A 116335-nucleotide genomic window follows, 5' to 3' on the forward strand; every position below is an offset into this window, starting at 1 on the left:
GGATCCTGGGAAACGTGGGAGATCACCAGGGACGGCTCCCTGGGCTCCACTCCTGTTCCTTGCTGAGGGCCTCTTCCAAAGCAGGAGCCAGGAGAGAGATAGTGCTGAGACATTTCTCACTGTAATTGCATTGGGACCAGACTCTCTCTCTGAGAGGTAGCAACAAGAACCCCTGGGAGGAACAACTCAGCTTTCCGACACAGGTAGCCTTCTTTTTTTTCTTTCTTTGAGGTGGAGTCTCGCTCTGTCACCCAACCTGGAGCGCAATGGCATGATCTTGTCTCACTGCAACCTCTGCCTCAGCGATTCTCTTTCACCTCAGCCTCTGGAGGCTGAGATTACAGGTGCATATCACCACGCCCAGCTAATTTTTGTATTTTTAGTAGAGATGGGGTTTCACCATGTTGGCCAGGCTGGTCTCGAACTCCTGACCTCAGGTGATCCGCCCACTTCAGCTCCCAAAGTGCTGGGATTATAGGCATGAGCCACCGAGTCCAGCCACAAGTAGCCTCTTTAAAAGGCTTTTTTAAATATACACACACTGAGATGTTGGCTTCTAAGTGGTCACCTGAAAAGCTGTCCAGTTACTCCAGTGACTTCTCCAGAGCTCATTCAACTCTTCAGAAATTGCCTTCAGGGCAACCTTTGACCAAAATTGGTCAATCTGCTTGATTGTCCAAAGTATTCCCCAATATAGGTAGCCAAAGAACTTTCGGCTATTTCCAAAATCCAAATCCAGGTTCAACAGACCAAGACCTGCCCCTCTGAGGCCGCTCCTGAGAACCCCGGACATCATCTGAGAAAGGGCTGGATAGCAGGCATAATGTTACTTTGTCAGTCGTGTTATTTGTCAGACGCCTGCCTTCAGCGTCAAAGCTTGTGTGTGTTGGCTTCCTCACTCCCTGACTCCCAACAAAGGCCCTGAACTATTCCCCAGACCGTGGCAGTGTGGGACACCTTCCTCTGACTTCCCCAGAATCGCGGCCCCCTGCCTTTTCTCCCATCAGCCCAGGCTCTATTTGTTCCTCCAGTGTCTTAAGTGTTTCGCTTGGGCTTCTGCCAGTCCAGCTTCTACGGAGAGGAGGGAATGGGAAGAATAGGGCAAAGCTCATGCCAGCTCAGTTCTGCTGGGCCCTGAGCAGACTGGCAGTTCTGCCTGGCCCAGACCCACCTGGGGGTGCAGCCAGGCACCTACTTGAGGTCCACAGCCCTTCCTTGCCCTCCACCGCAGGGGATTCCCACAATGCAGATTCCTGGGCATACTTCCTGGGTTGGAATCCTGGGGTGGGACTCAAGAATGTGCATTTTTAATAAGCAACTCAGTAGATTGCGATGCATAATGAAGATTAAAAGCCATTGTTCCAGAAAGTCGATGATGGGGACTCAGGCTGGCTTGTGAAATCGTGTATATGTACATTTTTCTAGAGTCCACAGTTGTCAAATTCTCAAATTAGGTCAACAGAGCCCATAATCCTTTAAAATTGTTATTTATTTACTTATTTATTTTTTTAAAGATGGGATTTCACCATGTTGGTCAGGCTGGTCTTGAACTCCCAACCTCAGGTGATCCGCCCGCCTTGGCCTCCAAAGTGCTTGGATTACAGGCGTGAGCCACCATGCCCGGCCTAAAATTGTTTTTGAAAAACAGGCCCAGTGTGGGCACACAGCCTGTCCTAGCACTTTGGGAGGTGGAGGCAGGAGGACAGCTTGAGACCAGAAGTTTAAGACCAGCCTGGACAACATAACAAGACCCCATCTCTACAGATAATTTAAAAAAATAAATAGCTGGCCATGGTGACACACACCTGTCGTCCCCACTACTCAAGAGGCTGAGCTTGAGGATCGCTTGAACCCAGGAGCTTGAGGCTGCAACAGGCCAGGATCATGCCACAGAACTCCAGCCTGGGTGACAGAGCAAGACCCTATCTCTAAAAAAAATTAAAAATTAAAGGCTAAGAAGCATTAGTAAATGAGAGGATTCCTAAGTTCACTGTAGCTCTGACCTGCTGCAACTTGGTGACCCTATCCAGGCCCCCATCAAGGCAAGCCTCCAGGACCATCTCCTTTTAACCTCAGGGAAAGACGATGCTGGTCCTGAAAAAGGCTGGCAAGTCTGGGGAGACAAGGACAACACAGAACTAGGCTGAGGGACAATAGGATGCCAATGGCCACAGGCTTGGGTGAGAAATGACACAGCCTAGGGGAAATTCTAGAATACCTGGCTGAAAGGACCCTTAGATATCAATGAAGGCAAACCCATGGCAAGAGGGGTAAATGTTTACCAATATCAGGTCCTCTCTCTCTGGCCGCAAAGCTAAACTACATTTCTCACTGTCCTGCAGTTGGCGGATGTCATGAGTTCAATTCTGCCCAATGGAATGTGGATCTCTGCTATGGTCTGCATGTTCGTTGTCTCCCCAAAATTCACATATGGAAGTCCTAGCCCCTAAGGTGATAAGTGCAGGAAGTGGAACCTTTTGGGAGGTAATTAGTTCATGAAAGTAGAACCCTCATGCATGGGATTGGTGTCCTTTTAAGAGATCCCAGAGAGCTCCCTTGCCATTTCCACCATATGAAGACAGTGAGAAGGAACGATCTATAAACCAGGATGGGTGATATGGTTTGGCTCTGTGTCCCCACCCAGATTTCATCTTTTTTTTTTGAGACAGAGTTTCACTCGTTACCCAGGCTGGAGTGCAATGGCGCGATCTCTGCTCACCGCAACCTCCGCCTCCTGGGTTCAGGCAATTCTCCTGCCTCAGCCTCCTGAGTAGCTGGGATCACAGGCACGTGCCACCATGCCCAGCTAATTTTTTTTTTGTATTTTTAGTAGAGACGGGGTTTCACCATGTTGACCAGGATGGTCTCAATCTCTTGACCTCGTGATCCACCCGCCTCGGCCTCCCAAAGTGCTGGGATTACAGGCTTAAGCCACCGCGCCCGGCCTCCAGATTTCATCTTGAGTTGTACTCCCATAATTCCCCCGTGTTGTGAAAGGGACCTGTTGGGAGGGACAGCATCATGGGGGCAGTTTCTCCAATACTCGTGACTGTGAGTAAGTCTCAAGAGATCTGATGGTTTGATAAAGGGAAACCCATTTTGCTTCTCATTCTCTTCTCTTATCTGCCGCCATGTGAGATGTGACTTTCACCTTCTGCCATGATTGTGAAGTCTCCCAAGCCATGTGGAACTTTAAGGCCAATAAACCTCTTTTGTAAATTGCCCAGTCTCAGGTACCTCTGTACCAGCAGCATGAAAACACACTAACACAACAAGTTCATACAAAAAGGCCCTCGCCAGACATCAAATCTGCCAGTGCCTTGATCTTGGACCTCCAAGCCTTCAGAACTATGGAAGATAAAAGTGTGTTGTGTGTAAGTCACCCAGTTTATGGTATTTTGTTACCACAGCAGCCCACATGGACTAACAACAGAAAATGTGTACCAAGAAGTAGGATGCTGCTATAGCAAATACCCAAAATGCAGAAGAGGCTAAGGAATTGGGTAATGAGTAGAAGCTACAAGAATTTTGAGACGAATGCAAGAAAAAAAAAATCTACATTGCCATAAACAGGCTATTAAAGGTGATTCTGATAAGGACTCAGAAAAGGGTGATACAGAGAGAGCCTCAATCTTTACCCAAGTGGTCATGATCAGAATGTTGGTAGAAATACAGATGGTAAAGGCTGTTCTAATGAGGTCTTAAAACAAAAATGAGGAACATCTTATTGAAAACGGGAGGAGAGATGACCCTCGTTATAAAGTGGCAAAGACATTTAGCTTTTGTTCACGTCCTAGCGTTTTGTGGAAGGTAGAACTTGTGAGCAATGAAATAGGATATTTGGCTGAAGAAATGTCTAAGCTTACAGTAAAATGCAAGAAGACAAACTTTAAGGACGGAATTTTTCATCAAAAGGGAAGCAGAATTTAAAGATTAGGAAACTTCTCAGCCTATCTATATTGTAAAAAATGAGAAAATGTTCAGTCATTTGCTACAGAGACTAGTGTGGACCAGACATGTACTATTCATCCAGACAACAGAAAAATAGCCCCAAAGGCACTTCAGAGATTATGGGGGCTGCCCTTTCCATCACAGGCCTGGTATGCCAGGGACAGAATGATTTCAAAGGAGGAGCCACAGGCCCCCACAAATCCTCAGTGCTCACTCAAGGCGCTGCATCACCTCAAGGCTCTGCTCCCTGCATTTCACTGTGGCCCTCACCATCCCAGGTCCAGCTCCAGTGGGTCCAGATGCAGTGGAGGCCAGTGGCCACCGTCCTCCCACCCCCAAAGGACACAGGTGGTAAATTTTGGTGGCATCCGCATGGTGCCATCTTAGCCAGTCCACAGAGTAGATGTGCTGTGGAGGCATGGTTACCTTCACCTAGATGTCAAAGGATGCCCCAGAGAGCCTTAGGGGCCAGGCAGAGAACCACTGCAGGGGCAGAGCCACTGCAGAAAGCCCTGAGTAGGGCAATGTCTAGGGGAGCCATAGAGATGAGCTACCCTACGACCCAGACCAATGGGGCCACCTGTGTGTGATCCCAGCCCAAGAAAGCTACAGGTGCACAACCCAGGTACAGAGCCTCCACAGAAAATGGGACCACAACACAAAACTGCCATGGAGGCAGGACCACTACCCCAGTGGGTCTGGAAGACAGGACCTCTACCCCTGCGGACTTAGAGGGCAGAGCCTCAAGTCAAAGATGACTTTCTCCAGTCAAGTTTTGCACTTGCTTGGGATCTGTTACCCCTTCCTTCTTGCCTATTTCTCCCTTTTGGAATGAGAATGTCTATCCCTGGTGTCCCCAAACTACAGCCCGCGGGCCACATGCGGCCCCCTGAGGCCATTTATCCGGCCCCCCACCGCACTTCAGGAAGGGGCACCTCTTTCATTGGTGGTCAGTGAGAGGAGCACAGTATGTGGCGGCCCTCCAACCGTCTGAGGGACAGTGAACTGGCCCCCTGTCTAAAAAGTCTGGGGACACCTGGTCTATCCTATGCCTACCCTACCAGTGTATTTTGGAAGCACATGACATATTTCACAGCTGGAGAACATTTGGCCTCTGGATGAATTATGCTTTGAGTCTCACCCATATCTGACTTAATTTTTTTTTTTTTTTTTTTTGAGTTGAAGTCTTGCTCTGTCACTCAGGCTAGAGTGTATGGTACAATCTCAACTCACTATAACCTCCACCTCCCAGGTTCAAGTGATTCTCGTGCCTCAGCCTCCTGAGTTGCTAGCACTACAGACACATACCACCATATCTTTTTTTTGGGGGGGAGGGGTATTTTTAGTAGAGATGGGGTTTTACCATGTTGGCCAGGCTGGCCTTGAACTCCTGACCTCAAGCAATCTGCCTGCCTCGGCCTCCCAAAGTGCTGGGATTAGAGGTGTGAGCCACCACACCTGGCATTAGATAATATTTAGATGAGATTTTAAGATGGGTAGAAAACTATGGTCTGAATGTTTGTACCCAACATTTGTTAAATGTTGTTAAATTCCTAACCTTCAAGATGATACTAGGAAGAGAGGCCTTTTCTGAGCACAGTCGCTCAGGCCTATAATCCCAGCACTTTGGAAGGCTGAGGCAGGCAGATCACCTGAGGTCAAGAGTTCAAGATCAACCTGGCCAACACGGTGAAATCCTGTCTCTATTAAAAATACAAAAATTAGCCGGGCATGGTGGTGGGTGCCTGTAATCCCACATACTGGGGAGGCTGAGGCAGGAAAATCACTTGAATTTGGGAGGCAGAGGTTGCAGTGAGACAAGATCACACCACTGCACACCAGCCTGGGTGACAGAGCAAGACTCCATCTCAAAAAAAAAAAAAAAAATTGGGGGATGTTTAGGTTATGAGGTTGGAGGTGTCACAAATAGGATTAGCGCCTTTATAAAACAGGCCCCAGAGAGCTCCCTTGTCCCTTCTACATGTGAGTATGCAGCAAGAAGGCACAATCTATAAACCAGAAAATAGGTCCTTACCAGACACTGTCTGTCAGTGCTTTGATCTTGAGCTTCTTGGCCTCCAGAACTGTGAGAAATAAATGTCTGTTGTTTAATAAGCCATCTAAGTCTACAGTATTTTATTACAGCAGCCTGAATGGACTCAGAGTATCTCCCACAAAAGATTTCCCCTTTCTCCATTAGATGTGGCAGAATACTCCAAGCTTTGAAGATGGCCGAGCCACAACAGGAAAAGAGCCTGGGCTCTGAATAACTTTAAGGTGCAGAGTGCCCCTGTCACCAGCCCACCCTGGACTGTGTCGCGGATGAAATGTAAACCTTTTTGTGCTAAACTACTAAGATTTAGGGGGTGTCTGAATTCTTGATCATCCTATTATAACCAATATACCCTTCTCAGTGATGTTGTGCCCAGTAAGTGAAAGAGAAGTGACACATCCAGTGTCAGAGTGAGCCCCTGGTGGGGAAGAATGGGAACCAGCATTTTCCAGCTACAGCCTGGGAAGAGGGGATGGGCAGCCATGACCACGCCTCACCACCTGGACAGCACCAATTCCCAAAAAACTTTATTTATTGTTTCAAGTGGCAAAATGTCATTGGTCTCTGTGGGGTACCTGGTGGGGCAGAGGGAGACCTGGGGTGGGGCAGGGCTATAGTCCCACCCATTATAAAAATCAAAGGCTTTTATAAAAAATGCTATAAATTGGTATCAAAAGAAAACCCAAGGGAGGCTGGAGGAGGAAGCAGAGAGGGAGAGGGAAGAAGGAGAGGGAGGACAGAACCTTCAACCACTAGGGATGAAATCCAGGCTGGAAGGGAAGGTGTTGGGGGGGTTGGGAAGGTGATACAAAGTGCATAAATGTGCCTCCCCAGACGCTCCTCAGAGGTGGAGGGGGACAGAGGCTACAGCCTGGGGCATGGTGGGGCTCCAGCCGTCTCCTCACCCAGGGACCCCACAGGAATGGGCACTGCCTGAGACTGCCAGATGGGAAGAACCTGCAATGGGAAGGGAGGAAAAGACGTCAGGGAAGGACACTGTGGAGGCTTTAGCTTCCTCTCCCCGATACCCGTCCTGGTTCCCCCAGCTGAGCCTGGTCATGGAGCCTGGTAAGTGTCCACGGGGTCCCAGACCAGAAGGGCTGGCTGACCACTATCCAGCCAGCCAGCAGGCATGGGGGACTGTCCCTGAGCCCAGGGAGGCAGGCCAGGATGGCAGACCTCTTCCTCTTCCATACCAGGCCAAACAACACCCTGACCTCCCTGTGGACAAAATCCAGAGCAGCCAAGGGCCTACCGAGTCTCTGGAGCTTGGCTTCACCTGCTGTTTCTGACCTCGCACAGAAAGGGGTGGGAGCGGAGGGACAGAAGGGGTATGAGGCCTCCCAACCCTCCAGGGCAGGCCCTACTCAGACTGGATCCAAGCCCAGGAACCTTCCCTCACCTCGGTCACTTCTCAGACCTTCTTCTTCTTCAGCTTCAGGGCTTGTAGCCAGTTGGGCGACGATCCTTCTGACCTAGGAGGCAGAGGGCAAAGGTCCACGATGCAAACTTTGAGGAAACTGAACAAAACAAGGAGACATGACAGGGAAAGAAACCACCCTGCAACCAGAAGAGGCAGCCTGGGGCCTGGCTGCGGGGACCCGAATTCTGACATCAACTTCATATAGTTCATCTGGGGCGTGTGCCACTGAGCCTCCTCCTAGAGCCTCAGTCTTCCTCTTCTGTGAAGTGGGAGTTTCCCTTTTCAGAGTAATACAGTGAGGTCCGTGGGTACCCAGAGCTCAGGTCACCTACCCTGAGGACTTCTCTGGCTTGGGAGGTAAGGTGAGGGGCTTCCCCAGCCCTGGGACCTTGCAGGACTTGGAGCGCTGGACCGCGGACTCCTTCTGGCTCGATTTGCTCTCTGTCGGCTCCCCTTCCTCAGCTGAGCGATTCCGGGGGCGCAGCTTGGCCTGAGAAACAAGTCCAGATGCAGACAGATATGAGAGGGACAGGCAGTAGCGACAGTGAGAGCTTATCTCAAGACCATGTAGTCCCCAGAATCAGGCAGAGAACCCTCTGCAGTCCTTTTACCCCAAAGGATGGGAAGTCACTTCGAGATGTACCTCCCCCAGAACTGAGCTAAGCTTTGCACACCTTTCTGTCCTCAAAAAGATACGGCAGCATTGAATTCAGACAAACTGGGTGGGACAAAGCCAGTGGGGACTTCCCACCCCTGTTCCCTCTGCTGCAGCACCACAGTGCCAGCCCACTGCCCAGCTCCAGAAGCCAACTCCTGTGCCTGCCTCAGGCCAAGATGACACACTTACAAGAGGCCTTCCCCAATCCACCCTCCCTTCCCCTTCCCCTCCACCCTGCTGTTAGGAAATGACTCCTGTCTCTCTGAACAGGCCCAGCCCCCATCTGTGCCTCTCCCCAGGGACACATAACCTTCCCTCATCCAAGCTAATTATGGGCATCATGTCTCCCACTGCCCCTGAGGTTCCAGGACAAGAATACTTCTTGTTCTTTCCATCCCACATGGCACACAGCACAGGACCCAGCGGGGCGCAAAGGGATCTTCTGGAGCCCTCAGTGAGGACCAGAATGAGAGGAGGAATGGGAGAGGGGGACCAGGGGAATGAATTGATGGATGGAGAGAAGAAAGGCAGCATGCAAGGCGGCCACCTGGCCAGATGGCTGGACATGTTTGCTTAATGATCAGATGGTACCTTCAGGGCTGACGGGCTCAGGCCAGGAAAGAGATTGACTTTCAGCCCCTTGGTGCCCAAGGACATCCGCGTCCGGCGGCTCTGAGGTTCCTCCACTACTTCTTCATCTGAAGATGGCACCCGAGATGCCCGTGGCTCTACAAAGGCCCAGAGAAGGGGCTCAGAAAAGGCAGCACACCCAGACACCCCCACCCTGCAGCCCCTGCACAAGCCGGGCCTAACGCCCCAGACATGAAGAGACATCATCAAATAATCCATCAGCCCTACCTGTAGAGTCCTGGAACAGGCGGGCATCCGAGTCTGCTGCCTCCGACAGGCCCAAGGTACCCCCAGGCCGAATGGCCGGGGCCCGGTGCCCACGCTTGCGCCCCAAGTTGGCACGGCTCCGATACATGGCACTGTCGAGGATCTCGGTGTCCTGCTCAGGGCAACGGTGACACCACTGCCATTGCTGCCCCATACCATGGGAGCCCCTCCATAGCAGCTGACCAGGAGCTGACCCCTCCTGCTGCCAGAGCTGCACGTTCACGTGACGCAACTAAACCCCGCCTTCTGTCTCCTGGATCGGGACTGCCCAGGGATGCACCAGGAACAGGGCTCTGGCTTCATCACATTCACCCACCCACTGTCTTGGGCTCATCCTCCACTGACCTCAATGAAGGAGAAGTCCTGACTGGGGGATCTGGGAGGAGGGCCTTGGGAGGGTTGCCGAGAAGCCTGTGCTGGCCCCTGATCGCTCCGCCTGGCCGCTGAAAAGCCCCAGGTGCTGTCCACATCTTCTGTCTGGCTGGCCTCGCCATCAGGCTGGGTCCTCCAGGATGGTGGAGAGTCCCTGCCAGGCTCCAGCACGTCCTCCTGGGCAGCACCTGACGCAGCTCCTTCCTCCACCAATCGGCCCCCAAGGCCTGAGCCCGCTGACTCCCTCCGTGCCACCGCCCTGGAGCTGCTGGCTGCCAGCATCTCCTCCAGCAGGCCCTGGGAGCCGGAGGGTGGGGAGCGGGCCAGGCACCTGCCAGGACTGCAGAAGTGACAGAAAGAGAACGAGATCCCTGTGAGGCCCCCTCTCCTTGCCCTGAAGCCTACTTCATGAGCTCCTTCCCCCAACCCCCAACCTCTCCCTCTCCCTCCTTCCCATGCTTTTCCCAGGCTCCTTCAGGAAGGACTCGGTCAGGGCCTTGAAAAACACGGCACACAGAGGAAGAGCTGGGCCAGTCTGGCGGGTTCAAATCCCAAAATCTTGGGTGAGCCCCCTCCCTGGAACCAGCTCAGGCTCCTCTAAATGCATGGAGTTGCTACAGGGATGAAAGAAGAATCTAGCCGAGCACGGTGGTTCACGCTTGTCCCAGCACTTTGGGAGGCCGAGTCAGGAGGATCACTTGAGGCTAGGAGTTCGAGACCAGCCTGGCCAAGGCCAACAGGGCGAAACCCCATCTCCACTAAAAATATCAAAGTTAGCTGGGCGGCATGGTGGCGAATGCCTGTAATCCCAGCTACTCGGGAGGCTGAGGCTGGAGGTTGCAGTGAGCCAAGATCGCGCCACTGCACTCCAGCCTGGGCAACAGAGCCAGACTCTGTCTCAAAAAAAAAAAAAAAGAAGAAGAAGAAGAAGAAGAATCTAAAGCACTTGGTGCAGTCCTGGTCAGTACACGCCCCAGAAGGAACAACCACTATCCTCCAGGGCCACCTGCTTGGGCGGTCATGATCCTCGGGGTGAGCCAGGCACGGGCCCACCTGCCTCTCTGGACTCAAGTCTTCAGCCCTGACGTCATGCCTCTTCTCTCCCCAGGCTCACAGAGCAACCAGGGAGCATCAGAACACACCAGCCCTCACGTGCTGCTGGCTTTGCATAAGCTACTCCATCTTCTGGAAAGGTCCCCGCAGCCCACTGTCCCTTGTGGTATTGTCCCTTCAGTTCAATTCTGCTTCCGAAGCTGCCCTGCCTCCTCCCAGCCACCATGGCCGCCTCAGCCCTACAAGCCCTGGGCTCCAACCCACGCCAGCTCCTGCTTCCATCCTGTGGTTCTTTGTCCCCACAGCCTGTCTGTGATCTCCTCAAGGGCAAAAACGGGGACTTTTCTGCCTTTATGTCCCCAGCACCCGACCCAGAGCCTGGCTGCGGGCTGGACTGAGCAAATGTTTGCCAAGTAAACGAGGGACTGGGTCACCTTGGACCTATATGTAGCACATGCGTCTTCTGTCTGCTGCTTCCTCAAAACACAACACGGCCAGGCGTGAGGCTCACGCCTGTAATCCCAGCTACTTAGGAGGCCAAGGCGGGAGGATCGTGTGAGCCCAGGAGTTCAAGACCAGCCTGGGCAACAGAGCAAGACCCCATCTAAAAACAAAAAACAAACACGGCACAAGCACACCACACACTCTCTCGCTAACTCATCCTTCCCATCCTGTCCAGCTGCCACTCCCCAAAATGACAGACACACTCACACTCATTACACACACTCAGGCAGAGACCGTGTGCGCTGTCACTCAGAGAGGCACCTTGCACCCACCATGGCACAGCACAGAGCCACACCCGACACAGACACAGACACACACACAGTGTGCGCGCCGCCCCCACCATACTCACACCACGCACAGAGGTGTGGGAAAGGCTGGCAGGGCAGTGCCTGGAAGCCAGGCCCCAGGTTCCCAATGGGATTAAAGCAGGAGGAGAGTGAGGCAGGTGAGTCAATACCAAGCAGGAAGAGGGGGTAGGGAGAGAGAGCATGAGTGGTAGTCTGTCCTTCCACGAGCTGCTGACAGATGGAAATGAAAGCAGTCTGGGGAGAGACGCAGGGGAAGGAGGCAGTGGCGGGGGAAGGAGGCAGTGGCGGCAGCAGAAGTACCACAAGGCAGCAGAATTGGGAGCAGCCCTGGCTGGAGGCCAGAGCCAGCTCACCCTGACAGCCAGCTCAAAGTCAGGAAGGCTTCAGAGGGAGGGGGCAGCAATGGCACCCCACCCAAAGCCTCTCCCTGGGGTGGGGCAAAAGATGGCTCAGGGCAGGCCCCACAAGCTAAAGAGATGTAAAAAGCCCATGTAGCTAAAAAGATCCATTCCGCCGGCTCACACCTGTAATCCCAACACTCTGGGAGGCTAAGTCAGGCAGATCACCTGAGGTTAGGAGTTCCAGACCAGCCTGGCCAACATGGTGAAACCCGGTCTCTACTAAAAATACAAAAATTAGCCAGGCCTCCCACCTGAGTGTGGTGGCAGGCGTCTGTAACCCCAGCTACTTGGGAGGCTGAGGCAGGGGAATTGCTTGAACCCGGGAGGTGGAGGTTGCAGTGAGCTGAGATCGCGCCACTGCACTCCAGCCCGAGCAACAAGAGCAAAACTCCAAAAGTTCCACTCCTAAAATGACAGCTGGCCCAAGCCACTCGGGCAGAGGTCAGTGGGCTCTGGGGGTGGCCTTGAGGAGCAGAGAGTGTTGAGTGGGGAGAGCCCGTGAAGGTGCAGTTACGGGCTCTTCTGAATCAGAAATATGTGCCTAGCATATAGTTAGCTATATGACAAGCGCAGTTAACGCCCACCCTACCGGACTAAATCCCACTCACCCTTCACCCCATCTTAGGAGAAGCTTTCCTACTCCTAAGTATCCAGATCACATACAAGCTGAGCCCCTCCCGGCATGGAGCAGGAAGGGGGTAGTTAGGAACCCAGGGGCTGGGTCCCTCCACTCCAGGACACAACTAGGCTCTGTCTCCTCCTATACCTGTGACTTTGAACACAACTTACTTGTTCCACTCTGAACCTCAGTTTCTTTATCTGTAAAATGGGGATGATAAAAGTACATAAACTGTTCTGGTTTGCTGGCAGAAATATGTGCCTGAACCTCAGTTTCTTTATCTGTAAAATGGGGATAATAAAAGTACATAAACTGTTCTGGTTTGCTGGTAGAAATATGTGCCTAACATATAGTTAGCACTTGTCAAATACAACAAATTATCAGGATAGTCATTATCATCCTCAACACAGGTCCCTGGCCAGAGGATGTGCCTCATCTTGTCCCATCTACACCCTTCACATGGTCTAAACTTCAGAGTACCCAGAGGGCCAGGACTGTATCCCACCCCACCCTCCAGCACAGCCGCAGAGGCATGGCATGGCGCTGGAACTGCAAATGTGAATATCCAGTGTTCTGAGACCTGAAATGAGGGAGCAGTGGAGCTGGAAAGATGTGTCTAGAGGAACAGCAGCTGGCCTTGACCCCAGAGAGACAAGAAGGGCACCCAGAGAAGACTGCAAGGCTTGGGCCCAAGGTGACAAGAACCCACAGCCACCAGCCATGGGAACCTGTGCACATCACACCGCCTCTCTGGGTCTCAGTGTCCCTACTTTTTGTGAGGACTTATTAACAAAGCCCCCTGAGTACTGGGTGTAAGTTACTCCCAACTTACAGACAAGGAATCAGAGGCCTGCAGAAGAGAACAAACTTGCCCAAGGTCACAGAGGTGGTAACAGAATCAGAATGCAAGCCTGGCAGAGGGACCCAAAGCCAGACTCCTCTGAGCTAGTCTCAAGGACTTCTCGTTACAAAGGGAACTCCCAAAATTTTCTTTTGGAGAGAAAGTGCACATAGTGGGCCAGGTGCGGTGGCTCACACCTGTAATCCCAGCATTCTGGGAGGCCGAGCTGGGCGAATCATGAGGTCAGGAGTTCAAGACCAGCCTGGCCAACATGGTGAAATCCCATCTCTACTAAAAATACAAAAATTAGCTAGGTGTGGTGATGGGCACCTGTGATCCCAGCTACTAGGGAGGCTGAGACAGGAGAATCATTTGAACTCAGGAAGCAGAGGCTGCAGTGAGCCGAGATCACGCCATTGCACTCCAGCCTGGGTGATCGACTCAAACTCTGTCTCAAAAAAAAAAAAAAAAAGAGAAAGTGCCCATAGTGTAGAATTTCCCTACATCAAAATTTCCCTGCTCAAAACACTGGGTTCTTGGACATTAGCCAAATTAGTTTGGCAAACACTGCATTTGTTACTACTTGTCTTTAAGATACTAATATATGCTAATGTACAGACTAAGTCTTCTGAACAACCAAAGAGTACCCAGCATTTTCCAAACATATTCACAGACTGGTATTCTTTAGGACACATTTTAGAAAAGGCTGCCGAAAGCACCAAATGGAAACAAGCCCTTTGAACTCCCATCTAAAGTAACTGCCTCCTTTCTGCTTTGAGGAGCCACGCTTTCTGTTGCATACAATGAGACTTGCAGTAACAAAATCAGTAACAAAATCACAAAAGCCTGGGTGCTTTAAAGGCATGAGACCAAAGCTCAGAAAGCCCTGTGCTTCCCGGCTTGTCTGACGCTACCCTCCCCCACTTCCCCTAACCTAGTCCCGGCACAATCCCCGCCCCACCTCCCTCCATCCTAAACAAAGGGAACGGAGATGATCACTTTCCACTTCTCAAGAGCCACCCCATTCAGAAGGGAAAGGCAGAGAGCTGTGGGGCAGAGGAGGTGGGTGGGTGGGGGGGTGTCCCACAGCAGCCACACCTGAAAGCAATTAACATAAACAAGTGAAAAAGAGGTACAGCTGACTCTTTGCCCTTCCTTAAGGGGTTATACTACCTTTCCACCCGCTAAAGGACAGGATAAAAATCCCTTTCCTGCTTCACAGAGCAGCTGTGAAGATCAATGAGGTAAGATGTGTGGCTAAGCATGGGGCGTGAGTTCTATGAGTCCCAGGAAGAGAAATCAGGAACAGCCACGCCAAGCTCGACTCTCCCCTGCACCAGGAACGTTTGAGCTGTAACTCTGCACTTCCTGAGTCAAACCCTGAGAAACTGAGGCCAAGAGCCCAGCAACCCGCCCAGGACAACCAGGGCCTCCCAGCTCCCTAGTCCTGCGCACTCTCTTCTTCCCAGCAGTTCTGGACGCGGCCTCAGTGGTTCCCTGGGCTCCGTGGCCACCCTGTCAACAGCCTGAGTGGTCAGGAAGCTCCCCTTCCTCAAACCCCCCTGCGCAGCTCGCTGGGTCCTCTCTCCCTCCTTCTCCTCCATCCCAAATGCCTCTCCTAACTCCCCAGGACCACCATGATGCTCTCCAGCTCCTTCCTGGTCCTCTCCTCCCACTACCAGCTCCTTCCACTTACAAAAGCCCCTGTCCCACACTTCCCTTGCCTTCTCCACATACCCAGGGAGAAGCTCCCACTGTGCGTCTGGAAAAGGTAACATTTTCTGTTCACTAAAGGGAATCAAAGCAAATCTCAATGGATGGAAATGTTAACAAATCGGAAGCACTGCCTTTTTAGCACCTTTCTCAGCTGCAAAATCATCTCAGCTGGTTGTAAAACATCCACGCAACAGACTGCGGTTGGCTTGTAAAACCTCTGTCAAGTTCTCTTTCAGCAACTTTGCACAGAGGCCAAGGTCATAGGGCCAGGTCCCAATATACCCTTCAAGTTCCTAAACTTGCTCTTCCAGGCTTCAGGACAGGACAGGCAAGAAGCACCACGTCCCAAACCTCTTTGAGAACTCGTGGGTGCCACTGACCACTCCACTCCCGGCTGCGGTGGCCCCGGCCAAGAAAACACAGAATTCTCTGCCCTACACCTATGAAACCACTGTGGCATCTGAGCTGAGAGGCCTGGGAAACAGCTACTGTGTTCAAGGGTAGAACCTACCAGAAACATCCAAGCTATGACATGCGCCATCTCCCCCAGCACAGCCACAACTCCAAATCACCAAGGAAGCTTAAAACATGGGTTGCAAATGAGTGATACCTTAGTAACGCATTAGTCACCCTTCAAAAAAGGAATTCACCTGGATGTATCATTATTTCCATTTTTTAAAACTCTCAGTCCAAAACGTCTTCAGTATCCAAACACTAAAAGTTCTCAGGAAAAACTGTTCCTTCCCTCCTCAGAAAGGCTCCAGTTTCTTGGATAGCCCACACGTTTCCTCCCACACTGGGATGAGGCTGCGCTGCTTACCTGGCTCCAAAGCCGAGGGCTTCTCCGATCTCCATTCCAGGGTCTACAGAGTGTGTCTCCAAGGAGCACGAGGGGTCATCTTCACCCAGGGTCTCTGGCCCACTTGTCTCACCAACCCCCAGCTCCCTGGCCTCCAAGGGGTCTCTGGCCTCCAGGTCAGGGGACAAGCTGCCATTGTTCCGCAGGCCTGGCTCTGGGCACTGGCTGACCCCACCCACCCCATGCTCCCTGGCTTCAGTCGGAGCCCCAATGAGCTCCACATTTCGGGGTGTCAAGTCCTGGGTCCAGTCCATCTGGCCCACTCCACAGCCCCGTAGCCCCTGAGAACCTCCAGACTCTGGGTCACAGGACACCTCCAGATCCCTCAGGCCCAGATTGTTCCCCCAGTCCATTTGGCCCACCCCAAGCTCTTTGGGCTCTGTGGGACTGTGGGTCCCACAGACTGCCCCTGGGGCCATGTTTCTCAGCCCCAGGTCAGGTGTCCAGTCTGCCTGTCCAACGCCACGCTCCCTTGATTTCAGGAACTCTCCAGCCTCCACCCCTGACCAGTCGGTCTCCCCCATGCCACTCTCTCTGGCCTGGCTGTGGCCTCCTCCCTCTCTAACCTCAGCCAAATCTCTGCCCTTCACATGACCATCAGAAGTCCAGTCCTTCTCCCCAACTCTGACTTCCCCGGGCTCTTCAGGCCCTCCACTTTCCAAACAGCCGGTCAGGCTCATGTCTCTCAAGCCCAGGCCGCCTGACCAGCCCATCCGTCCCACGGCATTCTCCCTGGCCTCGCTCGAACCCCCGGAAACCACACAGCTGGACACTTCCAAGTTCCTGAGACCCAGCTGGTCAGTCCAGTCCACAGAGCCAGCTGTGGTCTTCCCAGGAGGCACAAAGTGACCACCTCCCGGCTTGCTGGAAGGGCTCAGGCCAGCACCACTCACTCTGTCATTACCAATGATGCCGAACTGATAGCTCCTCTCACTGGTCTCAATGCAGAAATCCCGGCTCCAGTCCTGCTGCCCTGGGCTAAACGCGGCCTCTCGCTGGGGGCCAACACTGAGGCTGAACTCGCCGGCCCAGCCTCGCTTCCCCACTTCCCCATCTTCCAGGTCAGCACTGCCAGGACCCAGAGCCCCTGCCTGCTGCCTCTCCTGCTGCCCTCCCACATCCTGGCTGGCATCACTGTTTTGCCAGCCGCTCTGGTCTCTCTGCCTGAGTGCCCCGTCCGGCATGTGGGCAGTGCTAGGACTGAACAGGACCCCCGATTCTCTCTTTCCTGGCCGGCCAGCATCCCCGCTGCCCTCTCCAAGGCTGTCTTCCACACTTGGAATCTTCTTCTCAAATTCTTCATCCTGTTGCTGGGCTTCCTCAGGGCTGAACCCAGAGCTCAGGGGTCTCGTTCCAAAGCCTCTGTCCTGGGTGTCAAGGGTCCTCGAGCCGCCACTGCTGCTGTAGTCCTTGATCCAAGCGCTCTTACCAAACTCCTGTTCCTGTGGCTCCGCACCCCGGCTGCCATAGGTGCCGAGGGACACATCTCTTTTCTCAAACGCCCAGTCCTGCTCATCAGCATCCTGGCTGCCGTATCTGCCAGGGTGATCCCTCTTCCCCAAATCCCGGCCCTGCTCGTTGGCATCTTGGCTGGCATAAGCACCCAGAGAATCTCTCTTCCCAAATTCCCAGTCCCCAAGGCTTACATCTCGACTACTGTAAGCACCCAGTGAATCTCTCTTCCCGAATTCCTGGTCCTGGAGTTCTGCATCCCGGCTGGAATAGGTGCCCTGGGAATCCCTCTTCCTGAACTCCCAGTCCGAAACATCTGCCTCCTGGCTCCGCTGCGTGCCAAGCTGGGCTGGCTTTCCCACTACCCGGTCCTGGGCTGTGAGGCCCCCTGGAGCAGTCATTTCACTCTGGTCTTGGCTGCTGCTGGCCTCCGTCTCCTCCTGGCCGATGCCACACCTGCTGGCCCACTCCCTGGTGCTCCCTTCCCCAACTCCTTGCCCATACTTGCTGGTCCAGTCCCCTTCTCCGAGGCCTGAGTCTCCTCTAGGTCTTGCACCCCCAAGGCCATAGTCCTGAGAAGCACCTTGACACCAGCTGGAAGGACTGAAACTGCTGGGCTGTGGATCTCCTGTGATCCCAAATTCACTCTGCAGATCTTTCTGGGACCAGCCAAGGAGTCCCTGGGAGTAACAACAAAAAAAAAATAAAACAGACAAAAGAAACAATGATTAGATTCAACCGGGGTGTGGGGGGGGGTGGTCAATCCAGCAGAGTCCATGCTGCCTAGTGCCTGAGAGCCCCACCCTGGCAACAGAAAGCTGTGTGACCTTGAGCAAATCACTTAACCACTCTGGGCCTCAGCGTCCTCATCCTTAAATGAGGATAATTCCTTCTGCATGGGGCTGGTGTGAGAAGATTAAATGAGATCATTTAGACCAAGCACTCGGCACAGTGCCTGGCATGCAGTGGGCACTCAATCGATGGTCCCATGGTCATGTTTACAACCCTTGGGCAATACTTGGCTAACAGCCAGGAGAGGAGTGGTCTTCACACAGGAATGGCGGGGAGGGCGCTTTCCTTTCGATTGGGAGAGGTCAAGATTCAAAGCCTCTGTGAGATCCTTTGCAAAGCCAGTTTCCAACACCAGTGAGAGCTTTTCCAGCCCGTCCTCTCCCCGACCCCATCCGACCCCGTCCTCCTGTAAGTACCCAGGCCCTTCTTCCCAACCAAAGTGCTGTCTGCCCAGTCCTCCCGAGGAAGACCTCTCAGCACTCACCCTGGCTCAGGAAAGACAGGAGGGGCAGCCTGTGGCACAGGGGAAAATCCCAGCCAGGGCTTTTTGCACCCCACCCCCCACCTCACTCTCCCTGACTCACCCTCGTGGGCGGGAGAGTCCTGGGCTCAGGGCTTCGGAGCCGGCCAGCCTCATCCCGCAGCGCTGCGTTGGCCAGCAGCCGCTCCAGGATAGACATACTGGCCTCCCCATCCCTAGGCTGGGCCATGGCCCCCCGGCCCCCGCCCGCCTTGGGGCTGCTGGGTGCGGCCAGCCAGGCGCAGGGACAGGGCTGGGCCGCTCCCCGAGCTGGGACCTGTCCGACGGCTCTGGCGCTGGCTCTCCCTCACCCTGGCCCTGCTCCCTTCGGAGCAGCTGCAGATCGGGCAGCCCCGCCCAGGAGCCAGTTGAGTCACCCACATCCCGGGACAGACACACCTACTGCAGGAGTCAGCTTAACCCCTTCCTGCTCCTCCTCCTCCCCGCCCCCCAGCCCCTAGAGGCCCCTCTGCAGCTCCGCCCCTTCCAGCCCAGGCTCCTCCTTTCCTGCAGCCCCGCCCCTTCCAGCCCAGGCTTGACCTGAGAAATAAATTTCAAAAGCCACCTGGCCGCTGGCTCTTAAATTCAGAGGCAGCCTGGTAGGAGAAAGGGCATCGGGCAGGGAAACAGCGCTGGCCCAGGCCCAGCCACCAACTTGCTGGGTAACTGCACAACGCTCGCCGCCTCTAAGCCCCAGCTGCCCGTCTACAAAACAGGTCTGGAGCTCAATGTTAATAACGTTTGTAAAAGCCAACACTTATTAAGCACTTAGGATGAGCCAAGGGCTATTCTTAGCACTTTAGACATTACAACTCATTGAACCCTTGCCAACACCCTCGGAGGTAGAGCTCATCTTGTGATCCACAGTTTACAGATGTGGAAACTGAGGCAGGGGGCAGAAAAGTCGCTCTTTCAAGGTCACACCTGGGCAAAGGAACAGTAGAGCCAGGAGATGAACTCAGGAGGCCACGCTCTAAACGGCGACACTATTTTGCCTTGAATAACATTCCCATAATGAGATTGAATACTCAGCACCTGCCACATACCATACCGAGAGCTCTCCACCTCTCACTTACCCACAATTGAACTCTAAAGAGGCCAATGCTATCATGAAAGGACTGTGAAGCTTAGCAGTTAAGGTACATTCTTCCCAAGGCCAATCAGCTAGCGGATGCTGGAGCACGGACAGAGCCTCACACAAAACCCCACACACCGTCCCGTGTGGCTCTGCGGGGCTACAATCTGCAGGTCCACAGCTGCCTTGCTCGCTACCACAGCCCAAGCTTTTGACACGTAAAATCCACGTTCAAAGAATGAAGCCCATACAAGCCCTGGCCTCTGTCCCCAGAAGCCCCACCTTCCCTATGCCCATCCTCACCTCGGAGCAGGTACTTGAGGACTGTGCGTCCTTCGGCTCAGCTCCAGCTCCCCGCCGCGCACTGCCACCACTGGGTGGTGGTGAAGCCAGGAGGTCGTCTAGCCAGCGGGAGCTGCTTTCAGGCCCTGCAGGCTCAGGGGACACCCTACAGGAGTCTTGAGCCTCTGTCCTGGGTTCGGTGGTCTCGGCCAGGGCTAGGGTCACGGCCTCTTCCTCTACAGGCAGGGCCTGCCCAAGCTCAGGGGCATCAGCAAAGAGAACACAGGGCTGGTCAGGCGGTGCTGGCTGCTCCTGCCCCAGGACTGGCTCCAGGATGGGCAGGGCTGCCTCCCTGGTAGCCAAGGGGAGAGGGGACTCCTGTCCAGCCAAGGGCTCCTGCAACTCACACCTCTCTTCTGCCTGCTGCAAAGGTAATCCAGGCATGCCCTCAACTGCAGGCAGGGGCTCAAGGGGAACAGCTGGGAATTGAGGCTGACTCTCCCCATCCCCGTTTTGGGTAAGGGACATGCTTGGATCATCCCCCTGCACCCAGGAACTAGGCCTTCCTGATCCACTTGGAGTTGACCCGGCCTCTTGCCCCTGCTTAAACACTCCTTCTTCCCTGCTGGACACGGCCAAGTTGCCAGCCTCAGCAGCCTCGGCGGCCTCACTGGCTTCAGTGATGGGAGAGGGAGGCGGGGAGTCCAACCGCCACACACCCAGACCCGAGGGCCGCGTGGGGAAGGTCCATTCGAAGGACTGTGATAAACTCCAGTTGGACTCTGCTCCAAAGGGATGATCCAGGGCCAACTGGCTTCCCTGGCCTTGCGGCAGGGCAGCCAGCGAGCCCCCCAGCTTCTCCTGGTCCTGGTTGGGTGACTGGAGCACACCTTCGGAGAATCGGCGCTGAACCAGGCTGGTGGGGCGGAGGAGTGCGTCACCCTTGGCCTCCTCCTCCCCGCCAGATGGAAACGTCCGAGTGAGATCCAGCAACTCACCCACCTCTATCAGGGGCTGGGACGAGGTGGCAGGGGGCTGCTCCAGACTGTGGGGCTCCGAGACCTCAGGGGGAGGGCTGCTGGGTCTGGGGGCCTCTGGGGCCCCTTCGGCTGGGAGCTCTGGGCTGGGGGTGTGGTGGGAGCCTTTGTCAGGCAGGACTGCACTTGGAGCTGATGGAGTCCCAGTGGGGCAGGGAGAAGCCTGGGAAGCTTCAGGACTCTGGGGTTCCAGAAGCTGTGAGTGGCAGGGAGAACTCTTATCAGGTGAGTGAAGACGGGGAGAGCCAGGGCCTGAGGCTTCGAGGGGGCAGCCTGGGCTGGCAGAGCCTCCATTCTCGGAGGAGGGAGCCGGACTTGAGGCAATCCAGGGCTTGGAAATCTGCAAAAGAAAGATCAAGAGCCATCACTCACCTCTCAGCAGGGTGGGGAGGGTCCCCTTCAACCCCACACAGACCCCAGGTCAGCTTCTCACAGGCTGGGAGGAGGAAACTAGAACCCCAGGGGGTCCTCTCGGGGCAGCTGGGAGAGACCCCACAGAGGACTTGAGGCTGGGCTTCTCACAGAGCCCCCCTTAGACCTGCTCCCCCAGAATGCACCTCACCTTATTCACAAAGCGTAATTCCTGACATTTCAGGGGGTTTGAACCCCTCACCTGCTCAACCCAAAGCTCATCTGAGGATCTCCTCAGAGGCCCCAGTATGGGGTCCAGAATACTTGCTTTATAAAGGGAGAAGGAAAACCAGGAATCTGACTCTTGAGGCATCTCAGCAGGTGGGAGTCGGGAAGGGAGAGAGGGTTTTGCCTCTGAGCAGAACTCGAGGCGCAGTGTAGCCAGAGCTGCTCGCAGGAGGGGTTAGGGCATGCAGGGGCACTCCTCCTACCACTCCAGAGGTGCCAAGGAGGCAGGAAGGCCATGAGACCCAAGCAAAAGGCACTGGGGGACCTGACAGCACCTAGCCTGAGCAGCCACAGTGCTGGGTTTTTGTTTTTGTTTTTGTTTTTGTTTGAGAGGGAGTTTCACTCTTGTTGCCCAGGCTGCAGTGCAATGGCACGATCTCGGCTCACTGCAACCTCCACCTCCTGGGTTCAAGAAATTCTCCTGCCTCAGCCTCCAAGTAGCTGGGATTACAGGCATGGGCCACCATGCCAGGCTAACTTCTTGTATTTTTATTAGAGACAGAGTTTCTCCATGTTGGTCATGCTGGTCTCGAATTCCCGACCTCAGGCAATCCACCCGCCTCGGCCTCCCAAAGTGCTGGGATTACAGGTATGAGCCACTGTGCCCGGCCAGCACTGCCTCTTAAAGGATGTGCCCTCCCTCAAGTATGGTGGATTCTTGGTCTCTCTGAGCCTCAGCTTCCCCATCTGTAAATTAGGGCCGATGGCAACCATGCCCATCTCCGAGTGAGGTGGGGGTTAGGAAAATGTATGCACTGGCTCTCAGCATAGGATTCGTGGGATGATGGGGGCAGAGAATGGGGAGGATGTAGAGAGAAGGGGACAAACGAGGCACAAAGCACCTGGCACTCCACCTGTCCCCCCACAATGAAGCGAGTCTGGCTCCACCTGACCTTTGCTCTCTGCAGAGGTCACGCTGCCCTGGCCGCCCTCTCCCATGCAGCTGCTTCTCCCACTAGGTCGGGCAAAATAACGAGTCCTGCTTGCTGCTCAAGGTCCCTTCTGTTCCCTCCATGCTCACTCCCTTCTACAGTGTTCTAATTCCAAAGCTTTTGCCCTTGAACTATAGCACCCACAATTCCTTCTTGTTATCGATCCTACGCACCCATCATTCCTTAAAAACCGTAACCACTGGATCACTGCAACCCCCTCCAGCATTGCTGTGACAGCTTACAGTGACTTCCATAGCCAGATGCAAACCTTCCAGCCTCTGGTTCATTGCCTTCCTCTTCCCCAGTGACTGCACGACCCATCCTCTCAAGGTCCTACTCTAGACCTCATCCTTACCAGGGGCTGCACCCCCTGCATCACCTCAATCCCAAATACCCGACTCACCCACCCCCACTGCCTATCTGTCCAGCTCACTCTATTTCCCCAATGCCCTCACTTTTATCCCTCTGGTAGCACAGTCCCTTAACACTAATTCTTTCTCATTGTCCCCACACTCCCCTCATACCCTCACCTCTCTTCTTATCATCATTAAAGTCACTTATTTTTTTTGAGACAGAGTCTCACTCTGTCACCCAGGCTGGAGTGCAGTGGCATGATCTCGGCTCACTGCAACCTCCGCCTCTTGGGTTCAAGCGGTTCTCCTGCCTCAGCCTCCTGAGTATCTGGGACAACAGGCGCACACCACCACACTTGACTGATTTTCGTATTTTTAGTAGAGACAGGGTTTCACCATGTGGTCAGGCTGGTCTTGAACTCCTGACCTCATGATCCACCTGCCTTGGCCTCCCAAAGTGCTGGGATTACAGGCGTGAGCAACTGCGCCCAGCTAAAGTCACTTTTTACCCAACACTCAACTCCCCCATCTGCTTCATCACACTGTCTAACCTGTTTTAAACACAGCTCTCCAAGACAGCTGCGCCAGTCCTAGCCCCGCACCTGAGCAGCTGCACGTGGCCGGAGAAAAACACACAACCGTGAGGGCTGATCTCCCTTCGGATTCAACACTGACCTCGAGCTGGCCCTAGAGCTGCCCAGAATCCCAGGGCACTCCCCCTCCCATTCACTCCAGGACTCTCCCAGGCAACGGTTTAGCATCTTCTCCCATCAAACCTCCGGCACCTCCCCCAATCCTCTCTCAGCTGATGGCCTTGCTTCCTGTTCCCTGGGAACAGAGGCCACCAGCAGAGAACCCTCTCCCACCCGACAACCCGCACCGGCACGGCACACCGCCCACTTCCTGCATGGAAGCCCAAGCACTCTGCCTCCCCTTCTGCTCTCAGGCACTGTCCTCGCTCAGGGCTCAGTCCAATCCCTCCTCTCTCTCCTGCATCATTGATTTTTTTTTTTTCTCTCTCTCTCTCTCCTGGATCATTTCCATCAGCACACAAACTGCTCTAATTTCTTCCGTCTTCAAAAAACCACTCTTGACCCGACACCTCTCGCCAGCTCCCACCCCTTTTCTTGAAGGCCCTGTCTACATTCACTACGAACATCTGCAGTTCCTCTTGTCCCCTTCTCTCTGGAACCCACTCCACCCAGGCTCTCTCCTTTACCCTGCCACCTAACTACTCTCGTCAAGGTCGCAGATGACCTCCCTGGAGCTGAATCCAGTTCTCCGCGCTCACCTTACTTGACCTGTCAATGGCATCTGACAGCCGACTGCGCCCTCCCCCAGTCCTGGAGGCTGTCTCCACTTGGTGGACTCCCTCACTATCCTCCCAGTTCCCTTGGCTCTGCCCCAGGGCCCTCCCTCCTGCACCCTCCCCACTCCTGGTAATCTCAGCCAGTCTTAACACCCATCCCTCCTCTGACAGTTCCCAAGTGTCCCTCTCCAATTGGCTCATTTCCCTTGAAGGGCAGACTTGACTACCCAACCACCCGCTTGATGATTCCACAGGGGTGTCTGAAAGCCATCCCAAATTCAAGAAATCCACAAGCAAACTCTTCCCATCTCCCCCGATCCTGCCTCACCCGTACAAGTCCCCATCTCGGTAACCATAAACGCATCCTTTTGGTTGCTCGGGCCTTGGAGTCACCCTTGATTCTGTGCTTTCTCTCATTCTCTCTCTCTCCCTCCTCAATCTATCTGAAAGTCCTTTCGGCCACGCCTTCCAATTCTATCCGGAACGGACCACTTCTACCCATCTCCACCAGAGGCCACCTCCAGGGTCCAAGCTCTCTTCATCTCTCACCTGGACTATTCCAGTAGCACCTCCCTGCAACTGACTCTCAATCCAACGGGCCAGGTGACTCTTTACAACAAAGACAGCAGCATGCTATGCCTCTCCTGCAAAACCTTCAAATGGCCTGTTCCCCTCACTCAAGCCAGAGTCTTTATAGCGGCCTTCGAGACTTAGCACAATCCACCCCGCCACCCATCGGTCCTCACTATCACCCAGCTCCTCTCTCACTTTGAGGCAGACATCCTGGCCTCCTTGCCAGGAAAGCAATTATGAATCCGAATTTGTACTTGCTGTGCCCTCTACCAAGAATGCTGCTCCCCAGCCGGGCGTGATGGCTCACGCCTATAATCCCAGCACTTTGGGAGGCTGAGGCAGGCGGATCACAAGATCAGGAGTTCAAGACCAGCCAGGCCAATATGGTGAAACCCCATGTCTACTAAAAAAAAAAAAAAAAAATAGAAAAAAAAAAATTAGCCGGGTGTGGTGGTGGGCGCCTGTAGTCCCAGCTACTCGGGAGGCTGAGGCAGGAGAATCGCTTGAACCTGGGAGGCGGAGGTTGAAATGAGCTGAGATCATGCCACTGTACTCCAGCCTGGGTGACGGAGTGAGACTTCATCTCAAAAAAAAAAAAAAATGCTGCTCCCAGACATGCACCCAGCTCTGCGCCTGCCCTTCGCAGTACCTCCTTCCCTGACTACACTTGTCTCTGCACTCTCTACCTTCAGCTCTCCCCAGCACCCAGCTCCGAACAGGCCCTCACTCACTGCATGCTGGATGGACAAATGAACCACATCAGGTCTCCATCACAGGGCAGCTGGGACGGTCTCCAGCTAGCAAGGGCCGTGGGAGCACCAAGGGCCATCCTGTGCCTCATTTACTCAAGAAGACAGGCTGAGCATCTTTGAGAATGGGAGTATAATGGGAAACTCTCAGCAAAAGGACTCACCCCTCTTCTGAACCCAGAAAAGGCAGCTCAGCCAGGGAAAACACGGGGGTCGGGGCGGGGGGACAGACACGGCAGCTCCTGCCTCAGCCTAAGTCACTTACCCTTTGCAAGGCACGGGGGCTCTCCTCTCTCACGTGGGACTAACAAGGGCTCTACTAGACAGAGTTATCCCAAGGATTGACTCAGTTAACACTCCTGGGACTGGCCCAGTACGTAGTAGGGACTTCAGCAGTGGCAGTTGCTGTGGATATTATCATTACTGCTTATGATGAATGGCCTCATGGCCTGAACCACACTTAGCCACTTCAGTGATCAAGAGCACTGGCCTGGGAGTCGAAAAATCCCAGGGCCAGCCCTCCGGTGAGTCACTCTCTCCATGGGCCTCAGTTTCCCCATCTGCACTACAAGGAGAGTAGAAAAGACGATCTCAGATGACCCTTCCAGCCCTAAAATACGATACGTAATTCGGATTCATAACCGGAGGATAACTCACATCAGCAGGTAGCTCCGAGCTGGCTGCCTTAGCCAGGTCCCCGTTGAAGGCCAGGTCGGAAGGGGGGCTCCTGTGAGGGACAAGGACAGGAAATAGAGACACGGAATGTTGGAGTCTTTCGTGGAATGGCGAAGGTGAGAGAGTCTCCCCATGCAACTTTAGCAGCACCCGAAGGTGAAACGCTCCTAGCCATTTACTCTTGAGCCCTGCCTGGAACCATTACGGACACAGAATCTGTCCATTTTCCATACGGCAAGCGCCCCGGAAGGCAGTGCCTATTGCCTACCTGAGCATGAAGGGTTAAATTCCCCAGCTCCTTTCGGAAAAGCGTCCTGTATCCCCAGACCTCTCAACGGTTCCTAAAAAGATAACTCCTCTTTCCCTTAACCCATAAGGAGTTAAAGTTCTCCTCTAGCCAGGAAGAGTGCAGCTGGTCCCGCTGCCCTGCCAATACTTCTTGAAGAATTGCAGGGGGGTGAGGGGAAGAGGAAAGAGTGATTTTCCAGGGTTGGAAAGCCCTGCTTGGAGTGACGGAGGGAAGGAAGATGGCGGGTGGAACCCAGCCTGGGCAAGAGTGTGACCTCACAGCACCCTGATCTGCGACAGGCAAAGGAACTAGCTCCGGGGCCAAGGCTCCGGACACTGTCAGGTGAGAGAAGGGCAAGGCCAGAGGGTAGGGCAGGGTAGGGCAGGGACCCTCAGCATCTGGCTTAGCCTAGACCATAGCAGCCCTTCCCTTCATAGCAGGAGGAGGAGAAAGGGAGCCTCTGAGCCCAGCAGAGCAGACAAAGGCCCAGGAAGCCAGCCATGCCTCAAGCTAGCTCTCCCAGCGCTCAGGACAGTCTCTGTGCAGCAGATGGTTTCTGAGATGCCTTAGCTCTTCCTCCCAAGTCCTGTGCCCACCACCCCAAGAAGCACCTCCTGGCCAGCCTTGCTTTACAACAGTGGTGACTCTGGAGAAGCGTATCATATGCAAATGTCTCCGACCAGTTGAAATCTCTGTGCAGTATTAGCTGGCCTGGCATCAAGATGTGTTCCTGTCTTATCTCTCCCTTCAGATTCCACTTCACAGGCAGAGACTGTGCCCTACTCATCCTGACACACGCAGCCCCACCTCAGGACTGGCACACTGCTCTGCCCACTGTAAGAGCTAGCAGTTAAGAGCACAGGCTTTGGAATCAAACAGATGTGCGTCTCTGCCCCTTAACTTGCTGAGACTATGGAAGTCACTTTTGAGCCTCAGTTTCCTCATCTCTACAATGTACCTAATACTCCCTCAAACAACCAGAATGCCAATGAGGCAAAGTGTGGTGCCCAGCTCTCAGTATATAAAAATAAACTAAAATAAACTTCCTGGCCAGGCGTAGTGGCTCACACTTGTAATCCTAGCACTCTGGGAGGCTGAGGCAGGGGGGTCACCTGAGGTCAGGAGTTCAAGACCAGCCTGGCCAACAGGGTGAAATCCCATCTCTAGTAAAAGTACTAAAAATTGGCCAGGCACAGTGGCTCATGCCTGTAATCCCAGCAGTTTGAGAGGCCGAGGCAGGCGGATCACAAGATCAGGAGATTGAGACCAACCTGGCCAACATGGTGAAATTCCGTCTCCACTAAAATCCAAAAAATTAGCCGGGCATGGTGGTATGCACCTGTAGTCCCAGCTACTCAGGAAGCTGAGGCAGGGGAATCACATGAACCCAGGAGGTGGAGGTTGCAGTGAGCTGAGATCATGCCACTGCACTCCAGCCTGGTGACAGATCAAGACTCTGTCACAAAAAAAAAAAAAAAAAAAAAAAAAAAAAAATTATTAGCTGAGTGTGGTAGCACATGCCTGTGATCCCAGCTACTTGGAAGGCTGAGGCAGAAGGATCGCTTGAACCTGGGAGGCAGAAGTTGCAGTGAGCCGAGACCACACCACTGCACTCCAGCCTGGGCGACAAGAGCAAAACCCCATCAAAAAAAAAAAAAAAAAAAGTCTATTGTCTATTAAACTTCTATACTGTACATTTGAACTCTAACATAAACCTGTATCAACTCTGTAAAGAAAACTACAACTTAAAAAACATACAGTAACGGTAACACCATCTGCTGGGGAATGATTTGTGACTTAGACTGGGATCTGCCTGAACGCACAGCACACAACTAAACTCCAGGTAAAAATCACAACCTTATATGGGGCCACACACTTGATCCCCAGCCCCCACCCTATCCCACCCCGTCTGACCTCCAGGCCGCCACAAAACATACAACCTCCCACCCTTCACCTCTCCTCAGGGGTCTTGCTGTGCTCTTCCTGGCACTCTGCTGGAGACTTTACTGGCCCCTCCTGGGACCATCCCCTCGAGAGGGTGCTGCCATCCTCATCCCTGGGAGCAGTGGTTGTGCCATAGGTCCTGGGGCCATACCGCGAGCTGCCATCATGGTTAAAGGTGAGACGGGAGCCCCACAGGCGGTCAGGGCTGGCTGGGACCTCCTTCCGAGGCTGCTCCATCTTGGCCAGGATCTCTTCCACCGTGGTGGCCGCGAAGCGCTCTGAGGCTGGGCGGAAAGGGGCAGGGGCCTTCCGTACGCCCCCTGGGGCGGCACATCGGGCTGGGGGTGTCAAAGGGGATGGCTCCTCTTTCCCAGCCTCCTCTTTCCCAGTCTCTTGAGTGGCTTCTCCTCCAGTGGAGGCCTCAACGGCAGGCCTTGGTGCAAAGGGCAGGGGGCGCTTGCTGCCACCGTAGGGCTGGGGTCCTGCCAGCATGTTCATCTTTCTGGCAGAAGGCAACTCGGCCAGGGGACCCCGGGGAGGCCGAGGCCCAACAGGCACCAGCAGGCTGGGTTTGGCAGGCAGGGCTGGCTTGGCAGGCAGGGCCCGGGGTTTGGGCTTGACAGGGGGTTTGGCCCGAGTGTCACCTACCAAAAGGAAAGGGTTGGTGGGGAGCTGTCAGAAGAACCAGGAAGAACTTCTTTGTTTCCTGTCTCACCTCATCTCCCGCCCTCCAATTTAAGAATATTCACATCTTTCCAGGCACAAGTCATATGCCACCTCTTCCAGGAAGCCTTCCTTGATTTTCCACACACATCCCAGAAGCATCTTCTCCCTTCTTCAAACCCCCAAAATGTTTTAGCCAATTCCCCTTTTAAGCTAAAACGATTTAAGGACCCACCTGGCACCTGATTTCTTCCTGTAGTGTATTTTGTAGCTAGCATAAGTCATAACCAAACAATTGAATGAATGAATGAGCAAATGAGCCAATACACAAATGCCTGCCTACCCACATCAGGCCGTCAGCTCTCCATATTCCCAATCTAGTTTTTCCACCTTATGTGACACTCTTCTCTACCATCCGTAGTGAACTTTCCACCTTAGCTGAGCTTCTCTACCCTGCCTCCAGGCGGCCTCCTCCCCCAGCCACAGGCCACCTCCCCAGTGTCCTCTGGTGTGTGACTGGAAATGCAAACTTACTGTGGACCTAAGTCAAACAAAAGTAAATCTGCTATGGGAAGAAAAAAAAAAAACCAGGACCCAAAACCCACCTTCTATATAAAGCATTCCAATACCAAATAAAAGACCTTGGAAGTACCTACGCCCACAGTCCTCCTGATAGAGTCCCATACCCCCACACATTCGGCTAAATAGAAGAGTCTACACAAGAAGCCCGGAGGTCTGGGTTCAAACTCCCACTCATGTACTCCATTTTCCCCTGTGGGCCTCAGTTTCCCCCTCTGCAAAGCATGGCTTGCTCCACATCATCTCAAAGGTCCCTGTCTGCTCTTACACCTGCTGGAGATTTATGATCCCAAACAGTTCTGAAGAGTCTCACGAGAAGCTGAGAACCTTTCAAACTCATCCTGCACTGCCTTGCTACTCCTTCCCTCCCATCTCAGCAGAATCATCACTCAACCACTCCCCAAGACAGAAAGCTGGTGCAGCCTCTGCCCTTCCCACCCCTCCCAGCTGCCCGGCTCCACCCTGCACCCATTGGTACCTGGCTCAGAGCCAGCAGGCACCAGCTCCTCCTCCATCTCCCGGGGCAGTGGGGAAGCCATGGCTGAGCTTTCCCTGAGAGTAGACACTTTCATCACATGCGGCAGACTCTGCTTGAGAGTTGGGAGGCAGAGAGGTATGAGTCGGGGTGGCTGGAGACCTAGGAAGAGAGAAGAGAAGGAAAAAGAGTTGGGAGTTGCCAGTAGGTTTAGCAGAGGGAAGTCTCCTACTTCTAGCAGAGGCACAGTGTGGGACAGGAAGAGGGCACTTGGGAGGGGGGGCGAGGAGGAGGTCCAGGGAGGTTCCCAGCAGCCATACCCTCAACTCTTCCCAGACCCTCCCCAATTCTTATCTCCTAACCCCAAAGTCCTAGTGCTTCAGGGAGTCACTCACTGCTCCCTCCTCTGACCAACTCTCCAAGACACCCCACTTACAGTCCCCAGAGTGCCCCTTGGGTAGGGCGGCCCCGCTGGAGATGTCTACTCAAGGCAGAGCTAGAGAGCTGCAAAGTATGAAGTCTCTCTGTGAATCACCTCACGGGAGACGGGAAAAACCTGCTCCTCCCCAACCTGGGGCTCCGCCCCAGCGCCTGCCTCCCCCTTCCCGCCCCCCCTCCGTCCCTCTCCCCCTCCTTCCTGCAGCTGGGAGTGGTTCCCTCTCCCCCTTCTCCCCAGGTTCTCCGTCCACATCCCTGCCCCGCTCTCCCCTCCCTCAGAGCTGTCTCATCCAAACACGGAAAAATAAGGAATAAAAAGTAAACATCTGGAATATATTTTTTTCTTTAATTTCTCAATCGCTTGGCTTCAGCTTGGAATTTGATGAGGTAAAGCCAGGGCCTAGTCCTGTTGCCATAGCAATGGCCTCCCACTGGATTTCCAGAGCCTCGCCAAGAGGAAGGAGGAGCCGGCCCAGGCCTGGACTGGGAGAACGGGACGGGGCTTGAGAACATCCGGGGGGTGGAGTGACCTGGGGGAAAATTCCCTGGGGTTCCACCTTCCAAGACAGTCCGGGTGGAACAGCCACAGCCTATAAATAGGGGTTATGTGGGCTTCACTCACCAGCCTAGGATTGGTCTGGAGGAGTTTTGAGGGGGACAGAAGAGATTAAACCAAGTGGCACAGCCCTGGGGTACCAGCCAAATGGATATCCGTCCTCTAAGCCTGTCACATGAGCTTCAGGGTCTGATATACCAAGATTCAATGCTGGGGGAGTCTACCACTTTCTAGCCGTGTGACTTCTCTAAGCCTCAGTTTCTCTACCTCAAAAATGGGATTATTGAGACCCCGAGGAGGCTTAAGTGAGACAGTACATAAAAACTGCTTAGCACAATGCCTAGCCCGTAATAAGGGTTCAGTCAATGTTGGCCATTATGACTGTGACTCCAATCAGTGTCACCAATGAGCTAACATCCCTGATAACCACCTCCTCCTACCTGACCCCAGGCTACCAGCATTCCCAGACCATTCCTTCACTTCCCCAGGCCCCAGTCGTGCCACCTGTTCTTCAGATACTCCACCCCCTCCTCAAGTCCCATCCTGGCTCCTGAAGCACCCTCCCACCCACAAAAACACGGAGAGCCCTTGGGATAGGGCCCTGTACCTCTCATGCAAAGGTGGAGTTCCCTCCCCTGGTATGCAGATCCCCCAGGACAACCCAACCCTCTCCAAGCTGCAAGGGACACTGCCTCACTTAAAGGCACCCACTCCACCTGGCCTGAAAAGACAGCACCCAACCCTTAAAAGGGACCCCCCAGTGCTCAATCTCTGCAAAATCCAACTCCCCTCCCCTAACGTGGACCCTGCCCCAGGTGTTTCAAAGATGGGAGAGGGTATGAAGAAGGTAGAGAAACCTGTACAGCCAACCCACTGGTCAGTCGGCCAGCACGGAGGACTGCCCCGTGAGTGGGTGAGTAACTGTGCAGAGCCCGGCCGAGTGTGGTGGGGGGAGGGGCATATGATAGAAAAAATAACATTGAAGATTGTTTCCTTGTCCTTGAACATTATTACTAGGGACACAGTGTGGGTGGTTGGAGGTCGAAAGGAATTGGCTCAGAACCAAAATAATCCTTTCACCTGGGGTTCTGATGGGGCCCTCTGCGGTATGAGGGGCTCCAGCAATAAAGGCAAGCTCAGAGTCCCCAGGTGCGGAAGTGGCCACAGCAACTCAGAGGACCCAGCTGGGAGCCCCAGGTGACCAAGGCCACCAAGGCTGTGGCCAGAAGCTGCAAAATCACAGCGGCTCTGAGCACTCCCCACCCCCAAGAGAGCAGGAGGTAGAAGGGAGCGGGGTAAAGACGAACTGACCCCTGGCAGCAAAGGCCTCCAGAAGGGCTGGGCAGCTCCAGCCCCGGAGGAGACTCGGTGCAGGTGGGGTCGCCCCTATGGACCCCAGGATCTCCAGCGGATCCGAGGCTAGAGAGGTCGGCAGGGACAGCACGTAAACTGCTGGAAGAGGGAGGGCCAACGGGAAGATGGAACAGCCCCGGGCAATGGGCTGTCTGGAGGGGCCCAGTGGGGAGCGCTGGACACAGAAGGGACGGCGGCAGCCGAAGAGGAGGAGAGGATGGAGGAGGGGGGCGGCGGTGTCGGCAGAAGCGGAGGACCAGTGCGCGGGCTGTGAAGCAGCCGGCGAACAGAAGGTGGGCTGCGGACGTCGATCAGGTGGGGGCGGACTGGGGTGGCTGGGGGCGTGCCGAAGGAGCCGGAGGAGGGGGCTCGCGCGGTCCGGGGGATGGGGGGGCAGGGGGTCCCTCCAGCGGCTCTGCCCGCCCCCGGCCCCGCCCCAAGCCCTCGCCCCCTCCCCCCTTTCTTCTGGCTCCGCCAGCACGAGCTCCAGACCATGCGCCCTCCACCCCCGCGCACACGCGCCAGCTTTCTCCGGGCCTCCAGCGTCCCCAGCGCCCCCGACCCCTGCAAACTTTCCTGGTGACCCCCCACCACCACCACCACCTCAACCCGAGGTCCCGGCTGGAAAGCGCCCACTGCTTCCATGCCCCTCCCCCGCCCCATCCCGGACCCCGCCCCCTCCTTCGCCCGCCCGTCCCCGCGCACTCACGCGTTCGCCCAGGATCCGTCTCCGCTCGGCTCGGCGCCCCGACGCCAGTCTCCGCCACCGCCTCCGCCGCCGCCGCCGCCACCACCGCCGCGGCCGCCGTCACCGCGGGACGAAGCCACTGCGAGCCCCGGCGGGGCCCCGCCCCTAGCTCCGCCCAGGACCACGCCCCCAGGGTGCTTCATGAATATGCATGAGCCGGTGGAACCCGGGAGTGGGAAGCCAGTGCAGGATTCGTCCCACCGTCGGCAAACAGGCGCGGCCCAGTACTCAATTATTCATGAGGCTTGCAGATGAGGGGCCTGCCCCAGGCTCAGACCGGGGCGAAACTGACGCAATTCAGCCAGCAGCGCTCGGCTAAAATGGCCACCGAGACGACTGCCTAGAGTGACTGCCTTGGCGGCCCCTCCCGGGTCCCGCCGCCTGCACGGAGCGCGGCACCATCGAGCTAAGCGGCAAGAAGGTAGCCGCTGGCGGACTGGAACCGCTTCCTGGTACAGCCTTGAGTCCTGAGAACGCGCGCAACGTGGCCACCCCTCGTGTGTCAATTCCGATTTAGAGCCACCGTGAGGGAGTCTGGCAGTTCTACTTTCCTCGTTAGTGACCTTTATCTCCTTTTAGGCCCCTTCTCAGACATGAGTCCCTTCCTACACTGTTTGTAACCCCCCTTAAGAACAAAAGCTTCCCGTATACCCCCTTTCTTGCACCCCCACCAGGCTGCAGCCACCACCACCCAACACACACGCTCATCCTCCCCAACTCTCCAGGCTCAGGTTTCCACTCCCCCGGCTGCGGGAAGGGCAGTCAATCCTGATTTCATTATCTAAAGCCATGGAAGACCCTTGCTTGACTCATAGTTAAGGATGCAGCCAAGAGCTGCCTCCCCCTAGCTTGGCTAATGGAGTGTAACTGAGAGAGACTTCCTAATCGGATCAGCTGTCATTTCTAGACTCTCAGGTGGCCCATCCTGGCAGAAGAGGGTGAAAACCAATGCTTGTCCAGCCGGGAACAGACCATGATGTACCTGGAGACTTGCTTCCCAGCTGGCCAGGAAGCCTCTGCCCAATCTGGGCAGAGCAGTAACCACCACCTTAATAAAAGTGGGAGCAATGCACCAGGGCTACAAAGAAAGCAGAAGGACACTGTTTCCAAAGTCAGTTCCCTTTATTAAATGATTTTCACAGACCAGAAATACAAAATAAAAGTAGAAATAGGCCCCCGGTAGGAGCTACAGGCCTGGCCTCACATGACCTCTGCTGCAGCAACTTGAACAGGACAAGCAGCAGCTACATCCTTAAGGTCAGGAAAGTAAGATGAGGATTTGGATCCTGCATTGCCCTGCCTCCCACCCTCTCTCTCCCCAAATAATAAACAGCCATCCTTGGGAAGCAGCAGAGTTAAGACATCTCCCCACTGCCCTAGTGACATACACACCAGCAGGAGAGCGTGTTCAGATGGCACAGAATCCAGGGACTACATTTCATGAGGAGAAACTGGTACCAAAATATGGGTGGGGAGTCGGGGGTTGTGAGAAGGCGAGCGCAAAGAGGAGAACCTTCCTCCGTTTCTACTCATCGGATCCTGACGCGGAGTCTTCTGAGCTGGGGGGAGTACTGGCTAGTTCTTCTTCTTCAGAGTCCTGAAAACCAAAGGTGTCTTAAGGGAAAAGGTGGGGGCCCCAGCCACTCTTCAGTGAAGGGCCCGCAATTCCCCACCACCCCCCAGCTGCAGCACCCACCCTCACAACCTCAGAATTCCACCATCCACTCCAACTCAGTACTCTTACAGACCAACCCCACGCAGACGCACACGCCCCTCCCACGTTCCTGCCGCACCTCGCTCCGCCTCCTCTTCTTTTTGCTCTTGTTCTCTCCGGAAGAGCTCTCATCACTAGACACAAACTCTTTGCTTTTGAAGCTCTCGCTTAGCTGCCTTGGTGACGACTTGGATGATGAGCCCCTAGAGGGCGTGGACTTCTTTTCCAACTTTACCTTTACTTTCTTCTTCTTCTTTGACTTGTCCCTGTTTTGGCAAGAGGGAAGAGGAGCTGGGTCTTCAGGTCCCCTCACTCTCACCATGGCCGAACCTCTCCCAGCTTCAACAAGGCCTTTCCCGATCCCAGCCACACCACCCATTTCACTCTGAACATAAATAGCCGTGTCAGCCTGAAGGGCACCAAGGGAGAATATCATGCGTACACCAGAAGGATCAGAGGGCACAGCCTAAAGCAGCCCCATATGCAAAGCCTACTTGACATTTCTTGCTTTACTTTTTAAATTTCATGTGAATTGTGTATTGCACTCCATAACAGTATTTTTTTTTTCAATCCCCCATACCTTCAAATAAAATGGTCCAGGAAAATGGGCCATTTTTCCCCAGTGACCTGAATGCCCTATCGTACCACCCGATACTTGGGCAACGGCCTATCCAGGTTTGAGAAGCACTACCTAAATCAGCCTGTAAAAAAAAAAATATATCTGCCACCAAAATCAAGTTACTGGTCCATGTTCTTGATACTCACCTCTTAGAAGACTCGCCTCGGCCACCTTCATATTCCTTCATGGCTTTTTCATATTCCCTCCTGGCATCCTCAGCCTTGCGATCCCACTCCTGTCTCACAAACACAGAAAAAAACAGCGAAGAATAAGACCTCTCCTCTCTCCCCTGATACAGGCAAAATCAATACAGAAAGTCCCACCAGTGGCTCCTGCTGCTCCCCGTCTCGTGAGACTCACCACCCCAAGAGAGCACCTCTCGCCAGCCCATGAGATGCATCGCCCCTCCTCTGCTGCCGCTCACCTCTTTCTTCTCTTTGGACATTCCCTTCCAGATCTCGCCGGCCTTCTTGGAAAGATCCGTGATACTGATGCCAGGATGGTCTGACTTGATCTTCTCTCGGCTGGCATTGAGCCACAGCATATAGGCAGACATGGGCCTCTTGGGGGCATTGGGGTCTTTGCCCTTCTTCACCTGCATTAAGAACCCAAATGCCTTCAGCAATTTCCCATAGAACCCATACATTTTCCCAAAGAAATTATTTAGATCACCTAACCTGGAGAAAACGTAGAGGACTAAAGAGCATCAAGCTAGATGAGAGCTTGCTAAAGGCAAGGATAGTATCCCCTTCCTCTCTGCAACTCAGTGCTTAGCTTACCAGGGGCCCCCTTTCCTCTGGGCTCCTGGGACAGAAGCCCATCTCCTAATTCAAATCTTCCAGAAGCTTAATAATCTCAGGGCTAGTGAGAAAAATTTCCAAGAAAATACCCCTCAAGGCTATAATCACTGGCTACAAAAAACAGCCCCAAGGAAGACCAATGAACAGGTTCCTACTGGTGGTGGACAGGAAAAGGTAAAGCGAATGCCCCCCGCCCCTGCACACCGCACATGACCCCTCCCATCTAGAGTCTGCACCTCCACGGGCTTCTTTCGGCTCTTGCGGTCCTTGGCCATCTTGGCCTTTTTGAGCTGTTTCCGCTTTTTCTCATCCCGGTCACTGTCACCCTCATTACTGGAGGAGCTGGCAGAGGCGTTGCTGTCAAACCTGCCAGAGGGCAAGCCAGGCTTAGACTTGAGGAGGGAGGACAGGACCCCACGGCCTCAGGACAGGAGGAAAACAAATCCAAAGATACCCACCCAAAAGGGGCAAGGGAGGAAGGCCAGAGGACAGCGTCCACCACCCATCCCCAATGCTGCTTCCTCCCTTTCACTGAGGTGGTGTCAACCATGCTCTCTCCGGACCCAGCCACGGCAATGGCTTACTTGATGAATTAATTAACGAAAAGCAAATTAATCACTGGGCTTCAGCTGCTCTCCCTGGGCATGGCCAAACCGGTTCCATGTCCATCCCCAGGACCCCACAGGCAGAAACACTGCCTCATTCTTGCCTGGAACGTGGCCCAAATCCACTTTACCACTTCCTTTGCAGCAATCGTTTTAATCTACCCTATAGTCTTTTGTCTTTTTTCCCCTTGGCAGATGGGTAATGCGCCGAGGTCATAACAAGGCTGGAGGATGGCATGCTTCACACACGCACGTGAACACCCAACCATCATGTTTATGAACTACGAGAGGATCGGCCCCTACGGTCTTTTCTGATAAAAAATAATCAGTTACTACAGAAAGAGGAAAACCAACTTCAGTTCAACCCAGTACAGACCCCTGTAACTAAGCGTTATTTGATGTATGTGAAACTTCTCAAAAATGGAACTACCGTACATCTGTATGCTGCTGGACAGTTTTCAAGGCACTCTTGCAAGTATTTGCTCATTAAATTTTCAGAAGCATGTGGCAAGCTGAACTAGTGGACCCCTGCTGGGTATTTTTTTTTTTTTTTTTTTTTTTTGCTGGCTGATAATTCTTTTGCAATCCTTCTGGATTAAGAGAGCAGACTCCCAATATTCTGTTGGGAACCACCAGAGTAGGGGCAACCCCACTCAGAAAGGGCTCACCCCAACCACAGGCTCTAAGGGTGGGCACTTGGCCTATTTCTGGCCCATCAGAGCCTTGTCCATCCTAATAACCAGACTAGGAAGAGGCGGGTAACCACTCTGTTCACTACGCTGTTCACCAAAAGAGGCACTTCTAGTGTTGTTTTAAAGCAGTAGGATTAAGCCTACCCTCAGCTTCTGAGAGTCGCTGGGCACCCCGTGGCGCAAACCGATTTTGAATTAAGGAAATCGGAAGAAATAGGTTTGAGTGCCTGAATCCGATGGTGTCAGAAGCCCCACCCTCTGCAGTAACATGAACTTATGAAATTCCCTTTTATACGTTCCCTTTTAAAGTGAGAGTGAGTCACATTTCTAACACTGCTAATAAAAAGTCTTAACCAATTCTGCAGGGGAACCAATGCATTTCTACCAATGAGGAAATTGAGATTCAATGACTTACTCGACAACATCCAACAAGGAAATGGCAAGCATCTGTTCTCATTCCCATTCTCTCCTCATCCAAGTACTAACCAACCACAACCGGCACATGCAGGGTAGTATGGCCATAGATCCCACTAGGCTTTTCTGACTTCAAAATATGCCTTGCACTTACAAAGCCCTTGACAATTTCCAAAACGTTTTCATGTATCACCTCATTGGAGGCCACTCTCCCATTCTGGGTCAGCAGCTAATGCTGGGACACAAGGAATGTCCAGAAATCTTCTGGTCCTTTAAGCCTATGGGTCACCACCTTATCCCCACAAGGTACCACCAAAACTCACTCCTCTGCCACATCTTCCTCCTCTTCACCTGGGTTGAATGACTCATCTGAAAAAGGACACAGGATGCATCAGCTTCTGAACCAATGGAAATCCCACCCCCTCACCCAGGCACCCAGCTCTGGCTCAAGGGCGACTCCAGCCGGGGCCACAGCGAGGAGCGTCTGACCATCCCCGTGCTCAGCACAGAGGCTAACACACCAGTTTCTTCTCCCGAGTCATCGCTGCTGTCATTGGCATTCTCCTCCCGGATCTTGCCCTCCTCCTTCATCCTCTCCAAGTAGGCATCATGCTGGTCCTCATCAGAGTCAGCATATTCATCGTAGCTTGGGTTCATGCCCTAGCCAGGGAAGGGTTGAGAGTGGGGCCAACTCACCCTCAAGCCCGAAACCCTGCACACTCAAAAGCACATCCCCATGCCTGTCAAGTCAGAGCAACAGCGCCCAGAAGGCCTGGGGCTGGATTGTCCACACACAGCCAACGTGCAGGGCCTACGCCCGAGTACTTCCTGCGAACTGGGTTAGTCCAAGCCCCAAGCCCCTCCCTCCCCCAGCCCCACTGGGGGCTCCTGAGGGGCTGCATAGACTGGTCTAAGGTCATGCAGAGGAAACCTGCACCAGGAGGGGGAAAGGGTCACACGCACCTCTTTTTTCTATAAGGGTAAGAAGAGAAGAGAGAGTGAAAAAGAAGCCGGAAAAATCTCCACCCCTTTCTCCCCTACAGAAAGAGCAGGAGACGGTCTCATCCTCCCCCCGCAGAAGTACCTCTTTCAATCCTCGGTTTTTGATGTTGAGCTTTTTCGCATTGACAAAATCAAACAGTTTCCCATACTCCTCCCTGTGAGGGGACATGCACCATGTTACCAGACAGGTAGGGCCAACACAGGGGCGAGCTAAACAACGTTCTGATTCCCATGAGTTGGGGAGACTGTGGAGCCGGGAGCCCTTGACCACGCTACCCAACCCACAGCTTAGAAACCCCCGGAGGACAGCAGTAAGGCAGAGCCAGACATGAGTCCTGAAAGAGAAACCTGAATGGCTTTGAAGAGCTCTGGGAAAGAAAAGGCAGGGAGGGGTGTGCACCTACAAGCTCAAAGCAGAGCAGGTGTGGGGGCGGGGATGTTGGCACCCTTTTTCATACTTGACAAGGTTGATATGAGGATTACACGTGAAGATGCTTATAAAACGTTTAGTGCACAGTGAGCACTCAGTAAGCATTAGCTGCCATGTTCTCGGGCACAAAGCTCATTCCAGGAAGGACAGAGATAGCATTTCCATCATGGCAGGGAGTGGAGGAGAAAAGAGGTCAGGAGTGAAGACATACAGCTTTCAGAATATGGATTTTTTTTTTTTTTTTTTTTTTTTTTTAACAACCAGAAAGAAAGCAATGGAGAGGCTTCTAAAGTCTGAGCACTCCAGGGAAAAAGACCAAATCCTGATGTAGCAAAAGAAAACTTCTGCTCTAGGGTTGGAGAGTGCCCCAGACCATGCCAGGCTCCCTGATCAAAGCTGGTTCAGGACCAGGATGCCCAGGAAGTGACGGGCAGACGTTCTCACCTCTCAATGCTGCTGAAGGTATACTGAGTGCCCTGCTTGGTCTCAATTTCAAAGTCAAAGGAACGAGTCGTTGTGGTACCACGAGCAAAGTTGACAAAGGAGATCTCATCAAAGCGGATGTGCACAGGTGGCTTGTGGACATAGATGAAGCCCCGCTCCAGCGGGTAGAGCAGTCCTGAGCTGGCCTTATAGGAGCAGGTGATGCACTGGGCCCCTGAGTGCCTGACGGAGGGTGCAGGAAGCCTGGTTAGTGCCAACCTCAGCAGAGACAAAGGGCACATCTAACAGAGGCGACATGTGTGCTCATGTCCTTGACTAAGTAAACCTCACTGAGCTGTGTGGATGGAGGCACTAACACCTGTCATGACACAAGGTCCCATCTCAGGGGGGTTTACCAAGGAGACACGGCATCTCCATACCCAGCCAGGCCAGGGTCCCAGGCCCACACTCACCCTTGGAAGTTGCCTGGCACCGTGATCTTGCGGTTCACCAGTGCCTTCATGACCCGGCTGACCATCTCATAGAGGGATCCTGACATGTTCTTGGTGAGCCGACCCTCAAAGCGCTTCTCCACTTCTTCCCTACAAAGACAGCAAAGGTGAGGTCACAGCACTACTGCCTGCTAATGGCACACCTGTCTCCTGCCTGGACAGTGGCAGAAAGAGAGTCCTGGGAGACACTCACTCATTCATGTTCAGAGTCAATGAAATGTCCTCGTCCTTGGAGAAGAGGAGGATCAGGAAGTGGTAGCGGGTTTGGCCTTGCTTGATTGGGGGATCCAGGCTGATCTAGTAAGGAAGAGCACCAATTGACACTCTACAACAATTTGAAACTAACCAACATAGAATTCTGCACACCAGTGAGATCCGTCTCCTAAACACTTAGCAAAAAACCAGGATTATGCAGCCATCGGGGTTTCTGCTTACCACAAAGAACATCTGGCGCTGGTCCTTGTGGGGCAATAGAAACAGCCGCAGTACCGTGGTGTAGGGGATCTTGTAGTCAAAGGTCTTGCCATGCAGGTGCAGAAAGGTAGGGTAGATCCGAATGTCGTAACGACCGCGAGGAGTCAGACACTGCAGCTCCCGGAAGATGCAGATGGCATCTCCCGTGGCCTGGATCACATCCGCCTTCGACAACACATTCTGGGCAAAGGCCTACGAAAAGTACACACTGGTGACCAGGCAGCGGGCCCCGCTTCCAGGCCAGCCAACGCCTGCTCAGCACCACCTGCTGCCAGGGCAGCCAGGGGAAGCCTCACCTCAACAGGGTCCACACCGTCCTCCTGGGTGGGAGGGACGTAGAAGCGCACCTCCATGAGAGACACCTCTGCGTCGTCGTTCTGGTGGAATTCCAGGGTCACCTCATTCTTGCCCGTGGTGCACTGGGACACGTTGCTGAGGGGTATCTCAAAGACTGGCTGGTCACCAATATCAAAGGAAAGCAGCTGCCCTGTGAGGAAAGGGCTTATCAAGCCGCAGGCTCCCCTGCATAAGCAACATTCCCACCAACCGGAGGTCCAGAGAGACGGGAAACCAGGGCAAGTCTGTTCACACTGTAACCCCAGCCCCAGGCACAGTGCCCAGTACACTGTAGGTACCCAATAATCAGTACTCATGATGAACAGGCAAACAGATAGGAAACCAGAGACACTGGCAGAGGGAAAGGAGCAGAACAAGTCAAAGGCTGACACCCTTCACCCTATTTTCTTCCCCAAACCTCAGTCCTCCCCAGGACTCACCACCAAATTTCACTGTCCCCCAGTTCCAGCCCTTCACACAAAGGTCCTTCTCCATTAGCTCAAGGCGATAGTGAGTTTTGAAGAAATCAGAGAGTTTCTCAAACTCCTGTGGGTGGAGGGAAGAAAGCCCAATCTCAGTAAACCCTGGTGGCCTTAACACAGACTTGAATGTCCTGCGATGATCTATTTCTGAGAAACTGCCCCAAAATAGGCTTTATGAGAAACCCATGCTGACTAAGCAACCCAGCCCTAACACTGTTTAAAAGACTGTTGAGGCCCAACGTGGTAGCTCACACCTGTAATCCCAGCATTTTGGGAGGCCGAGGTGGGTGGATCACCTGAGGTCGGGAGTTCTAGACCACCCTGACCAACATGGAGAAACCCCATCTCTACTAAAAATACAAAATTAGCTGGGCGTGGTGGTGGGCACCTGTAAATCCCAGCTACTTGGGAGGCTGAGGCAGGAGAATCGCTTAAGCCCGGGAGGTGGAGGTTGCAGTGAGCTGAAATCACACCATTGCACTTCAGCCTGGGCAACAAGAGCAAAACTCCTTTTCAAAAAAAAAGATTGTTCAAAGAGGTTGCTTCTGGCCATTGGATCTGACATTTCTGGTTATGGGCTTCACAGTGCCATCTGACTTTATACAAACTTTGTATAGGTATTACTTTAGTGAAAGTAGAAATTCAAATCAAATAAAGCCTTTAACTCAAGCAGCTCAAAATGAAAAACAAAACCCACACTTCATCAAGCCGGCCACGTGCAATGGCTCATGCCTGTAACCTCAACCCTGTGGGAGGCCAACATGGGCCATCCCTTGAGTCTGAGAGCTCAAGACCAGACTGGGTAATGTGGTGAAATCCCATTTCTACCAAAAATTGTGAAAAAATAGTTGGGCATAGTGGCATGCGCCTGCGGTACCAGATACTCAGGAGGCTGAGGTGGAAGGACTGCTCAAGCCCAGGAGGCAGAGGCTGCAGGGAGCCGAGATTACACCACTGCACTCCAGCCTGGGCAACAGAGCAAGACCCTGTCACAAAAAATAACACAAAAGACATAAAGCCAAGATTCTGAACCTTGATAAAAAGCCACAGGGGGAAACTACTATCTAAATCAAGACAGAAGAAAACCTTCTGGAGTCAAGGTGCACAAATGTTCACAAGACTTCAACACTCAAGGGTGAACACCAATTGCCTGATGGCCTCACAGCCCTGCTCTGAGGAGCCCAAACTAGCAAATCACAGGGTTACATGAGGAAAGAATTTCAAGTCTCTAGATTAAAACAAGATGACGCAGTAAAAAAGGGGTTTGTAGGGGGTTTATAGCCAAGGGACATCTCACCGATTCTCGGAAGCCATCGTACTTGTAGACATGGCCATTCTTTGTAAGCAGTTTAAGTCCATGTCCCAGAGCTACACGGCGCCAGATGCCTTCTGTTAGCTCTCCAGCCTGGATGTTGTCCACTTTGCCGGTCTTGCTATTCTTGAAGATGATACCCTGGCGGCTCAACCTCAGCCGACCATCATTCTGTAAGAAAAGCAGGCTCAGATGCATGCGGACAGTACAAAGCGTGTCCTGGGTACAGTTCTACCCAACACACATTCCAGCTGCAAGGGGGCTGGCCAGATGACCAATGCGGGAGCCACAGCTGAGGAGGCTAAGGAGTCTGTGTGCTCAACCTGGCTCCGGTACCTAGATCCCTTACAGGTTCTCAGTTTCCTCATTTGTAAAACAGGAATTGGGGACTGAACAGCATATACGGTCCCTATAACTCCCGAGACCATCTCTCTATTGCCTTGTGTTGGGGGAAATACTAGGAACACATTATACTGAGTCTTCTTTTTCCAAAATAACATTCCCAAAGCAAGCTCTCGTTAACGGACAAAAACTCTACCCTCCTTCCTTCTCTCTACTCGTATCAACTGTGCGAGCCGTTCTCACCATGGAGCCTTTCACCTCCTGATAGACGTCGTTGAACTCCAGTGTCTCTGCCATGTCGACCCCTGCCTGTGGTGGTCTGGGCAGAGCCCTAGGCTGCACAAGGGAAAGCGAGTCAACTGGGAGCTGGGCCCCGACTCCTGAGTGTGTGTGCGGATGCTCAGCAGGTAGGGAATCTGAATTCAAGAGGAAGACAGATAAGCATGAAAGACACCACCTCGCTGTGCTGGCCGATGAAGCCAGGTGGCAACCCCCATCTGCGCCTGGGATGATTTCCGCTGCCTGGGAACCCATAGGCGGGCGCTGCAGTGCCCGAGGTCCAGGCCCAGGCCCAGGTGGAGAATCGGGCCTGGAATAGCGCTGACATCCAACCCTACACCCACTCTGGCCGCTCCAGCGGGAGCCATGGCAACGAGCAGCGGAACCCCAGGGTCTGCCCGGAGCCCGCACCTCGCACGCGCCCCAACACAGCTCAGAGTACAGGGTTTCCCTCGCACCGTTCCCACCACCCCCAGACCCACGGTTCACCCCCGCCCTACAGAATGGATTCGCCCGCTCCCGCGGTTTCGAATGCGGAATGGTCCATGTCGAGCGTCCCGCGGGGGAGAGGGCCCGTGCCTTTCTGGGACCGGGGGACGACCACCACCTACCTACTCAGGCTGCAACCTCGCGAGGGCCCGGGCGTGGGAGGTGGGCGCGCTGGGGGGACACGGCGGGGCGGGGGGCGGGGGTTGGGAGGGGGGGACACCGGGGAAGCTTTTCCCGCGTGCGCGGCCCCGCGTCCCGCCACCGGAAGCCGAGCACATGCCACAGAGAGGACGAGCTGGCTAGAGAGACGCGAGCCCGGCCCGCCTGCGAGACGGTCGCGTAGAGCGTCGGCGACTCTGGAGGACCTGAGGGAAGGGTGGTTGAAGTCTCTCTCACCCGGCTGTAATCTGCCTCGAAAATGTGTGTAGGGCTCTTTAGAAACTACGGACGCTTCTTCAGTGGAGACTGGATACTAAAGAGAAATTGTGTAATTTTATTGTATCAGATTTAGTACAGGGGTGGGGGTGGGGGGTGTGTACTGGAAAGATGCGTGCCCCTCTGCAAAATAGTTTGTGTGTCATGGAAAGGAGTCTGTGGGACAAGAAGAAAAGTATTTAAGAAATGTGGAAAGAAAGAACCTCTCCCGCTGGCTGGGAAGAGAATGCAGGTGTTGGCGTCATCGTAAGTGCCCTGCTTTCTGGCTGGACTGTCAAGTTCACTGTCTATACCCAAAATCTTCACATCCCTAACCGCAATTTATAGGTTCCCCCAAGAGGCTGGCAAATGGCAGTATCCAGTTCAGGTCCTGGTGTCAGATTCACCTCGGAGCCGGAACCGATTTGAAACTACATCATCCTGGGGTTGCGGAAGCCAGGCCTCCTCCTAGACCCAGAGTGCATTTTGCAACATCAGAGAAAACCAGACCTGGAAAAGATGCTTTAGTTTTTCTACCCCAATCTCGTTTTACGGATGGGAAAACTGAGATCCAAAGGAGCTTGAGTTGTCCAGGGTCTCAGTGACTTGGCAAGAAAGCCAGGACCCAGACCTCCTTAACACCACCAGTCCGGTTCTCTTCTGTCGTAATCACATGTTCAGAATGATTGATGATGTGTCCTGTATGAAGACATTAGTACAGAATATGTAAATTCGAGATTCCCCTGACAATCAGTACACCAGCTTGCTAACTCAATCCTGGGGTAAGAGACAACAGGAATACACCCTTCCCCACTGAACTAATAGCTTTAACCTCTGAGTAGTGGCTATTCCAGCACTGTCTAGCAAGAGAAATTCAACTGGGTTTAATAAATAGATATTGAGGGCCTATTACTAACTTAGCACACTTCTTGGATTTGAGGAAACTTGAACAAGGTGAAAACATATCCGGCCGGGCACAGTGGCTCACACTTGTAGTCCCAGCACTTTGGAAGGCTAAGGTGGGCAGATCACTTGTCAGGAATTCGAGACCAGCCTGGCCAGCATGATGAAACTCCCATCTCTACCAAAAATACAAAAATTAGCCGGGCGCAGTGGTGGGTGCCTATAATCCCAGCTACTTAGGTGGCTGAGGCACGAGATTTGCTTGAACCCAGGAGGGAGAGGTTGCAGTGAGCTAAGATTGCGCCACTGCACTCCAGCCTGGGTGACAGAGTAACACTCTGTCTCAAAAGAAAGAAAAGAAAAGTAAAGTAAAGAAAAAAAGAAAGAGAAAAAGGAAAAGAAAGATTGTTTTCAGGAAAACATAATCTAACAAAGATTTGGATAAATAAACTGACAGTTAAAAAAGAAGTGCTAACTGCTACGCGACAGGTAGAGCTTCAGCCATTACCAACTGGAGTTAGAAATCTGTGACTCTTTACTCATCACACCCCAGAAGTCCCAGAAAAACTTTCAAGAGCCCCTCTCCCCTGATCCATGCCATTGGGGGCAACTCAGGAAAGGAAGGGACGGCTGCAGAACAGGGTGGAATTTGTCCGACACTCAGGAATGAAGGGGTCCTCAGCTCCGTCAGGCTATTAGGTGACTGGGGGATGGGGCATTGCAAGGGGCTTTAGAGAGAGTGTGAGCAGCTGGTGAGCTGGGATGAGGATGCTGCAGAAGAGAACGAAACAGAAACAGTAGACAGAGTGCAGATAAAACATGAGTCCCAGAGGGCTCCAGCCAGCTACATCCCAGGCAATCAGGAGCCCAGGATTGGAGACCCCACCCCTGCTGTGACATCACAGGGGAGTGGGGTGGAGACGAACAAAAAGGGGGTCGCCCTCCCTGGTCCTGGCCTCTTGGAAGCCCGAGTATCAAGAGCAGAGAGGACCTGACTAGGGTTGCTTGGATTAAAGGGACAGGCGCCCCATTCCTCCCACCCCTTTAAGCCGCCCCCTCCAGGCCGTGATCTCTGTCTCCCTGTCCTGTAGAAACTCCCTCTCCTGAGGCCACCACTGGGCCCCCATCCGAGTGTCCCCTGACCTCAGCACTCTCTCAGCATGAACTGCATATCCGACTTCTTCACCTATGAGACCACCAAGTCAGTGGTGGTGAAGAGCTGGACCATCGGGATCATCAACCGAGTCGTTCAGCTTCTGATCATCTCCTACTTTGTGGGGTGAGTGTGTGGCCCTTCAGGTCTCTGGCGGGGCGGGTCACCTGGCGTCCTGTCTTTGTCCTCCTGCCTCAGTACCACCCTCCAGCTTCCTGAGCTCCTTTCTTCTGTGGAGCTGAGTCCTAAAGACTGACCCCCGCCACCCCCACCCAGGATCTGAATTCACCTGGATGAATTCTTCTCCCAGTTCATCCTCTGGAGTTCAGCGTGGTTTCAAGACACACACTCAGAGGAGTAGGGTCCCTGCCCTGGCACTGCCCTCCACCAAGGGAGGTCTCGGGAGCACTATCTCCACCCTCCCTGCTCTCATCTCTCCAAGCAGAGAGCAGGCAGACCCCCTCCCACATCTTCGCATTCCCTTCAGCCAACTCTTTTGGGTCTCAAAAAGACAAGACGCCACAGGAAGGGGGAAGGGAAGGCACTGAGACAGGGGAGTGGTGGCAGGTCGGTCAAGTTGGTGGCCGGGAGGGAAAGAGGAAGCCGGATCCGTTTGAGAATGAGGACTTTCCTTCTGGCGTGGATGGGCAAGATGGTGAGAGAGAGAGAAGGGCAAGGGAGAAGCCCTCTTCTCTTGGACTGGAGGACAAAGAGGAACTACCCCTTGATGAGGAAACAAACACAGGTCCAAGGGAAGAGTGGCCAAGGAGAGAAGTAGCTTTTCTGAACATAATGCGGCTCCCTCCCTAGGAGTCCAGGAATGCTCCCCTTCATCAAAAAGTCTTACGTTCCCTACCTCTGCCTTTCCCTGCGCCATGTAACCCATCTTAGGAGTTGCTTAAGAGCCGGGAAGGTGCAGCCATCCCCCTCGGCCCCCACTGCCTGGAAGTACACACCTACATACACACACACACACACACACACACACACACACACACACACACAGAGCTGTGGAGCAGACAATGGCTGGGAAAGAATGCAGGTCCTATCCTTCTTGAGTTCATTTCCACACACTGGGGGGCACCAGGAAATACAGGCAGAAACCTCCAAGGTTTTCTTTCCTGGCATGCGGCTCTCCAGTCTCACCCTGTTCTTTGAGACAATGGGTCTGTGTATTCCAGGCAGCAAGCCGCTGACTGTCAGGAATTAGTTCAAGCAGGTCAAAGGAGAATCCTGTGTGCCTCTGGGCTGAAGCTGCCTGCAGCCGGCTTGCCTGAAAAGTTCAAGTTTCTGTGAGGGTATGGAGGGAAAGGTGGCTAGATGTGACTTCTTAGGTGATTTTCTGGCTCTGTGTGCTGGGCGTGAGCTGGCCGGCTTCAGCGGGCAGGTGTTGTGAAAAGCCTGCACCATCCAGTGCTCCTTTGGGAGATTTTCGAAAAGGGATGCAAGCTTCGCGATAGGATTAAATGGCCTTGGAGTTTCCTTCCAATGTTGAGGTTTTCTAAGATATGAGGTTTGCAAATGTTCACTGTCTGCATCTCCAGAGCTTGGCTCGCAGTTGGTTCTTAAATGTTCTGTGTTCACGTGTATATTCAATGCTGTGGTTGTTTATAGCCACAAGATGGTATGTTGGCCCAGGTGAGTGCAAAAGCTGGCTCAGCACATTCCCCATCTGGCCTGGCTCCATTGGCTCCAGGCAGGGAGACTGATGGGGGATACAGAATGGGCTCCTAGACCAGACTACTCAGCCCCCACTGCCCTTGTCTGTCTCTCATCATGATCAGATCGAATCCTCCAGTTCTCAGGGCTGGAGCCCAGCCTGCTGGAGCGAGCCCGCGAAGCTCTTTGGCGTCTTAATTTCCAACCCCATCCATCTCCAAGCCTGACAGCTCCCCATGGGACAGTGCCTTCCAGTTACATCAGCGCCCTCTGCAGCCCAGCCCCCTGACCTGAGTCCCATCTCCGCGTATGTGAACCCAGGCACATTGTGACTTCATGAATCCACCATCATTAATTTAGCCAAAACGCACCAGCATCTCTGCATGCCAGGCACTGAGGACCGAGGACGGAATGATGGGCAAAAGCAGATGGGGTCTTCACCTCGTGGGGCTGACAGTGGGAGGCAAGAGATGGACATGCATCTGATGAGCTCCACAAATGTGAAATGTCAACCGTGGCTTGGAGGTGCACAGTTATAGGAGAGCCACTTCTGTGAAGGTGTTTGGCCTGGTCAGGGAATAAGGGAAAGCTTTCTGGCGATGCGACATTTTAGCCGAGACCCGAAGGACAAGTAGGAGCAAACCAAATGAAAGAGCGAAGGAAGAGCGTTCAGGGCAGAGAAACCTCCCTCTGCAAAGGGAAGGAGCCTAGCGAATAGAGGAAAGAAAAGAAGCTCCTTGTGGCTGGAGCCAAGGGCAGCAATGAGGGGGATGTACAGTGGCTGGGAACATAAACAGGGGCCGGACCTCGGACATCCGTAGAGAGCTTTGGTTTTTACAGGAGATGAATAAACAGAAGCCACAGAAGCATTTTAACCCGTGTGTGTGTGTGTGTGTGTGTGTGTGTGTGTGCACCTGTGTGTGTGTACACGTGAGATTGAGAGAAAAAGAGAGACACACACAGACACGATAAGATCTGAGTTGGGAAGAGCACCCAGGCTGATGCACCCAGAAGTGGAGGGAGTAGGCGGGGGTGCAGGAAAGCCTTTTAAAAGGCGGCAAAGTCATAAGGAGAGAGGTGACAGTGGCTTGGACCCAATCGAATTTGAAAGGATCTTTAAGGCTACAGTGTTAGTATTTCACTGATAGTTCAATCTCTTCCCCATCATCCCAACCAGGTGGACAACCTAAACTATGCCTAACACGAGCCCATCATTTCTCTGAGGCCCTCGCAGCGACACGCTCTCACCCCCGGCCCCTGGCCTTAGCTGCCTGTCTGTGGTTGATACCACTTGGTCGCTGTTCTCCTTTACCCACTCCAGGGCACGCAGAGAGGCCTGGGCTTACCTGGAGCTTCTCACATCTTTTCTGGGCCCAGGTGGTAATCCCCAGGTGGTAATCCCACTCTTCTCTGTGGAGTGGGACTTCCTGAGAGCCCACCCCCTTTTTGGATCCTGTGGGGACCCAAGAAGTTGAAAGAAATCCCTGAGACCTGAGTCCCTGGAAGCAACAGCCTGTGCTTGGCCTGAGGTTGATTTCCAGGGCCTTCCTGGAGGAAGCTGCCTCCTTGCAAACCAGCGAGCCGGGGACTTCCAAGCCAGGATCGTTGGTGGCTGCTGGAGCCTCTGACCCCATCGCAGCCCTGTCCCTCTCACATACAAGGCCCGGTCCGCAAATTCACCATCTGTATGGCCCCAGGCTTTGGTTCGTAATACTCAGCCTCATTCCAGATTTTAGGTGGGAGTTCAATATACAAAGCAGGTAAAAGGGAGGTGCTGCTCTTGTTTAAAGAGAAGGGTCTAGAATCCCACCTTCTCAGCTCTCCACCCCATCCTCTTGGCCCAGGGTAGCACCCTGACGCACCTTGTCAGCACACTTAAGTGACAACTGACACACATATGGTGGGAAGAACGGTTGCGCTGTTGCATCTATTTTTTTTTATTTTTATTTTTATTTTTTTTTTGAGACAGAGTCTTGCTCTGTCCCTCAGACTGGAGTGCAGTGGCACAATCTCGGCTCACTGCAACCTCTGCCTCCTGGGGTCAAGCGATTCTCCTGCCTCAGTCTCCCAAGTAGCTGGGATTACAGGCATGTGCAACGATGCCTGGCTATTTTTTGTATTTTTAGTAGAGACAAGGTTTCCCCATGTCGGCCAGGCTGGTCTCAAACTCCTGACCTCAAGTCATCCACCCGCCTCGGCCTCCCAAAGTGCAGGGATTATAGATGTGAGCCACCGCACTCGGCCAGATGTCTCATCTGGACCACTCGGTCATCCAGGTCCAGACAGAGGAGTGACTCTCATTTCTGCCTGCCCTCTCCCCGCATGGGGAACATGGAACACTTGGTTAGAAGCCTGGCTCTGCCACCAACTAAGAGAGGGCCTCAGATGAGTGACTTTATGCCTCTAAATCTCAGTCCCTGTATCTGGAAAATGGATTCAGGAATACCTCCTCCCTGGGAGTTACAGGGAAGGGAGGTAACATATGTCAAGTGCCTTGCGGAGATGGTGACTCAGTAATAGATGGCAACTGTGACTATTTCACAGGAACCCCCATCACCCCTCCTCCTTTCCCTCTGCCCAGCTCACACCTTCCTAAGACCCCTCTCCTCCTCCCACACAGCAGCGTGCACTCTTCACACCCACTCCCCAGCCTCTTCCTTGACTCCCTGGGGGTGGATGGGAGGGTGCTGGGGCGCGGCTCTGGCCTCCCTCCTGCACTTCCCACCTGCCAAGGATCTGCCACACGCCTTCCGCTCTATAAATAATAAACCATAAATGCGAGAAGAAAATAGTCAGAGCAGCAGCAGAGTAAATGCCAAGAACTGAAGGCTCAGGCATGCCCTATCTCCCGAGCCCTGGCCTCCAGAGACAGACTCAGCCCCTCCACTCTGGAAATGAAGCATCCCCTTCTTTCCAGCTGCCTCAGTGACATCCTCAGTCCCCGCAGGGCCACTGAAATTCTTCCACTTGTTATTTAACTCAGAGAGAGAATTCTAATGTGGGCTCTCCGCCCCACGGGGCACAAGAAGGAGCCTTGAAGGAGGAGGAGGAGGAGGTAGGAGATTGGTTGATTGCTCCTCGGAGTCCTTGGCCCTTTCCTCCTGAGACTTTCCTAACCCAGGAGATGCTCTGGCTGGTGATGAAGCTGGAACCTGAAGGACAAGCCCAGGGTCCAGTTTAGGGGCCCAGCATGGCTTCACCTTGAGCTGGGACACAGCTGGAGACCTTCGAGTGAAGGGGCTGTGAGTGGTCTGGTGCAGGCTGTCTGGTTAGAGCCGACATACCGGCTGTGCATTCCTGGGCAAGTGAGCACACCCCTCTGCACCTCAGTGTCCTCATTCATGACATGAGGGTAATAACAAAGCTGTCTCAGTAAGAATGGAGTGAAAGCCTAGCCATTGCCGCATTGGTATTATATAATAATCATCTGAACTCGGCATCCGCAAATGTTCCTAGACTTTAAAGACGCAGGGCAGGGGCCTCAGAAAACCATTTCCTTAGGTCGACGCTGAGAAACGTATCTATTCTGTGGCTAGGCACACTGGGGCTTTGTTCCAGAAGGGTGTGTTTAGACTGCAGTTTGCACTCTGTAAATGTACAGCTGTGGCCAACAGCCATCTTCATTGGAAGCAGAGAGCCTGGGCCCCAGACCTCAGGCCCTTCACTCCAGAGGGCCCTGGGCCATGAGCTAATAATGCTCATTTGGATTTCCTGTGACAGGAAGGCTCCCTTCTCTTCTGCCAGGATGCAGTATGGCAGATGGGATTTCTACGTGAGGCATACTTCCTTATGAAATCTGAATGAAACCCCTCCCCTTCCAAAAAAAGAAGAAAAGAAAAGTGCTGAGAGATAAAGCAGCACCACAAAGCCCCATAGAAGGCGGTGTTCATAAGAGCATTTTACAAGCCTGCAAGTCACTGTAAGCGGTGCATTAATCAGGATGCCGCCCGCCCGCTGTAAAGCAGCAGCAGGAAAACAGGTAACGGGTTTGAAGCCATTTGTTGGTGCTGTGACTACACCCTTTCTCTCCCACTCAAGAGATCATTCCAAATTCAAGCCAGTAATACTACCAAAAAAATGATAGATCTGCGAGGGAGTAGGTATGATCATTAGCATGACACATAGTCATTCCACAGGTATAGGCATATCAGAATACTCACACTGTGCCCCGTGAATACATGAAATTAGTGCTTATCAATAATACATAGGGCTGGGCATGGTGGATCATGCCTGTAATCCCAGCACTTTGGGAAGCCAAGGCGGGCAGATCACTTGAAGCTAGGAATTCGAGACCAGCCTGACCAACATGGCAAAACCCTGTCTCTATTAAAAATACCGAAGTTAGCTGGGTGTGGTGGCACGCGCCTGTAATCCCAGCTACTCTGGAGGCTGAGGCATGAGAATCGCTTGAGCCCGGGAGGCAGAGGTTGCAGTGAGCTGAGATCGCGCCACTGCCTGGGTGACAGAGTGAGACTCTGTCTCAAATAATAATAATAAATAGTATTTGTCAAAATTTTAAATTTAAATTGGAATAAAAAGAAAAGATTCAAGCGAGCAAAGGAAGCCTCATTATGGGGATAACGCCAACCTCTCACTGAAAACTGAACCACTTGCAAATATCCGCGGTGTTTGCAGTACATAGGATTGTGGTGTCCAACCTACAAGTGACTGGGACAATCCCGCACCCACCCTGTACGTTCTGGGAGCTGCTGCTCTTTGCTTGTCCCAACAGTAGGGGACCCCAGAGGACCCCAACCTCCACCTGAGGGACGGGCCTCCTCTCAGCACCTGGCAGGTGAGCATCATGCTGTCCTGGAGTCTTCCCAGACGTGTGGCACACATCTGGTGACTTCCCACAGCAGCTGGTTCTGGGCTTGAAGTCCTCACCCACCTCCTTATAGAATCCTCAGGTCAGCCCAGCCCCTGCCTCTCCCGATTGCCAGCCTCTGACTCCCACAGCTTTCTCTTCTCTGGGCTGCACAGTCTCAACATCCTTCCATTCACCTTCAGCTGGTGTGGTTTCCCAACCTCGTGCCACCCTGGTTAGTTGCAGAAAATGCCCTCACCCAGCATTTCCAAAAGCCTGCTCCTCAGTTCCGTGAGAGGTCACCAGTATTTCTCCAAGACTGGCTCCTGTGGTCAAATAAGATTGGGAGACAGGGTGACAAAATGTAAGAGATGTAATTGCTTGTTTACATTGTATGTTTCTCAGGGGGAAGGGGGGCTGCATGGCATTTTCTAAACGTATTTGATGAGGTTTTCTCATCTGTCGAATGCGGACGGCGGGAGCATCCACCTCCCTCCCAGTGTGCCGTCAGGAACACATGCAACCTTGCCGAAGGCTGGAATGTGGTATGAAGTAAGGCTCAGCGGGGCTTAAGCCTTCAGGGCCGTGATTGGCGATTTCAAATGGAAAGGCAGGCAGCTTGTAGGAAAGCAGCGGCATGAGATGCTAGCAGGTATCTGCAGGCCCTTCTTGCCGAAGGCCAGGAAAGTCTGAGGGGGAAGGTAGGGATGGATGCAGGGAAAAGCCTCATCCACTTGGCCCCATAATGGCTTAAAGCTGCGGGGAGGAGCCAGTACAGGTAAATGACCACTGGGTGGCAGCACAATCCAAGGAATAAGATCAGAAGCCTCCCTCCCGCCTGCCCCAGCACCACCCCCCCTTCAACCCAACTCCTTCACCTGCCAAGTAAAAGCTCAGCCGCGGCCCCCTTCCTCCTCCGTCCTCATCTGACACCTGGGCAGTTGGATTCTGCCAAGCACCCAGCTCCCAAGCACCTTCACTGATTTGTTTACGGAACTACTTTGTGTTGGGTGCTTAGGGTACCGAGGCCCGAGGCCTGGGATCCTCTGTTCCTTCTGTCTCCTGGGTTCCTGCCAGAGAAGTGGCCCCCATCAGCAGCATGGAATGACTTTGAGCCATGCATTCTCAATGGGGCCATATGGCCCCCAAGGAGGTGAAAATTGGTTCTCACTCTTTTTATGCATAAAGCACAAATTTGCATACAGTACATAAGCAGATATCTGTGATATCAAAGTTTCATGGAGAAGGGGACCACTGGGGGGTGGGAAATGTCCAGAAAAGGCACCTGAGGGGTGGTAATGGGACAAAGGTGGAGAAACGCTATTCTAAGCCAACCAAGGGCTCACTCTAGGTCTCACACCTCCAGGAGGAACCACCTGCACACCCTGCCAGGTGTGTCCAAGTGTTGGCAGGAAGGTGGCCTCTCCCAGCTTGCCTGCTGGGTCTATGGACTTCTCTCTTTCTCTTCCTTTATGCGGGCCTGCCCCAGGTGGGTTTTCTTGCACGAGAAGGCATACCAGGTTCGAGACACAGCCATTGAGTCCTCGGTGGTGACCAAGGTGAAGGGCTTCGGACTCTACGCCAACAGAGTCATGGACGTGTCTGATTACGTGACGCCACCCCAGGTATGGTCCCCCTACCCAGAGAGGCAGGTGGAGGCCCCGACGCTGGGTAGGTTGGAGGGGAGAAAGCAGAGCAGAAAGAGTGCCAGTGGGATTCCCAAGCCAGAATCCACGATGTCAGTGATCCAGAGGACCTCTCCCCTAGCAGCTGAGAGCTGTGTGGGAGTTTGGACCTGCCATGCTAGGCATCAGGAAATCTGGGCTCCTCTGGGGCTCTGTCACGACTTGTACTGCAATCAAGGACAACACGGGGGAAGGAGGCCGTGTGGGTGGCTGCAGAGAGCCAGCTCTGCCCCTTACCAGCCCTGTGTCCTTGGCCACGTCACTAAACACGAGGCTCGGTTTCCTCATCTGTAGAGTGGGGATAGTAAACTGTGTCCCTGTCTCACAGATTTGGACTGTTGCATGTTTTTCTCTCCCTTCTCTTACCAAGGGCACCTCGGTCTTTGTCATCATCACCAAGATGATCGTTACTGAAAACCAGATGCAAGGATTCTGCCCAGAGGTGAGGGGAGGAGAGAGAGAGGCTGGAGGAAGCCGGTCAAGGCTGAAAACATTGGTGGGAGTGGGCGTCATGACAGGGAGGGGTGGGGTATAAGCAGAAGCCCCAAGGCTGACCTTGCTGCTGGGACTGGGGACCTCCACCCTTCTGAGGCTGCTGGTTGTGGAGAGGTCGTGGGAGCTGAGCAGCTCACCAGGCCAGGACAGGGTCCTTCACCAACCTTGTGACTTGTCTCCCCACAGAGTGAGGAGAAATACCGCTGTGTATCAGACAGCCAGTGCGAGCCTGAGCGCTTTCCAGGCGGGGGTGAGTGCAGCTCCTTCCCCACCCCCACAATCCCAGGTGTTGGTGGAACCCCCTGGGAGTCCATCCTGGGGGCCCGTCATTGGAGAAGGAGTGGGAACCAGCCTGTTCCTTGTCATTCTGCTGGCATTTACACATACTCCCTGGGTGCCACACCCAGCGGGTGCTACGAGGTTGACACGGCCCCTGCCTCCAGAGGAGTGTCCCGTCTAGGATGGTGGAGAGACAGGGATGCTTGAAGTGGCGTGTGCTATCCAGGAGGCACAAAAGACTCTGGAGCCTGGGAGAGGGAGAGAGACTGCTTCTGGGTGGGCGGCGCCAAAAGGCTTCCTTGAGGTGGTAACATTTGGGATGGTCCCTGAAGATGAATAGGATTTGGCAGGACAGAGGGGGCTTCAAAAGCGCATTCCAGGCGGAAGGAACAGCTGCAGCACCGGCTCAGAGGCAAGAAAAAGGGAGCAGGAAGAAGAGGGGTCCTCGGGGCTGCTGGGGCTCGGGGCACGTGAAACGAAGGCTGTCACCGCCCTGTGGCTGGGTCTGGGGCCTGGGAGAAGCAGGAGAGAAGTCAGCTCCCGTTCCCCTCCCTGTTCTTTCCCTCCACTTGCTAGGGTCCCTGATGGGGGGAAGGAAGGGAGGGGGAAGAAGAGAAGGGAGAGGGGCAAAGGGCAGGCAGCCGCCCAGCAGCTGTGGCTCCCACTCTAGGGATTCTCACTGGCCGCTGCGTGAACTACAGCTCTGTGCTCCGGACCTGTGAGATCCAGGGCTGGTGCCCCGCAGAGGTGGACACGGTGGAAACGTAAGAGGGGAGCAGAGAGGCCCCACCTCAGCTCCCCTTTGCCCGTGTGGGAGCCGTGCGTCTCTGAGCTTCAGGAGGGTCTGTGGCTCTCCCCAGTGCTGTCCCTTCCTGGTGTGGGGGGTGACCTCGGGCCCAGGGTATCATCTTCTCTTCCCCAGCCCATCCCACCTGCCTCCTCCTTCTCCCGCTCTGACCCTCAGGCCCAGACAGCCCCTCCCTGTTGCCAGCTCTCAAAGTGCCCTTTATCTATAAAAGGTTTCCCTTTGGAGACGTCCACCAGGAAAGATTGCCGTGGGGTGGAAGCCTTCACTGCCCTTCTTCCCGGGAAGCTTAGGCCTCCTGTTCTCACCCACAGGCCCATCATGATGGAAGCTGAGAACTTCACTATTTTCATCAAGAACAGCATCCGTTTCCCCCTCTTCAACTTTGAGAAGTGAGTCCTCACGTCTTCCCTAAAGCCAAGATGCGGGCGCCCGCCCCGCCCCGTCCCGCCCCGCCCCCTTGTTTTCGGGGAAGTGGAGATGCCGCGTTCCTCACAGTTCCCATGTTCGCCCCACTAACCCATCTCCCTGGACCTTCTCTTCCCAATCTCCCAGCGGGCCTTGGCCACTCACTATCAGGTGAACTTTGGGGTCATTTTCTCTGCCAGCCTCCCTGTCTTGGGGTTCATGCCCAAATGGGAGTTTTGCTTGGGGCAGGAGAGAGACAACTTAAGCCCAGTCCTGGGTCGAGGATGCCTTCAACAGCTGAAACCCTTTCGGTCTCATCCCATTTCTTTTTCCCCACATCCAGACCATGTGTGGAAATCCCTTTTCTCTTAGTTCAGTGCCCGCTTCGTTGACTCCTTCATTCCACAGCTACTCGGTGGGCATTGACCCTGTGCAGAGGGCAATGCCAGGCACAACAGTGTACTGGGCTGGGCGTGGTGGCTCACGCCTGTAATCCCAGCACTTTGGGAGGCCAAGGCGGGTGGATCATGAGGTCAGGAGTTTGAGACCTGCCTGGCCACCATTGTGAAACCCCGTCTCTACTAAAAATACAAAAAAAAAAAAAAAATAGCTGGGTGTGGTGGCACATGCCTATAATCCCAACTACTTGGGAGACTGAGGCAGAAGAATTGCTTGAACCTGGGAGGCAGAGGTTGCGGTAAGTGGAGATTGAGCCACTGCCCTCCAGTGGATGACAGAGAGAGACCTCTTCTAAAAAATTTTTTTTTAATGCACGGAGTAGCCAGGAGTGATCCCTCCCCTCCCGAACTCGCAGCCTGGCAGCCGGTGGAGATTAGTCAGCGGCATACATCACCCTGATACAGGGAAGGGGGGATGGGGCGCCAGAAAGATGCGGGGAAATGAGAGAGGGGAGGGAGATGGCGAGGTCCAGATGAGGGCTGAGGATTCAGATCCCCCCCTAGGCTTGGAGGGCCCCGAGGCTCCGAGGCTCTGGAAAGCCGGGGGAGTTTGCACAGAACGATCTTCCCAGGAACCCTGGGCCAGCCTCTCTCCCCGCTCCTCCCCAGGGGAAACCTACTTCCCAACCTGACGACCAGGGAGATGAAGACCTGCCGCTTCCACCCGGACAAGGCCCCTTTCTGCCCCATCTTGCGGGTAGGGGACGTGGTCAAGTTTGCGGGACAGGACTTTGCCAAACTGGCGCGCACGGTGAGGAGCCAGCCCTTCTTCCGCGGCCCCACTCCCAGGTGCAGCCCTGTCCCAGATGCCAGGGCCCTGCGGCCAGCCCCGGCCCGGAGCCGCCGCGGGACAGCGTCACCTGGTGGACACATCCCAGTACTGCCACCGGCTTCGTGCCCGTAGCCTTTCTGCTCCCCCCCCCCGCCCCCGCCGCGCCCACCCTCCTCGGGCCTCAGTTTCCCACTCCCATCTTCACACTTCACCTCGGGGAGAGGCCTTACATCTGTGGCAAGGCCCATACGATGGGAAAGCAGACCTGTGGCCACTGACTCCTGTGCCTTAGCTAAGGGACCGAAGATCCCAAAAGTGGGACTCAGAGGTTCCAGCGTTGGCACCGAGCCAGGGCCTCGACCCAGCAGCGTGTGACGCGTCACTGTCCGCTCTCCCCGCCTCCTCCTCCCACCTGCCACCTGGAGGACGGGAGGAGATCGTCTGTCACCACCTCCACCCCACCCCCACCCCGGCCCAGCGCAGGGGGGCAGAGGGCGAGGGGGAAAGCTCATACACGGCCCCTTTCTTCAGGGGGGAGTTCTGGGCATTAAGATCGGCTGGGTGTGCGACCTGGACAAGGCCTGGGACCAGTGCATCCCCAAATACTCCTTCACCCGCCTGGACAGCGTTTCTGAGAAGAGCAGCGTGTCCCCAGGATACAACTTCAGGTAATTCCCCAGCTCCTGGGACACAGGAGAAGAAGGTACGCGCTGTTCTAAAGAACTTTATTTCAAGCAGCAATGTTTATCGGAGAGACAGGATCTCACATCCACCCACCCCTGGCCCCAAGTCCCACCTCAGGTTTCATTTCAAATCAGGAAGGCCTTTTTTTTTTTTTTTTTTTTGAGACGGAGTCTCTCTTATCTATCTATCTATATCTATCTGTCTATCTATCTATCTATCTATCTATCTATCTATCTATATTTTTGAGATGGAGTCTCACTCTGTTGCCCAGTCTGGAGTGCAGTGGCATGATCTTGGCTCACTCCAACCTCGGCCTCCCGGGTTCAAGAGATTCTCCTGCCTCAGCTTCTCGAGGAGCTGGGATTACAGGCACCCGCCACCTCGCCTAATTTTTAGTATTTTTAATAGAGATGGGGTTTCACTATGTTGGCCAGAATGGTCTCGATCTCTTGACCTCATGATCCTCCTGCCTTGGCCTCTCAAAGTACTGGGATTATAGGCGTGAGCCACCACACCTAGCCAGGAAGGACTTTCTAACAACCATGAGGATACAGCTGGGTGTCCTGGGGGACGGTGTCTCCCCACCACTAGAGGGGGCCACGCCAAAGATTCCTGCTGCAGGTCAGTAGTTAGAAGAGAGGGCCAGGGTCTCTTGAAATGCTGAGGTTCTGTGATTCTTTGCCTGTTCCTTTCTCTGGCGTGAAACTGGAATGTGCCTACGTGACTCCCAGATAAGCCCATTCCCTGCCCTGTGGTACATTTTCTAAGTTTTCTCACTCTACAAAATCAGGGTAATAACTGGCATCATTTTACATTTCACAACATGGCAGTTTTGCACGTCTGTCCTCAAACACGTGTCGCCAGTAGCAATTACAATTGTCTGGTTCTTCCTCAATGCCTCCCCAAGCCAGAACTCAGACCCGTCCTTAAACATCATCCCCGTGACACTGAGACATCAGGGATCTTTTCGGGTTTTGTTTTGTTCTTCCATTTTGAAGAAGGGAAAGAGAGGAATCAGAGGACAAATTGCTTGGAAACAACTAAAAGTCCTTGGTCTTCTCCCACCCCAGTTTCCCCGTCTACGAAACGATGGCAGTATCACTGTGATCTAGAGGATCCAGCTAACCAATGTGTGAAAAGCTTCAGCTCTCTGTTTTGTCTCTGTATGACTTTTTCTCTATATTATTCATTGATTCATCCATTACACATGGGCCAGTTGTCTACTGCATGCTAAGACCAGCAGTTCTCAAAGTGTAGGCTACAAAGTCAACCCTACTTTTTTAAAGTTTTATTTTCTCTTTACTTGATACATAATAATTGTATGTGTATATGAGATACAATGTGTTGTTCTGATACATGTACACATTGCGAATTTCCCCCAGTTTTTGAATATCCTGAAGTTTCTGGCGGGGCTCTGTTAAAGTACACGGCGTTATATACTAAACAGCTTAATAGACTGAATAGGCAGTGAATAGGGAAAACAAATACATATAAAAGAATATATTTCAGTTATATTTGAATATAGGAAGATGTATTTGAATATATTCAAATAATTGTTACTCAAATTTCTTTTGTTGAGGTGATATTCTCCGATATAATGGCATGCATAAGCCAAAAATAATCATTTCACCTTTTTAAAATGTTAGTTTCTAACTTAAAAAAATAATCACCACCCCATTAAGCTTTATATTTAATACTTTAAAATATACATGTATATTCTCTGGAAAGAAGAATCTTTAAAAATTGAAAGTACTTTCATAATCAACTTCAAACTTAAAAAAAAACCATAGGAAACAACACATATTTTAAAGTAGGTTAAAAATACTGTTCGGCTCCCTGGCAGAAATTGGCATATTTATTCAGTTGGTATCTCACACTGAGATCAATACAAAGGATATTTGTATGGTGGCTTAAAATAGTAACATATTAATAAAATTCTCAGGATCTAAAATGCAAATTTTCATCATCATAACTTCCCTCTGGCCATTGGGAATTCTTTAATCCTCCAAATAACTCATTTGGCAGGAAAGCTCATGAAGAATGTGAATGTTATAAAGACCCCCAACTACTGACATCATACGGTTTTAGAACGGGATCTCTCATCTAAAGAAGAATTGGGCTGGAGTTCTTTATCTTTAGTTTATGGCACTGTGGCTGCCTTCCCTCCCTCCCACCTGAGCATAGAAGGATGTGAGACAGACTTGGTCCTAAATCAGCTTGGAGTGTTTGTGGGGAGGCAGAACAGAGTATCTCCAAGGACCCTGCCTGCGTAATTCCCAGAGGCCTAAGGGAAACCATCCCCTCTTAGGATCCCAGATAATTAACTTCCCCCAACAAAACCCCCCAGGCCAGAGAAGGAGGCAAAGCTGCTTAGTTTGACCTTTGTGTTTTAGAAGTTTCCAGAGGGCCCACATAAAGCCCTGACATTGGGGGATAGCTGATATCCATGGCAAACAGAGGGCTCTGCCCAAGCCTCCTCAGTCCCTTCACCTGGGTGCCCACCCTCCATCCTCAAGTGCCCCTCACACTACTGGCACCCAAGGCTAAGCTAAGGGTCCATGTGTGGGAGGCTGCAAGGCCACCTTTCTGAATCCTCAAATAACAGAGAAAGGGTCACACAGCCAGGTTCAGTGCAGGCCACAGTGCAGTTTCTATGATATGGCTAAACTGATGCTGTCCTTTAGAATCTCACCAAGCTAGTTATTGGTAGAAACCATACTAGTCACCCTGTGTGTAAAGCACTGTGTGTGCTTTGGCTCAGCATTCCTTGCCGGCCTTACAAACCCAACTTTACAGAGGAGAAGATGGAGTCTCCCTGTTCAATACGATTCTCAAAGTCACAAAGCAAGCAGGAGAGGGAGCCTGGATTCAAAACGTATTTTCTTGGATGACATCCACCCCAGCCAGGAAGACTAGGGACATTCGTACTTGTTAATCCTCAGAAAAAAGCATGACACTTTCAGCCCAGCTTAAAAACATCGAATCTAAGTTCCAGGGAGGCTTAAAACCCAGCAGATGCAGGCGGCACAATTCAGAGCCCGGCCTTTTGTCTCCCCAACAGATTCATATGCCACTCCCTCCAACAGAGGCAGATTTTTCAGCACCCCCACTGTTGCCGTTTGCTCTGGAGGGAATGGAATTATTCAGCCAAGATTCGGCCTTGTTTTAATCTGCTAACTAAGACATCCAGAGGCAGCTAGAGATTCACATTTCCATCACTAATTACATTCGCAGCTCCCTTCCAAATGTCACTCCCCCCACCCCTACTTTTTGTAGCTCTTTGCCTGCAGAATCAGAGATTTTGAGAATTTATAGCTGTTGAAGTCCCTTGCAGTCACCCAGAGTAAGGCGGTCATTTTCCCGGATGACGAAGCAGAAGTTCCAAAGGGGGCATCTGGAGTAGCCTCGGAAGTCCCTGGACCTCAACTCCTAATTTGACCTTTGCGATTAAAAAGAGTTGATAGGGGCCCAGGTAATCACCCTGGTATCGATGGCTGATATCCGTGGCAAGCCGAGTGGCCTGTCCATAATCGGACAGCTCCAGTCATTGGAAAGCTGGTCTCGAACTGAGCCAAAACGTGCCTCCCTTCAACTCCTCCCCAGTGTACTTGGTGCCATCCATGCAAATTATCTTTATTTGTGTGATTCCCCTAGCGGTTTCTGTTCTTCCCGTACCTGAAACTTAGAGGAGAGATTTTATTTTTACGCCTTGGTCTGTTCTGAGTGGCTAAAGACTCCGTGGGCCGCTTTAACTTAGTATTTTTATGAAGCTTCTTTCCAAGCACGCTGAGAGTGCATTTGGTGGGGTCATCTGGATTTCTAGCAAAGTGCAACAATGTCTAAAAATAAGAACTGTGGAAAGTCACCAGTTCAATGGTGCACAGGTGAAAGGCGCCCTCCACAGAGCCCTGCAGCTCTTCAAGAGGCTCCCTCTCTGTTAGCAAGGTTCCTGGGGCCCAGGTAGACCCTCAGGTCACAGGAGCAGTATGTTAACCAGAGTGAGTATAGAATATAGAATAACCAGAATATAGAATAACTATATTCCCCAAAGTGCTGGGAGCAGGTGAGGTGCGTATGTGAGTGTGTGTGCACATGTGAGTTTGTGAGAGTGGGTGTACTTGTTAGTGGGTGAATGTGTGAGGCTGAGAGTGTGTCACTGTGTGTGTGTGTGTGTGTGTGTGTGCGTGAGTGTATAGGCATTGATGGTGCAATGACAGATTAAAAATACTGTATCCGTCAGGGTCCCCGCAGGAAACAGATGGCACATTCTAACTGGGTAATCTGAGGAGAGTTTAATAAAGGGACTGTTTCAAAGGTGTGGGCAGGGTGTACAGAAACCACACAGGAGAATGCAGTGCCAGGGCCAGAAACGGGACACTGGTTGCCACCCAGGTCTGAAGAGGCGAGGAGAGGAAGCAGTGATGGGAACATGGAGACAGACAGAGCTGTGAGCAGCGGACAGCCTGACATGTGGCTGTGACTTGGGAGAGCCCCACTGGAAGCCAGATCTAGGGCAAAGCAGCCCACTGAGGCAGCCCAGGGCAGGGTGAGGGCGGGAGGAGCGTGGACTGGAGGGCCATCTGTGGGGATGTCCAGGACAAGTTCTGCCAACTTTTATCTGTGAAATCACAGCCCTTCCTTAGCTTTCAGAGATCTCTATGACCCCGATGAAAGCAGGGACCATTGCCCAAGGAAGGTGCATGTGTTCATAGACATGAGCACATTTGCAGGCAATTTCTCTTCTTAAAGGATATTTTCTTTTTTTCTTTCTCTTCTCTCTTTTTTTTTCTTTTGAGGTAGGGTCTTGCTCTATTGCCCAGGCTGGAGTGCAGTATCACAATCTCGGGTCACTGCAACCTCCACCTCCTGGGTTGGAGTAATTCCCCTGTCTCAGCCTCCCAAGTAGCTGAGATGACAGGCGACCACCACCATGCCCAGCTAATTTTTGTGTTTTTAGTAGAGACAGCATTTCACCATGTTGACCAGGCTGGTCTCGAACTCCTGACCTCAAGTAATCTGCTCACCTTGGCCTCCCAAAGTGCTGAGATTACAAGTGTGAGTTACCGTGCCCAGCCAGGTTATTTTATTTCTACAAATAAGATATAAATACAATCTCAGAGGAATAAATCCAAGCAATACTGATATATACAGAGTAATGACATGGGAAATCCCCTTCATTCCCCAGGCCTGCACCCTTTCCAGGGAGTTAGCATTTGGGACAGTTTAGTGAGTTTCCTTCCAGTTCTTATTCTATGCATTTATATTTATGCAGCACGAAATTCCAAGACTTTAAGGACCTCTAAAAGCCTATCCCATAGCCTGGTGTGAAGGCTTCTGCCTGTGATCCCAGCACTTTGGGAGGCTAAGGCAAGAGGATCCCTTGAAGCCAGGAGTTCAAGATCAGCCTGGGCAGCAATAGTAAGACTCCTTCCCTACAAAAAATAAGATTAAAAATTCTAAAAAATAAATAATAAATAAAAGCCTATCCCTGCACCTCAGATTAAGAGCCCTAGAGTTAAGTTTGCAAAGCCCTTTCACACCTATTTTTGACAGGTTTCACAGCTCACCATCATCCCCCACCCCCAAGGTGGACTCAGAAAGACTTCAAAACTTGCCTGAGGTTAGACAGCTTCATTAGGAAGCACATCAGGACTCAAACGCAGGGACTTGATCTATATCCATTGCTTCCAGAATACCTTGTGCCACCACATGGCTTGCCCAAAAAGGAAAAAAAAAAAAAAAGCTACAAGAGATACACCTGGTGGTGATTGCTGGTGTGATTGATGGGAGACAATCGAAATGGTGCATTTCGAAATGCCTGATTTCTGTTTCTCCCCTGAGAGTTCCTAAGACAGCTTTGCTACTAAAAGGCAACACAGTTTTGGATTTCCTCTCTTGGTGTCTGGGACAAAAAAACACTTGTTCAGCTGCTAGATGTTCCTGGTGCAGTAGGTGTTTCTAGTGATCGTTTCATGTTGGAAATGTACCCACAGCAGCTTTCATGAAGCTCGGAGATTTGGCTCCTGTCCTGCTTCCAGGCAGAAACGTGTGGATCAGCAAGATCTTAGGCCAATTGACAGAGACAGAATTGAAGTGTGCCCTTGGCTTTGATCATTCTCTCTACAATCTGGATTTTGCTCTTTCCAAAAGCCATAGACTATGTGTTAAAAGCAGCCAGCACCATCATTTCCACAGAAACATTCGAAGGCCTTCTTCCATGGGAAGTGTACTTGCTTGAATTCTCCATAATCCATTTTCATCTTCATCTTTCTTAGGTTTCAGTGGAAGTGAGACAATTAGAGTGATCCTGGATTTAGAGAGCCTTTTATCATCTTCATGCCTGCCCTATTCTCACAGCAGCCAGTATTATTCATAGAAAATATTAGCTAGCACTCACTGAACACTTAGCAGTGAGCTTGAGGATTAGCAGGTGCTCTGTGTGGATTATCTTGTTGACCCTGAAGAGAGAACATTTTAGAGCCGGGCGCGGTGGCTCATGCCTGTAATCCCAGCACTTTGGGAGGCCGTAGGTGGGTGGATCACAAGGTCAGGAGTTCAAGACCATCTTGGCCAATATAGTGAAACCTCATCTCTACTAAAAATACAAAAAAAAAAAAAATTAGCTGGCCATGGTGGCACGTGCCTGTAATCCAAGCTACTCAGAAGGCTGAGGCAGGAGAATCGCTTGAACCCAGAGGCGGAGGTTGCAGCAAGCTGAGATCTCACCACTGCACTTCAGCCTGGGCAACAGAGTGAGACAACATCTCATTAAAAAAAAAAAAAAAAAAAAGGATGTAACAGCTCAAGAGAACATTTTAGAGCTCTCAGGTACATCTTCTGGCTCCATGTCCATTGATCTTTCCCTACCTTATTAAAGAGAAATTAATAGTAATCCTTTTTTTCTTTTTTTGAGACAAAGTTTCACTCTTGCTGCTCAGGCTGGAATGCAATGACACAATCTCAGCTCACCGCAACCTCCACCTCCTGAGTTCAAGCGATTCTCCTGCCTCGGCCACCTGAGAAGGTGGGATTACAGGCATGTGCCACCATGCCCAGCTAATTTTTTGTATATTTATTAGAGACAGGATTCCTCCATGTTGGTCAGGCTGGTCTTGAACTCCCGACCTCAAGTGATCCACTCGGCTGGGTCTCCCAAAGTACTGGAATTACAGGCGTGAGCCACACGCCAGGCTAATAGTAATGCATTTTTAAAAGATCAACAACAAGCCATTTTTCAAATGTCTGCCTTTGAGGTTGATTTGGTGCCTGAAATACAAATAAATAAGCATGGCTTTGGGCCCTTCTCTAAGGGGAGGAGTTCCAGCCTGTTCTAAGGATGTTGCCCCACCCCGAAGCGAGGAGTCTGCCAGGAGGTATTTTCCTATCAGTATGAAATCAACTGTAAAAGTGTATTTCAGCTGGCAAAATCACTTCTCACCAGGCAAAGCTTTGCTGAGAACACCACCACTTTCACTTAGAAACCCAAATTCCAGGCCCAAGTTTTCCCTTGCAAGTCAAACCCAGCTCCTGCAAGGTTGTTGCTGTTTTTCCTGCTGCTGTAACAGTTACGTGTCCCTGCTTTAAGAAGGAATTTCCACCACTCGATGAGAGGATGGATCATTTCTAAACAGATGTCTGAGAGCTTCCAAGGGATTTGTGCATCGTGATACAAAACCCTTCTCCATTCAGCAAACGTTTATTGACTACTGACTACTGCAAATGTCAGCTCAGCGTGGGGAAGTACTTCTAACGGTTAGAGCTATCCAAAGCTAAATTTGGGCTGCTCCTACAGGTAGGAAGTTTCCTTGCACTGAATGTATTCAGGCATCGGCAGGGAAACCCTTTGTAGAGAATGTAGGGAGAATTTTGAAGGTTTCCTTCAGCTTCTAGATTATATCACATGCTGGGCTTTGTGGCAAATAGAGATGAACAAGACCCGTTCCTAGAATCAAGCAGGTTTTAATATAGTGATAAGAAACCTGAATCCAAATAACAAAAATGCTTATACCAAAAAAAAAAAGTTGCACTGGGGCAAGCCGAGGATAGTCAAGGCGAAGCAGAGGTGAAGCAGAAGGAGCCCAGGCTGTGGGCCACAGTTCAGGCCTTGCCGTAAATGCTGAATGTGATGTTAAGCACGTCTCATTGCCTCTGTGGGCCTCAGTTTCCTCCTCTGTAAAATGGGCTGGTTAAAGATGATGATCTTTAAGGCTCCTTCAAGCTCTAAAAGTCTGAATCAACGTGTGTGGGTGTCTGAGGAAGGGCTGTGGAAACTCGGGCTGCCGAGGCATGCACTATTATTTATAGACCTATCACAATCACACTGGAATGGAGCTGCAGCCCTGCCCTGCAGAAGCGCATCTGACAGATGATTTATTATGGTAATTGACGTTTGTACTGACTCATTCTTTATCTATTGCTGGTAACGATCATAGGAAGTGTGCACACACACACACACATACACGCACACACACAATGTCCCAGCACTATTAGGCCTCAAAATTCTTTGATTCAGTCCTGTGTTAGAGGTATCCTGCCTGGTCACAGTTAGGGGTGTCTCCGTGAATTTCCCGGAGGGAAAGCATATTAGCTGGGGTTTGTGAAGAAATCTACACAACAGGAACCAGCATGGGAGTCGGGGCACTCAGGGACGAACAAGGCAGGAAGCCGTCACCACCCTAGACCTGCCGCCCCTGTGGGTGGAGTGGGAGCCTCGGGTTTTTGTTTTTGTTTTGAGATGGAGTCTCACTCTGTCGCCCAGTCTGGAGTGCAATGGCACAATCTCGGCTCACTGCAACCTCCGCCCCCTGAGTTCAAGTGATTTTCCTGCCATACCCTCCAGAGTAGCTGGGATTACAGGCTCCGACCACCATGGCCAGCTAATTTTTGTATTTTTTTTTTAAGTAGAGATGGGTTTTCTCCAAGCTGGCCTCGAACTCTTAACCTCAGGTGATCTACCCACCTCAGCCTCCCAAAGTGCTGGGATTATAGGTGTGAGTCACTGCACCTGGCCATGGGGGAGCCTGGTTTTGAGCTGGGGTGCCTGACAGGAGAAGCAGTCAAAGTGACACGCCCACGGGCAAAATCAAGGCAAAACAGGAAAGCGGCAAGTGGAAACACACCCTATCCCCTCCCTCCCCCACCTCGCGTCCCCTACCAGTGCCACCCATTGACCAAATTCCCCAGAAACCAGGGGGAAGGAAGCTGGGGAATGTGGACTACAGAGGTCCACATACAGGTCTCCCCAGACCAGAGCCCCCGGGGTGAGTGCAGAGTCGTTGGCCCACCAGGTAACCATCCCTGCTTCCCTTCAAATGTCTGGGCTCCAGTGGCCCTTCCAGCTGCGCCTGTCAGAGGAACCCCAACCCTGACAACTCCAGCCCTGCCTGTGCCTCTGGGGCTGCTCCCCACTTCCCCGATCAGCACTGGCAGCTGTTCGGGCTCTGTTCTTTCCTCTGATGCCTATGGCATCATCGCAGTCACAGCCATGCTGTGCTTTCTGCACAGCTGAGCACAGCTGAGGTGTTTTCACAGGCACCAGCTTAACAAGCTCCCTGCCCACTGAGGCTGCAATGAAGTTTTTTTTTTTCATTTTGTTTTGTTTGTTTGTTTGTTTGTTTGTTTGAGACAGAGTCTCGCTCTGTCTCCCAGGCTGGAGTGCAGTGGTGCTATCTCAGCTCACTGTAATACTGCAACCTCTGCCTCCTGGGTTCAGGTGATTCTCCTGCCTCAGCCTCCCAAGTAGCTGGGATTACAGGCACCCATCACCACGCCCAGCTAATTTTTTGGTTGGTTTGTTTCACCATATTGGCCAGGCTGGTCTCAAACTCCTGACCTTAGGTAATCTGCCTGCCTCAGTCTCCCAAAGTGCTGGGATTACAGGCGTGAGTCACCACGAACTTCTTTTGGCTCCTCTCTCAGGGAAGCAGTAGGAGTAGGCAAGGGCTTTGGAGTCAAGCAGCCAGATTTCAGATCCCAGCTGTGCTCCTTGCCAGGCAGAACAGCCTACAGAGCATGTCTGTGCCTTTCCCCAGCCTGTAAAATCGGGAATGTTGCCTGAGGACCAGTAAACAATATGAATAGGAAGCTGAGTGCTAGGGACTGTGCTCGGCCTTCACATTCCATAGCTCAGAGAAGTAATTCGCCCAAGGTCACATAAATTAGGTGGCACAGCCAGGATTCAGGCCCAGGACCATCTCAGCTGCCAACTGCCTAGTTCAGCTGTTGTGAAGCCCACATGAAACAACAGGTGTGGAAGCCTCTAGCCTGGTGCTTGGCAGGAGTAACTCTCCCACATACCTTTTCCCACTCTTTCCGACATTGCCCTCGAGAGAGGCTGGCTCCCATCCATAGCACCAACTTTCCCACCTAGCTAGCTGCCGGATCTAACTGTGTCCTGCTGGCGAGAGAAACAGCCTGTTGTTACCACCTTATACTAGCTCCACCTGCAGAATCGGGAGCATTTGGAGAAACCAGGGACAGCAGGAGGGAGCTCCGAGGACAACCTAGCTAAACTCAATCTTTGAGATGCCAAGAATCTCGGAAATTGATTTATTCTTCTAGCAAGCATTTACTCAACCCCCTACTGTGGGCGTTAGGCCTTTGGGCAAACAGAAACAGTGAGACATGGCTCATAGTCCATAGTCCAAATTATTAGCTGTAGCCTGGTGTGGCAGATACTGTAGTGGAGGCCTGAATCCTAATGCAGAGGGAAAAGGCAGCCCCGAGGGATGTCTCCGCTTCAGCTCACACCCCTGGTTTGTAGCGTTTGCTGGATTCCTGTGATGTAAATACTCCAGGACGGTCCATTTCAGGCTACAGGAGTGAAGTCACTAAATGTGGAATTGGGAAGAAATGAACACAATTGGCTGCCAGCTGGGGCTCGTAGACCCAGCTGCTGCCACTTCCCTCCGTCTCCACCCACCAGCCGACCAACCCTCTTCCAGCTGCTTCAGAAACACCACATTCTTTCCCACGAGAGGGCCTGCAGTTCTCTCAGCCAGGAAAGTGGCCCCATCTCTGGCCTTCTTGCCTTTTAATTCTCCATCCTTCAAGCCCCAGCTTGAGGGGTCACTTTCTTTTTTCTTTTCTTTTTTTTTTTTTAATTTTAAGTTCTGAGATACATGTGCAGGACGTGCAGGTTACACAGGTAAACGTGTGCCATGGTGGTTTGCTGCACCTATCAACCCATCACCTGAGCCCCGCATGCATTAGCTATTTATCCTGATGCTCCCTCCCCCAACTCCGCAACAGGCCCCAGTGTGTGATGTTCCCATCTCTGTGTCCATGTGTTCTCATTGTTCAGCTCCCACTTATGAAAGAGAACATGCAGTGTTTGGTTTTCTGTTTCTGTGTTAGTTTGCTGAGGACAATGGCTTCCAGCTTCATCCATGTCCCTGCAAAGCACATGAACTCATTCCTTTTTATGGCTGCATAGTATTCCATGGTGTATATGTGCCACATTTTCTTTATCCAGTCTATCACTGATGGGCATTTGGGTTGATTCCATATCTTTGCTATCATGCATAGTGCTGCAATAAACATGCATGCATGTATCTTCATAATAGAATGATTTCTATTCCATTGGGTATATACCCAGTAATGGGATTGCTGGGTTAAATTTTTTTTCTGGTTTCAGGGCCACTTTCACATCAGGCTTTACCTAACGCCCAGCCTAAGTCAGATGTCTAACCGTGCTCACAGAACGGTATTCCTCTCCTTCCCAGCTCTTCCTTATGTCCAGTTTTAGCTATGTATGGGCTTGTGTGGTCAATGAGTATCTCCTTCTCATGACAGCAGAGCTTGGCAAGGTATCAGTAGTACCTGGAACAGTGTCTGGCACAGACTAGGTGTGCTCCAAATATTTGTGGAATACTAACAAAATGAGAGGAACCGCATGGGCAAAAGCATGGGTGTCTGTCTGTAGCAAAGACGCCTGTGTCTGTGGGGCGTGTTCAGGAAATGAGGAAGGCGGGCAGTCTGGTGTGGCCGGAGCTTGAATGTGTGGCAGGGAGAAGAGCCTGCAGATGAGGCAGGTGAACAGACCCAGGTTGGGAGGGGCCAAGGTGCCCCGTGGTCCTGTCATTCTCACCAACCCCAATCCCAACCAAGAAAACAAAAGTGATCTGGTCGGAACCAGAGGACTTGTTGGAAATCAAGGCTTGGGCAGTGTATGTAGCTGAGGCCCTCCCCTTTGCAGATAGGGGGCTGCAGGGTCCTTCTGTCCTTCTGACACTGCATGGACCTCCAGGCTTTCTGTTCCGCTCCCAGCCAGTGAGGTATGGAGACCCACCCAGCAAATGCAAAAAGATGCCCCAGCTGGAGAATGAAATTAGTTAGGACCTAACAGAAATCAAGCAACAAAAGAACAGTGTAGAATGCCGGCTAAGAACGTGGGTCCTACAGCTGGACTGCCTGGATTTGATTCCTAGCTTCACTCACTGTTGGTTTTGTGACCTTAGACAAGTTGCTTCACCTCTCTGATCTTGATTCCTCAGCTGTGAAATGGGGATAGCAACAGTACTTACGTGCAGTGGTGTGGTTGTGAGCATTAAATGAGCTAATAAGCATAAAGCGTTTAGCGCAGTGCCTGGTCACAGAGGAGCACTCAGTAGATGTTGGCTGTTATTATTACTAATATCATGATCTACAGGAGCCTGGAGAATGTAATGGTTAAAGTAAATGTAGATATTGTTTCATTTTTATCTTGATGCTAGGATAAGAAAGAAAGGGGATGTGTTTTAAGCACTGGCTATATATGGACACTCTCTCAACTCATCCTCCTCACAGCTCTTTTTCCTCTCATTTTTCAGTTGAAATAAAAAGCTCAGAGAGACTGAGTGACCTTCCCAGGATCAAGAAGCTAATTCATGACAACCATAGCACCACACCCAGATCCCCTAGGGCACCCTTAGAGGATTTACTTCTAGATTTAGCATCATAGGACTGTGCCCTCTGTCTAATCCTGAGCAACTCTCCAACTTCAGCTCTTTTTTCACTCCTTGCAAATTAACTTCTCTTGGCTATGAAATTCTGGGAGTTTGTAACAGTCAGGGTTAGTATTGCTAGTTGCTGTAACAAACAAACCCCTCATTTCAGTGGCTTAACACAAAGGTTGATTTCTTGCCCGTGGCACAGTACACTGTGGGGGGCCAGTGGGGGTGGGGAGCTCCATGCAGTCATTCAGGGATCTAGGCTCCTGCCATCTTGACTCAGTCTCTAGGGCCTCAGAGTCCTCTCCTGACTCCTGAGCAATTGGCCATCAGGTGAGGAAAGGGAAGACACAGAAGGTACACTGCTCCAAACCACCTCAGTCCAGCGGTAACAGACCTCACTGCCATTCACATTTCATTGGCAAAAACTAGTCGTGAGGTCCCAGCTAAATGCAGGGGACTGGGAAATGTGGTCTAATCGTGTGCCAAGAGAGGAGATAACCAGACCCTGGTGATCAGTGAGCTGTCTCTGCCACAGGGGTGGGCAGATTCTGTGATCCCATTGACCACAGAGGAGTGCAGAAGTTGGGACTCCTAGGTCACTCTCCTGTCTGCAGCCTGGGCCCACACTCCCTGAGCTCCGTTCCTCCTCCTTCCACCCAGGAAGAGAATCAGTCCCTGCCAACCCCCCTCAGAGGGTGGGTGGTTGGTGAGATAATGATCTTACCATGCTTATTGCCTCTTGGAAGGCAGGTGCTGGAGAAAAACCAAGTCCGCTTTGATTTTTCTCCCTGTTCCTTTCGCATTCCTTCCCAGGATAAATTTAGCCAGCCCTCACTTTGAACGGCAGTGCCCAGGATACGACTTTTTGTTCTGCGAGTCGACGTCAGTGTCAGAGCTGTTTTCATGCTTGCAGGCTTCGGCCAGCAGTGAATATGTCAGGACCACAGGCCCAGCCTCTGCCCTGCCCCAGACATCCGCGACCCCCCCTATCATGCCTGCCCACTACCCATGGGCATCAGGAGCCATGTTTCTGAGACAAGGGCCCTAAATTCTCCAATGACATGAGAAAGAACACAGGCTTTAGAAGGGCTTTGAGATCTGGCACAAGGGCTGTGTTATCCTTAACAGCCTCCGAGAGCTCAGAGACAGGACGGCTCAAGGGGCATGGGCGTGAATTCGGAGGCATCAGTATGGATTAGAATCCCTGCTCTGGCAAGTTAGCTTCTCACCTGTGTCCTCATCTGTACAATGGGTCAGCAGCAGTGTAGCCTTCCTGAGATTAATGGGGATGCTTATATTAAGGAACTGCCTATATTGTTGGTGCTCTATAAAGATTGGCCATGGAGACAGCGATGGCTAGTTATACTTACCTTCAGGAGAATCTGAAAGCCACAGTAAGGACTTCCAGGACCCTTGTGCCCATTCCGGATACCTCTTTTGCAGACTTCCTTAAAATATCCTGAGAGTCCTGCTTGGAGTTCTTAGGCCCTGTCATCTTTATAGAAATGACATCCTCTCTTGTGTCCATCCTATTCCCCTCCATTTGCTGCACCTTGAATTCATTCTTTTTCACATTGGTTGTGAAACCATCTTCCTCCACCACCTGGATTTTAACTTAGCATCATTTTAAAGATGGTTTCGCCCCTCCCCTCTCTCCCTGACCTCCAAGCCCTCTTCCGGCTAAGTGCTTGCACTTTCAGCTGCCTTCCCAGGGTCATTCTCATTCTTACTGTGGGTCTTACTCCCTCTTGGGATCCTCACCTTCCCTGCCTCTCCCTCAGCTGCACAGCCCACAAGGAAACACCTTCCCGGGTCAGAGTCCCCTGGAAACCTTTTATTCACTGAGTAATTCTCAGCCTTACTCAAGCAACAGGTACATCACTCAGGCACACCAGCTCTGCTCGTGCCCACACACAGGCAGAAACAGAAAATGTGTCACCCATTCTCCTGTGCTCTCTTCTGACCCAGATAAAGCTCTCTAGGACTGAGCTTCCTCCTCCGTCAAGTGGGAGTGGTCAGGTAGGGGTCCTGAGGGGAAACGGTGGGTGGTCTCACAAAGGGTGATTGAATAAAGACAGGATGCACAAAGGTGCATTTGAGGTAAAGGGAAGGGGACTAACCAGGCCAGTGAAGGGCATCGGTGCTAGCTGTGAGGGCAAGCTGCTACCACCTAGGCTGCTGGGAGTGAGGGGAGGAGCAATCCCCAGAACCTGAAGAAAGGCTGAGTCTGCCCAGCCACCTCAACGCCCTGGCCTTTCTTTCCCCACCCTCTGATCTCCTGTCTGTGCCTTCCATTGGCAGAACCCACCTGGAAACAGAGGCCAAAGCAGTCTTTGCAGGCCAGGCTCTCAGGGCCCAGAGCTGGGTGCAGAAGGAACAGAGAATGGGTGTGGAGGAGCAGACAGAATCTCTGACACGAGAATCTCAGTGGTGTCCGTGTTTACGCTGTCTCATCAGCAGACCTTCTAGTGGACCTTGAGCTCCCCTGTGCTTATGGGCACGGAAACAGACACACTGAAGGCAAGGAGCATCAGAGGCCGCACTAACCGGTGGCAGAGCCAGGATTTAGACCCGCTTCTGCCTAATTCCAGAGTGTCCCACTGACAGATGGCAGCCAGAGCAGATAGTGGCAGACGTGTTGTGATTTAAGGTGACCCTTCCCCATCACAGGCCATCTTCCTCTCGTGCCTGTAATCTCTCCATAATGATTCACAGGGCTGAGCATTTCCTTTTCTCTGCTGTACAGGTTCAAATGCAAATATCCCCACCTGGAGCACCATGTCAATTATTAAATACTTTCAGGAAATACGTTTCTCAGAGCCCTTGATGGTGGAGGCCTGGGAGTCTGTGGGGACTGGAAACGCTGAGAGGGCACAGTGTCGACCCCAAATGGTAAAGGAGCTTTCTGGACCCTTTCACTCCATTGATTTTACTTAATCCCCACAGCTTTCCAAGGATACTGGCGTCAGGAACACGTTTTACAACTAACTGTGGGACAGTAGCCCAAAGAGATGACACTTTGCTCATGTAAGCGTTTGGCCCACGATGGGCAGAGCCACACAGCAGAAAGTGCACTGGCTTTAGAAACCAAAAGATTGATGCGATTTGAATCCCAAATCCAGCACTTCACTAACTACGAAACCCCAGATCAAGCTCCTCTCCTCCACAGGCATCTGCAAAATGGGGGTCTGAGCACTTACCTCTCTGTGTTGAACAGTAACCTCTGTGTGTGGTGAGAATGAAATAGGATCATGCTCCTAAGTCCCCAGCAGCCAAGGCAGAGAAGGTGTAGAGGTCAAAGTCTCTGACTTGGGAAAATCTAGTGCTGGGCTTACCAGCTGGGTAACCCCAGACAAGTCACCTCAACCCCTCGGAGCCTCATTTGAAAAACGGAGTTATCACATGCCTGTCTATAATTGTGCGTTTTTCATTGCTTCTAATGAAATACCTGAATCTGGGTAATTACAAAGCAAAGGAATTTATTTCTTCCTCTATAGAGGCTGACAAGCCCAAGGTTGTGGGGCCAGCTGCATCTGCTGAGAGTCTTTCTACTGGTGGGGACTGCAGTCTCAGGCTCAGGCGTCACGTGGAGAGGGAGCTCAGTGTGCTAATGTGCTAGCTCAGGTCTCGCTTCCTTTTCTTACAAAGCCACCAGTTCCCCTCCCATGATAGCCCGTTAATCCATTAATCCATGAATGGATTAATCCATCCACGAGGGCAGAGCCCACGGGGTCCAATCACCTCTTAAAGGCCCTACCTGTCAATACTGCCACTCTGGGGATTAGGTTTCAGCCTGAGTTTTGGATGAGGACATTCAAACCATAGCACTATCCCATAGGTTTTTTGCAAGGGTGAAATGAGCTGAGGAGTCTGAAAGCGCCTTTTAAAACTGCTCTATAAATGTAAACTATTTCTTCAGCAATACCAACAGCCAACATCGGCGAGTGTTTCCTGAGTGCTTACTGGGTTCCAGGTACTGTCTACACCCCTGACATGTGTGGTTTCACTCAATTCTCGTGGCAGCATTATGAAGCAGGACGTGTGTGTGTGTGTGTGTGTGTGTGTGTGTGTATGTGTATGTGTATGTGTATGTGTGTGTGTGTGTGTGTGTTTTGAGACAGAGTTTCACTCTCGTTGCCCAGGCTGGAGTGCAATGGCGTGATCTCCGCTCACAGTAACCTCTGTCTCAGGTTCAAACGATTTCCTGCCTCAGCCTCCCCAGTGGCTGGGCTTACCAGTGGTATGTGCCACCACACCTGGCTAATTTCGTATTTTTAGTTGAGATGAGGTTTCTCCATGTTGGTCAGGCTGGTCTCGAACTTCCCACCTCACGTGATCCTCCTGTTTTGGCCTCTCAAAGTGCTGGGATTACAGGTGTGAGCCACCTGGCCAGGACTTTTGTATGTTATTCCCACCTGCAAATGAGGAAATTGAGTCTCAGAGATGTTAAGTGACTGGCCCAAGGTTGCACAGTCAGTAAGCGGCAGAGCCATGCTTTGAGCCCAGATAAGCAGAGAAGCCTGTGGAGCAGTGAGCTCCTGCAGTGAGCCGGGAAAGGGAAGACTCAGACAAATGGAACTGAAGAATCGTGGAGTCTAGCAGTGGCTCAAACTGTCAAACACATCAGAATCAGTGACGGAAATTATTTAAAAGGCAAGTTCTGGCCAGGCGAGGTGGCTCACACCTGTAATCCCAGCACTTTGGGAGGCCGAGGTGGGCAGATTACTTGAGGTCAGGAATTCGAGACCAGCCTCGCCAACGCGTTGAAATCTCATCTCTACTAAAGATACAAAAATCAGCCAGGGTTGCTGGCGGGCGCCTGTCATCCAGCTACTCAGGAGGCTGAGGCACAAGAATCACCTGAACCCAGGAGGCGGAAGTTGCAGTGAGCCAAGATCACACCACGGCACTCCAGCCTGGGTGACAGGTTAAGACTCTGTCTCAAAAATATAAAAATAAAAATAAATAAAAGACTGGTTCTTGGGCTGCACCCACAGAGATGCTGATTCTGTGGGTCCAGGGTAGAGCTCAGGAATCTGCTTTTATAACAAGCCCCCAAGATGAGGCTTGTGTGAGGGGTCAGCTAAAACACACAGGGAGGAGCATGGTAGGTGTCTCCGCAAACCGTCGGTAAGGGCTGCTCAGTGAGCGAGGACTCAGGGCTCTGGAGGACCCAGGAGGTTCAGGCAGGAGACACAGGAGCTCACAGCGGGACCACCTCTGCCTCTGACCTCCAGGTTTGCCAAGTACTACAAAATGGAGAACGGCAGTGAGTACCGCACCCTCCTGAAGGCTTTCGGCATCCGCTTTGACGTGCTGGTGTACGGGAATGTGAGTCCCGGGCCGGGCGGATGGGGTGGACAGGGGAGGCAGCCCAGACCACCTCCTGGATTCTGAAGAGGCTCCTCTGGGGGGCAGGGGTCTGCTGCTGGCCAGCTTGGACACCCTCAGCGGATCGCTCTCCCATCTCTTCACCTGTGCGGTGAAGGGGAGGGACCTGCTGATCCACCAAGCACCCTTCTGGCCCCAAGTGCAGCCTCAGGCCTCACCCCCATCCCACGGGCCCTCTGCCCACTAGCCTTGGTCTTTGTGCACACAGGCCGGCAAGTTCAACATCATACCCACGATCATCAGCTCCGTGGCAGCCTTTACTTCTGTGGGAGTGGTGAGTTCAGCCCCTCCAGGCTCTGACGGGCCAGTCAGAGTGGGGCCCAGATTGGCACCAGCAGGCAGAGAAGTGACAGGGACAGCTCTGCCTCTTCCTGGAATATAAAGCACCCCCCACCTCCGCCTTTTGCCAGGTGCTTCTGTCTCCTTGGCCACCACCCTGCTGCGTCGGCCCTGGCTGGAACATCTCCAGTCATGGAGCACTCATTACCTCCGGAAGCAGCCTTCCCATTTTCAGGAGGTTCCACCTGTTACAGAGTTTCTGTTTCTCACAGTGTAGCTGCGGGAGGAGGCCCTAGGTTTCCGCAGACCTGAGATGCCTGAATGAGGAACAGAGCCCACGTGGCAGGGCGGGCACACAGCCTGCCTTCAGGGACTTCCCCCTTCTATCCCACGCAGTCCTCTCTCTGTGCAGCTGTGGTCTGGGTTACCCCTAGGAGCTGGAAAGGCAGCCCTGAAACATCCTGCAGAATCCCTGGGCATTTTTCTAAGAGGGAATATCAGTCAGATGGAGGACTGGTCCCCACCCTGACCTGCAGTCTGCTAAGGTGCTAGCTTGGATCTCTCTTCCTCTTTTTATAAAGCCACCAGTTCCCCTCCTATGATACCCCATTAATCCATGAATCCATGAATCCATGAACAGATTAATCCATCCATGAGGGCAGAGCTCACAGGGTCCAATTGCCTCTTAAAGGCCCCATCTGTCAATACTGCCACATTGGGATTAAGTTTCAACATGAGTTTGGATGAGGACATTCAAACCCTAGCACAATCTTATAGGTTTGTTGCAAGGGTGAAATGCTCTACTCACTGTTTAGGCAGCTGGGAGGGGAGTGGGGGAGGGCTTCCCGAGCCCACCACTTCCTTCCACCCTGCTCCCACCCACCCCACCTGCCTCTCCTCCTCCAGGGGACTGTTCTCTGTGACATCATCCTGCTCAACTTCCTCAAGGGGGCCGACCAGTACAAGGCCAAGAAATTCGAGGAGGTGAGTCGGGGGCGGGGGGCCCTTGGATGAAAGGGAGAGCGGGCAGGACAGGCAGGGGCAGGTACCCTCACTGGCTTCCCTTCTGGGGCCTCCTGAAGTGGAGTTCACCGGGCCTGAAAGAATATTTGGGGTGCAGACAAGGGAAGGCTTGGCCAAGAGTGGATTCTGCCGAGAATCTTGGAGGTTCTGTGGGTCATCTCTGTCAAGGTCCCGACCCCATCACCTCCCCTCTCCATTTTCTGGGGCAGAACTATGGGATGCATGGGATGAATTGGGTTTTCATTTGCCCTCAGGGTACATGGGAGGAGCTTTGGGATCACACAGGCATCCTAGCTCCCCTATGACCAGATCATGGGCGCCCACTGCTGAGTCTATCAAATGGGGTCACATAAGAGGACGCTGCCCATAGTCAGAACTGGACAGCGCCAGCTCTTCTGCCTGCAGGTGAATGAGACAACATTGAAAATCGCCACTTTGACCAACCCAGTGTACCCCAGCGACCAGACCACAGCCGAGAAACAGTCCACCGATTCGGGGGCCTTCTCTATAGGCCACTAGGGCCTCTTTCCAGGGCCCCACCCTCACCCCTGGGCTCCAGGCCTTCCAGCAGGGGACCCCGCCTGAGCACGGGGGCATGGAAGGGAAGAGGGGCTCTCATTTCTGCTGCTCAATCCATGAGCACAGCTGGGACCAGGTGTCCAGCCCTCCCACTGCTCCGGCAGACAGGCAGTGCCCCTGCTGAGACTCCACTGTCACCCTCACTCCTTGCTTGGCCCCGTCTGCTTCCTAGAACCCCTGGGGCAGTAGCACCTGAGCAGTCCCTTTCCCGAAGAGTAGAGATGATAATGTAGGACAGATGGCCACAAGGGCCTACCAAGTGCCAGGCACTTTCACACACATTATCTCATTTAATCCTTAGAATAATCCTATGAGGTAGATACTAGTTTCCCTTGTTTTGAAGATAAACCGAGGCTCAGAGAGACTGAGTCATTTGCCCCAGGCTAGATAGCCAGGAAGTGAGAGAGCTTGGATTTGAACCTCCAGCTGACTAACTCCACTGCCCACAGCCCATGAGAGAAGAAAGAACTCCTGGGGGCCATCAGCCCTGCTGCTTCAGCCGCCTCCACCCTGACCGTGATTCGGTTCATAAAGAGTAAGCCCCATGCCTTTCCCAGCAACTAAGGCTGCATTTTAGGGAGACTGGTTAGAGAACGTTGTGTGGCCGGATGGGTGGGTCCCAGATTTGGAAGGAAGCAGAAGGCATGGCTGTGGGTGAATTTTTCCTTATCACACCCCACAGCTCTCCCCTAACCAGGAAAGGGGCCATTCTTGTTCTTCTGTGGGACCCCACACCCACACACAACTGGGCCCCTCACTCTGGGGATTTGATTCCTGGACCTGGGAATTCGGCAGCCCTCACCTGCAACATGGGCAAAAAGGCTCCGGTGAGGTCTGGTGCCTTGTGAGCTGGTCAGCTGGGTCAGCCAGGCCTGTCCCCACAGGGTCTTAATAAGGTATCCCGTCTTTTAAGGTTAGAAGCTAAAGGGGCCTTAGAAACTATCTTATCTAACTGTCTTACTTACAGATGAGCAAACTGAGGCCAGAAAGGAAAATGACTAGTTCAGTGCCACAGTCCGTGGTGAAAAGAGAACACACATGTCCTGCCCTTCAGGGAAGGAGGCCGGAGCAGGAAGCTGGGTGCATTGACCCGGGCATCCTCTATCCCTGTTCTGGCCTCTCTTACAGTGACAGGCCCAGAAGTTGCACCAGGACAGGGCTCAGGAGCAGGCCCAGGTTTTGTGAAGCCTAAGCATATACAATTTGGGGGCGTCTCTTTAGAAGGAATACAAAATGAGGTCGTAGAAGGGGTTCATGCAAGTGAATGAGCCAGAAGAATGTTTCAGTAGCTTCATGGTAAATCTGCGTCTGGTAGAGTTGGGGTGGACATGATCATGAGATCTCAGCGCCGGCTCAACTGTAGGTGGAGGGCGGCCCTCAACACAAGGTGCAGGAAGTCGGGGAGGGGACAGCTTCAGGAGCAGTTCAGGAGGCTCAAACGATGGCTACTTGCAAAGGCCTTGCCCCAATGACCCCCCGCCCCAGGGGGAGAAGGGGTAAGACCCTCCCCACATAAGGCTCATCTCCCCTTCCCTCACTCTGCCCTAACCCACAGCCCCATGCCCTGGATGGTGCGCGAGGGGTCAGCTAACCACACAGGGAGGAGCGTGGCTGGTGTCTCAGCAAACCGCTGGGGCAGGACCTCCCCTGGGTCAGCCTTGGGAGTTGGGCAATGCCTGGAAATCTGATCAGACTCTGTTTCCCCAGCAGAGACATCAGTGAAGGCAGCACCACATTCTCCACCTGGGACTCCCCCAGGCACATCTGGGGAATCCAGCTCTCGGGAGGCTGGGGTCACAGGGATGCTTTCTAATGGGGAGATGAAGGAGGCAGCAGTGTCCTGAAGGGACCCTCCCCCGAACCCCCCTTTCACCCAGATGGAGGTGGTCCTCCTGCAGGTGCCTCAGGCCCCTCTAAAGCCGGCCAGCGAGAGCGTGTGAGCCTGAGGTTTTCCTCCCCGTATCTGAACTAAGTTACCGTTTCTGTGTACTAGATGTAGGGTTAATATCAGTAGTGATAGAAACAGCTACCTTGTCTTTTGTATTGTGGTTTACTAAGTACAATCACTAATATAATCACATGGACCCTCACACCCACCCTGGTGAGTCTGCTGTGGTTTGTTATTAATCCTATTTGATAGAAAAAGAAATATACAGTAGATGGAAAGGAGGTCTGGAAGCCATGCTCATTCCTGACACTACATTTCCACTGACAGTTCCACACGTCTTTCCCTTCTGTGTTCCTTCTCACAAAACCTTGTTCACAGCAAGCTGCCAATCAGCCTTCCAAGTGTATTAATAGATAACATTCTGGGGAATTTCTTCTCTCAAGAGTACTTCCCTTTTAATCAAGGGTTATTCAACACTGGAAGGCCTTAATCAACCAAAGAAATGAATATGTAAGGGTCAACGTTGAGGCCTAACGTAGATAGTGCTGGAGACTTGAGGAGCATCTTTTCTACCCCAGTCAGTCTCAAGTAAGCTTCAGTCTGGAGGGGTCTTAGCCCCTCTTCTCTCCCCTCCCAAACTCTGCCCTGGTTTTGACTAGCAGGATGTTGGGCTATTGGATTTGGCTGAAGTCCATTCTCCATCAGGGAGGTAAGTAGAAGCTGATACAAGGGGCTTGGCATCCAGTTGAAATACCAGTCCCAGGACCACTTGCACAGAATGTCCTTGATCACCTGTCCTTCCCACCCCTCCAGACAACACTGTTCCTCTAGAAGCATAGCATCAAGAATGGATTTATCCTAAAGCATGACTCTCCAATGGGAAAAAAAAGAATGGGCTTATTCATATAAGGATATATATATATATATATATATATATATATATATACTCTCTCTCTATATATATATATACTCTCTCTCTCTCTCTCTATATATATATATATATATATATACTCAGTGTCACTGATCATTAGAGAAATGCAAATCAAAACTATAATGAGATACCATCTCACCAGTCAGAATGGCTGTTACTAAAAAGTCAAAAAATAACAGATGCTGGTGAGGTTGTCGAGAAAGGGTACACAAGCTCCATTGGTGGGAGTGTAAATTAGTTCAACCATTGTGGAAAGCAGTATGGTGATTCCTCAGAGAGCTAAAAACAGAACGACCATTGGACCCAGCACTCCCATTACTGGGTATATCCCCAGAGGAACATAAACCATTCCACCATGAAGACACAGGCACAAATGTTTATTGCGGCATTATTCACCATAGCAAAGACATGGAATCAGCCTAAATGCCCATCAGTGACAAATTGGCCAAAGAAAGTGTGGTACATATACACAATGGAATACTATGCAGCCATAAAAAAAAAAAAAACAAGATCATGTCTTTTGTGGGAACATGGGTGGAGCTAGACACCATTATCCTTAGCACACTAAAGCAGGAACAGAAAACCGAATACCTCATGTTTTCACCTATAAGTGGGAGCTAAATGATAAGAACTCATGAACACAAAGAAAGAAACAACAGACAAGGGTCTCCTTGAGTGTGGAGGGGGAGGAGGGAGAGAAGCAGAAAAATATTGGGTAGTAGGCTTAGTACCTGGGTGAGGAAATAATCTGAACGAGAAACCCCCATGACATGAGTTCACCTATGTAACAAACTTGCACATGTACCCATGAACCTAAAAGTTATTTTTTTAAAAAGGGGGCTTATTGTAGTGTGTAGTGTGTAGATCTGCGTGGGGCCCCAATCCCAGTTAGCTCTCCTTCCATGTCCTTGGGGAGAAGGACCATCTGACTTGCTGTGTTTAGGAGCTGTCTGACCCAATTTCCATCCAAGGCAGTTGGACAGACCCCTCTACTGAGGACAGGTTTTTTCCTGTAGATACAGTCCCTGGGACCCAGCATTGGTAAAGTCCCTGGCAATGCCAGGGCCAATTCTCCTGTTGCCATAGGGCTGTCCATGTTTAAGGGCCTCATCTCTACTGTTTCTCCATCACCCACTTTCCCCAGGGCTTTCTGATCCTGTCCCCTCAATTTTAGCACCCTTAGAAACACAGAACATCAGGGAAAACTTCTTTTCGCTCCTGAAACCACATTCCATCAGATGCTGGTACAGATATACACATACACACAAACATAGTCCTGTATGCAGGTACACTCAGACACACACTGAGATGTAGACCCACCCACATACATACTGGGCAAAGCCACAGAGGAAGACATATATGCATACACAGAGATTCAGGAACATAAGGCTGCTATGCAGACATATGCATTCACAGGTGTACACAGACCCAGACAGGCATAAATACACAGAGATACATAAACATGTACATTCAACACACAAATTCATACTGAGTCACAAATTTATGCACATTTACATATATAAATTCATACATACGCAGGTACACACATGTACACAAACATTGACTTGTCCATATGCACATATGTACGTGTGCACACAGAAATACTTGTGTATTCTCCCTGGGCTCCATGTAAAAATACACTCCCAAGAAGTCTCTCTCTCCCCCCCGCACAAACCAGGGCTCTCTACCCCTTGATAAGCTTCCTGCTTCATCAACTCTGCACACTTCGTGCCGCCCAGTACCTTGTCTGTGACAAAGTTAAGAGCAACAACGATAATCTCTCTCAATGTCCCAGGGTCTGAGAAAGTGAGAGCCGGAGAGACACAGAGGCCTGGGGCTGCAGAACCGGGAATGGGAACTACCAGACACCCTGGCTTTTGTGCCCAGGGCCCCGCTGGGAGAAGCTGCTCCTTCCTAAAGATGTGGCCCCTCTACAGAGGTAGGCCAGCAGGAAGGAAGGGGAGGACCACCACCCTCTTGGGAATGGATGGGGAACGTGCCTGAGAAGAGGCTGGGGACTCACAGACGTGGCTTGGAATGGAAATGTGGGCCATGATCAGAAGCCAGAAAGGCACAGGGCAGAGGAACAGGCTGCCCCAAGACAAGACTGCTTTCTCCCCCATCTCCTCGGGGTGTCCCCTCGGTGGGGCCTCCATATTCCATACCAACTCTTGAATCAGCCCCATCACCTTTATTTTTGGAAAACCGCCCACCCCGCACCCCATACTGAATCCAAACAAAGCAAGAGGACCAGCAAAGCACCCCACAGCAACTGAGCTTCCACCCCCTTGCCCACAATTCTTACCCCTACTCCGAACTCCTCACCTCCACCACTCCCACCCCTACTCATATCCCCCTCATCACCTCCACCACTCCTACTCCCACCACCCGCACCCCCACCCCCACCCCACCCCCACCCCTACCCCACGTCCGGGGAGGCCTTCAAGACCGCGCCCCTGGTCCTCGATTCGCTGTCCAGCGCCGCCACCAGCCCCCACCAGCCGCCCTACTCGCCCATTGCTCACTTTCCCGAAAAGAGTGAATGCTCCAGGATTTTCCCAAACTGGGGTAGTCCCCCAAAGTGAGGAATAAAGAAGCGAGAGTCAGGAAGTGCTGTGGGAAGTCTGAATTTATGAGCAGGAGAGGCTGGGCGACTGCAGGAGGCTGCAGGCAGGGTCTCCACGCCATTGGCTTAGAAGGAGCAGACGAAGGGCAGTTGCTTCTTGCATAGAGCTCGTCGCCAATAACCTCCTAGTAGCAGAGCGCACGATGAAGTCCACTGCCCCGCGGGGTCTGGCCTGGGCTTCACCTCCCTTCCCTCCTCAGGGGACCCACATGTCCCCCTCGATGGCTGTTGTCATCTGCCAGCCGTGTGCTTGTCCGACATCCCTGCTGGCTCACATTTGCTGAGCTCTCACCGCGAGCTAGGCTGTGTGCTCAGTGCCTTAGATGGACTTAGGTGGACGATTGCATTTAGTCCTTACCATGGCTCCAAGAGGTGGGTGCTGCCATCATCCCCATTTCACAGATGAGGAAGCAGGGGCTTAGTGGAGATAAACAACGTGCCTGTATCTCGGTTGGCACATGGCAGCACTGGGATGTGAACTGCAGGGTCTTGCTCCAGCATATGTGGGCTTAGCCACTGTACTAAACCCCCTCACACCTGGCACCCATGCTGCTGCCTACATCTGCTCTTGGAGGAGGGCATCTTTTCTCTCCACCATCCCTAATTCCTCCATCCTTTCTTTTCTCTCATCCACACCTTATATCCACTTCTGCTACTCTCATTGGTCACGTCTGTGGCTCGAATTTATTGCCCTCATAGCAAAGGAGGCAAAGGATTTCCCCACACACATACCATCCAGCCTACCCCGCCCCCTCCCCGGAACTTCTGTCACTTGGTTTTGCTTTGAAGCTTTCCCTCTGTCTCGGCCCTCCTCACAGACAAGACTTGGGTTCTCCAGTCAGTGGGAGGGTGTCAGTTTGGGGAGGTGTGTTCAGACAGCTCAAAGTGGTAGTATTAAAAATCCACTTTACCGCCCCTTCTCCCTGCCCTGGTGTCCTTCCCCCTCACCTTTGGTACAGAGGGCCACACAGCAGCCAATCCCGAGCTTAGGTTGCCCTGGGGACCAGTATGCAAAATTCCAGTGGCTCCCATCAGTCCAGCAAAACCGCTTCCACAGGAACTAGAGAAGTGACAGGCTAGGTCAGCAGACAGAGGTTCAGATCAGGACCTCACAGAACACCCCCTCTTGACTTCTCTCACTGCCTACCAGACCAGGAGCCAGACACCCTAGAGACCCATTTCTTAGAGTTTGCAGGCAATGGCAGGGGAGGAGCAACCATCTCTCTCAGCCATCACACAGAGCCAGCTTCCCAAACTTTACTGGGTATACATTATTTCCTGGGGATCTTGCTAAAATGCAGGTTCTGATTCTAGAGGTCTGCTGAGGGGTCCAAGATTCTGCATTCCTAACAAGCTCCCAGGTGACCGTGACACTGCTGATCCACAGACCACGTTTTGAGTACCACATATAATGCAACTTATTCACCCACAATTCCAGAGCCACCCTGAGAGACGAAGGTCCCCATTTTAGAGATGAAGAAACCAAGACTCCAAGAAACCTATTTAGCTAGCTTTCTAAGTGACTAGCTGGGCCCCAAAGCTGGGCCTGAAATCTGTCTTGTGACTCCAGTAGTATGCTGGTAAGTGTTTATAAGCCAGTTCTTGGGGTGGGTGGGAGGATGGGGAGTAGAAGGGAGCCCTGATGTGTAGCAATGGCCAATTTCCTTTGTGTAAATACTCCCACCATGGCTGACTTCAAGCTGCGAGCATGTAGCCACTGAGCATGGAGTTGGGAAAAGATGTCCACCATTAGTTCTCCTGAGCCAGTACAAGCCACCTCTAGCACATCATTTGCCTGTCACATTAAGGGCACCTGAGCTGCTGGCCTGAGGCTTGGCAACAGCAGGTGCTACCTTAACACAATCAGAAAGAACGTACTACACCCAAGAGTTGGCCCCTTACTTACCCAGCCCCTGAGAATGCCTCCAATCCAGACCTGGCCCTGGTTGGCTGAGCTAGTATAGCGCTGAATGCGATAGTTGAAGTTGAAGTTGTGGATGGAGACAAGGTGGCCTCCGTAGCATCTCTTGCAGACGTTCTGCAGACAGAAACAGAGTAGAGAATTCCCTCTCATTTATTTCAAGTTTCTGAGTCGCCAGGTAAGAGCCCAGCATCCCTTTTCAAGTTAATTGTTCCCTTAATCCTATCTTTTGCTCCTTAATTAGCTGTCAGGCCAATCCTGCAGGAAATTATAATAATACTCATAACAATGATAACCACCATTTACTAAGTGTTTATTATGACCCAGTGACTTTTCCAAACACTTTCCATGTATTAGCTCATTTAATTCTCACTGCAACTCTAAGAAGTTGGTGCTATATATCTTCACTTTACAAATGAAGGTACTTAAAGCTCAGAGGCAAAGCGACTGACTTGCCCAGGTAACACAGCCAATAAGAGGCAGAGCCAGAATTTAACACAGGTGTATCTAACACCAAAGCCTTTTTTAAAATCAGTAGTTCTCCCGAGACCAACAATATCATCATCACCTGGGAATTTGTTGCAAATGCAAATTCTCAGGCTTCACCCCAGCCCTCCTAAATGAGTTGTGTGGCTGAGGCCCAGAAATGTGTGTTTTAACAATACCTCCAGGTGATTCTGATGCATGTGAGGCTTTGAGAACCATTAGCCTAAAGGAATTGGGAACAGAAGATTGAATGTACTCTCTTCCCCCCCAGGTCCTCCGTAGTACCTACCCTCTCTACTACTTACCTCAGCTCTTGAAAACGTTGTAGGAGTCCGCACCAACAGGAAGCGGCAGGTCTTGCACCTTGGACTTCCCTGCACTTCAACTGTGTCTTCTTCCCTGGGGCACTGAAAGTCCTTGTCTAAGGCAGCTGAGTCCGACTCCATGGCTTCCTCCTCCTCAAAGGCATCTTGGCAGGTAGAAACCTTGACCTCCTCTCCCTCTGCCTGAATCACCTCCTTGGTCAAAACCAACTCTGTCTCCTGTTCCCCCGAACTATCCAGATCCTGGCCTAGGTATGCCTCTGTCTCTAGGCTCTCCAGATGGGGGACATCATTCTCTGGGAAGAAGAGGTAACCTGCCATCAGGTCAAGAGCTTCCTTATTCCAGCACCGTGGACAGTTCCAGCACCCAAGCTTTCCTAGGAACCCCACCTGAAGCCAAGACTGGAGGATTTCCCTGGTGTTAGGTAAGGAGAGATCTCTCCCGTCACACCCACAAATGGACAAGAACCTGACTTCTGGCTGACACCATAAGTGTGTGTTTTGAAGGTAGCAGAAAGCACATGTGAGAACCCTGGAGCAGTCACCAGCCAACAGGTGGGTGGTTTTTCCTTCTGAAAGTTCAGGTTGGAGTTGGCTGGGCATGGCAGCTCACGCTTGTAATCTCAGCATTCTGGGAGGCCGGGGCAGGGGAATCACGAGGCCAGGAGTTCGAGACCAACCTAGCCAATATGGTGAAAGCCCATCTATACTAAAAATACAGAAATTAGCTAGGCATGGTGGTGTGTGCCTGTGGTCCCAGCTACTTGGGAGGCTGAGGCAGAAGAATCACTTTAACCCAACAGGCAAGGTTGCAGTGAGCTGAGATCATACCACTGCACTTCAGCCTGGGCAACAGAGCGAGACTTCATCTCAAAAAGAAAGAGAGAGAGAGAGAGAGAGAGAGAGAGAGAGAGAGAGAGACAGAGAGAGAGAGAGAGAGAGAGAGAGAGAGAGAGAGAGAGAAAGAAAGAAAGAAAAAGTTCAGGTTATAGTTCTGAGTCCAGGTAATATCTTAATATCTTGTCAGAGATGAGCTGTATCAGCTAAAGAGGGAAGGCTGTGGTCCTGGCCCCATGCATGCAAATAAAAGCAGGGGGAGGGGAGTGTAGGAAAAAGGAAAAAAGAGAAAGATGGATGAGAAGGGCAGGAAGAGACTTACCCAGATGAAGAGCAGAAACTGTTCCCAGCAGGAGAACGGGCAGGAGCAGGAGGCATTTCATATCTACTGTCTTTTAGCGAGGACACTACTCCGCCTTCCTTCTTGGGGCTGTCTTTGTGTGTCTAGTATATCCCCTGGCACATAGTACAGAGAAAATGTTTAATTGTTTGATTAAAGAGCAAACTAGATTGCTTTCTCCTCTTGCTATGAAGAGACCCTGAGCTGGAGAATCTAGAACAGGAATGGCAGGAGGGGTAACTCGGGTACAAAAGCTCCTTTGTCTTCCAGTCTCCATTGCTGCTCTCCGGTATCACCCTCAGCCCAGACTCCTGCCCCTGCAGGGGCAGGTCTGCTTAGCCATGATGTTCCTAAGGACAGGCCTCCTAGGTGTTTGCCTTATGGGGTGCTGCTTCTTCCCAGGGCCTAAATTGGTCCTGCCTGGGCAGTCAGAAGAGAACTCACCTTTCAAGAGTCTGAGACCTCCACTCTCAGTGCCTCTGGCTTCGATGCTAAGAAGCAGCCGTTATACTGGGCTTTTGGGGAAGTGGGAAGAGGCCAGAATGATTGCTCCAGGCCAGGGTGGGGGACAAAGGATCTGATAACAAAGTTTGTTCAGTCTTTTCAACCCTGTGCCCTACTCCCAATGAGACTGCAGGGACCTACCTCCTGAGGCCTACTGCCATGTATGGGTGCCCCACACCCTGGATGTTATGTCCATTGTCCAGGCATAATTATTATTTATGCCCCCTAAAGTGCCCCAGTCTGAACAATATGCCTTAACCCAAGGAGTAGCCTCCTGGTGGAATCTCAGGAAGTGACGTGCAGATCCCAGGGAGCTGGGGGGAGACAATGAGGGCAGGCAGTAAGAGATGAAGGGGAAGCTCAGCGCTCCCAGGCTCTCACCCATTCTAGGGGCGTTGTAGGCAACATCCCTCACCCTCATCTTCACATCATCTCCTTCAGGCATGTATGACCACCCCTGCTTCACAGAGGCAAAATGTGAGATCCAGAGACAGAGAATACCCAGCTTGCCAAGATTTCACAGGAAGTAGAAGAACTGGAGATTTCTAAGTCTTTTTGACTCCAAAACTTTCTCTCTCTTTCTTTCCCCTCTCTCTTTCTTTCTCTCCTTTCCTCTTTCTCACTCTTCTCTCTTTCCCTCTCTTTCTCATCTTTTTTTTTTTTTTTTTTTTTTAAGAGACAAAATATTGATCTGTCACCCAGGCTGGAGTTCAGTGGTGCAATGATAGTTCACTGTAACCTTGAACTCCTGGGTCCAAGTGATCCTCCTGCCTCAGCCTCCTGAGTTGCTGAGATTACAGGTGTGAGCTCTCTCATCCTTAACGTGTGAAAAATCTATGTCCTTATTCTGTGCTGTGGATCTAGATCAAGGTTCCTCAACCTTTGTGCTGTTAACATTTGGGATCAAATAACTCTTTGCTGTCGGGGGCGGTCCTGGGTGTTGTAGAAAGTTTAGTGGCCCCTCTGGTCTCTACTCACTGATGTCAGTAGAACTTCTCCCCACACGTCAGATGATCGAAAATGTTTCCACACATTTCCAAATGTTCTCTGGGGAGAAAAATGGCCCCAGTTGAGGATCTCTGATCTATAATACGCCACCTTGTCCAACCTCAAGGCATCGCTTCAGGGTTGACAAAGAGGCAGCTGCTGTAATGAAAAGCTCCACACTGCCAGGGCGCAGTGGCTGATGCCTGTCATCCCAGCACTTTGGGGGGCCAAGGTGGGTGAATCACGTGAGGTCAGGAGTTTGAGACCAGCCTGACCAACATGGAGAAAACCCATCTCTACTAAAAATACAAAATTAGCTGAGCGTGGTGGCACATGCATGTAATCTCAGCTACTTGGGAGGCTGAGGCAGGAGAATCCCTTGAACCTGGGAGGTGGAGGTTGCGGTGAGCTAGTATCATACCATTGCACTCTGGCCTGGGCAATAAGAGCAAAACTCTCTCTCTCTCTCTCTCTCTCTCTCTCTCTCTCTCTCTCCCCGCCCCCCACATGCACACATACACACACACACACACACACACACACACACACACACACACACACGGCTCCACAAAGTCTCTGCAGCACTCTGTAGATCATCCTCCCCCACCCAGCCCTCCCCGCCTCACCTCGCATCTCCCACCAGCCTTCTGTCCCACTAGGATCTGGACTAGGATCAGTCAGGGGAGGCTCTCGACTCAGGACAAAATGTAAGAGGACACTAAGAAATTCACTATTCAAGATAAATAACATTTTAATGCAATATTTCTTAAAAATTGAAATTAATGCAAAACAAAAAATCAAAATTTGAACTGACCAGGCTCTAGCCAGATTTACTGCAGTTTAAAGAGAGGCCAGCAGGTCCCAAGCCTTGACTTTGCCAGATGTCTCTGCTAAGAGCTAGTGGACTTGTCAGGGTGAGTGACCAAGCTCAGAGGCATCTTTGTGGGATGCCTCTCAGAACTATGCCTGGCACATGAGTGGAGGGTGACCCTTGTCAATTAAAAAGTGCAGATTTGTAGGGCGGGGCACGGTGGCTCACGTCTGTAATCCCAGCACTTTGGGAGGCCTAGGGAGGTGGATCGCCTGAGGTCAGGAGTTTGGGGCCAGCTTGGGCAACATGGTGAAATCTCTACGAAAGTACAAAATACAAATATTAGTTGGGTGTGGTGATGCACACCTGTAATCCTGTCTACTGAGGAGGCTGAGGTGGAAGAATTGCTTGAACCTGGGAGGCTGAGGCTGCAGTGAGCTATCATGCCACTGCACTCCAGCCTGGGTGGCAGAGAGAGACTCTGTCTTAAAAAAAAAAAAAAAGTATAGATTTATTCCCCATGTTCCAGCCCAGCCCTCCACAGCTCAGGGAGCAGGGACAGGCAGCCCAGAGGGTGAGAAGACCTAAATTCCTTCCCTTCTCTCCTCTCCCACAGGACCCACAAATGGAGAAGTAACTGAGAGGTCACTTCTGAGCCTGACGGCAGAGTAACGGCTTGATCACTATCTCCTTAGCCCAACGGACCAAACTCTCAGCTTATCTTCTTGACTGTGGGAGGACTGGCCAGGTCCAGCACCTAAAAACCTGGTTGCTGGACTTCAAGCTTGAGACCTCCCTCGTGGTGGAGGGTGGAGGCATAGACCCTCATTTGCCATTATTCTTCCTCATCCATTGGCCCAGGTCAGTGGCACCATTTCACTCGGTGGTTGGGATGACCAACAAGGTTGAGCGTTGCAGGCTGCAGTGCAGTGGCACGATCTCGGCTCACCACAACCTCCGCCTCCCGAGTTCACGCTGTTCTCCCACCTCAGCCTCCCCAAGCAGCTGGGATCACAGGCACCCGCCATCAGGCCCGGCTGATTTTTGTATTTTTGTAGAGATGGGGTTTCACCATGTTGCCCAGGCTGGTCTTGAACTCCTGACCTCAGCTAATCCACCCGCCTCAGCCTCCCAAAGTGCTGAGATTACAGGCGTGAGCCACCATACCCAGCCTTGTCGTTTCCTTTTACAGTTGGAGAAATGGCATCTCAGAGACTTTAAACAAGTTGCCCAAGGTCACACAGCAAGTAGAGACAGGCCTGAACTGTAGGCTCCCAGACCCTCAATCACCCGATAGCTGTGTTTCCTAGCCTCCTCTCAACAACCTCCCTCCCAAACAAACCATTCCCTCTCTCACATTGACCCTGTTTTCATTGCATATAAACCCTGGGCAAAGATATTGCAATGACCTCACTGATGCTTTCAGTCCGATTTAAAACCAGAAATAACATTTTTGAAGGTCTGCCATGGACCAGACACTATGCTTCATTAAGGTTTTTACATCTGTTGCTTAACAACCACTTAATTCTTACGAGTCATCCTATGAATTGGATGGTCTACATATGTAGTACAGAAGCTCAGAGAAGGCAAATGACTTACCCAAGTTTGCACAAACGATACATCAGATCCTAGTCTGTCTGACTCCCAAATCTTTGCTTTCTTTGATACACCCAGATGTGTTAACCCAAGATGATCTCGCAATGATGCCAACATTGTTTCAGCATCCATGGAACCCCAAGCCTCTGGCTTAATGTTTGCATTTATGTTCATAGGGTTTTCAAACTCTGCCTCTTGTTAGAAGATTCAGTCTATCCTGTCATTATGCAGAGGGTAGGCCTTGCCATCTTGAGAGGCAGTGTAGGGTGATGTATAATTGTGAGAAGTAAAAGAGTTCCTCTTTAAAGTTTCCTTTCTTGTTAAAGAGTAAGTGTGCTAATAACTCTTTGTTAAGCCCTAGCCTATGTAGCTGTTAGACATGCCATGCTTACAGGCACGTAGTACATTCTGTGTCCTTGTACTTTAACCAAGATATCTGTGCTGGACATGCTCACAGGCATGTATGTCCCAGCTCTCCATTGCTTTTACCTGTTTAGAAAAGTTTTTTTTTTTTTTTAATCAAAATACTGAGTTTTATTTCACATGTATATTTTTGTCTCCCCACCATTTCCATGTCTGACCACCACTACTGTGTCCTATCATAACATTCCATACATACTTAAAACCAAGCAAAGGGTGGAGTTCCATCTTTAAAAACTACAGGCATTTTGGACAACACATTCTTGGCAATGGTATCTGGACAACATTTATCAAACACGGTAGGGAAAATTCTCACTCTGCATTATAAAAAGGACAGCCAGATAGCAACTGTCACAGAAATGAAATAAGATGGAAAATTTTTAACAAATTGTTTAAACTATTTTCTTAAAGAGACTTCCTCCACTGCCAGAGATCTTGAATAGCCTCCTGGTCAGTGATCCGGAAGCAATTCTTCACATAATTGATGAACTTGGCTTCCACTTTGGGAAGAGAACCACCTCTTTCTATACTTGCTTGCATGTTTGCTTTAATGTCTTCTACAGAACTAGGTCCTTTTGGTGTTTTAGGAGTTTTTTTCCTGTTTTTTGAAGGATTCTTTTCCTTTTGATCTTGGTGTTGATAATGGTTTTGAGTCTTTTCCATTCTGATTTGACTTTTGTGCATTTTTGGCTGGAGTATTGCATATAGATTTCTTCACTGGCACTTTTTCTTCAGTTTCCTCATCATCAAAATCATCATCATCATCATCTTCATCTTCATCATCATCTTCTTCTCATCATCATCTTCAGCAGCAGCAAGTTTTAGTTTTTTCTGTGGAACCTTGCTACCACCTCCAGGGGCAGATCGCTTTCCAGACATACTTAAGAGTTTCCTATCCTCCTCCTCCTCCTCATCTTCTGACTCTGCATCTTCCTCCACAGCTACTAAGTGCTGTCCACTGATATGCACTGGCCCTGAACCACACTTCAATCTTAAGACCACTGGTGTGTCATTTCAAAGCCCCCAAGGGAAACCGTTGTCTGTACCGACATTTTCGAAGTTGCCAATGTTACTTTAATTGGACTGTCTTCGTAATTCATTGCCTCTGCTTCAACAATGTGCAACTCATCCTTTGCACCAGCTCCTAAACTGACCGTTCTTGAAGATAACTGGTGCTCATTTTCATCATTATCCACATTAAAGTGATCATCTTTGTCGGCCTTTAGTTCACAACCGAAAAGATAGTTCTGGGGCCCCAGGGGGCTCATGTCCATGTCCATCGAATCTTCCATCGGGTGGCAACATGCACTTAGGTGGAAGACAGGAGGACGGAGGTAAACGACGACTGCTCAAAAGAACAGCCACTCAGGACGGACTCACACCAGGGCTAGAAAAGTTTTAAGTTGTTAGCCAATTGGGTTTAGTTTAGATGGTGAGGTCTGGCTCCAACCAACAAAGATCTGACACAGCAGTAAGGACGACCCCAAATGCGTAAGGGATAAATATGTCTGTTTTCCTTTGTTCATTGTGTGCTCATGACAAGATGGCTAGCGAGGGTACCCTTCCTGCAGTTCAGGAAGTAAAAATTGCATTGCTGAAAAATCCATCATGTCAGTGCTAATTTTTCTTTGTGGCACCAAGCATCTGTTTCCAACAATAATGAAATCACAAGTTCCAGGGTCAGTCCCTCTGTGCCTCACTGTTCTCATCTATAAACTAAGGATAATAACAAGACTTGCCTCTAGTGAGATCAGCTTAAATAAAGCTCTCAAACTATACCTGGCACGTGGGTGGAGTGAGGGTGGTCTTTGTCTATGAAAAAGCAAAGAGTGTTGTGCTGATTGAGTCCCTATCCTGTGCTTTGCACGTGTGTAAGGAACTCCAGGGGTTCAATGATAAAGAATCATGGATAAACATTTCACAGAGCTTAGTTAGTATCTTACTGGAGAGAAAAATCCGCACACAAACCTATATTTTGGAAAATTAGCCCAGTCTCCTTATTTCATAATTTTTACTTTTTAAGAAAAACTACCTTTTTTTTTTGAAAGACGGAGTTTCACTGTTGTTGCCGAGGCTGGAGTGCAATGGCATGATCTCGGCTCACCACAACCTCCGCCTCCCGGGTTCAAGCGATTCTCCTGCCTCAGCCTCTCAAATAGCCGGGATTACAGGCATGTGCAACCACACCCAGCTGTTTCTTTTTTTGTTAATTTTTAGTAGAGACACGGTTTCTCCACGTTGGTCAGGCTGATCTCGAACTCCCGACCTCGGGTCATCCACCCATCTCATCCTCCCAAAGTGCTGGGATTACAGGCATGAGCCACCATGCCTGGCCAAGAAAAACTGTTTAATGAATGTACAATGTGCTCCTATAAAGTGCACTATAGTGTGGATTGCTCGGGGACTCTTCACAGTGAATGCACCAATGTAAACATGCCTAGCTCAAAATACAGAATATGACTAGGAGCTCTGCAGCCTCCTTCATGCCCGCTCTTGATATTACTCTCCAAACATCTCTGCAGACTAGAAGTCAAACTTCTGTCAAAGCACACACCCACAGTGGCAGAGATTTATGAGGAACAAGACAAGTTTACCTACCATTTAGAACAGAACCTGGCACCTAGTAAATGGAAAGTATTATTACTCTTTGTGGTGAGTATTGGAATAAAGGAAGCAATGCCTTCCCACATCAAAATATAAAGTCCAATAGTGCAGGAAGTGAAAGTCCCACCTCAGCTGCATCCTCACGGCACTCACCACAGGGCTGAACCTGTAGCCGTCTGAAATCAACGGATTCTCACAGAGCAACAGCTGCAAGGGATCTGAGTTTGAGTTCTGTCTCTTTCCCCTCTTACCATGTGACCTTAGACAGTTAGCATCCCTTCTCTGTGCCGCAATCCAAAAAACCCCGAGTCTTTGTTTTGCCCTTCTCTGAACCCCCAATCCTATATGAAGTTCTATGAATTGGAGGCATTCTGGAGAAAAAATGGCTTCAGACCACTGAATTCTTTTCTTCTGCTGACCTCCCTAGGAGAGAAGGGGTTGCGAATGCCTTCCTCCCTCCCTCTTGATTAAAGCTCCCTCACCTCCAGCTGGGCTGGAGTCCTGTGTCCCAAGATGAAACCAAGATCCGAGACAGTCTGTCCTGTCTCCGCTCTGTGCTTCATCCCCGGGTGATCCTGAGGGGAGAGTAGCCAGCACTTCCAGCTGACAAACCACAAGGGTTAAAGGAACATGCTTTGGAACAGACAGAGTTGGATTTCAACATTAGTTGCATTTAGAGGTTCAGTTTTGGGCAAATCTTTCGACAGGTCCTAACTTCTGTTAACCATGGGTCTGTAAAATAGGGATAATAATTATTGATCACATGAGGTCGTCTAGGCAAGGTGCCTGCCACAGCAGGGGGTATGTTGTGGGTGCTCAATAAGTAATAACAACTGGTAGATGTTTTTATGCCTATGTTACAAACAATCATATATCCCAAGTGCCAGGGGACTATGTCTTGTATTTTCAGGTCTCATTTAGAATCTGACACGTGGCAAGCTGTCTTATATCAGGTTTCCCCAGAAGGAGGTCCTGAGACAGGGAGTTGCATACAAGTGTTTATTTGGGAGTTGCAGACACTAGGAAGGAGCAGAGACTGCAGATGAGGAAGGGAAGGTGGCCCATAAAATGCGTGGAATAAGGCCAGCTACCACAGCAGGCCTCTGGGAAACCGTGCCCAATACATGTTAGATTTATTCCACTTGAGGGGCCGGGGACTGGGGTACACTCACTCCGAGAGTTGTGGACTGTTCCCGGGGACATGTTAATTTCCTTATATATCAAACCAACCACAGTTCTGGGGTTGGAGAGAGAAAGAGAAAAGACCTTTGGGTAAAGAGGCACGCATTGGGCCATTGGGAGTCCACCTACAACCTTGAAAGGTCCTGGAAACACCTATGCAGGGATCCAGTAATCAGGTGTTCTGTGCAGAGAGCTAGCTGAGCCCATTCCACCATCTCTAAAAGGCTCCATAGACCCAACCCTGCCCGCCATCCTCCTCCTCGAGGAGTGACAGCTTCTGACCCTTCTCCGAAAGGTGTGGTATGGGAAGAGATGGTAAGGAAGAAGGTTCCACGAGGGCTAAGCAGAGTGGATCAGCAATCAGAGACGAAAAGATATTTCAGTAAAAGCCATTTTATTTCAGGGAGGTGGAGGGAGACGGCAAGCAGAGGGGGGGTGGCAGCTGCCCAGGAGAGGACAGCTCTGAACTCCTGCTGGAACCGGCTCAGTAGGAACAGACGAAAGGAAGCCTTCGGCGGCAGGGGGCTCGACGCCAGTGGCCTCCTGTGAAGGCAGAACAGAAAGGGACGTTCAGCCTCTTGTCCACCCCAACTCAACCCACAGGAGGGCCCGTTCTCCCACCCACATACCACCATGGAGTCGGAGTGTGAAAGACCCAGGAAGCCTCTGGTCAAAGGGTCAGGCTCTTCCTAGCATCTCCTCCTTGGGGCACTTACCACCTCCCAGGCCTCCCCATCATTCATCCTCAGCCCCACCTCACCTCGGGTACACAGGGCCACACAGTGACCACCACGGACTGAGGGCTGGCCAGCAGCCCAGAATGCAAAGTTCCAGTGGCTGCCGTCAACCCACTGAAAGCGTCTGCAGCGGCCCTGAAGAAAGCAATAGAGGAAGAGGGGATGGGGCCGAGGGAAGGCGGAGAGGCAGACCTGGCCCCGTATCTGCCAGCTCCTCCTGCTGCCCACCGGGCAATGGGCCCTTCCCTGCTGGACCATCATGGTAACTGTCCTGGTCATCTGAGATGCTGATCCATGGCAATCATCACCATCAGATTCTATGCATCCCAGTGACGGGCTCATCCTTTTAGCCCTAACGAAAGGTAGAGCAGGGGTTGCCAACCCATCCTAGAGATGAGGAAACAGACTCATGGTCTTGCCCAAGTTACATAGATAGTGAGAGATGGAAAGGAGCTTGGACCCAAGCCTCTGAATTCTAAATCCTTGGATCTTCCCTGAATACCCAGGGAGCCCCCTCAATGTTGTCTGCGGATGTCCGTCTATCCCTGGTTCTTCTGGAGATTATAGAGGAGAAAAACAGACAAATCTGCCCAAGTTGAGTGCTGGCTGAGATCAGCAGGTGTTCCCTGTTAGGTGCTCACACCTGTCTTACCGAGCCTATGATCCTGCCTCCGATCCAGACTTGACCCTGGTTGAGCCCTCTGACTGAGAGCTGGATTCGGTAATTCAAATTGAAGTTGTGGATGGACACCAGGTTGCCCCGGTAGCACCTCTGGCAAGTCAACTGCAAGGCAGGATAAGAGACAAAGAATGGGGCAGCCTTCCTACATGAAGTCACATGAGTCTTCAGTCTCCACACTTCACGCCCTCCCCCCACCCTGCCACAACCGTTTGAAGCTTGGAGACCAAAATGCAACTTCTGTTTCTAGGTGGCCCTCCCCTCTCACCCCAACACCTCTGTGAGGCGCAGGTTCTACTGACACCCCCAGGGCCCTCAATGGGGAAAAGAGCCAGTGACAGCAATGCTGGGGACATGTCCCACACGCCTTTCATGCTCCCACCTCAGTCTCAGCCACAGGCCACTCACCCGAGCTTGATCAAATGTGTGAGGACGTCTCACCAGGAGGTAGCGGCGGCAGGTCTGGCGCCCAGGGATGCCCACCAGTTGTACTGTGTCCTCTTCCTCAGGACATGGAAGGTTTTTGTCTACCAAATCTGGGACTGAGATAGACTCAACAGCCCCGTCTTCCTTGGAGGCATCTTCACTTCCAGAGCCCCCCTCCTCCTCTGTCTCCAGCTCCTCCACCTCCTGTTCTGGCATCTCCTCATCCTCAGGCAGGGTCTTAGCACCCAAAAGGCTTTCAAAGTTGGAAGTCTCAGACCCTGGAAGGGAAGATGGCCAAGTGTCCTTCCTTCACATCTCCCCTTGTCCCTCCCTGGAACCACGGACAGCTCCCGCTTTGCCCTGGGCATCAGAGTGCTCAACCCTGCCTGGAAAGAGGAACCTGGAACTGAGTCTCCATGAGAGGAACCTGATGTGCCCAACAAAGTCCAGGTGGTTAAGGGCATGGACTTAGAGTCGGGCACTCATGGGCTTGGGTACTGGGTCCATCATCCATTAGCTTCATTTCTTCATCTGTAAAACGGGTATACAATACCACCTACTTCGTGGGGATGCTGAGAGTTAAAGAAGAGAAGGCATGGAAAGTGCTGTGTACTCAGTAAGCTCAAAGTAAGCATCATGGAGAAAGGACAAAATTGGGAATATCACAGTAGAACCAAGACCACAGACATAACAGATGCCCTGAGGAATCCTTTCAACTCCTGGTCATAGGGTCCCCATCCCTTTAAGTGCACAGAGATTCAGAAATAGATGACGATCAAAGAAGGGGGTGGGTGTGTAACTCTGACCCCATCTACTATAGAAAGGAAAAAAATAAAGAAAGACTAAAGGCAAAAAACACTTACTCAGATGGAGAGCAGAAACTGCCCCAAATAGGAGAGCCAGAAGTAGGGGGAGTTTCATCTTGGCTTTATCCTGCAATGGGGAACACAGTTTATCATTGACACACACACACACACACACACACACACACACACACACACACATCACATCACAATCACACCATTAGGGGACCGTGAGAGTGAGGTGGAGAAAAAGAAGGTCTGAATAGAAATCAGGATGGGCCAGAAAAGCTCATGCTGAGCCCAGCTCCTGATGCTCCAGAACCCACGATGCAAGGACCTCTTTCTAAACAGAATGCAGCAAACCCTGAGGGGTGGCTGAGGCTGGCTTTCCTTCAGGTCTGGAAATAAAGAAGGGACTATCATGCTTATATGTTTGTACTTAATGAGTCCCTTAGAGTCTATGACATAAAAGAGGAGGGAGAAGCAATGATTATTGGCTTTCCTAGGAACACACAGGACTTAGAAGCTATGTCCCCTCCTCAAAGCTCAAGAAGCCACCCATGCCCTCCTTCATGTCCTCCACCCTCTCCCTTCTCCAGCCAAGGGGCATTTTCACATCTCACAGAAGAAATGTGCAAGGCAGAGGACGAAGGCTGCCCCTGCTGACATCCTCGTAACCTGAAAGCCAGTCACAGACCCCTGCCAGCCCTCCAGAGACTGTCAGCCACAGCCAGGGACCTCCTGGGACAATAAACTGTTACCAGCTCCACCACAGCAGAGAAAGCAACTCACCTAACGAGAGACCGTCCTGGGCCTTTAGATCTTCCCAAAGCCCCGGTCCTTCTTTGCGCCCTCCCCCAAAGACATCTTATATAGAGGCCTTGGAGGAACTCCCCCAGGGAGAGGGGGTTTGCCTCTGCTACAGGGAGACAGGAAGGCTGATAAGGACCATTTCATATTTCATCACTTCCCTGGGGAGCCCACTCATTCAGTGAAGATTTCTCCCCCGAGATCCCTTTCAGGAACCCAGGGGCCATCTAGGACAGCTCTGGGCAATGGTTCTTATCCTGGGCTACACTTCAGAATCTCGTTCAGTGCTTTTCCAAAATACGCATGTCCCCTGCTTGACTGGTGTTTCGAATTGCCACAAACATTTTGAGAACAAATCTGTCCATATCTCTTACAATTTAAAATGCACAGTGGTTCATGCCTGTAATCCCAGCACTTTAGGAGGCTGAGGCAGGCGAATCACCAGGTCAAGAGATCGAGACCATCCTAACCAACATGGTGAAACCCCATCTCTACTACAATACAAAAATTAGCTGGGCGTGGTGGTGCGCATCTGTAATCCCAGCTACTAGGGAGGCTTAGGCGGGGGAGTCGCTTGAAACCGGGAGGTGGAGGTTGCGGTGAGTCAAGATCACACTACTGCACTCCAGCCTGGCAAAAGACTGAGATTCCATCTCTAAGTAAATAAATAAATAAAATGAAAATGCACATTTGATCAACTTCACTCTTTGGAGGCTATGCTTTAGACATAGAAGCATCTATAAGTAAGAAAACTTTTGCAGAGAATGTTATTGCTTGACTATTTGTAGAAATGAGAATAATCTTTATATCCATCAATCAGACACTGAATAAAATGTGTCCTTTCTATTCTACAGAATGTTATATGGCTGTGAAAAGAAGGGCTGGACCTGTATCTATAAACTGAAACAGATGTGTGTGCAACATTATGAAGTGAAAAAAGGCAAAATACTAGGAAAATATTTAATGTGTGAATAGTTTTACAAGGAAAAACCCCTGCATAGGTGCTTATCTATGAGCATGCTTATGTGACCAAATGGAGCTGGAATGCTAAGAGGAATCACTCTAGATAGTTGACCTTGTCACCTCCAGAAGCAGGGGAGGAGGGAGAAGAAAGTGGGAAGGAGATTGTTGTTTATTTTCTTTTTATAACTTTCATTTCTTCAGCGGTTATGGTAAACATGTGCTGAATCTGTCATTTTGAGGCTGCCTTAGTAAATATTTAAAAACATATACAGATGCCCTGCCTGGAAACTTCTGATTGGCTAATAGATCTAGAGTGAAGGTCAGATGTCTGCATTTTTTAAAAAGTTTCCCAGCTGACTGATAAAAGATGGCTCTGGGAGTCACTGTCCTGAAGATCTTCAAGCACAGGAAACATTCACATACATCTAACTGCTTTCCTTCTGAATCAGACCACTCAGTTTGCCAACCTACCAGCCTTCATTACGGTAACATTTACTGAACATTTCTAAATGCCATGCGTGGCAAGTGGCTGGGTGCGATGCCTCACGCCTGTAATCTTAGCACTTTGGGAGGCTGAGGTGGGTGGATCATTTGAGGTCAGGAGTTCAAAACCAGCCTGGCTAACATGGCAAAACCCTGTCTCTACTGAAAATACAAAAATGAGTCAGGCATTGTGGTGCCTGTCTGTAATCCCAGCTACTTGGGAGGCTGAGGCAGGAGAATCACTTGAACCTGGGAGGCAGAGGTTGCGGTGAGCCAAGACGCACTACTGTGCTCCAGCCTGAGTGATAGACTCTGTTTGAATAAATAAAGTGCCATGCAAGGCAAGTATTACCTCATTTAACCCATTTTTAAAAACCTAGTGATGTAGGTGGTTGATATCTCATTTTCCAAGTGAGACAGCCCAGGCTCTGTGTGGCTGCTGACCTCCCTGCAACACCGTCCTCATTGGATCAATGCTCTGTATGCACCCTCTTGTAGCTTGTCCTTATTACAGTTAGTCATTTATGAGATTACTTGGTTAATGGATTAACATTTATCTTTCTTCATAATGGCAAAGGCTGCATTTTTTTTTTTTTTTTTTTTTTTTTTTTTGAGATGGAGTCTCGCTCTGTCCCCCAGGCTGGAGTACAGTGGCAAAATCTCAGCTCACTGCAACTTCCGCCTCCCAGGTTCAAGCAATTCTCTTGCCTTGGCCTCCCAAGTAGCTGGGACTACAGGTGCACGCCGCCCCGCCCAGCTAATTTTGTATGGTTTTTAGTAGAGACAGGGTTTCACCGTGTTGCCCAGGCTGATTGCAAACTCCTGAGCTTAGGCAATCCACCCACCTCGGCCTCCCAAAGGGCTGGGATTACAGACGTGAGCCATCGTGCCCGGCCAAGGCTGCATCTCTTTACTCACCATCGTATCCTTGGTGCCTAGTACAGTGCCTGGTACATAGTAGGTCCTCAATAAATACATGTTGAAGTGATTAATGGTTAAGTAACTTGCTCAGGTCAATAACTAGGTTAGGATTCAAATCCAGTTCTTTCTGGCACCAAACTTCTCTCCCCTTCCATGTGCCTGCTCATGTGTCAAGAATCGTGCTGTCCAGGTGCAGATCAAATCAGAGTGAAGCATAGATCCTCAGTCAAACTGCTTACAACCTAATTTGTAAGATAAATCTAGGTCAAACAAAAGGAGAAGGGTTAAGGCCAAGCTATGAAACACCCTCTGTTAATTCAGAAGGAAGTCCATCCATAGTAAAAGAGGCAGAAAAGACTCCGTGAACCAAGGAGCTGATTCCTACCTGAATGGAAGCTGCAACCAGAAGGGAAGGAAACAGGCATTCCAAGCAGACGGAACAGCTTGAGCAAAGGTGTAGAGGTTGGGCAACCTTGGCATATGCACAGGATGGTATTATTTCCTTCATAACTAAAGTTCACCGTACACACATTGGGAAGGAATGAGACAAACAAGGAAGAATGCATTTCATCTTGAGCCGAGGATGGAGATAACCCTCCCCTGTCTCCACTGATTTAAAAAGACAGAAGCAGGAATCGAGGAATACTCAACAAGAGGCTAGACAGGAGCTTCGAGCTGGCCTCTGCCCACTCCCATCCCCAGGCCCTACTTGCAGAACCTCTCTGGCTGTTGGACAGAGAATCACCATCAGAGGGTGATAAGAGGGAGCCCACTCTTGGAAGTCAGTTGACTGCTCAGGGACCCTCACCCCTAGGGAAGCCTCTCTTTTAGGTCGCTTAATCCAGGATCTGAAATCCACAGCTTAGGGGCCCGGAAAATTTCATTTTGTCAACATTTGCTGGAAGAATAGAGCAGGATCTGAGAGAGTGGGTTCTTGGGTCAGACAGTCCAAGTCAGACTCAGTGACTGGGTCTAGCACTTAACAGCTGTGAGACGTGTCTCTGGACAAGTTAACCTTTCTGTACCTCAATATCATCATTTATGAAGCAGAGATAACAATACCTACCTCACCAGGTAGTGTGAGGAACGGATGAGATCATTCACACGCAGCATGCGTGCTGTGAGCTGCCCATCCACCTCACCCCTTCCTGTGGTTTCTGGGATTCCACTTCCTATGGCTCTTGGTGGAGGGCAGGCCTCTTATATCTCAAGACAAAAGTGTCTAATGGATTTCCAGCTTCCTTTGCAGCTAAGGCATATGACTAGGCTCTGTCAAAGAGAAGACGCATCCGTTTAAGACTTTGAATCTGGAGCTAGTGACCAAAAAGATGGAGGCAAAGAAGGCCCCTCTCTGGCAGTGGCATTGGAAAGATGGAGTTCCTGGAGCTGCAGTACCCACAGAGGTGCTGCAGGGTACATTGATCCGGGATGCAAGTCCCGCAACATCCAGGGTGCCAGCCATGGGGTCTAGGTCTCAGCGGCAGGGGATCCTCCCTCCCCTGTTTTGCAGCCTGACTTTGATGCCATGTCTGGCTTTTTGGCTCTTCCTGCAGCTTTATGAGCTACTTCTTTTCCTTTCAGTCCTGGATTTTTCAATTCAGATCAGCCAAAGAGAGTTTCTGTTGCCTGCCATTAAGAGCCCTGACCGATGCAACATTTAGCACAGGAACTGGCATTTGATTATTGCTTAGTAAGTGAATGCTACCCAGGGTCTTTGAGTGTGACCAACATTAATCAAACTCTCAAGAGACTGATGTCTACATCTGGTGCCAATGACATAAATTAGGTTGAACGGTACTCACAAGGGGCACACTTGCCCAGGCTCTCTGATAAGCATGTTCTTTCCCTGCATCACAACTATGGTGTGCTCAGGACTTGGATTTTGAACAGGAGCAAAGAGCTGGAGGCCTTGGGGTCCAGTGCCTTTGAACAAGAGAACCGATACCCATCATCTCCGCTTAAGCCTCAGCCCTGCCTCCTTCCCCAAGAAATGTGGACTCAATACAGCAGGATCCTGAGTCTCAGGGACCCTCCTTTCTAGCCCTAAATTTACTACAGAGATTGGAGGTCCCTAAACAGACTCAGTCAATCCTCTCCATATCAACACTCCCAAAGGGGACCCTGACAGATCACCTCTGCATTTCATCTTTTCTGATCTCATTCTCGGGAGCCCATCCCACCTTTAGGCTTGTGGGAAAGAGTGCTGTAGCTCCTGGCACAACCTGTCCAGGGTCAGACCTGGCACTGAGGTGTCTGCCCTGCTACAAGGGTGGGCTGCTGCAGCAGCAGAAAAACATGTGTGCACCAGGCAGAGCAGGGATCACCTTGGAGATGGTGCCAATATCAAGGAGCTCTCGGGATGCCCCTCCCATGCCCAACCCCCAACACATGTCCGCTTAAAGACTAAGAAAACCACCATGGCTGCAGAGACACAGCTGGAACCATTCAGCCCTCCCCTCTACCTGCATCCCTCCCCACACCCTGCAGCGGAACCTCTCAACCTGGAAACTACAAATAGGCTTCAAGGGATCATGAACCCTGCAATTATAGACAACATCTGGTATGATGTTTCTAGGGTGAGGGCCCAAACCCTCCATGAGATTCTTTGATGAGTTCCCAAAAGGCAAGAGAACCTCTAACTTTACTGATGGTTTTTTCCGGAAGAACCAAGAATCACATCCCACTGTTCTTCACCAATAAAGCCCTGCATGACCCTTGCGATAGGCAGAACTCTGTTGTCCCCTGATGCCCTCTGCATAATCCCTGGGACTGTAAATATGACGGATTTCACTCCTGTGGTTGTGTGATGTTACATACCACAGTTGACTTTAAGAAAAAGGGACTTCCCTGTCTGAGTCTGAGTCTGATCTAATCAGGTGATCCTGTAAAAGGGACAGGGCTCTCTTCCTGAAGTCAGAGATTCCAGCCATGGGGGTGATTCAATCCAAGGGAGATTCTCCATTGTTGGCTTTCAGGATGGAAAAGACCACACACAGGGCAAGGAATGTGGGCAGCCTCGAGGACCTGAGAGCAGCCCTCATCTGACAGCAAAAACAGGACCTCAGCCCTGCAACCCCAGGGAGCAGAATTCTGCCACAACTACATAAGCCTGAAAGAGAACCCTAAACTCTAGATGAGCATGCAGCCCAGCCAACATTGATTTTAGCCTTGTAAGCCCTGAGCAGAAAACCCAGCCATGCTGGGCTCACACTGCTGATGTACTCATGCGGAGCTAATAAATATGAGTTGTTTGAAGCTGCTAGATTGGTGGCAATTTGTTATGCAGAATAGAATACTGATGCAGCCCTCAAGGCTCATCTCCCTCTACGGTGAAATTTACAGTTGGTAGGGAATTGGCAGAGAAAGGTCCCACAAGAATGGGCTGAGGAGCTGCTGGAAAATAAACAAGGGAGAGCAGAGAGGTAAGATGGACTGGGAGAAAGAGAGGTTTTACTAAGGCCAGAGGTCTCACCATCCTCTCCTCCAGACCATAAAAAGCCAGGTGGCCCTTCTAGTTACAAGTTCTGCTCCGGGGCACTCTGCCCACCCTCAGAAAAGTGATGGACTCCAGAGACCTGACCTCTGGGGCTGATCAACTGCTTGTTAACTGGCCTTGGCCAACATCCCCATGGGACAGATAAGAGGTGGTGAAAGGGCTAACGCCACCCCAGGGGCGAGTGGCCCGGGAGATACGGACTGGGATGTTGCTCTGCGAAATCGGCCGGGACAACAGTTGACCCTGACACTTCCCCATTTGGATGCTCCAGTGATTGACATAGACCAAGACCACTGGCATGTGAGATCTGGAAGACCCCTCAGAGACTAGCCGGCCCAGTACCCATGTCTCAGATGTGTTCTTCCCGCTTCCTCAAGAAATGACATTCTCCTCCTTCCCCTCCGGGCACCTCTGCTCCCGGACACCATGAACACTCAGTGAGCTTAGAAGGAATATGTCTTTGCAGTGATCATCTCCCCTGCCCCGCCTTCCACCTTCCCCCATCCATCTACTTCTCCCCATCTCTGCTGCCACCTCTCTAGCCCCTGCTACCATATTTGATAACATGTATCACAGACCATTGTCCCGATGCCTCCCATTCAAAGTCTTCCCACACAATAGCAATTAACCCAACCCCATTACCACAATCTGCAAAGTCTTTCATGATCAGGCTCTCGTCTACCAGCTCAAACTCACTGGAATGACAAGTGACCCTTGTCATACTGATTCCAGCTCCACTGGCCAAGCTAAAGCATTTGCACTGGTTAAAAGGCCACCTCCTCAGACAAGTCTTCTCTGAGAACTCGTTCTAAAAGAAACCCACCCACCCCACTCTCCTATTTGGTAGTTTTGTTCCACATCGTCACATTCATTTCCACCAGAGCATTTACCAAAATGATACGATCACGATTTCTTACTGGTTTCTTATTTATTGCCTGTCTCCTTCCACAGAAAGTAAATTTCATGACAGCAGGGGACCTCGTCTGTCTTGTTCACTGCCTATAACTCTGCCCAGGTCATAGGAGTTTTTCCATTACATAATGAATTAATTAATTGACTAATCAACTTGAACTTTACTTTCTGGAGAAAGTTTAGCTGAGTTTAGGTCAGAGTACAAATCCATTTATTTAGATTCTACAGGAATTTTCTGAGTCTTATCCACCACGAACACCAGCCTCCGCCAGGCTCTTGATCAACGATTGATTCATTCATTCATTCAATAAATACTTAAAGAGAATCTCTAGTTTCAGGGAGGTTTAAGGTAGCTGATAAATAAGGCAAACAGAATGAACATATTAGTAAAATGGGGCAATGTATTGAGGGGATACTCAGAGGTGTAGAACTAACACGAATGGAAGACACACACGTTTTCAGTGCTGCCAAGGTCACATAAAAGGTGAGGGCAGGCAGTGAAGGCTTCCTTGTGAAGGTAACACTTAGCCTGGGCTCAAAGGACTGATAGAAAGCATACGCTAAGCAGAGAAGTGGGGTGACATTTCTAGGGGCTAACCATGGCCTGGTAATGCTGGAATTAGAGCCAGGATATGAATGATTTTCTGTTTCTTGGATGTTAAGTCAATGATGGAGCTGGCCTCTCTGCTTTGCACCAAAGCCAGGCTCCTCCAGCAAGCGGTGTGGACTCGCTGGCCACTTCCTCAACACCTTCTTCCTCCTCACACCATAGCAATCTTGTTTCGGTTATCCCTATTGCTCCACCAAAACTGCTTTTGCCAAGGTGCCCTGTGACCACCCCATTGCCACACCCAACAGACACTGTTCAGTTCTTATCCTACTTGACCACTGCAGTAGTGACACCTCTTCACTTCCTCCTTCTTAAGAACTGCTTCCCCTCCTAAACCTTTGTGGCCATTCCCTCCCAGTTTCTGCCGGTGGGCTCCTCTTCTCCTTCTGGATGGTTAAATATTGAGGTTTCCCAGCTTCTTGGTGCACATCTCTCCTAACTCCGCACACCCTTATGGGTTATGTCATCTCCTCTCATGGATCCGGCTACCAAATATATATGCAGATCATTCCCAAGTCTTCATCTTCCAACCCCAGGCCTGCTTCTGAGCGGCAGACTCCCGCATATGGTCACCCAAGATGCTTCTCCACTTGGATGTCCCATGAGTATTGTGAGTTCAACACATCTCAGACTCCACTTGACACACACACACACACACACACACACACACACACACACACACACACAAACCTGCTCCACTTTTTGTGGTCACTTTCTCAGGAGAAATCATCATCTTCCAACTAGACCTGCAAGGCAAGACTCTGGGCATATTTCCCCTCCTGCCCGTCATCCACACGTTAGTAAGTCATAGTGCTTTCTTCACCATTTCATCCAGCCACCCAGCCCCATTTCCTCTGCCACTTTCCTAGTCACCTGCTGACCACTTTTCACCTGGATCATTTCAGTGGCTCCCAAATTACTTTCCCTGCCTCCAGTCTTACCACCATCCTCCACCTCTGATGCACTGTCCACAAGCAGCCAACGTGAGTTTTCTAAACACCAGAGCTAATCACACTAGCACTTTCCAATTACCCTTTCTTGCTCTCAGGCACAGTCTCCTTATGTTTTAGCCCCTACTTACCCAAACCTCTCAACACTACGGACATTTTGGATTAGATACTTCGTTATAGGGGCCTGTCCCTTGCAATTGTTAGATGTTTAACAGTCCCTCGGACCTCTACCAAAAAGATGCTAGTGGTACCTTCTCTGCTGGGCTGTGACAATCAAAAATTGTCTCCAGACATTACCAAATTCCCCTCAGAAGCAAAACTATGCCCAGTTGAGAACCATTTCTTGACAACCTCAATTCTCTCCCTCACCACACACACCCAGGGCTCCAATCACGTTGTAACACCCTGCTGTTTTCCTAACATGACCTGATCACCCATATTTTGTCACATGTCATTTCGTCTGTCCAGAATGCCCTTTTCTCCCTAACTACTGTGCTCATTCCTTGTCTTCATCAAAGTTTCAGTCAAGGATCACGTCTTCCAGGAAGCCTGCCTTGGCTCTCCCAGAGAAAGGTAGAAAGGAGACTAATCAGGGCTTCTCTCTTGTCCAGTCCCTTTCCCACCTCACTGTAACAATCTTCTGGCTGTTTTCCCGGAAGAGCCAGAGCTTTGCCTCCTTCACCTGTGCCTCTCTGGTCCCGCACAGTTCCGGAAACACAGCAGAGGCTCAATTCATGTTTGCTGCGTAAGTGAATAAATGAAGAAAAGCAATTTTTGTTTAAATTTGTCAAAGATTGAGCTGGGCTCCCTGAAATGAGATCTTAGGCAGGAATTTTAATAACGATAACAACAGCAGGGACTAATATTTAGGAAGTGTTTCTAGGTGCTAGGTATGTTTAAGTGCTACATACCATTCTTCTGAACAACTCTGTGATGCATGTGCCATTACATTCCCTAAGTTACAGACAAAGGCGGATACTGGGAACAGTGAAGTCACTTGCCAGGTAAGTGTCAGAGCCAGGATCTGAATGTAGAGGCTTCACTCTTGTCCATGCCTCACTTCCCTGTGGTGGTGAATAACCAGTGCAAAGCCATTTGCATACATTCTTTAATGTAACTTACCCTGTACATTTCGTAGGGTAGGTGATGATTTAGAAAGCAAAAGAATGTGGTCCTTGGATTTTAAAAGACACTGGTTCCAGTTTCAGCTTTCTGCATATGGCTAGTCAGTTTCCCCAACACCATTTATTAAATTGGTAATCCTTTCCCCATTGCTTGTTTTTGTCAGGTTCGTCAAAGATCAGATGGTTGTAGATGTGTGGCCTTATTTCTGAGGCATCTGTTCTGTTTCATTCGTCTGTATCTCTCATGCCAGTTAGAATGGCAATCATTAAAAAATCAGGTGACAACAGATGCTGGAGAGGATGTGGAGAAATAGGAGTATTTTTACATTGTTGGTGGGAGTGTAAATTACTTCAACAATTGTGGAAGACAGTGTGGCGATTCCTCAAGGATCTAGAAATAGAAATACCATTTGACCCAGCAATCCCATTACTGAGTATATACTCAAAGGACTATAAATCATTCTATTACAAAGGCATATGCACACATAGGTTTGTTGTAGCACTGTTCACAACAGCAAAGACTGGGAACCAACTCAAATGCCCATCAGTGATAGACTGGATAAAGAAAATGTGGCACATATACACCATGGAATACTACATAGCCATAAAAAAAGATGAGTTCATGACCTTTGCAGGGACATGGATGAAGCTGGAAACCATCATTCTCAGCAGACTGACACAAGAACAGAAAATCAAACACTGCATGTTCTCACTCACAAGTGAGTGTTGAACAGTGAGAACACATGGACACAGGGAGGGGAACATCACACACTGGGGCCTGTGGGGTGTGAGGGGTTAGGTCAGGGATAGCAGGGGATGGGGGAACAGGGGAGGGATAACATTAGGAGAAATACCTAATGTAGATGATGGGGTGATGAATGCAGCAAACCACCATGGCATGTGTATACCTATGTAACAAACTTGAACGCTCTGCACATGTACCCCAGAACTTAAGGTATCATAAAATAAATAAATAAAAATTTAGTTTTTTTTAAGAGACCCTGGTTCCATTCTTGGCTCTGCTGCCCATGAGCTGGACCACGTTGGCAGGTCCCTCATCCTCCCGTCTCCTGCCACTCATCTGTAACTGTGAAGGAAGACCACCTTGCCGATATTGCAGGCCTTGGGGAGGGCCAACCGGAAAGTGGTGGTGAAATCATCTGCTAAGTGCCGGAAACATGGTGCCCCACAAACAAACAACAATTCTATGTTAGGGATAGAAAAAGCCAGGCTTGGAAAGTTTAAGCCATGGTCCAAATTTTGCATGCCAGCAAATGGTGGAGCCTGGAAAAGAACTCTAACTCTTCCGTCATCCATGAGGAGAAGTTTTCTGAGCTTCTTCTACGTAAATGCTCGTTACTGTGTGAGACACATCACAGTCCCCACCCTCAGGGAGCCAAGTCATGAGCACCTGGAATTATAACTCTGCTCTCCGCAGCTAGAAGCTCAGAGCTGGGATTGTAGGTTGAATCTCTATCTATCTGTCTGTCTATCTATCTATCTATCTATCTATCTATCTATCTATCTATCTTTCTATATCTCTCCTTGCCCCTTATGTGTCTGGTATTTATTGAGCCTCCATTCTGTACCACATAGGGTGCAAAGTACAGTAGGCAATAACAAATACAGTTACGGCCTGCATGGAGTTCCCTAGTGAAAGCCGAATGGAAAACACACCTTAATATTTTTTAAACCATATGATGGTGCATTAAACTGCAAAGTGACAAGCTCTATACCAGAGAAGTCCCTGGTGTTGTGAAAACCAGTACTAGGTAACAGTACAGACAAAAAGGGATATCTGATCTGAGAGCTGAGGGAACTATAGGAGTTAGCTATAGGTTGGGTAGGACGCATTCTACAGAAAAAAAAAAATAAAACTGTTTCCCTATCATATAGCATGCTTGACCTGTAATGTGATTTTGCATATGTAATAAAAATTAGTAGCTGCCATTAATGAAGGACCTACTATGTACCAGGGCCATAGATTTTTCACATGGAGCCTCACTTATCCTTATTACTCTCTGAGGTAGGCACCATAGGTAGTAAACAAAGGCACCAGGATGCTTCATAACTCCTACAAGGACACAGGACCCAGAGCTGTCTGGTTACACTCTTCCCCAGCCCAGGGCTCTGAAAGGAATTCACAGCCCCGCCCCTGGTAATTGACATCTCTGTGCACTTGGATTCTCTGCATTGAGTTCTGGGGAGACAAAAGTAGCACAAAAATTGAATATGAAGATTGATATTTTTCATTGACTTTGGCTTAAGCCTTTTTTTTTTTTTTTTTGCCTTTGAAGTTTTCCCGTTCCAAATGTAAAGAACTTGTGTTGCTTTGTTGGGTGGAAATAAGCTGAGGGGAGTGCTTGCAGGAGGTTTCCCATCCTGAGCTATAGCAGCGGCATTCCAGACTCCACCGGATGTGAAATGTGGCGCACTCTCTGCAGGGCACACAAATGTTACTAATAACACCTGCAGCCACACACAGCACACCGGCTACACAAGCCATGTGGTTTATATTGATCACTCGCCACAGGCCAAGTCTTCTTTGATGTGTTTGATGTTCATCTAGTCACTCAATCCTTACAACTCTATAAAGTATTCTTACTGTTAGGCTGGGTGTGGTGGCTCACACCTGTAATCCCAGCACTTTGGGAGGCTGAGGTGGGAGGGTCACAGGTCAGGAGATGGAGATTATCCTGGCCGACATGGTGAAACCCCACCTCTACTAAAAATGCAAGAATTAGCTGGCTTGGTGGCGGACACCTGTAATCCCTGCTATTTGGGAAGCCGAGGCAGGAGAATTGCTCGAACCCGGGAGGCGGAGGTTGTAGTGAGCCGAGATCGCACCATTGTACTCCAGCCTGGGGGACAATAGTGAGACTCCATCTCCAAAAAAAAAAAAAAAGGAGAAGGAAAAATCCCTCAAAATCCCTGGATGGTCTGGTGGGAACACGAGCCATGGTCCTGGGTTGAAGACACACTCAGACACTGTCCTGTCTGTGAACTCCTTCTCACCAAAGGACTGGAGCTTATGCCTGGAAGCCTGGATGGAAAATGACCTTCCCAAAGAATATCGGAGGAATGATTCACTGCTGTGCCCACGTCACACCAGAAGCGTTTGAGAATCATCTATCCCCTGAGGGGTTGGCAGGAAAAAGGGCTCCCAGACATAACCACTGGGACTGTTGCTCCAGGCTTTGAATTTGGGGGAGGACTACTTGAATCTGAGAGGTCGAGGCTTCAATGAGCCGTGCTCACACCATGACACTCCAGCTTGGGTGACAGAGTGAGACCCTGTCTCAAAACCAAACACAAAACACGTTAAGATGAGAGCTGTGCATGTGGGCCGCTTCTCCCGCTTACTTTCTTCGCATCCATCTTTCCCAGAAATCATCTCTGATTCTCACAGAAGTGCTCTTGGCAGCCCCTGGGCAGGACCCACCAGCGCCTTCAGCTAGAGCACAGTTAGCGTCAGATTATGGACGGTGATTAGTGGATGTGACGTCATTCTCTGGAGTATCCCAAGGTGCTTCATTGTGATAAGCCTGCTTGACAGCAGCTCACCCGGTGAGTGTTCGTATTATTTGCACTCTCCAGTCTGCTGACCAAGGCTGCCCTCTGGCTCACCATCATCTAGGACCCCCACACAGGCAGGGAAGGGAAAAGGGAGTAGGGGGCGGACAGGGATAAATAAGGTGTGGCAGAGCCATGAGATGGTTGTGAGCAGCCATTTCAACTCATGTTTTTGGCTACTGTTTGATTACATAAGGAAAAGTTTATGAAATCATTTTAATTATCACATACATCCAGTCAAATGACGGGAGGGAACATATCGTGTTAACCATGATTATCTCTGAGTGCTGCAATGAATAGTGATACGGCTTTTTCATGCCCCTCTTTATATTCTCATCTGTTTTACAACAATATCTTTCTTACAAGAGAGTAAATGCAGGCTAGCCATGGTGGCTCATGCCAGAAATCGCAGCACTTTTGGAGGCCAAGGAAGGAGGATTGCTTGAGGCCAGGAGTTCAAGACTGTGGTTAGCTATGATGAGACTGCATTCAACTTGGGCAATAGAGCAAGACCCAATCTCAAAAACAAACAAATAAACAAACAAAAAGAATAAATGTAAAGATAATGTCTAATTGAATGTGACCTTGGGAGTCAGACAGACCTGGTTTAAATACCAGCCCTATGATGCACTAACGGATGAACCTAACTTTCTTCATCTATGAAATGGGCCTGATCATATGCACTTTTCTGGGCTGAATAGGCTTAAAGGGGATCATCACACCGAGTTTCTAGTTCATGCTGTTGGCTGTTTCTTACACGGTAGGTGTTTTCCCTCTGATGGAAGGGTCCAGCCTGGCACTCTGGGGGTGCGATGGGGCTGATTCACCTCCAGTCCCTCTCTATTGAGGCCGGTTGCATTGGTAGCTGATTGCTGATTGAAATCAGAACTTGTGAAACCCCTGGGTTGCTTGCTTCCTCGTCGGTTCCACTTGAGGAAGCAGTTTCGGGAGGCGCCAGGCACAGTGTTTCCTACCCATAATCCCCATATTTTAGGAGCCCAAGGTGGGAGGATCACTTGAGCTCAGGAGTTTGACACCAGCCTGAGCAACAGAGGGAGACTCTCAATCTCTACAATAAATAAATAAATAAATAAATAAATAAATAAATAAAAGATTATCCAAGCCTGGTGGCATGCGCCTATAGTCCCAGCTACTCGGGAAGCTCAGGCAGGAGGATTGCTTGAGCCTGGGATGTCGAGGCTACAGTGAGCTGTGATCACACCAATGCACTCCAGCCTGAGTGACAGAGTGAGATCTTACTTCAAAATAAATAAATACATAAAATTGCAGGAGGAAGGCTCTCAGGGCAGAACCATGAGAGCTGTGCATGTGGCCACTTCTCTCACTTGCTCTCCTCTTGCCCATCTTCCCCAGAAATCATCTCTGATTCTCACAGAATAGAAGTGTACTGACCAGGCGCAGTGGCTCACCTGAGGTTGGGGGTTCGAGACCAGCTTGACCAACATGGAGAAACCCCCATCTCTACTAAAAATACAAAATTAGCTGGGCGTAGTGGTGCATGCCTGTAATCCCAGCTATTCGGGAGGCTGAGGCAGGAGAATCGCTTGAACCTGGGAGGCGGAGGTTGCAGTGAGCTGAGATCACACCACTGCACTCCAGCCTGGGCAACAGGAGAGAAACTCCATCTCAAAAAAAAAGTGTCCTGTGCACTTCCTGAGGAATAAAGGCATCTTTTCTTCCTTTAAGTAACAGTTTTATTGAGATTTAATTAACATACCATAAATCCACCCATTTTCATCACCTCACAAGAAACCCCTTCCCCATTAGCAGTCACTACCCACAGCCTTCACACCCAGGCCTACCCTATCACGAATCTACTTTCTGCCTCTACAGATTGGCCTATTCTGGACATTTTTTTTTTCTGAGACAGGGTCTCACTCCATCATCACCCAGGCTGGAGTGCAGTGGCGTGATCTTGGCTCACTGCAACCTCCACCTCCTAGGCTCAAGCAATTCTTGTGCCTCAGTCAACGAAGTAGCTGGGATTACAGGCACGTGCCACTACGCTTGGCTAATTTTTAGTAGAGACGGGGTTTCGCCATGTTGGCCAGGCTGGTCTCGAACTCCTGGCCTCAAGTGATCTGCCCACCTTGGCCTCCCAAAGTGGTGGGATTACAGGCATGAGCCACTGCACCCTGGCCCAACATTTTATATTTAAACGAATCATTAGCAGTTCCTTATGTCTGGTTTCTTTCACTTAGTATAATGTTTTCAAGATTAATCCATGTTATAGCATGTGTCAGTACTTTTTGTGATTGCCAACTAATATCCCAAATATGGTACATTTCCTTTTTCAGTTCACCAACTAATGATGGCCATTAGGCGTCATTTTTTGGCTTTAATGCATCATCTATAATGCTAGCTGTGATCTGTTCAACCTACCACATGCCAAGCACTCGACCTAATTTGTAATCCTTACGACAGCCCAGAGAGGCACGTGTGTTTCTCCCACCATACTGACAAAGAAGTGGTCCATCCAAAGTCGTGGAGCTGACAAAGTAAGTGACAGAGCTGAGATTTTTGAAAAGGTTTTTTCCACTGCACTACGCGGCACTTCCCCCACCCCCGTGTGTTTTTCTGGCTCCCTCTAATTGGTTCTGAGGCCAAAACAAGAATCCACTCATTCAACGATCATTCATTCAACAAGAATTAGCTGGCACCATGTGGATGGTAAGCACAGATTAATTAGAGCCAGGCAAAACCAGACCTTGCCTCCTGGAGTTTGCTGCCCAGGCAAGGGGTGGGGAGGGTCATGATTCGGAGGCAAATGCCAGGCACCAGGAAGGGTGTGACCAAGTGCCAGGGACTCAGACATGCTGGAAAGCCTGAGTAATGATTTTTGGAGAAGATGACATTTTGAGCAGGATCCCAGCAGACCAGATGGATTTCACAAGCCGAGACAGGGTGAGCCACCCACGCAGAGGAACTGGTGCACGCACAGACCAGGGACAGGGATGGTTTCTGCCCTGCTGTTGGTAGGAGGTAAAGGGGGGCAGGGGAGAGGTTGACATCACACTAGTGACAGCCTTGAATGCCAGGCTAGCGTCTGGGTTTTTGTCCTATGGGCAGTGGGGAGCTGCTGAAAGTTTTTGAGCAGGGTAACAAGATCGAACCCATTCATTAGATTTGGACACTGCTCATAGACACTAAAAGTCTGGTGTCCTGGGCCCCTGGAAATTACACCCCAATGCCCACAGGAAGAAGGAAGAGTTGCACTTCGAACCCTTCTGCACCTCCATAGCCCCAGCACCCAGAACAGGGCCTGAACGTGTGGCAGGTGTTCAACAAACATTTGTTGAATGAATGAATGAATTGATGAACCTGCTTGCCAGCCCCCTGCCTTCCGCCCCCATCCCCCACCTCCCACCTTTCTTTCCTAATCCCTCTCCTAGCAAGGTGGGAATGAGAGAGCTGGTGTGCCCGATTCTCCCATCCCACCCACCTGCCATGTCTCCTGCACCCTTACCTTCTCCCTCCTTGCCCCCGTTCTCCCTGAGGGTCATGAGTAATCACAGGAGCAAACCCTCATGTGCTCCCACCACGTGTTAGGCAGTTGCAATGACTTTACACTCTCATAATCGCCATCAGGTATAGAAATCATTAATTGTACTTTGCAGGTGGAGAAATTGTGA

General features: G+C 51.1%; 5 protein-coding genes, 1 non-coding gene and 1 pseudogene across 11 annotated transcripts; 1 reads left to right on the plus strand and 6 right to left on the minus strand.

Annotated features, from left to right (window-relative positions):
• Positions 1-6448: 6448 nt before the first annotated feature.
• Positions 6449-33189, minus strand: TNKS1BP1 (tankyrase 1 binding protein 1). Of its 2 annotated transcripts, none has more exons than XM_039470902.2 (12): positions 33050-33189; positions 29997-30155; positions 28287-28920; positions 26026-26095; positions 19798-21153; positions 15617-17787; positions 9328-9694; positions 8944-9094; positions 8677-8813; positions 7760-7917; positions 7407-7479; positions 6449-6961 (listed from the first exon to the last, which is right to left on the minus strand). In XM_039470902.2, the coding sequence occupies exons 2-11, from the start codon at positions 30088-30090 to the stop codon at positions 7419-7421; spliced, it is 5199 nt and encodes a 1732-aa protein (XP_039326836.1). In that variant the 5' UTR covers positions 30091-30155; positions 33050-33189; the 3' UTR covers positions 6449-6961; positions 7407-7418. The 2 variants fall into 2 exon arrangements, with proteins under 2 accessions (XP_039326836.1, XP_003920154.1); XM_003920105.4 differs by lacking the exon at positions 33050-33189 and adding an exon at positions 30430-30548.
• Positions 33190-34191: 1002 nt separating this feature from the next.
• Positions 34192-44302, minus strand: SSRP1 (structure specific recognition protein 1). Of its 2 annotated transcripts, none has more exons than XM_010334642.3 (17): positions 44136-44302; positions 43489-43661; positions 42889-43074; positions 41550-41655; positions 41070-41260; positions 40735-40965; positions 40493-40596; positions 40261-40389; positions 39809-40030; positions 39017-39089; positions 38454-38592; positions 38256-38301; positions 36458-36587; positions 35846-36016; positions 35568-35656; positions 34882-35068; positions 34192-34685 (listed from the first exon to the last, which is right to left on the minus strand). In XM_010334642.3, exons 2-17 carry the CDS (start codon positions 43540-43542, stop codon positions 34614-34616), a joined length of 2130 nt encoding a protein of 709 aa, XP_010332944.3. In that variant the 5' UTR covers positions 43543-43661; positions 44136-44302; the 3' UTR covers positions 34192-34613. The 2 variants fall into 2 exon arrangements, with proteins under 2 accessions (XP_010332944.3, XP_074257578.1); XM_074401477.1 differs by having other exon boundaries at positions 43489-43581; positions 44136-44215.
• On the minus strand, positions 37016-37119 carry LOC120364843 (small nucleolar RNA U13). The gene has a single exon (XR_005579980.1). It is a non-coding gene; the product is annotated as a small nucleolar RNA U13 (small nucleolar RNA).
• A 76-nt stretch (positions 44303-44378) lies between the features above and the next one.
• On the plus strand, positions 44379-79277 carry P2RX3 (purinergic receptor P2X 3). The gene is made up of 13 exons (XM_003920107.4): positions 44379-44500; positions 46422-46609; positions 54439-54574; positions 55005-55076; positions 55316-55379; positions 56079-56172; positions 56528-56605; positions 57689-57830; positions 58383-58519; positions 76705-76798; positions 77067-77132; positions 78044-78121; positions 78566-79277. The coding sequence occupies exons 2-13, from the start codon at positions 46491-46493 to the stop codon at positions 78677-78679; spliced, it is 1194 nt and encodes a 397-aa protein (XP_003920156.1). The 5' UTR covers positions 44379-44500; positions 46422-46490; the 3' UTR covers positions 78680-79277.
• A 4892-nt stretch (positions 79278-84169) lies between these two features.
• On the minus strand, positions 84170-88642 carry PRG3 (proteoglycan 3, pro eosinophil major basic protein 2). 2 transcript variants are annotated; one of them, XM_003920108.3, is made up of 6 exons: positions 88536-88642; positions 88074-88207; positions 86897-87210; positions 86091-86222; positions 85133-85244; positions 84170-84309 (listed from the first exon to the last, which is right to left on the minus strand). In XM_003920108.3, exons 2-6 carry the CDS (start codon positions 88132-88134, stop codon positions 84251-84253), a joined length of 678 nt encoding a protein of 225 aa, XP_003920157.3. In that variant the 5' UTR covers positions 88135-88207; positions 88536-88642; the 3' UTR covers positions 84170-84250. The 2 variants fall into 2 exon arrangements, with proteins under 2 accessions (XP_003920157.3, XP_074257579.1); XM_074401478.1 differs by having other exon boundaries at positions 86897-87228.
• Positions 88643-92512: 3870 nt separating this feature from the next.
• On the minus strand, positions 92513-93701 carry LOC101045402 (nucleophosmin pseudogene; annotated as a pseudogene).
• Positions 93702-96572: 2871 nt separating this feature from the next.
• PRG2 (proteoglycan 2, pro eosinophil major basic protein) lies at positions 96573-99687 on the minus strand. Of its 3 annotated transcripts, none has more exons than XM_074400297.1 (6): positions 99633-99687; positions 98901-98970; positions 98053-98315; positions 97585-97716; positions 96956-97067; positions 96573-96738 (listed from the first exon to the last, which is right to left on the minus strand). In XM_074400297.1, exons 2-6 carry the CDS (start codon positions 98956-98958, stop codon positions 96680-96682), a joined length of 624 nt encoding a protein of 207 aa, XP_074256398.1. In that variant the 5' UTR covers positions 98959-98970; positions 99633-99687; the 3' UTR covers positions 96573-96679. The 3 variants fall into 3 exon arrangements, with proteins under 3 accessions (XP_074256398.1, XP_010332953.2, XP_074256397.1); XM_010334651.3 differs by having other exon boundaries at positions 98020-98315; XM_074400296.1 differs by having other exon boundaries at positions 98020-98315; positions 99519-99687.
• Positions 99688-116335: the final 16648 nt, after the last annotated feature.

The sequence above is a fragment of the Saimiri boliviensis genome, chromosome 6, assembly GCF_048565385.1.
Source record: "Saimiri boliviensis isolate mSaiBol1 chromosome 6, mSaiBol1.pri, whole genome shotgun sequence".
NCBI classification, from domain to species: domain Eukaryota; kingdom Metazoa; phylum Chordata; class Mammalia; order Primates; family Cebidae; genus Saimiri; species Saimiri boliviensis.

Bases quoted from the DNA above. Each gene is read 5' to 3' on its own strand.
- PRG3 (XM_074401478.1), bottom strand. From the start codon at position 88,134: ATGAAATGCCTCCTGCTCCTGCCCGTTCTCCTGCTGGGAACAGTTTCT. The intron at 86,223-86,896 runs GTAAGTAGTAGA...TTCTGTCTGCAG, and splicing joins CAACGTTTTCAAGAGCTGAG to AACGTCTGCAAGAGATGCTA. The intron at 84,310-85,132 runs GTGAGGGGGAAG...CTCTGCTACTAG, and splicing joins TGTGGCCCTCTGTACCAAAG to GAGGTTATTGGCGACGAGCT.
- PRG2 (XM_010334651.3), bottom strand. From the start codon at position 98,958: ATGAAACTCCCCCTACTTCTGGCTCTCCTATTTGGGGCAGTTTCTGCT. The intron at 97,717-98,019 runs GTGAGTGGCCTG...CCTGCCTTGCAG, and splicing joins ACACATTTGATCAAGCTCGG to TTGACTTGCCAGAGGTGCTA. The intron at 96,739-96,955 runs GTGAGGTGGGGC...CTGCCTTCACAG, and splicing joins TGTGGCCCTGTGTACCCGAG to GAGGCCACTGGCGTCGAGCC.
- P2RX3 (XM_003920107.4), top strand. From the start codon at position 46,491: ATGAACTGCATATCCGACTTCTTCACCTATGAGACCACCAAGTCAGTG. The intron at 57,831-58,382 runs GTGAGGAGCCAG...CCCTTTCTTCAG, and splicing joins TTGCCAAACTGGCGCGCACG to GGGGGAGTTCTGGGCATTAA. The intron at 78,122-78,565 runs GTGAGTCGGGGG...TTCTGCCTGCAG, and splicing joins AGGCCAAGAAATTCGAGGAG to GTGAATGAGACAACATTGAA.
- SSRP1 (XM_010334642.3), bottom strand. From the start codon at position 43,542: ATGGCAGAGACACTGGAGTTCAACGACGTCTATCAGGAGGTGAAAGGC. The intron at 40,390-40,492 runs GTGAGTGTCTCC...CTGTCTTTGTAG, and splicing joins TTGACTCTGAACATGAATGA to GGAAGAAGTGGAGAAGCGCT. The intron at 35,657-35,845 runs GTGAGCGGCAGC...TTTGTGAGACAG, and splicing joins TGTCCAAAGAGAAGAAAGAG to GAGTGGGATCGCAAGGCTGA.
- TNKS1BP1 (XM_039470902.2), bottom strand. From the start codon at position 30,090: ATGAAAGTGTCTACTCTCAGGGAAAGCTCAGCCATGGCTTCCCCACTG. The intron at 26,096-28,286 runs GTGAAGGGTGGG...TGTCCCTCACAG, and splicing joins AGCAAGACCCCTGAGGAGAG to GAGCCCCCCTTCCGACCTGG. The intron at 21,154-26,025 runs GTGAGTTATCCT...TTTCTTTTGCAG, and splicing joins GCTCGGAGCTACCTGCTGAT to ATTTCCAAGCCCTGGATTGC.